Source organism: Hylobates moloch, unplaced genomic scaffold (assembly GCF_009828535.3).
Source record: "Hylobates moloch isolate HMO894 unplaced genomic scaffold, HMol_V3 SCAFFOLD_10, whole genome shotgun sequence".
Lineage (NCBI taxonomy): Eukaryota > Metazoa > Chordata > Mammalia > Primates > Hylobatidae > Hylobates > Hylobates moloch.
This window is the reverse complement of record NW_026652285.1, coordinates 105398682-105539425: the sequence shown is the minus strand read 5'-3', so window position 1 is coordinate 105539425 and position 140744 is coordinate 105398682. Positions and strand designations below refer to the sequence as shown.

Here is a 140744-nt window from a genome sequence, read left to right as displayed (position 1 = left end):
CTTTTAAATTAGATTTAGTCTGCCATGACTGTGAAAATATCTGAAGTACATTGATGAGCTCGGAATTACAATATTATATAAATTGCATTGTCTTGAAAACTAATGGTATTTCCTGAAATGACTCATCCCTGATCTCGGTGGAGAGCTTTATTTTTTTCTTGCCACCCTCTGTAACTTTGCAGTATAAGAAGTTAACCTAGGCTTGGCTAGTCGCCCACCCCCGTAATCCCAGCACTTTGGGAGGCTGAGGTGGGAAGACTGCTTGAGCCCAGGAGTTCACGAGCAGCCTGGGCAACATGGTGAGACCCCATCCCTACAAAAGAATGTAAAAATCATCCAGGCATGGTGCTGCACGCCTGTGGTCCCAGCTACTGCAGTGGCTGATATGGGAGGATCGCTTGAACCCAGGCAATTGAGACTGCAGTGAGCCAAGATCGTGCCACTGCACTCCATCTTGGGTGACAGGTTGAGACCCTGTCTAAAAAAAAAAAAAGAAGTAGTAGTTACCTATGCTTGTAATCACATAGGGCACTAGGGCAGGTGGCCAGGCACTGCAGGGTAAGGCCTAATGGAATTATGGCTCCAGGCTGGGTGTGGTGGCTCACACCTGTAATCCCAGCACTTTGGGAGGCCAAGGTGGGTGGATCACCTGAGGTCAGGAATTTGAGGCCGGCCTGGCCAACATGGTGAAACCCCATCTCTACTAAAAATACAAAACATTAGCTGAGTGTGGTGGTGCACACCTGTAATCCCAGCTACTACAGAGGCTGAGGCAGGAGAATTGCTTGAACCTGGGAGGCAGAGGTTGCAGTGAGCCAAGATTGCACAATTGCACTCCAGTCTGTGTGACAGAGTGAGACTCTGTCTCCAAAAAAAAAAAAAAAAAAAGGAATTATGGCTCCAGGACAGGTGTAATCCACCTTCCCTGTAAGGACAAAGGAAAGAGGGGCATTTGGCTGGAGCTATCATGAGGCCATCACTGGCCAGTGCCCAATTCTGGTAATTGCCACAACAAGGTGGTCTGGGGACCAGGTAACCATCCCTGGGTAACCCTGGTGTCCTCTCTGAAGGCTGCTGGGGAAGGAGTATAAAGCCTGCTGCTACCTGGCCCTGCTCCTTGCTGTGTCCTAGATTCCACAGGGAAGGAGAAGGGGAACAGCTCTTTGGTCCCTACGGCAGGCTGGGATTTATGACTTATTAGACTTCACCTAACTTAGTGACACTGTTGAGGACTTTTGGACCACATCACTGATCTGGGAGAAGGCATGACCAGCATTGTTATCCCCATTTTGCAGATGAGGAAATTGAAAGACTGTGCTGATATTTCTGGCCACAGGTCACATCATTCGACAGGGCAGGGCTGAGACACAGGCTCCCAGCCAGCACTGTCCTCTGCTCCCTGGTGATTTACAGGCATTTATAGGTGCCAGACTCACTGCCCAGAGGTGTTAGTATAAACATGATCCTTATCTGGGTTCCACACAACTCTCCTACCTGGCCTCCAGCCTCTACCCACTGAGCCTTTCTTTTTCTTTTTTTCTTTTTTTGAGACGGATTCTGGCTCTGTCACCCAGGCTGGAGTGCAGTGGCATGATCTCGGCTGACTGCAAGCTCTGCCTCCTAGGTTCACGCCATTCTGCCTCTGCCTCCCGAGTAGCTGGGACTACAGGCACCTGCCACCACGCCTGGCTAATTTTTTGTATTTTTAGTAGAGACGGGGTTTTACCTTGTTATTCACTCTTGTGATAACAAGACAGATTTTCCACTTCAGCCTCTGAATGATCATGGGCCAAGTCTCCACTTCAGCCTCTGGTTGGTCGCAGGCCAATCCTTCTTAGGGTTTAGCCAATTGGAGGAGGCCAGTTTTATCTCATGGCTGTTGCAACAACCTGCAGGGACACTAAGACTAGCTTCACCCACCGCCGTCACTCACCAGTCAGAGCTTCACCTGCTGCCGTCACTCACCAGTCAGAGCTTTACCCACTGTCGTCATTCACCAATCAGAGCTTCACCCACCACATTGCTCACCAATCAGAGCTTTACCCGCCATCATCACTCACCAGTGAGAGCTTCACCCACCGCCATCACTCACCAATCAGAGCTCCACCCGCCGCCATCACTCACCAATCAGAGCTCCACCCGCTGCCATCACTCACCAGTCAGAGCTCCACCCGCCGCCATCACTCACCAGTCAGAGCTTCACCTGCTGAAGGGGTGGCCAGCCACTCCACAACCTGTGGGTGTTTCTCGTCAGGTGGGACGAGAGACTGAGAAAAGAAATAAGACACAGAGACAAAGTATAGAGAAAGAAAAGTGGGCCCAGGGGACTGACACTCAGCGTATGGAGGACCCGCGCTGGCACTGGTCTCTGAGTTCCCTCAGTATTTGTTGATCACTGTCTCTACCATCTCGGAGACGGGGATGTGGCAGGACTATAGAGTAATGGGGAGAGGGTCAGCAGGAAAACATGTGAGCAAAGATCTCTGTGTCATAAATAAGTTTAAGGAAAAGTGCTGTGCCTTGATGTGCACGTAGGCCAGATTTATGTTTGACTTCACACAAACCTCTCAATGCATTAAGGAGCAGTATTGCTGCCAGCATGTCTCACCTCCAGCCATAAGGTGGTTTTCTCCTATCTCAGTAAATAGAACGTACAATCGGGTTTTACACCAAGACATTCCATTCCCAGGGATGAGCAGGAGACAGATGCCTTTCTCTTATCTCAACTGCAAAGAGGCCTTCCTCTTTTACTAATCCTCCTCAGCACAGACCCTTTACGGGTATCAGGCTGGGGGACGGTCAGGTCTTTCCCTTCCCACGTGGCCATATCTCAGGCTATCACATGGGGAGAAACTTTGGACAATAACTGGCTTTCCTAGGCAGAGGTCCCTGTGGCCTTCCGCAGTGTATTGTGTCTCTGGGTGCTCGAGATTAGAAAATGGTGATGACTTTTACTAAGCATACTGCCTTTAACCACTTTTTTAACAAAGCACATCCTGCACAGCCCTAAATCCATGAAACCTTGAGTCAACACAGCACATGTCTCTGCAAGCACAGGGTTGGGGCTAGGGTTACAGATTAACAGCATCTCAAGGCAGAAGAATTTCTCTTAGTACGGAACAAAATGGAGTCTCTTATGTCTACTTCTTTCTACATAGATACAGTAACAGTCTGATCTCTCTTTCTTTTCCCCACATTTCCTCCTTTTCTTTTCGACAAAACCGCCATCGTCATCATGGCCCGTTCTTGATGGTCGCTGTCTCTTCGGAGCTGCTGGGAACACCTGCAGACTAACAACAGACAGAACAGGCACACAAGGATTAATATGAAATTTACACTAGTAGTGCTTCCGATGGTCTTAACCTAAGTGGTGGTTAAGATTTGCGAGGCCATCAGCAACTCCTGCGATTGCCTCAGTTCCTGGTACCAAATTTAAATGGGCTTTTGATGCTTCAAAAATTTGTTCTTTTAATTTGGAAATGTCTAAAGTGAGATTTTTTCTCTTCCCAGTAGATGGTGTCTAAGCATGTCCCAGTGATGCTCAGACTCATAAACTCAGGGTGTAATAGACAAATCTGATGTATTCCAGTCACACTGTAACTGGAAACGATGTTCTAAGCTCATGAGCCTATCTCCCATCCAAATGACAGTTTGTCTAAGATCATTCATTTGATTTGCCAATTTTTGATCAATACCAGATTGTGAATTCCACAATCTTGTAGAATTCGTTTGCCAATCGTTAACATAGTTTACTGTCTGAACAGAAGAGTGCAATGCAACTCCTGCCACAGCGGCCACAGCTGTGACTGCAGTTAATCCCATAGTCACTGCAATTAAAGTAAAAATGAATCTTTTGGATCTATTTAGAATTCCTTTTAATACTGCAGTCAAAATATGGACGGATGCTGAGGCCTCCCATGGTCAGTCCATGGACACAGGGATCCACACGCCTTCTCTTGCCCTCAGTAGCAGAATACGGTGCTGCCAATTAAAAGTCGAATCAATGCGAGTAAACAATCTGCAATTTTCACAGGTTATAGTTTGGGAGTCTGGTTTAATAACTATATTTCCTACAACTAGCATATAAGGGGGCTTTACACAACTTTGCTAAGGAACTGTTTGACTGGAATTTAGGTTGATAGTATAGATCTCTTGTTTCTATGGCTTGATTTCCAGACCAAATTCTAATGCGGTATGAGGCCACAGTAAGCCTCTATAATTCTGGATGTTCAGGGCCAGAAACAGGACTTATTGTTTTTGGTCTTGGAGTAGAGATTCCTTTTTCTCCCCATTCCCAAGGGTGGAAAGACTGTAATTTTTTGTGCTTATTTTGTCTAAACTTTCTGTTAAGTCACTATCAACAGCTGGACTCACTTGTGCACTGGGACACGATTGAGTTTGTCCTGTGCAATTGTGGTAGAATTGACCTCGAGGTGCCCAATCTATAATAGTTCTGAATTCACTGTTTTGTAATATCACTGCACTATTGGCCACACATTCTTCCCAAACTAAAACTTCTGTGCCTTTTGATCCTTTGGGAATTTCCTTGGGACAAGATTTCCCTTTAGGCCTAAATTTTAATGATCTTTGATAAGAAAAGTCCTGTAAATAATTTACCTGTGGCCTGAGTGATATTCCACTTACCATGTGATAAGTAAATCTACTGGTGGTACTGACCGTAGGTACTTCTACCAACCAGTTTTGGATAGCAGGCATTAAACATCCTGGTGCTCTCCCTAGGCAAATAGGAGGATAACCATACCCAGTGGAAATATTCATCATCGTTCCTTCTTCCTCAGGTTTGGCAGAGCAACGATCATCTGTGGGGCCAGGTACCCATACACTATTATTAACATATATTTCAACAGGATTATCCATCCATGTGAGTGCTCGAATTAAGGGCGGGAAAGGCACATAGGCCCAGTAGGTATAATTAGCTGCAGGCGCTCCTGCAGGCATGGGGAGACTTACCACCATTGATACAATCATCAAAGCTGCAAGCAGCATATTCTCTGGAGTTTGTGTCACCTTTGTGTTCTCTAGGCTTTTTTAGCTAACTGTGTCAGCTTCTTTAATTGTGCCCAAGTCGGCGGCTCCGCTTTCTTGGAGGATGGCAACTTCATCTATTCTTCTGACATCACCATTTTGTTCATCTTGTGAGTCGATGGTGCTCGATTGCGGTGTCTCCGTCTCCGTCTCCGTGGAGGCGCTTTTCTTTGCATCTCCTGTGGGTTCATTGTAGAACTTCAAATGTCTAGTGGGTATCCAGACAGGAAGCTGATTTCCTCCTGGTGAAACACAAGCAAAACCTCTCCCCCACGTTACCACCTTCCCTATTTCCCATGCCTTATTTTTGTTGTCTTTCCACCAAATCAGTTTTCCTTCATGTGGGCTGTTCTTTTTTCCAGTAAGATGTTGTTCTGCAGAAGTAGTAGTCTGATTTCTTTTTTTTTTTTTTTTTTTTTTTTTTTTTTTTTTTTTTTTTTTTTTTTTTTTTTTTTTTCTTGAGACGGAGTCTTGCTCTGTCGCCCAGGCTGGAGTGCAGTGGCGTGATCTCGGCTCACTGCAACCTCCGCCTCCTGGGTTCACGCCATTCTCCTGCCTCAGCCTCTCCGAGTAGCTGGGACTACAGGCGCCCGCCACCACGCCCGGCTAATTTTTTGTATTTTTGGTAGAGACGGGGTTTCACCGTGGTCTCGATCTCCTGACCTCGTGATCCGCCCGCCTCGGCCTCCCAAAGTGCTGGGATTACAAGCGTGAGCCACCACACCCGGCCCAGTAATAGTCTGATTTCTATAAATGTTTAAAAAATTTAAAGTATAGAGTGCTAGATTAAGTTGCATCTGAGGCGTGGTACACTCCTTCCTGTCTCCCCCTTCTTTTTGTTTAACTAATTGAGTTTTGAGTGTTCTATTAGTTCTTTCAACTATGGCCTGTCCTTGGGAATTACAGGGAATTTCTGTTGTATGTGTAATTTTCCACTGATTTAAGAATTTTTAGAAAGTTTTACTGCAGTATCCTGGTCCATTGTCAGTTTTAATTTTTTCTGGACCTCTCATTACAGCAAAACAAGATAATAAATGTTTTTTAACATGGGAAGTACTTTCCCCTGTCTGGCAGATTGCCCATATGAAATGTGAACAAGTATCAACTGTTATAGACACATGATAATCTTCCAAATGAAGGTACATGTGTGGCATCCATTTGCATAACGCATTAGGACACAAACCTCTGGGATTAACTCCTGCCTCTTGAGTGGGCAGGTGTAGGACTTGACACTGGGTGCGATGTTGTACAATATCTTTTGCCTGTTTCCATGTGACATCAAATTTGTTTTTTAATCCTGCTGCATTTATATGAGTCAAAGCACGAAGTTCTTGTGCTTTTATGAATGCAGATGATACCAGTAAGTCAGCTTGTTCATTTGCTTTAGTTAAAGGCCCTGGTAAATTAGTGTGTGCTTGAATATGAGTAATATAAAACGGGAAATTTCTTTTTCTTACAGTTTGTTGTAATAAATTGAACAGCTGGTTTAACTGATCATCCATGCTATATTTAATTAGAGCTGTCTCAACATCCCTTGTAGCCTCTATTACATATGCAGAATCTGATACAATATTAATAGGTTGATTAAAGTCTTGTAACACTGTAATGACTGCAACCAACTCTGCTCTTTGAGCCAATTGATAATGAGTTTTGATGACTCGCTCTTTTTTTTTTGCCACCTTTCCATTGCTGGAACCATCAGTAAACACTGTCAGAGCATTTTCTAAAGGTTTATGTCTGGTAATTTTAGGTAAAACCCAAGTAGTCAATTTTAAAAACTGGAAGATTTTTGTTTTTGGGTAATTATTATGAATAATTCCCACAAAATTAGCAAGACCAATCTGCCATGCACCAAAATTGATAAAGGCTTGTCTAACTTGTTCCTTGTTTAAAGGAATGACTATTTTGTCTGGGTCATTTCCACACAATTTTATTATTCGTAATCTTGCCTGACCAATTAATGTAGCTATTTCATCCAAGTACAATGTAAAAGTCTTAATTGTACTGTGAGGAAGGAATGACCACTCCACAAGATCAGTATTTTGAACAATGATGCCTGTTGGAGAATGTGCAGTAGCAAAAATCAAAAGTTGGAGTGGGGCTAAAGGATCTATCCTATTTATTTGTGCTGACTGAATTTTTTCTTGCACTGATTTAATTTCTTTTGTTGCCTCTGGGGTTAATATTATTTTACTACTTAAATCTTCTGGGTCTCCTCTTAAGATAGAGAACAAATTTGACATGGCATAAGTCGGAATGCCTTAGAGTTGGCCGTATCCAATTAATATCTCCTAGCAATTTTTGAAAGCCATTTAATGTTTTTAATGTGTCTTTTCTTATTTCTATTTTTTGTGGCTGAATTTTTCTATTTTCTGTCTGCATCCCTAAATAATGAAAAGGAGTAGAGGTTTGAATCTTATCAGATGCTATTGCCAGTCCTGCGTTGGCAACCTCTGCTTATAGAAATGTATAACAGTCAATTAATTTGTCTCTTGTTTCTGTAGCACATAAAATATCATCAACATAATGAATAACAGTCTGAAAAGTTGTCTCTCACTGGTTGAAGAGCTCGACCTACGAAAGTCTGACAAATAGTTGGACGATTAAGCCTCCTCTGAGGCAACACTTTCCACTGAAACCTGGTGGCTGGTTCTTTATTATTTATGGCTGGTATAGTAAAGGCAAATTTTCACAATCCTGCTCCGTCAGAGGAATGGTAAAAAAGCAATCCTTCAGATCAATTATAATTAAAAGCCAGTCTTTTGGGATCATGGCCGGAGAGGACAACCTGGGTTGGAGAGACCCCGTGGGTTGAATTACGGCATTTACGGCCCTTAAGTCAGTTAACATACGCCATCTGCCGGATTTTTTTCTGAATTACAAACACAGGAGAATTCCAAGGCGAGAATGAAGGCTCAATATGTCCCTTTTTAAATTGTTCCTTTGCTAATAAATGTAAAGCCTCGAGTTTTTGTTTTGGTAGCGGCCACTGATTTACCCATACTGGTTTTTCTGTTTTCCAAGTTAATGGAATGGGTTTAGGAGGCTCTACAGTGGCCGCCCCTAAAAAGGATACCCTATTCCTTTTCTTTCTTGATTTCTCTCAGTCTCAATTGGGACTTTAATGCCATTTTCATTTTTTCCCAGTCCCTTTCCTGGTACATATCCCATTTTAGTCACGATTTTGTGACTCGTGGGACCGTATAAGGGAGCGGGCATAGTGATTTCCACACCCCATTGTTGTAATAAATCTCGACCCCGGCCGGGCACAGTGGCTCACACCTGTAATCCCAGCACTTTGGGAGGCCGAGGCGGGTGGATCACGAGGTCAGGAGATCGAGACCATCCTGGCTAACACGGTGAAACCCCGTCTCTACTAAAAATACAAAAAATTAGCCGGACGTGTTGGCGGGCGCCTGTAGTCCCAGCTACTCGGGAGGCTGAGGCAGGAGAATGGTGTGAACCCGGGAGGCGGAGCTTGCAGTGAGCTGAGATCGCGCCATTGCACTCCAGCCTGGGGGACAGAGCATGACTCCGTCTCAAAAAAAAAAAAAAAAAAATCTCGACCCCACAGATTAACAGGAATTGAAGTAATCATTGGCTGAACAGTACTTTCTCGATTATCTGGCCCTAAACGATGTAAAATCATAGTACTTTGATACACTTCTGAGGCTGTGCCTACGCGAACAAGTCCTCTAACAGCCTTTTGTTTAGGCCAATTTTTTGGCCACTGATTTAAAGCAATGATAGAGACATCTGCTCGTGTCTACTAACCTTTCAAACTGTTTTCCTTGAATAATGGCCTTACACACAGGTCTGCTCTCTGAGACCTGACTTGCCCAATATGCAGCGTTTCCTGTCGGATCAGTGCTTCCAAACCGTCCTGTTCTTTTTATCTCACTGTTTCCAACCTTAATGTGAGGCAGGAGTAATAATTGAGCCATTCTGTCTCCTGGACTGGCACTTCAAGGAATTGAAGAGCTAATAACCAATTGAATTTCAACTTTGTAGTCTGAATTAACCACATCAGTATGAATTTGAACTCCCTTTAGATTTAGACTTGATCTTCCTAAGATTAGTCCTACAGTCCCCTCAGGCAGTGGGCCATATACCCCTGTGGGGATTTTTTGTGGGGGCTCCCCTGGAAGCAGAGAGACTGCTTGTATAGTATATAAATCTGCTGCACTGCCGCTTTTGGTGGGGGACAATTGTTGTATTGTGGTAACTGGCTCATTCCCTGAGGCACTTGTGACAGGGGGGGGGGGGGGGGGGGGGGGGGGTTGTTGTCCCTGAAAACCCTGAGGAACAAAGGGCTGAATTGGGAATGCTCCAGTTTGTTGTGGGGCCTGAGGCTGGCCCCTCTTCTCGTTTCTGACAATGGTTGCCCATTTTTATCAAATTTAGAACGACATTGATTAACCCAATGTTTTCCTTTTTTACATCTTGGACATAGGCCAGGTGGTTCTTTATCTGTTGTTGTAGTAGCGTGAGTTGTCATATTTTGTTTATTTGACACTGGGCAATTCTTTTTTAGATGACCAATTTGACCACAATTTAACATTTTTCCCCAAATGTTCTAACTTGTCCTCGTAAAGCAACTCCCGTTATTTTATTTTATTTTATTTTATATTTTTTTTGAGACGGAGTCTTTCTCTGTCCCCCAGGCTGGAGTGCAGTGGCGCGATCTCGGCTCACTGCAAGCTCCCCCTCCCGGATTCACGCCATTCTCCTGCCTCAGCCTCCCAAGTAGCTGGGACTACAGGCGCCCGCCAACACGCCCGGCTAATTTTTTTTGTATTTTTAGTAGAGACGGGGTTTCACCGTGTTAGCCAGGATGGTCTTGATCTCCTGACCTTGTGATCCGGCCGCGACTCCCGTTATTGCCTGAACCATAAGCATAGCTTTAAGCATAGCTCCTCCACTTCCATCACAGGCTTTTATGTACTCTGAGATTACATCTGACCCTGCTAGGACCTTCCCTTTTAATGGCTTAATGGCTGATTGACACTCAGGATTGGCGTTTTTCGTATGCCATCAACTCCACTATGAACTTACGGGCGTTTTCATCGGTAATTGACTTTTGAGCAGCGTCTTGGAGCCTTGCCACAAAGTCAGGGTAGGGCTCTTTAGAGCCTTGTGTTATTGTATTGAACGAGGGGCAGGTGGTTCCTGGGTCTTGGATTTTTTTCCCAGGCCCTAAGGCAGATAGCTCTAACTTGCTCAATGGCCTCATTTTGCATCATTGCTTGTTGATTAGTAGTGCTCCAGTTTTGACCTGTTCCTAATAGTTGATCTGCATCTATGTTAACTGGAGGATTGGCGGCCCTATTTTTCGGGACCTGTTCTTGTGCCCCGTCAACCCACCAAGTCTTAAATTGTAAAAATTGAGAGGGTGAGAGTGATGATTTGGCCAAAATCTCCCAATCATAAGGAATGAGTCTATGCCCATGAGCAATGGAATCTAATAATGTTCTCAGATAAGGGGAGTTGGGTCCATTCTGTTTTACTCCCTCTTTCATATCTTTTAGCATTTTTATAGAAAAGGACTCATATCTGGCCTCAGCTAGGGGAGGCGCTCCCTCGTGTGCCCCTTCTCCAGGTGGTATCGGCTCTAATATTACTGGGAACGGCCTCCCCTCCATATCTCCTTGTTGTCTTGCTTTATTAATAATTTTGTGTAATGCACTATCATGTCCACTAGATGGTGCTGTAGGATTAAGTCTCATAGCGGGCGGCTGTGGCTATAGCGCCCTGCCCTGTGGTGCTGGAAACGCTCCTGACTGTCCATACTGATTTTCTTGGGGCGGCTGATACTGAAGTTCGGCTGTCGGCCAGTATTGATAGGCTACTGGCTATTGGGTCTTATTTTCTACCGGCTGATGTTGTGGATACTGTATTTGGATTGGCATCACTGTGACAGAGACTCTTTCGCTATTTGATATTCTCTTGGGGTTTGTACTTGTCTAACCTGCATTTGAGGTTGCAATGTTACAGGCATCTGAACCACTGGAAGAGGAATTGGCCATCATGGTTTAGACTCTGATGGCCCCGCTAATTCTGGACCTTTTTCTTCTAATTCTAATGTTTCAGGATATATTACCTCCTGTAATTGATTGTAGTCAACATTTTGCGTTGACCGAGCCATTACAGACTCTGCTACATATTCACAATGTGAACTTTCCATTCCTTTCTGGGATTCTATCCCCACCTCTTCTTCACAGTCTATTACACAGCTTTCAGGGGCATCAGAAACTGAAACACTATCTTCTCCTGTTTGAAACGGTTCTAAAGCTGCTTTAATAATGGCCCAATCATTCCATACTGTAAGTTGGATGATTTTACCCTCCCTACTTCTTTGTTTTAATTCTTTGCCAATTTTTTTCCAATCTTCTAGATCTAAAGTTCCCTGTTCTGGAAACCATGGGCAGAATTGTTCTATTATTTGAAATAGCGTGATTAGATTTTCTGTAGAGACTCTAACTCCCCCTCTTCTTAAAAGAATTTTAATAAAGCTGAGATAAGAGGCATATTTACTTTCAGTTTGTCTTATTGTTACCTTAGGTTCTTCTGAGGGCACAAGCTTATCGCAAGGCTGACCGTAGATGTACTTGGGAATCTCTTGTCAACTTGTCCTCAATGACCATGCTCTAGCATACCTTCACCTTAGAGAAAAGCCCCACGTTGGGCGCCAGATGAAGGGGTGGCCAGCCCCTCCACAACCTGTGGGTGTTTCTCACCAGGTAGGACGAGAAACTGAGAAAAGAAATAAGACACAGAGACAAAATATAGAGAAAGAAAAGTGGGCCCAGGGTACTGGTGCTCAGCATATGGAAGACCCACGCTGGCACTGGTCTCTGAGTTCCCTCAGTATTTGTTGATCACTGTCTCTACCATCTTGGAGACAGGGATGTGGCAGGACTATAGGGTAATGGTGGGGAGAGGGTCAGCATGAAAACATGTGAGCAAAGATCTCTGTGTCATAAATAAGTTTAAGGAAAAGTGCTGTGCCTTGATGTGCACATAGGCCAGATTTATGTTTGACTTTACACAAACATCTTGGTGCATTAAGGAGCAGTATTGCCACCAGCATGTCTCACCTCCAGCTATAAGGTGGTTTTCTCCTATCTCAGTAAATAGAACGTACGATCGGGTTTTACACCGAGATATTCCATTCCCAGAGATGAGCAGGAGACAGATGCCTTTCTCTCATCTTAACTGCAAAGAGGACTTCCTCTTTTACTAATCCTCCTCAGCACAGACCCTTTATTGGTGTCAGGCGGGGGGACGGTCAGGTCTTTCCCTTCCCATGAGACTGTATCTCAGGCTATCACATGGGGAGAAACCTTGGACAATAACTGGCTTTCCTAGGCAGAGGTCCCTGTGGCCTTCCGCAGTGTATTGTGTCTCTGGGTACTCGAGATTAGAAAATGGTGATGACTTTTACTAAGCATACTGCCTTTAAGCACTTTTTTAACAAAGCACATCCTGCACAGCCCTAAGTCCATTAAACCTTGAGTCAACACATCACATGTCTCTGCAAGCACAGGGTTGGGGCTAGGGTTACAGATTAACAGCATCTCAAGGCAGAAGAATTTCTCTTAGTACAGAACAAAATGGAGTCTCTTATGTCTACTTCTTTCTACATAGACACAGTAACAGTCTGATCTCTCTTTCTTTCCCCCCACCACCATCACTCATCTGTTAAAGCTTTGCCCACCACCATCAGTCACCAGTCAGAGCTTCACCCGCCGCCATCACTCACTAGTCAGAGCTTCATCTACCACCATCACTCACCTATTAGAGCTTTACCCACTTCAGTCACTCACCAATCAGAGTTTGCCAACTCCCTAGAACCTTACTAGTGCCAATGAAGTTTCTGGAAAAACAGTATGTGACATTTTTCATTTTTATAAAACCTCTAACAGCTGAGCATGATGGCTGACAGGTGTGAGGTGGGAGGATCACTTAAGGCCAGGAGTTCAAGACCAGCCTGGACAACATAGTGAGACCCCCCTGTCTCTACTAAAAATCAGAAAAATTAGTCAGGCATGGTGGCATGTACCTTGTAATCCCAGCAACTTGGGAGGCTGAGGTAGGAGAATTGCTTGAGCCCAGGAGTTGGAGGCTGCAGTGAGCAATAATTGCACCACTGCAGTGCAGACTGGCCAATAGAGCCAGACCCTGTCTCAAAAAAAGCAAAACAAAACAAAAACAATTTTTTTAAAAAATAGAAAAATATCCTCAAAGTCCAGCACGAGGCAATTGGTTAAATAGATTATGCTCCACTTCTTGCTAAAATAAGACATATTTTGGTGACAGATAGCAGCAGACAGATGGCAGCCAATCGGAGGCCTCTAAAGGGCAGCAAGGGGTGTTGCTGGGTTCCTTTAGTTTAATAAAAACCCTAATTGAGGAGGCTCTTGAGCCGTTTGCTCCAGCTACTCCCACCCTGTGAATTGTTTTCAATAAAGCTGTGATTTCCGGGTCTTTTGTTGCTTTGTCTTTCATTTGTTCTTTCTTACTTTGTGCATTTTGTTCAGTTCTTTTTTCAGCACACCAAGAACCTGGATGACTCTATCTCTGCTTCGGTCTAATCAGTTATCAAACTAGAGTCAGACTGGATCTAAACAAAACCCCCTTCCAAACGGGGTCACCTCTTTATAGACAGCTCCTTCCAGGTCATTGAAGGAAAAAGGCACAACAGGCACTCCTTAGTTGTTGGGGAGACCTCACAGAGGTACAGTCAGGAAGACTGCCAAATGCCTGGCCTGCCCAAACATGTAAACTCTTTGCATTAAACCAAGCCTTAAAATCCCAGCAGAATCAGGAAGGAACTGTTTACACCGACTCCAAGTATGCCTTCGGAGTAGTCCATACCTTTGAAAAATCTGGACTCAACAAGACCTCATAAATAGTAAGGGCCAAGATCTGGTCCACAAAGAATTAATTATGCAAGCACTAGAAAATCTTCAGCTGCCAGGCTGGGCGTGGTGGCTCGCGCCTGTAATCCCAGCACTTTGGGAGGCCGAGGCAGGCAGATCACCTGAGGTCAGGAGTTCAAGACAAGCCTGGCCAACATGGTGAAACCCCATCTCTACAAAAATACAAAAATTAGCCAGGTGTGGTGTTGGGTACCTGTAATACCATCTACTTGGGAGGCTGAGGCTGGAGAATTGCTTGAACCTGGGAGGCGGAGGTTGCAGTGAGCCGAGATCGTGCCACTGCACTCCAGCCTGGGCAACAGAGCGAGACTTCGTCTCAATAAATGAATGAATGAAAATCTTCAGCTGCCAGAAGAAATTCCAATTGTCCATGTCCCAGGCCCCCAAACACCCATTTTTTGAAAGCTGGGGAAACAACTTCGCAGATAGCTAAACAAGTGTCTCTTCCCAAGAGGCGCCCATTTTCCATCTCACCCCTTGTCTTCCCCCTCCAGCTGTGATCCCCATCTTCTCCTGTGCAGACCAAGAGAAACTAAAGAACATAGGAGCTAAGGAGAGCCCAGAGGGAAAGTGGGTAATACCAGATGGAAGGGAAATGCTGTCTAAACCCCTCATGAGAGAAATATTGTCACAGCTTCATCAGGGAACTCACTGGGGTCCTCAAGCTATGTGCGATGCAGCCCTCAGAGAGTCTGAGTGTGTAGGGATATATACCCTTGCTAGGCAAGTGACAGATGGTTGCCTAGTGTGCAGAAAAACTAATAAGCAAACCCTTAAAGAAGCAACCTCCTGGGGGACAAAACCCAGGGTTGAGGCCATTCCAAAGTGCCCAAGTTGCCTACACTGAAATGCCCCCAGTAGGCCGCCTCAAGTATTTACTAGTAATAGTAGACCATCTCACCCACTGGGTAGAAGCCTCCCCTTCCCAAGCGCAACAGCCAGTAATGTAGTCAAAGCCCTGTTGGAACATATCATGCCCAGGTTTGGACTAATAGAGAACATTGATTCAGACAATGGGACGCACTTCACTGCACACATCATTAAGGGGCTAACCCAAACACTAGGAATAAGATGGGAATATCATATTCCCTGATCCACCCTCATCAGGGAAGGTAGAAAGAATGAATCAAACTGTAAAAAAATCACCTAACCAAACTAATCTTGGAAACGCGGTTACCATGGACAAAATGCCTTCCCATTGCCTTACTAAGAATCCAAACTGCCCCTCAAAAAGATCTTGGCCTGTCCCCTTATGAAATGCTCTATGGACTGCCTTATCTAAATTCCACTACTGACCTTCCTACATTTGAAACAAAAGATCAGTTTCTAAAAAAATGTATATTTGGTCTGTCTTCCACCCTTTCCTCCCTCAGGACTCAAGGCCTTCTAGTGCAAACTCCACCCCTCGAATTCCCAGTTCACTAACACCAGCCCAGAGATCATGTCCTTATCCAAAGATGGAAAGAGGGAAAGCTCGAACCAACCTGGGAAGGACCTTATCTAATACTCCTAACCACTGAGATAGCAATCCAAACGGCCGAAAAAGGAGGGACCCACCCCTTGCAAAGTCATGGACCATCACTCCAGGACCAACACCCTCCAAACTAATGTTCAAAAGGGTTTAATCTGTCTTTTTTTTCCTTCCTTTAGTTACCAAAGAACATCTTATCATCAATGTAACCTGATCACCCTGCCTTCAAACAATCACATTCAGTGCTTGCCTTGTCATGCCCTGTGGAGACCTTCAGAGTCAAAAACAGCTAGCTTCTTCAGAAAAGTACCTCTGCCCCTCCACCCGCTTCAGACAAACCAGAAACTCCGGCCCTTGTGATGGACAACCACGAGCCTTCCAGGGGTTATGTTATAATTGGGGAGATGTTATCTAGACCACCCAATATCAGGGCTGGACCTCCTCAGAGGGTTGCACTGCCCTAAAACCTTACATCCACTTTACCAAAGGAGCCACACCCTCAAATTGCCAAAACCACCAATTTCCCCAAAAGTCAGAAGCCCTATGGGACAGCCCCCAAGGGCCACTCGACTTCCAGCTCTTGATGCCAATTTTACCTCATGTCTCTCATGGCAAGGGGAAAATCTGACATTCCTCGGAAACCTGATGGGATGTAGTGGGCCTAAACCTTTCCAAGAGCTAACCAATCAGTCAGCCCTAATCCATCCCCAAGCAGATGTATAGTGGTATTGTGGGGGAACAATATTGAGTACTCTGCCAAACAATTGGAGCAGCATTTGCACTCTGATCCAATTGGCCATCCCTTTCAACTTGGCATTTCACCAACCAGACAGGAAGCAGGTAACCCAAAGGAAAAGAGAAGCCCCTCATGGGTCCTTCGACCCCTCATGTTTACATAGTATCAGGGTCATGCTGTGGGGTACCAAATGAATTCAAAGCTCGAAACCAAATAGCCACCAGGTTTGAGTCTATCTTACTCTGGTGGTCCACTATAAATAAAAATGTAGACTGGATACATTATATATACTATAATCAACAGTGATTCATCAATTATACCAGAGATGCCATAAAAGGAATAGCTCAACAATTAGGCCCTACCAGCCAGATGGCCTGGGAAAATAGGATAGCCCTTGACATGATATTGGCCAAAAAAAGACAGAGTCTGTGTCATGATTGGGGTCCAATGTTGCACTTTTATCCTCAATAACACAGCCCTGGACGGGACAATCACAAAAGTCTTACAAGCCTTACCACCCTAGCAAATGAATTAGCCGAGAACTCTGGAATAGATGACCTCTTTACAGGTGTCATGGAGAAATGGTTTGGAAAATGGAAGGGACTCATGACCTCAATCTTTACCTCCCTTGCAACAGTTACAGGTGTACTCATCCTTGTGGGCTGCTGTATCATACCTTGTATTCGTGGGTTAACCCAAAGGCTCATAGAAGCAGCTCTCACAAAAACCTCCCCCACCTCTCCCCATCCATAGTCAGATAAGCTCTTGCTCCTAGATGATCAAGAACAACAAAGCCAAATTCTATTAAAGAAATTTGAAGAGGAAGAACTATAAAACAGAAGAGGGGAAATCGTTGGGACAACTAAGTTCCTCTTCAAAGATTCAACTTCCTGGCCATAACTTGTAAACCAATCCTACCCTGCAACCTTTTCCAAAATCACATCTTTACCTTATTTGGGAAGGTTTAAGCCTTAGCCAGTCGGGGTCAGCTTAGACTATGCGGCCCAACCCCAGCCAATAGGGGAAGGACACAGAAATAGAAACTGCATTAGGGATAAAAACCCCTTCCCTCCTTTGTTCAGTGTGCTCTTGGGATTGTAACAGCACAAGCAGCACCCTTCTGCAGAAGTAAAAGTGACTTGCTGAGAAATTTTCTAAGTGCGGGTTTCTTTTCGCTACACCAAGCACTTGTTTCCAACACACGCAAACCAGAATGGAGGTCTCCCTGGACCTGGGTTTGGGCCACAACGTTGCCCTGAATTCTGCAAGACCTTGGGCAAGACTGTTCCCTCTTCTGAACCAAGTCCTTCCCTGGCCCAGCCGCTTGTGAGTAACAGAGTAACATATTGGTTTCATGCTTACACCTCCTGGTCTGACCGGGCTCTCCTTTGCAGAACCTTTTACTCCTTCCCTTCCTCTGAACACTGGCTGGCTGTTTTCAGGGAAGAAGTTCAGGGCAGTGGCAGGGAGCTCCTTGCACATCACCATGACAAATGTTTTATGGAAACAGTGAGCTGATGGGACGAGGGGTGGGGGCTAGAACGTCAGCCAAAAGGTGTGAGAACCCGGACTAGCCCCCAGCCCTGAACATGGCAGGCCACTGTGCCATGGTAGGGGAGTGAAAGCTTCCCTCTTAGGGTTCCAACTGGGGCTCCTTACAAAAGAGAAAAACAGTTAATTAATGCATGTAGCGCACATCTCACTGGAGAAGCCTCAACAAAAAGCAACTCAGAACAGTGACTTAGAACTGGGTTATGATGCCGGGTGTGGTGGCTCACGCTTGTAATCCCAGCACTTTGGGAGGCCGAGGCGGGCGGATCACGAGGTCAGGAGATCGAGACCACGGTGAAACCCCGTCTCTACTAAAAATACAAAAAATTAGCCAAGCGTGGTGGTGGGCACCTGTAGTCCCAGCTACTCGGAGAGGCTGAGGCAGGAGAATGGCGTGAACCTGGGAGGCGGAGCTTGCAGTGAGCCGAGATCGCGCCACTGCACTCCAGCCTGGGTGACAGAGCGAGACTCCGTCTCAAAAAAAAAAAAAAGAACTGGGTTATGGAGCATGTTCAACAAAGAATAATCAACATGTGGGGAAATGACAAGACCCAGGAGAGCGGTTTTAGGCTTCCAAGGTTGGGAAACTGACAAGGTGAGTATTGGGAGGAAACTAAGGCGGAAGATTCGTTCACAGAGTCCTCAGGTGCCTTCTTTCCTCTGGCTGATGTGTCTCTCTCCTATAAAGAGCATTTCCATCCTGCCTCAGACAGCAGAGGGACAGGGCAGAGAGAGATTTCCCTGCTTCTGCTGCATCTTAGTTGCCTTCAACTCAAGATAATTTCTGAGGCTCATTTTGGGGTGACATATTCTGGTGTCCTTCACGGTACAGGGCACAGCCTCAGAGGACTGGATCCACAGCTGATCACTGAGCTCTTCCATGTGCCAGGCCCGTCCAGGGAGAACACTCAGCCCTGCAAACAGGGCAGGTGGCCCCAGGATGCTGGGCCGCAGCCTAACCCTCAGCTCATGGGTGGGTGGAGTGGAGATCACCCTCCCCATGTGGGGCTCTCTGGTCGTGGACCTGGAGACCACCAAGGCTCTGCGGTCTTAGAAGTGGCCTGTTGGAATGGGGTCTGCAGGCAGGGAAGCCTTGGGCCAGAGTCCCTCAGGTGCAGGAACACAGCCCCCGGGCTTGTCCCACTTCTCCCTCTGAATAGTTAAGGGCTGCCCACAGGGAACTTCCCTCCCTCCCTCTGTCCCTCCCTCCTTCCTTTCTTTCTTTCTTTCCTTCCTTCCTTCCTTCCTTCCTTCCTTCCTTCCTTCCTTCCTTCCTTCCTTTCTCCCTCCCTCCCTTCTGTCCCCTTTTCTTCCTCCATCCTCTCCTTTCTTCCTTTCTTACTGTGGTAAAATACACATAACATAAAATTTACCATCTCAACTATTTAAACATGCACAGTTCCATGGTGTTGAGTTCATTCACATTGTTATGCAGCCATCACCAGCATCCATCCACAACACTATTTCCATGGTGTTGAGTTCGTTCACATTGTTACGCAGCCATCACCAGCATCCATCCACAACACTATTTCCATGGTGTTGAGTTCATTCACATTGTTACGCAGCCATCACCAGCATCCATCCACAACACTATTTTCATCTTCCCAGACTGAAACTCAACACCATTCACAGCTCCCCATTCCCGCCTTCCCCAGGCGCCCACCATTCTCCTCTCTATTTCTATGAATTTGATGACTCCAGTCCCTCAGACATGTGGAATTGTGGCTGGGCACGGTGGTTCACATCTGTAATCCCAGCACTTTCAGAGGCCAAGGCAGGCAAATCACCTTAGGTCAGGAGTTCTAGAACGGCCTGGCCAACATGGTGAAACCCAGTCTCTACTAAAAATACAAAAATTAGCCGGGCATGGTGGCACACATCTGTGGTGCCAGCTACTTGGGAGGCTGAGGCAGGAGAATCACTTAAACCTGGGAGGCAGAGGTTGCAGTGAGCCGAGATCTCACCACTGCACTCCAGCCTGGGCGAGAGAGTGAGACTCTGCCAAAAAAAAAAAAAGTAAATAGAATCGCATGGCATTTTTCCTTGTTGGACTGGCTTATTTTACTTAGCATAAGGCATCAAGGCTCACCCATGCTGTAGCAGGGGTCAGCGTCTCCTCCCTTTCTAGGGCTGAGTAATATTCCATCTACAGACAGACTCACTCAGTGCAGCCATCACGCCTTGGTGAACACCGCGGCTGCTTCCAGCTTTTGGCTATGGTGAGTTCCGTTGCTAGGAACACAGACGTGCACATGTCTCTTCCAGACCCCCTTTCAATTCCTCGGGTGTATACCCAAAAGTAGGATTGCCAGCTCATATGGTAATAATATTTTTATTTTTATTTTTTGAGGAGTCTTGCTATGTTGCCCAGGCTGGAGTGCAGTGGGTGCGATTTTGGTTCACTGCAACCTCCACCTCCTAAGTTCAAGCGATTCTCCTGCCTCAGCATCCCAGGTAGCTGGGATTACAGACTCAAGCCACCATGACAGGCTAATTTTTGTATTTTTAGTGGAGATGGAGGATTCACCATGTTGGGCAGGCTGGTCTCGAACTTCTGACCTCAAGTGATCCGCCCGCTTCGGCCTCTGAAAGTGCTAGGATTGTAGGCGTGAGCCACCGCGCCGGGCCTCGTACAGTAATTCTGTTTGATGTTTTGAGGAATTGCCACACTTTTTTCCTGCGCCTGCACCAGGGACACGTCTTGGAGCTGGCGAACTGGACTTGGGGTGGGAGGGAAAGGAAGCATTAAAGATGCCCCCAGCTTTCACGGAGATGAGAACGGTGCCCCGCCCCGGGAGGGCGGGACGGCATCAGGGTCCCGTGAACGGGGTATCAGTGTAAACTCCTCTGAGAGATACCAGGAAAAGCGGGAAGAAGCCTCTGGGACGTCGCCTGGACCCTTCGGGAGGTACCTCCTCTTCGCAGCGGGGCGCGCTCTCCCCAGTCCCTGCAGCCTTGAGCGGAGGCCAGGCAAGGGCGGGGGTCGTAGCGGGGCGGAGCAGGGCTTTGTCCACGGAACGCGCGAAAAGGCCTCAGGGCCCGGTGCGGGCGCCCGAGGGGGACTCGATCGCAGGGGGAGCGCGAAGGTTCCTCAGTCTGCGGGACGCAGAGCTCCGTGCGGCCGCGAGCCGGGGCCGGAGGAGAGACTCTGCCTAAGGGGACGTCGCGGGCGCGGGGCACAGGGTCCTGCGGGGCTGGAGGGCTACAGGCTGCGGCGCGCGCGAGCCGGAAGGCCGGGGATCGTGGGTTCTGGGGCCGGAGCTTCACGGGCTCGTCTCCCCCGCCTCCCCGGGGGAGCAGGATGTCAGGGGGTCGCCCCCGCCCCGGAGACAGGGTGTCAAGGGTCCCCCGGGGGCGGGGCTTCAGGGGCAACCGGAGCCGCTCGGCCCCGGGCGGGATGCAGGGACAGGGCCCCAGGGGACCAGGGCTACGAGGGGCGCGCGGGTCCCATGGGGGCGCGCGCGAGGAGGCGCCGTCCCTTCCTAGCAGGGGTCCTTGGGGACCCCCGGCCGCCTCCTGCGCCCCGCTGTCCCCTCCCGTGTTCGGCCTCGGCAAGTCGGGGCGGCGGGCGGCGCGGGCCGGGAGGGGGCGCCTCGGGCTCACCCCGCCCCAGGGCGGTCGGGCGGAAGGCGGAGGCCGAGACCAGACGCGGAGCTATGGCCGAGCTGCTGCGGACGCCGGCCGGTGAGTGCAGGCCTCGGCCCCGGGTGCCCTCAAAGGAGCCGCTGCGGCCGGGAATCCGGGGTGCACCCGACAGCCGGGCCGGGGTGGGGGCGCTCAGGGCTGAGAGGTTTCAGGCCGGCCGCCGCCCCAGCCTCCGAGACCCTGCGTCCTGGGGAGCCGCCGGGCAGGTGGGCGCGGCCGCGCTGTGGGTGCCTGGGACCCGCAGGCAGGATGGGCGCGGTGGCGCGGCCTGGCGGGGGACTCGTCTCCGGGGTCCCCGGGTCCTGGTGAGAGCGGGGTCCCTCGACGCCGTGGCGGTCTCCAGTCTCTCCTCGCCCCTCCACGCTCCCCGCCTTCCATGAGCTGCTATTTTCAGCACCTAGCGCCCGACCCTGGACGAGGACAAGCCTCGGGGCTGCCCTGCCTGCCCCCCAGCCCTTCCCTCGGGCACGGCGGCCAGGCGCCCGGGTTGGCCGGGAACAGCCTCCATACCCCAAACGCGGAGGCGCCTCGGGAAGGCGAGGTGGGCAAGTTCAATGCCAAGCGTGACGGGGGAACTGCACCCCGGGCGCTCAGGTGATATAGGAGTTAAGAGGAAATTATTTAGGCAACCGGATGCGGTGACTCAGGCCTGTAATCCCAGCACTTTGGGAGGCCGAGGGTAGATCACCTGTCCTTAATTTTCTTGGCGCCAGAAGATGAATTGAGTATTTACCCAGACAACAACGTCGCTTCAGAGGGAGGGATGCAGAACGCAGGGCCACGGGGCGCAGGCTGCAGGCCAGTGAACCCCAATGCCAAAGGCCAGGGAGAGCCAGGGGGGTGCCCAGAGCCAGCACACAGCCCTTTAATTTAGAGGAGTGCTGTGTCCACATTTGGGGAGAGAAATGTTTTACTTTGATTTGGAATCAGGTGGGGGATAAGGCATACTGAGGCCTGAGGTGGTGAGGGCTCCTGCCCTGGAGGTGCAGCCCTGGAGGAGCGGGAGGCAGAGGAGTGGAAAATTCGTGAAGAAAACTGGGTGTGGTGTAGGTCGAGGCCCTGCCCTCAACAGTGCTCACCATTGTCAGTGTTTACTGTGCGGCAGCACTGTGTTCATTATCGCTGAGTTCTCAGGAAGGAACAGTAAATACTTCCCGGGTCATTCTTTCACCCACGGGAAAACAGGTTTAGAGAGATCTGGGACAGTGTTCTGGTCCCAGGCAGGAAGGGCTGAGACCCGGGACTCAGATCTGACTGCAAACACCTGCCTCTTCCCTGTGCTGCCAGCGCGTTCCGGGTTCTTCCCTGTCCCTCCTTTGTGGTCTTTGTTTTCCTTTTTTTGTTCCCTTTTTTTGTCTTAATATGTTTCAACAGATGTATACAATAAACTGCACATAAAAGGTACAGCTGGATACATCTTGACCCAGTCGAGATGATGAACACAGCTGCCACCCCAGGAGTCTGTCCTGCCCCACGGGTTATGCTGTCTTAGTTGGTCTCATGTCAGGGAGCCTTGGAGGACCACGGACTGGGCAGTTTGTCTCCATACTCCTGGGGTTCTGGCACTGGCTCTGGCCCATGATCGCACCCAAGACAAACATCTTGAAGACTAAGAGGTTAGGTCTTTTGAGAAACCTGGCAAATGAGTGCCCATTCTCAGGTTACCCACATTCTGCATGTTGATTTAGTCATCCAACCAATGTTGGTTGAACACTGATGAGAACAAGCAGGCCTGTGCTAGAAGGGGCCTGCAGCCAGGAGCTGGTGAGCGGGTGTCCTTAGGGACACCAATGGTGAGGGACCTAGTGTGTGGAAATCTGGGGGACGAGCATGCCAGGGAGAAGAGCTCGCATGGGGAAGGCCCTGCTCCACAAATCAGTCAGGCTTGTTGGGGCGGGCAGGAGGGCAGGGTGGTGGAGTCAGAGTTTGTGGTCCCCCGAAAGGCAGGAAGAGGACATGAGAGAGCCTTGGAGATGACGGTGAGGATGTGGTTGGTGGGCAGTGAGCTGGGTGTCATGTGCTGCTGGCTCCTCAGAGAATGCTCAGCTCCTTCACACCCATCATAATCCCTGGAGGACTGAGACCACGTGCAGGAGTTTTGGAAGCTGGCAGTGCACCCAGTCCCGGCTCTCCTCCATTCTGGTGGGTCTCACCAGAGATTGGCCAAGAAGAGATCAAACTGCTCATGGACCAAACTGAGGGTGGGGCTGCTATCTCTCGCGGCCCAATAACGAGATGCAGATGAACTGGGGAGGAAGAGAGTTTTTATTTCTGTAACCAGTTACAAGGAGAAGACCTGGAAATTGTCGCCAGACCAACTCAAAATTACAAAGTTTTCCAGACCTTATATACCTTCTAAGCTATATGTCTATGTGTAAGTGTGCATTCATCTAAAGACATAAGTAATTGACTTATGTTAATCTATAACTAAGGTCTAAGTCCTGAAGACCTTCCTCTGGATCCTCAGTAAATTTACTTAATCTAAAACCCTTACCTTGTCTCCTAAATCATGGGGGTTTGGGAAGTTCCTTCAGACCCCCCAGTAAACTTATTTGTGGAGTCCTGGGGAGTTTCTTCAGACTCCCAATAAAACTTGTTTAATCCTAAATGGGTCCTATTAAGAATTCCTTCGTTATTTTGTCATGCTTGAAGGCCCAGGAAAGGTCTAGGCGAAACTCTTGGTGGGACTTTGTTACATTCCAGCCTTTTTATGAGGGCACTGGCTTTTAATATTTAACTTAACCACTCAGTCAGTACTGAAACAGTTGTTAAGGAGGCCCGCGTTAGTGAGACCTGACCTGCCACAAAACATCTTACTCGGAATGGTGCCCATAACTTCAAAAAATCAACTTGGACGGAGCCCTACTGAACACACCTAGCATCTCTCTTCCTTCAGCTTAGGGTCAATGGGCTGGAGTTGATGGCACCATTACAAGAAACAGCTTTATTGCCGTGTCACTGATATGCCATAAAATTCACCTGTTTCAAATGAATTATTTTTCAGTTAGTTTACAGAGTTGTGAAATAAATTTTAGAACTTTTCCATCCCCAGCCTGCCAAAACTCCCTGGAACTCCTCCGCAGTCATTCCCCATTCCCACCTGGCCTCAGACGATCACTTTCTGTCTCTCCAGTTTTGCCTTTTCTGGACCGTTCATATGAATGGAGTCCTATGTTACACGGTCTTTTGCATCTGACTTCCTTCACTTAGAATAATGTTTCCGAGATTCATGTATGTTGTAGTATGTATCAGTATTTAATTCCTTTTTAGTACTGAATAATCCATTGTACTGATAGAACACATTTTGTTTATCCATTCATCAGCTGAAGGACATTTCAGCTGTTTCTGCTTTTTTAGCTATTTTAAACTGCACAACACTGCTATGAACATTCGTGTACAAGACTTTGTGTGAACATGTTTTCATTTCTCTTGGGTTGATACCCAGCAGTGGAATTGCTGGGTAATACGGGAAGTCTATATTTAACATTTTAAGAAACTAGAAAACTGTTTTCCAAAGTGACTGCCCCATTTTACATTCCCATCAGCAGCGTATAACGGTTCTAATTTTCTTTTTCTTTTTTTGAGACAAGGTCTTGCTCTGTCACCCAGGCTGGAGTGCAGTGGCATGATCTTGGCTCACTGCAGCCTCAATCTCTTGGGCTCAATTGGTCCTCCCACCTCAGCCTCCTGAGTAGCTGGGACTACAGATGAGTACCACCACATCCAGCTAATTTTTGTATTTTTTGTAGAGATGGGGTTTTGCCATGTTACCCAGGCTGTTCTCAAACTGTTGGGCTCAAGTGATCTGCCCACCTCGGCCTCCCCAAGTCCTGGAATTATAGGTGTGAGCCACTGCACCTGGCTGAGGGTTCCACTGTCTGTACATCTGCAGCAATACATACCATTCTTGTGGGTAAAAGGTGGTATCTCATTATAGTTTTGATTTACATTTCTCCAAGGACAAATGATGGCAAGTGGCTTTTCTTTTTTTTTTTTTTTCTTTTTGAGACGGAGTCTTGCTCTGTCGCCCAGGCTGGAGTGCAGTGGCGCAGTCTCGGCTCACTGCAAGCTCCGCCTCCCAGGTTCACGCCATTCTCCTGCCTCAGCCTCTCCGAGTAGCTGGGACTACAGGCGCCCGCCACCACGCCCGGCTAATTTTTTGTATTTTTAGTAGAGACGGGGTTTCACCGTGGTCTCGATCTCCTGACCTCGTGATCCGCCCGCCTCGGCCTCCCAAAGTGCTGGGATTACAAGCGTGAGCCACCGTGCCCGGCCGGGCAAGTGGCTTTTCTTGTGCTTTTTAGCCATTTCTATATGTTTTTGGTGAAATGCCTGCTGAAATGTTTTGCCTTTTTAAAAATTGAGTTGTCTCCTTTGTTCAGTTTTGAGAGTTCTTTACATATACTGAATACACAGTATCATACACACACACACACACACACACCAGATATATGATTTGCAAATATTTTCAACCATCAATAGTTTATCTTAACACTTTTTTATTGGTGTTTTGAAGTACAAAAGTTTTACATTTTGATCCATTCCAATTTATTAACTTTTTCTTTTATCGTGCATCTGGTATCATATCTAAGAAATCTTAATCCAATGTCACAAAGATTTAATCTTGTATTTTCTTCTAACCGCTTTCTAGTTGATGTGTAAGAATCTGTCCATTTTACCTAAGTTGTGTAATTTGTTGGCAAACAGTTGTTCATAGTATTTCCTTGAAATCCTTTTAATTTCGTAAGATTGGAATTTTAGTGATTTGTGTTCTCTCTCTCTCTGGTCGATGTAGCTAAAGCTTTGTCAATTCTCTTGATCTTTTCAGAGAACTGACATTTGATATTATTTTACTTTATCTTTTTCTTTCTGTTCTCTAGTTCATTGGTTTCCACTCTAATATTTATTAATTTCCCTTCGTCTCACTTTGGGTTTAATTTGTTCTGTCTTTTCTTATTGTAGTTACTTACAATGGAAGCTTGCACACTGATTTAAGATGTTTTTTCTAATGTAGACATTTACAGCTATAAATTTCCCTTGAAACACAGCTTTAGTTATATCTCATAAATTTTGGTATGTTGTGTTTACATTTTCATCCAGCTCAGAGTATTTTTTTATTTTCTTCTTTGACCCATTGCTTATTTAGAAGTGTGTTGTTTAATTTCTATGTATTTATAGATTTCCCAAAGTTCTTTTGTTAATTTCTGATTTCATTCCCCTGTGGTTAGAGAAGAAACTTTGTGGATATCAGTCCTTTTGCATTTCTCAAGACTTGTTTTATGGTCCAGCATATGATTGACCTTGGAGACTGTTGCATGTGCACTTGAGGAGAACGTGACTTCTGCTCTTGCCAGGTGGAGTCTTCTAGAGATGTCAGCTGGTGTCCAGTGATGTCAAGTCATTTGTATCTACTGATTTTCTTTCTAATTATTCTATCCATTATTGAGAGTGGGGTAGGATTTTGGTGTCCAATTATTGTTTTTTTTTTTTTTTTTTTGAGGTGGAGTCTCACTTTGTCACCGAGGCTGGAGTGCAGTGGTATGATCACAGCTCACTGCAGCCCCCACCTCCCAAGGCTTAGGTCACCTCAGCCTCCTGAGTAGCTACAACGACAGGCAAGCACCATCATGCCTAGCTGATTTTTGCATTTTTTGTAGAGACAGGGTTTTGCCATGTTATTCAGGCTGGTCACGAACTCCTCGGCTCAAGTGACCCACCCGCCTCGGCCTCCCAAAGTACTGGGATTACAAGCGTGAGTCACCATGCCCGGCCCAACCATTATTGTTGAATTGACTGTTTCACCCTTCAATTCTGTGAGTTTTTGCTTCATGTATTGTTGCGGGATAATTAAGGAACCAGAGAGACCGATGGGGTTGAGGAGGAATTATTTAATTATTTAGGTGCACCGACCCAGTCAGATTAACATCCAAAGGACTGAGCCCTAAAACAAAGAGTCAAGCTACCTTTTAAGCATTTTGTGGGGCGGGAGGAGATTCGTGCAGGAGAAAGAGTATTACAGAAGCGAGAAACAAAGACAGTTATTCAGTTAAGATATGCATTACATTATTTCTTACTTTTCAAGGAACAACATGTTTTACGATTCAAGATGATCTGTTTAGTGACCTTGCAGCTGCACAGCTAGGGAAAGAGAGTCTTCACCACGCCTGGGAAAGGGAGAGATAAGGCTCACTAGCCACAGAAAAACGGGCAGTTAATTTTTAAAGGACTCCAGCCCTTTCTCTTCCTCAAGGGGAATTGGTTTTTTACATACAACTGAGTTTTTGCTTACACGATTTTTAATTTCTTTTAATTCCTGTTCTAGTATTTTGGGGCTAGGTTGTCAGGTGTGTATATATTTCTGTTTGTTATATTTTCCTGATGTATTCACTTTATATCATGGCAGAATGTTTCTCTTTAGTAAGATTTTTGATCTTAAAAATGTTGGCCAGATGTGGTGGCTCATGCCTGTAATCCCAGCACTTTGGGAGGCCAAGGCAGGTGGATCACCTGAGGTCAGGAGTTTGAGACTAGCCTGGTGAACATGGTGAAACCCCGTCTCTACTAAAAATACAAAAAAATTAGCCAGCTGTGATGGTGTGCGCCTGTAATCCCAGCTACTTGGGAGGCTGAGGCACGAGAACTGCTTGAACCCGGGAGGCTGAGGTTACAGTCAGCCAAGATTGTGCCACTGCACTCCAACCTGGGCGACAGAGTGAGACTCTGTCTCAAAAAAACAAAAAAATTATTTAGTCTGATGTTAGCATTTCTCCTCAAGCTCCCTTATGGTTTTTTACATAGCAAATCTACTATCCTTTTGCTTTGACCTATTTGTATCTTTGTTTCTAAAGTATGTCTCTCATAGGCAGCATATAATCAAAGCTTAAAAAAAAAAATCTGGTCTAACGATCTCTGCCTTTTGATTGGCATGCTCATTCTATTCCCATTCAATGTTATTATTGCTGTGGTTGGATTTCCATCCATCAGTTCACAATTTGTTTTCTATGTTTTATGCCTTTTTGTTCTTCTGTTCATCTTTTACTACCTTCTTTTGTATTATTTTCTAGTGTAGCATTTAAATTCCCTTTTTCTTTTTAAGTGTATATTTTAAAGTTATTTTGTTAGTGTTTGCTCCAGGGATTACAATATGCATTTTAATTTATCAGGATCTACTTCAGAGTAATACTAATTTTAGTAAAATACAGAAACTTGACTCCAATATAACTCCATTTCCTCCCTCCCTGCTTGTGGTTTGTAGTATTATTGTCATATATGTTCGTCTATATATGTTATAAACTCAACAACGTGGTGTTATAATGATTGTTTCACACAATCTTATTTCTTTTCAATTCAGTAAGACGAGTAAGGAGAAAAACACTTTTCGAGTCTTTTATATTACACTGTATATTTATCACTGACTTTACTCTTGATTTCTTCCTGTATATTCAAGTTATTGTCGGGTGACTTTCCTTGCTCCACTGTATATAATAACTTCATTGCCTCCTTGCTCCCTCGTGCTGTTATTGTCATATATATTATATATGTTTATGCTGTGAGCCCATCAACTAAGTCAGCTTAGCAAGGTCTCAAGATACAAAGTCAATGAATAAATCAGGCTGGGTGTGGTGGCTCACACCTGCAATCCCAGCATTTTGGGAGGCCGAGTTGGGTAGATCACTTGAGGCCAGGAGTTTGAGAGCAGCCTGGCCCACATGGCAAGACTCCATCTTTACAAAAATACAAAAAAAAAAAAAAAAAGTTGAGTGTGGTGGTGTGCCTGTAATCCCACCTACTTGGGAGGCTGAGGCATGAGAATTGCTTGAACCCAGGAGGGAGAGGTTGCAGTGACTGGAGATCACACCACTGCACTCCAGACTGGGCAACAGGGCAAGACTCAGTCTAAAAAAAAAAAAAAGAAAAAAACAAGAATAAATCAATTATTTTTCTATAATACTTGCCACAATCAATTGAACCATGAAAAATTTTAAATACCATTTACAGTAGCATCATAAAACATGAAATATTTAGAGAATAATTTACCAAATTAGGAGAAATGCCTATACAATTAAAACTGCAATATAAACTAGGCACCATGGCTCATGCCTGTAATCCCAGCACTTTGGGAGGCCAAGGTGGCCAGATCACTTGAGCCCAGAAGTTTGAAACCAGCCTGGGCAACATAGTGAGACCCTGTCTCTACAAAAAAAAAAATTAGCTGGGCATGGTGGCATGCACCTGTAGCCCCAGCTACTCAGGAGGCTGAGGTGAGAGGATGACTTGAGCCCAGTGGGCAGAGATTGCAGTGCACTCCAGCCTGGGCTACACAGCAAGACCCTGACAAAAAAAAAAAAAAAAGAAAAAGAAGGTCACAAAAAACCACAAAACTGCAAAATATTGCTGACAAAAATTAAAGAAGACATAAATAAATGGAGAAATATACCATGCTCATGGATTGGAAGACTTATATTGCTAAACTGTCACTTCTCCCCAGATGGATCTATAGAGTCCACATAATCTCACTTAAAACGCCAGAAGAAATTTTTGTAAAGTTGACAGCTGATTCTAAAATTTTACATAGAAATGCAAAGGTCTCCGAATAGTCAAAACAATTAGAAAAAGAAAAACAAAGTTGGAAGACTTACTTTCCAGGCTGGATTTCAAGGTGGACTACACAGCTACAGTAATCAAAAAAGGTTGATATTAGGATAGACCGATAGTTCAATGGAATAGAATGCAGAGTTTACAAATAGACTCACACAGAAATAGTCAATTATTTTTTAATAGTTGCTTTTTGATAAGGATGCTAAGGTAATGTGATAAAGAAAGGAAAGTATTTTCAATTCAAATGGCTGAAATGACCGGATATCCATTGGGGGAAGAAAGGGACTTTAGCCTTTCACACAATACACAAAAATTATGGAATTCTGAAGAAAATAAGAGAAAATGTTCATGAACTTGGGGTAGGCAAAACTGTAATAGATGAGGCAAAAAAAAAAAAAAAGCTCAAACCATAAAAATGGTTTCATTTTCATAAGGATAAATTAGAGTTTATAAAAATTAACACTTCCCTTCAAAAGAAAACTTAAGAAAAAATGAATAAATAAGCCACAGACTGAGAGAAAATATTTGTTTTCTAAGAAGTATTTTTGTTTTTCATTTTTATGGGTTCATAGTAGGTGTATATATTTATGGGGTCCATGAGATATTGTGGTTCAGTCATACAATGGAAGATTCACATCATGGAGAACTGGTATCCATCCCCTTGAGCAATTATCCTTTTTGTTACAAACAATCCAACTATACTCTTTTAGTTATTTTTATTCTTTTTTTTTTTTTTTTTTGAGACGGAGTCTCGCTCTGTCACCCAGGCTGGAGTATGGTGGCGCCATCTCAACTCACTGCAACCTCTGCCTCCCAGGTTCAAGTAATTCTCCTGCCTCAGCTTCCCAAGTAGCTGGGACTACAGGTGCCCGCCACCACGCCCGGCTAGTTTTTGTATTTTTAAACTTTTTTTTTCTTTTTCTTTTTTTTCTTTTTTTTTGAGATGGAGTCTCGCTCTGTCGCCCAGGCTGGAGTGCAGTGGTGCGATCTCGGCTCACTGCAACCTCTGTCTCCCAGGTTCAGGAGATTCTCCTGCCTCAGCCTCCCAATTAGCTGGGATTACAGGCATGCGCCACCACACCCAGCTAATTTTTTGTATTTTTAGTAGAGGCAGGATTTCCCCATGTTGGTCAGGCTAGACTCGAATGCCTGACCTCGTGATCCACCCACCTCGGCCTCCCAAAGTGCTGGGGTTACAGGCGTGAGCCACCACGCCTGGCTTTAGTTTTTGTATTTTTAGTAGAGATGAGGTTTCACCATGTTGGCCAGGCTGGTCTTGAACTCCGGATCTCAGGTGATCCACCTGCCTCGGCCTCCCAAAGTGCTGAGATTACAGGCATGAGCCACTGTGCCCGAACTCTCTTTTAGTTATTTTTAAATGTACAATTAAATTATTATTGACTATAGTCTCCCTGTTATGCTATCAAATACTGGGTCTTATTCATTCTTTCTATTTATTTGTACACATTAACCATCCCTACATACCCTCCCACCACTGCCACTACCCTTCCAAGTCTCTGCGAACCATCCTTCTATTCTCTATCTCCGTGAGTTTAATTGTTTTGATGTTTTGATACTACAGATAAGTGAGAACATGCAGTGTCTGTCTCTCTGTGCCTGGTGAGAAAATATTTGTAATATTTGTATTTGGCAAAGGACTTGTATCCAAAATATAGAAATAAATTCTGCTCAATAATAAAAAGAGAAACAACTTAATTTAAAATGAGACCCAGTGTCTACAAAAAGTAGAATAATTAGCCGGGCATGTTGGTGCATGTCTGTAGTCCCACCTAATCAGGAGGCTGAGGGGGAAAGATCGCTTAAGCCCAGGAGTTCGAGGTTGCAGCGAGCTGTGATCGTGCCACTGCACTCTAGCCTGGGTGACAGAATAAGATCCTGTCTCTAAAAAAAATAAAAATAAAGGGCCGAGTGAGGTGGCTTATGCCTGTAATCCCAGCACATTGGGAAGCTGAGGCAGGTGGATCGCTTAAGACCAGGAGTTCAAGACCAGCCTGGGCAACATGGTGAAACCGCATCTCTACCAAAACCACAAAAAATTAGCTAGATGTGGTGCATGCCTATAGTCCAGCTACTCAAAAGGCTGAGGTGGGAGGATCACCTGAGCCCAGGAAGTCGAGGCTGCAGTGAGCTGTGATCATGCCACCACACTCCAGCCTGGGCAACTGGAGTGGGACCGTGCCCCCCAAAAAATATATATAAGTAAGTAAGTAAGTAAATAAATAAATAAATAAATAAATAAATAAATAAATAAATAATAAAATGAGCTAAAGATCTGCACGGGCTTCATAAGAAGCAAGCAAATGGCCAATAAATACATGAAAAGATGATTTACCTCCTTAGTCACTGGACACACTTAGATACCACTCCTCATCCACTAGCATGGCTAAAGCATAAAAGAGCGACCATCAAGTGTTGGCAAGGATTGTGGTTCTCCTACATTCCTGGTGGGAATGGAAAATTCAGTCACCACTTTGGAACACAGTTTGGCAGTTTCCTACAAAGTTAAATATATACTTACCATATGACCCATCTTTTCCTCGCCTTGGTATTTACTCAAGGGAAATGAAAACACAGGCCCACAAATACCTGCACATGAGTGTTTACAGAAGCTTTGTTGCTAGTGGCCCCAAACAGTGAAAAAACCAGGAGACAGAATAAATGAATTGTGGCGGATTAACAATGGCGTGCTTCTCGGCAATAAAAAAAGTTGAATTGTGGCGGATTAACAATGGTGTGCTTCTCAGCAATGAAAAAGAATGAACAATTGATACACGTGACGATATAGGTGAATCTTCAAAACAGCATGCGATGTGGATGTGATACAGCCAGACATAAAAGAGCATGTATCAGATGATTCCGTTTACGGGAAATGCCAGGAAATCAGATCCATGGTTGCCGGGGTCAGGAGGGACCTTACTGGGGTGATGAAAATGTGTATATGTTGTTTGGGGTGGTGATTACATGTGTACATACATTGTGTGAAACTCATCAAAACCGTGTACCTAAAGTGGGTACATTTTATTGGATGCAAGTTATCCCTCAAATTAAATTAATTTTCAAAGTTTTAACAAATGGAACCATTTTTGCCAAATTGAAGGAAAATTATTTCCACCGAGATTTCCCTACAGCCAAACAATCTACCAACTACAAAATGGAAAAAATAATTTAGGACATGTAAAGTTCAAATGTTTTGCCTCCCACGTTTCTGTTTCAGGAAGCTATTTGAGATAAATCATTCCATGGTCACAGGACTTAGAAAGGTGGAGGTAAATACACACAAGCATTGTAAGATAAGAAGTAACAGATGAATTAGTTGAAAGGGACCGATTTCGGGGGAAGGAATAGGAACTGGGCCGGGAGATAGATGCCTTTCGGACTTGCCCTTGTGAAAACAGTAGTCCCCTCTTACCTGCAGGGGATAGCTTCTGAGATCCCCAGTGGATGTCTGAAACCACGGATAGTACCAAACCCTACAGAGAGTATGTTTTCTCCTATACACACATACCTATGATAGGGTTTAATTTATAAAGTAGGCACAGGGTAGGATTAACAACCATAATTAATAATAAAATAGAACAATTATAACAATATACTGTCCGAGGTGGGTGGATCACTTGAAGTCAGGAGATCGAGACCAGCCTGGCCAACATGGTGAAACCCGTCTCTACTAAAAATACAAAAAATTAGCCAAGCATGGTGGTGGGCGCCTGTAAACCCAGCTACTCAGGACACTGAGGGAGGAGAATTGCTGGAACCCGGGAGGCGGAGGCTGTAGTGAGCCGAAGTTGCCCCTTTGCACTCCAGCCTGGGCAACGAGCGAAACGCCATCTCAAAAACAACAACAACAACAACAAAAACAATATACTGTAATAAAGGTTATGTGAATGTGGTCTCTCTAAAAAAATTATGTGTATATATCTTAATTTGTGGGGTTGTTGTTTTGTTTATTTTTAAGAGACAGGGTCTTGCTCTGTCACCCAGGCTGGAGTGCAGTGGTGCAATCATGGCTCACTGCAGTCTTCACCTCCTAGGCTCAAGTGATCCTTCCACCTCAGCCTCCTGGGACCAGAGGCATGCACCACTATGCCCAGCTGATCGTTTTTTTTGTTTTTGTTTTTGTTTTTTGATAGAAATTAGTTCTCACTATGTTGCCCAGGCTGGTCTAGAACTCCTGGCTTCCAGCAATTCTCCTGGTTAAGCCTCCCAAAGTGCTGGGATTATAGGCATGTGCCACCACGCCTGTCCTCAAAATATTTTACTGTACTATACTCACTTATTATTGGCCTTTGGTTGACCATGGGTAACTGAAACTCCAGCAAGCGAAGGTGTGGATAAGGGAACTACTGTACATGACTTTACTATACATAAAATCACCTTAAAAGAAAGACAATGATTCTTTCCAGGGCACAAGCCTCTGAGAGAGCAGGGAGATACTAGGGGAAGTTGGTGGCTCCTCTCCCTGGCAGGAACTGGTCTGGGCTCCTGGCTCAGCCGGCCATGAGGCTGTCCTGGCCTCCCTCGGTGGGTTCGACAGTGACCTCGACATGCTCATTTCAGTGTGGTTCGTTCCGGTCTCCCAGGGGAAGGGGGTGTGGAGTGGAAGGAGGTCATTAGGAAGCCGGGGTGGCTCTCAGAGTCTGCAGGGGCAGTCAGGGTGTTGAGCTGGGAGGAGTAGACCACCTCCCTCTTCTCTGAGTGGGAGGAGGGCTGCATCTGGACTAGGTTTGGAGATTCTCAGGTGGGGCTCAGAGCATCACCTGTGGGGCAGAGGGACCATCTTGGCAGATGAAGGCCCGTCGCAGGATGTGATGCCTGAATTACAAGTCAGGACAGGTAAAGTGGGGCAGGTGAGAGAAGGAGGGTGAGTAATGTGATTTTTCTACTCCTGTTTTCCAGGAAAACCAAAATGCTACGCACTTCTACCTATGATCCTTTTCCTAATAATGCTTGTCTTGGTCTTGTTCGGGTAAGACACATTTGACCATCGAGGCTGGCCTGGTTTGGGGAGAAGTGACCACAACAGCCAATCAGACCCATGGGGCCTCCCTGAGCTCCCCAAGTATCACAGTCATCAGGGTCCTAAGGACAGTTGTTGCCCGCGTCCAGCTCTGGCGGAGGGTGTGTTTACTTGCTACCTTATTTAAGCCTCACCTGGGCAATGGGCTCATCTCACTCCCATTTAGAATTTTCCTGAGTGTGGAGTCTGGGGCTGGGAGAGCAAGCCCCTTGCCCACAGTTGCGTGGCTGGGGGTGGGGAAGGCAATTCTGGGTCCCAAGCTGTTAGTCGCTTCCAGACACAGAAGGTCCCAGAACCACAGAATGAAGTCACCTGTTGGCTCTACTGGAGCATCTGTGGACACGGCCTGGAAACACTCCCTGAGGTGGCCTCGGGGGCTGCACTGACCAAGGCACGGGTGGTGGGGGGTGGGGGAGGGGGGGTCTGGAGCTCCTGCAGGTGCCCATACGTGAGCAATATCCCAGGGACCACCCTCCTGCCCACCTCCCGGTGTGGGACGTGGCGAGGCGCCTGAGCTTTGCTGAGAACTTGCCCTACCTGCCTCAAGGCCTTGCAGCTTCACTGGGAACTCTTGTTCTCACGCTGCTGGCCGCACCATGCGCTTTTTGGAGGAAGGGACCAACAGGCAGTCTTGGTTCTGTGTCCTGAGTCTTGGCGCACTTCCTTCCTGCAGTTACGGGGTCCTAAGCCCCAGAAGTCTAATGCCAGAAAGCCTGGAAAGGGGATTCTGGTGAGTGCAGGGAAGAGCAGGTGGAGCGTCCGTGCTGGCCGGGGTGCTGGCTGTGGCCTGGGGTCCCACTCTAGGAACTCCCCCTCCCCGTCCTGGGCACACACATGGGTAGGCCTGGGCCCCCTCTATGCTCTGCCCAGTGTAGACATGGTCAACTCTGTGGCCTTGAAGGGTCACCTGGATACGTCTGGAGTCAGCCTTGACCTCCCTTCTGACCTCCAGTCCCCAACTCCAGGCTTACCCAGAGTTCCCATGCATGGTCACTGCTCCCCCACCCCCACCCCTCCTCCACCAGCCATCCTCAACTCTCCCTTTGCTCTCACCCCTACACTGGGTTCCCAAATCCTGCCAGCCCTGCTCTTTAGCAGCTCGCTTGCCCACTGGCCTCCCTGCCTTCGAGGTCCTGCTCCAGGGGTCTGGTGGGGCTGCCCTCATCTCTGCGACAGCCTCAGACTTGTTTCCCCATCCCCATCAGCCCTGTCCCCCTTCTCCTCACAGCAGCTGGAGTGATCTTTCCAGAACATAAGGTAGGAGGCTCTCCATGATCTGATCCTGCCTTCCTGACCTCCCCAGCCTCATCTCTCCCTCCTCTGCCCTCGCCCTGTGTGCTCCAGCCAACGTGGCCTGTTACTTGTCCACCTGCTGTGCTGTCCTGACTCCAGGCCTTTGCCTGTGCTATGGCCTCTGTTGGGACCACTCTTGTCTCTCCCCTGCTGTGTCTGCGAATTCCCACTCGTGTCAGTGACCCATGGCTGCAGAACACACCACTCCATCCATGGAAAACAATCGCAATCATTGATTACTATCTCTCCCTGGGCTTCCTGGGGTGGACTGGGCTCAGCTGGGTGGTTCACTTTGGGGCCTCAGCAGTCGTGGACAGACAGTGGCTGGGGTCACTGCAAAGACTTCCCTGCGTCTCCGGCAGTTGATGCTGGCTGTCATCTGAGACACCTACCCAGAGCCTCTCCCCGGGGCCTGGGCTCCTGCTCAGCTTGGTTGGGAGGCTCCAAGACCAACATCCCAAGAAAGATGAGACAGAAGCCGGATCGCCTTTTTGGGCCTGGCTTCAGAAGTCACCCAGTGTCACTTCTGCTGCATTTTATTTCTTAGAAACATGGAATATCAGACCCCATCTCTTGATGGGAGGGGGCCTCACGGTTTGCAGACATGTTCTGAAACTCCACTCTGCCTGGCCTTGGCTTCGACATGTCTGGTGAATGTGTGGGCTGTGAGGCTCCCTGAACGTAGACCTCAGACTGCAATGTGGGCCGTTACAGGGTCTGGCACACGGGTCCACGCCAGGCCCATCGCCACAGTGATGGCTGTTCTGTGACTGTTTCTGGTGGCCTCTGCTCCTCCACTGGGACCCTCAGGTGGCTTCCATGCACTTGTGCCCTAAATCCTGCTCCTGGAATAAACTTCATCTCCTGTGTTCTCATTCTGCAGCATGGCTGTTAGGGAACCTGACCGTCTGCAGCGTGTGTCATTGCCAAGGTATAACGTCAGTGCCTCCCTTCAGTGCCTCCCATGTCGCAGAATTGTCCTGCAGCCCTGGCACATGTGTGCGTGTGGACAGAAGTGCGTGGGAGCTAGGGCAGGTCCTCTTTCCTCCTGTGGCTCCAAGGGAGGGGGCCGCTCCTTCCCCAGTCTCTACCCTGACTTGGCCCTCATCCTGCAGCCACTCAGAGAGCACGATGGAGCTGGAGCTTCAGTTTTGACCAGCTGCGTGTCGCTGGCTTTTGTGTGTGTGTGTGTGTGTGTGTGTATGTGTGTGTGTGTGTGTGTGTGTGTGTGTGATGGAGTCTCGCTCTGTTGCCCAGGCTGGAGTGCACTGGCACCATCTCTGCCCACTGCAACCTCTACCTCCCGGGCTCCAGTGATTCTCCTGCCTCAGCCTCCTGAGTAGCTGGGATTACAGGCGCCCACCACCACACCTGGCTAATTTTTGTATTTTTAGCAGAGACAGCGTTTCACCATGTTGGCCAGGCTAGTCTTGAACTCCTGACTTCAAATGATCCGCCTGCCTCAGCCTCCCAAAGTGCTGGAATTACAGGCATGAGCCCCTGCACCTGGCCTTCAAATTGGCTTTTAAAGAGGATGACCAGCTGGTCTGTTCTGTCTGGGGCCTTGGAGGGCTGTTTCCCAGGATGTGGGCCTTTATCAGTGCTGACCTGAGAAAGTCTAGGCAATCAAGGCCAAGCTGGCTACACTGCTTTTGATTTTTTTTAATTGTGATAAAATACACTTAACATAAAATTTGCCGTCTTAGTCATTTTGGAGTGTTCAGTAGTGTTAAGTCCATTCACATCGCTGTGCAGCCATCACCACCATCCATCTCCAGAACTCTTTTCATCTTGCCAAACTGAAGCTCTGTCCCCAGAAAATAGCATCTCCGTTTTCCATGGTCTGTTGTTATGAGTCTGACTACTCAAACTACCTTTTACAAGTGCAATCGATGGTACCCGTGTTTTTATGTCGGGCCCAAACCACTGAGCGTGATGTCCTCACGGTCCATCCAGGTTGTACCAAGTGTCAGAATTTCCTTCCTCTTTTCCGCTGACTCCCTGCTTTTAAAGGCCATCTTGGACATTCAAATTGTGGCCATTACTGACAGTTAAAATGGCCCCGGCTCATGACTCCTGAGCCTCTACAATACTTTAGGTGGGGACAGTACTGTGGTCCACACGTCCCCACAGGCTGCGTGTGGCACCTGACAGTGCTTTGTGCCACTGTGGAGCAGGTGTCACTCTCCCACTTCTCAGAGGGGACGCCGGGCTCTGGAAGCCACCAGCCCACAAGGAGGCCCAGCAGGCTTGGGGCCCAGGTGGGGAGGTCTGCACATCTCAGGGCCTTTCCCTGGGAACAACCAGGGACAGAGGCCGCACACCCAGCCTCCTCTCTGCCCACAGTGAATTGAGACACAACCCCTTACGTCCCTCCCAGCCTTAAGTCAAGTGGAAAGCAATGGCCCCTGAGGTCACTTAGTCCCTCTTGCCAGTTTACAAGTGCTGAATCAGAGACTCTGAGCTTCGGCCCTTTCCCGAGTTCCCGGGATTATGAGCTGACACCGCCCCCAAGCAACCACAGTGATTCCAGCCTGGGAGTGTGGCCTTGGCGGGAGGGTCGACGCCCAGTCAGGGTTCAGCGGCTGTGCATACCCCCTGCTCACCTGCATCCCACGCTTTCCACGCAAACTCACGTGACGGCGCTTTGTGCTTGCAGGATGGCCTACCCCCAGCCAAAGGTGCTGACACCCTGGTGAGTAAAGTTACTGAAGCTGAAACTGAACGCAGCTCAAGGGGCTGTTCTGAAGGTATTAGAGGGCGGTTTCCTTGATGTAAATCTCAGTTGGGGCTGCTTCGCTATTCTCTCCTCTCAGTTTCTCCTGACATCTGAATTCAGAGGCCCACATGGCTGTCCTCTTTCCCTTTGCTTTCTCTGACTTGCGTCTCTTGTTTCCTGTCCCTTTGTTCTCCAAAGCCCCTGCAAAGGCCTGATAGCTTCCTCCTTGCTGGGGAGGGGCAGCGGGGGTTGGGTGCCGGCGGGGTTGGTTCCTACCTCTTTGCCAGCAAAGCTCAGCTTGCCCTGGGTTCCGGCAGGCCCAGTGTTGAGGGAGGGCTGGGAATGATTTGCCCTGTTGGAGTCGAATTTGCCTCTGGTTGGTTTCCTGGGGAAGGGCGGCTGCCTCTGGAAGGGTGGTCAGAGGAGGCGGAAGCTGAGTGGAGTTTCCAGGTGGGGGTGGCCGTATGCCAGAGGGGCATGTGGGTGGCACCCTGCCAGCTCCATGTGACCGCACTCCTCTCTCCATGTGCAGTAGGGAGGACGTCCTTGTGGTGACCCCTTGGCTGGCTCCCATTGTCTGGGAGGGCACGTTCAACATCGACATCCTCAATGAGCAGTTCAGGCTCCAGAACACCACCATTGGGTTAACTGTGTTTGCCATCAAAAAGTAAGTCAGTGAGGTGGCCGAGGGCAGAGACCCAGGCAGTGGCGAGTGACCACGGACATCGAGGTCTCTCCTTGTGTTCAAGACAGAGTGGGGTGGCAGCCAGCCTTGTCCTCCCAGAGGGTAGATGGGAAAGGTCATTCATGCATCTTACTGAGCTCACGTGGGCTCGTGGGCTCGCCGGGTCGGTAAAACCCAGCTCCTTCTCCAGAGGCTGCGTCTCACCCAGGGATGGTGGCTTCTGCTGCCCCCTCCTCTCTGTAACTATGGCCGGCCCTCATGCTGAGCCACCCCCTCAATACAAGGCTCCAGATGTTTCCCGCTCACTGACCAGAGATAGCAGGAGGGGGACGCCTGTTTGCTGTCCTTGGACCCTAGAAAGAGGATGCTGGCAGAGCCGTGGTCACTTCTCTGTCAGATGTAGGTGGGGCAGGCAAGGCAGTTGGCCCCAGACACCAAGGGAAGTGGCTGACCCACAAGGCCCTCTGACTCTGGGCCGGGCCAGAGAGGGAGCTAGCCAGGCAACCGCAGACACATATTTGACCTCTGGGCAGCTGTGGGCAGCTGGGCCAGCAACAGTGGCAGAGGCCAGGAATGACCTACTCTTAGGAATATGTGCAGTTCAAGCCTGGAGGGAGGAAGCTCTAGGGTGCAGAGGCGGGTGTGTGGAGGCCTCGCGTGCAGCTTATAATGAGGGGGCACGTGGCCGGCCTGGCCATAAGAGAGGCAGCTGCGTGGGGAGGCGTGGCTCAGGCCAGGCTGAGGGGGAGTGAGCGGCCCCAGCCTGCAGCCTGCTACCAGCCTCCAGCTGCCTGCCCTCAGCCCTCCTTAGTAAGAGGGGGTGCTGGTGGTCCCCCATTGCTGGGAAGAGGATGAAGCGAGTCGCAGCCCGAGGACTCGCTCAGGACAGGGCAGGAGAACGTGGTGCTTCTGCTGCTCTGAGCCTTCCAATGGCCACTGGTGGGCGGGCGCAGGGCGGGCCTCCTGCAGCCCAGGGGTGCACGGCCGGCCGCTCCCCCAGCCCCTGTCCGCCTGCCTTGCAGATACGTGGCCTTCCTGAAGCTGTTCCTGGAGACGGCGGAGAAGCACTTCATGGTGGGCCACCGTGTCCACTACTATGTCTTCACCGACCAGCCGGCCGCAGTGCCGCGCGTGACGCTGGGGACCGGTCGGCGGCTGTCGGTGCTGGAGGTGCGCGCCCACAAGCGCTGGCAGGACGTGTCCATGCGCCGCATGGAGATGATCAGTGACTTCTGCGAGCGGCGCTTCCTCAGTGAGGTGGATTACCTGGTGTGCGCGGACGTGGACATGGAGTTCCGCGACCACGTGGGCGTGGAGATCCTGACTCCGCTGTTCGGCACCCTGCACCCCAGCTTCTACGGAAGCAGCCGGGAGGCCTTCACCTACGAGCGCCGGCCCCAGTCCCAGGCCTACATCCCCAAGGACGAGGGCGATTTCTACTACATGGGGGCGTTCTTCGGGGGGTCGGTGCGAGAGGTGCAGCGGCTCACCAGGGCCTGCCACCAGGCCATGATGGTCGACCAGGCCAACGGCATCGAGGCCGTGTGGCACGACGAGAGCCACCTGAACAAGTACCTGCTGCGCCACAAACCCACCAAGGTGCTCTCCCCCGAGTACTTGTGGGACCAGCAGCTGCTGGGCTGGCCCGCCGTCCTGAGGAAGCTGAGGTTCACTGCGGTGCCCAAGAACCACCAGGCGATCCGGAACCCGTGAGCGGCTGCCAGGGGCTCTGGGAGGGCTGCCGGCAGCCCTGTCCCCCTCCCGCCCTTGGTTTTAGCAGAACGGGTAAACTCTGCTTCCTTTGTCCATCCTGTTGTGTCCTCTCTGTGCATGTCTGTGGGTCTATATGTCTGTGTCTTTGTATCTGTGTCTGTGTGTCTTTGTGTCTGGTGCGTGTCTTTCTGTGCGTGTGTGTCTTTCTGTGTATGTCTGTGTGTCTGTGTCTCTGTGTGTCTGTCTGTGTATGTAATGGTTCGTCTCTGTGGCAGGAAGAGGGTGTGTGTGATTGTGTGTCTGTATGTGTGTCTTTCTGTGTGTGTCTGTGTGTGTCATGGTGTGTCTCTGTGGCGGGGAGTAACTGAAGCCTAGGCCCCACCCCCACCTCAAATCACGCACACCCCCTCCCCACCACAGAGACACCATTACATACACAGACACACACAGAAAGACACACACAGACACACAATCACAGATACCCCCTCCTGGCCACAGAGACACACCGTTACACACACACATACAGAAAGACACACACAGTCACACAATCACACACACCCTCCCCGCCACAGAGACACACCATTACATACACAGACACACACAGACTCACAATCACACACACACCCTTCCCGCCACAGAGACACACCGTTACATACACAGACATACACACACACACACGGACATACACAGACACACACACAGACACACAATCACACACACCACCTCCCCGCCACAGAGACATACCATTACACACACAGACACACATGGAAAGACACACATACAGACACACACACACACCCTCTTCCTGCCACAGAGACGCACCATTACATACGCAGACACAGACACACAGAGACACAGACACACAGACATACACAGAAAGACACACACACACACAGAAAGACATGCACCAGACACACAAAGACACACAGACACAGATACAAAGACATAGACATACAGACACACAGACATGCACAGAGACATATGGAGACACATGCAAAAACACACAGAGAAAGACATACAGAAGTGTACACACAGACACATAGACCACACAGACACACAGACATGCGTGCAAACACACAGACATGCAGACATGCACACACAGACAGACTTGCAGACATGCGCACAAACACAGACGCACGTGCACAGACTTAGGCAGCCCAAATTCAGCACCTGGGGCATAAGTTCCTGGAGGGGTGGCCACCTTCAGCCCCTGCAGTGAGGTCCTGAGGAACCTTCCCCTTAGATGAGGGATCACGGAGGAGGTCTCTTCCGGAGCCTGGAGGGAGGCCTCAGGTGGTCCTTCCACCTTGGCATCCCAAAGTGCTAGGATTATAAGCATGAGCCACTGCACCTGGCCCCAGCATCATTTATTGAAGAGACTGTCGTTTCCACCTTGTTTCTTGGCATTTCTGTCAAAAATCAGTTGACCATAAATGCATGGATTCACTTCTGGGCTCTCTATTCTGTTTCATTGGTCTGTTTGTTTTTATGCCAATATCATGCTGTTTTGATTATTATAGCTTTGTAGTATATTTTGAAGTTAGGTAGTGTATTGTCTCCAGCTTTGTTCTTTTTGCTTAAGATTGCTTTGGCTATTTAGGGGTCTTTGTGGCCAGTTAAAATGGCCCCGACTGATGTCTCCTGAGCCTCTACAGTACTTTAGGTGGGGAAGTACTGTGGCCCACATATCCCAACAGGCTGTGTGTGGCACCTGACAGTGCTTTGTGCCACTGTGGAGCAGGTGTTACTCCCTCATACGAATTTTAGGATTATTTTATTTATTTCAGTGAAAAATGTCAATGAAATTTTGATAGGGATTGCATTGAATCTGTAGATTGTTTGGGGTTGTATGGACATTTTAACAATATTAATTCTTCCAATTCATGAACATGGGATGTCTTTTTTTGGCACCTGATCTCAGATATGGGATAGCTTTCTAATTATTTGTATCTTCAATTTCTTTCACAAATGTTTTATAGTTTTCAGCATACAGATCTTTCATTTCCTTGGTTGGATTTATTCGCAAGTATTTAGCTATCGTAAATGAGATTGCTTTCTTGATTTCTTTGTTAGGGTATAGAAATGCTACAGATTGTTGTACGTTAATTTTATATCCTGCAACTTTACTGATTTCATTTATTCTAACAGCTTATTGGTGGAATCTTTAGGGTTTTCTATAAGATCATGTCATCTGTAAACAGGGACAATTTAACTTCTTCCTTTCCAATTTGGATACCTTTTATTTCTTCCTCTTGCCTAATTATTTTGGCTGAGGACCAACTTGTTGGGTTTGTTGTTGTTGCTGTTTTTTGTCTGTGTCTTTTGGTGTTTCATGTTGCTGGCTTTTCCAGCACGCAGTCGCAGATATATCAGGCAGAAAGAAAACCCAGGGAACTCCTGTCATGTCATTCTTCAGGTCCCAAGGTCCCTACCTGGTCTGCCTTCTTCTCTCCACCTTTTAGTGTTTGATATACATACATTTATGTATGTAGTTATATATGAATGTGTAATATCCAGGGAAATATACAGGGCTTTTAACTGTCCTTAGTGTAGGGCATGGGGACAGGTGCATCTATTGTACCTTGCCTGGAAGTGGAAAAATCTTCAAGAAGTCAATTTATCACCAACTGGCATGACAGAACTCCTGGTTTAGTGTCTACCTGTCCCCACTAAAATCAATCACCATGCTATCAGGCACTCTCTTCCCTGTGTGCTGTGTACTGGGACCTGAAACACCGCCCAGCACCCTGAGATTATAGGAAGTCTGAGGGGCAGGAAAGAACGAACACGGCTTCTTATGTGCCCCACCCAATAATCCCAAGTCAAGCACGGACCTGGGAGCTGACATGACAAGCTGCAGGTCAGGCAGTTCTATTACTTAAGCCTGGTTCTTCCTGACTCCAAAGGCCAGGCGCCACCCCATGCTCCTTCCCAGCAGAAGCTGCTTTTCACCGGGTCAGGAGGACAGGATGGCTATTCCTGACCGTTGTACAGCAGTGCCATATCTCCTAGTTTCCAAAACATTTAATGTGTTGCTGTGGAGGCCCGGCAGCTCTGAAGTAGCCCCATGCACCCAGGAGAAACCGGGCCTAGGTAGGGGTGGGGTGGGGTAGGCTGAGACTTCCAGTATCCCACGTGGGCATCCCATTGCTGAGGGCAACCGCCCCTCCCTGCAAGGGAGGGGAAGGAGCAGGGAGGCACACCCTTCCTCCCTCTGCGTTTCACTGGAGATGACCTGCGTCCGACTGTGGTTGCACGTGGACCAGCCCAGAGGGACTGGAGTGACTCTTCCCGCAGGTGGGGCGCAGGCTGCCTGGGCACAGGGCCTCGGGGCAATCCCTGCGCCCCGCCTCCCTGGGGAATTTCCAGGGGCCGTCCCGCTGCTTGGTGAGCTGGGGGTGTGGGGGACCACAGATGAGGCAGGTGCCTAAATTGCTCGGGCGGAGTCCGGCTGCTCTCCCCCTCCAGGCCCCTTCCTGTGTCCTTGGGCCCCTCGGGTCCCTGCACCAGGCCAGCAGCGGTCGGGTGTCAGAGGTTCAAGTCCAGGCTGACTCCTCAGATGCACTGACTTTGCCCAGGAGGGCTGGGGAGAGGGCAGCCCCAAAGTGTCATCTTTGATTATTCTTTGTCCCCAAAGCCAGCCTTGGGCATGTGCCCAGCACAGGGAGAGCTGCTGCCTCCACGGGCTTGAGTCACTTTTGCTTCCTTGCCCCTCTCTGCTCTGTTTGGTTTAAAAAACAAAAACCCACACCCGTTGGCGAGGCGAGGCGAGGCGAGCCTTGACCCGCCCGCTTCCGCCCCTGCAGCCTCGGGCGCCGTCCTCCCACGTAGCCACACTAGGGATGCTGCGGGCGGAGTGGGGACCAGACCTGAGTGGGTTCTGGGTTCGGCTTCCCAGCAGGAGCAGCTGGGACATCATCAGTCGGTCAGGTGACCCAGTATCTGAGCAGGACTCTTCCAGGCGGAGGTGGGGCCACCCCTCTGCTTCCCACAGCTGCCTTCTGCTCTGGGAGCAGCCCTGGCTGAGAATACAGTGAAGTAAGGGCTTTGAAATGGTTTTGATTGTAAAAGTAATGTTTAGCCATTCCTTTTTTTTTTTTTTTCTTTTCTTTTCTGAGACGAGTCTCCCTCTGTCACCCAGGCTGGAGTGCAGTAGTGAAATCTGGGCGCACTGCAACCTCCACCTCCCAGGTTCAAGTGATTCTCCTGCCTCAGCCTCCTGAGTAGTTAGGATTACAAGCGCCTGCCACCACACTTGACTAATTTTTGTATTTTTTAGTACAGATGGAGTTTCCCCATGTCGGCCAGGCTGGTCTCAAACTCATATCCTCAAGTGATCCACCCTCCTCGTCCTCCCAAACTGCTGGGATTTTGGCATGAGCCACCACGCGCAGCCATGTTTAGCTATTTTTAAAAGTTGTGAACAGATAATTAAGTCTATTCGCAACATTAGGAAATTTAAGTTAAAATTTAAATGACTCTAGCAAGAATTAGCCTTTAGGTGCCCTGGGTCCCCATCCTCACCAACCCCCCCCCCATCCTGCCGCCTTCTGAGAAGTGTTTTGTAATTTTTCTTATTTATAAAATGGGTTTGATTCAAAACTGACTTTTCCTCTTCACAGAGTCTCACAGGTCCTTCCCCAGGTCCAAGAGGCTCTTCTGTGGCCTGCTGAGGAGTAGCTGCCCAGCCGTGGTAGCACCTCCCATCATATGTTAAGGGACCCCTCCCCAGGGCCACACCTGGCAGAAGATGGCTTATGATGTCAGAAGCTTGAAAGTAGTGTAAACCAAAGATAAAATTCTAAGCCCACCCCCCAGCCATCAGAATGGACCCCTCCTCTCGGCCAGGGCACTCCAAAGTTAACCTGAAAAACTGGTTCAGGTTGTGAAGAGAGGGTGGGGTGGACATGCCTCATTTATGTCCTCTTCCCTTTTGGAATTCAGCAAAGCTGACCAGCAGGAACAGTAACACAGACCTTAAGTCTGATAAGAGGCATTTACAATCCATTCTCTCTGAAGCCTGCTACCTGGAGGCTTCCTTTGCATGATAAAACTTTGGTCTCCACAACCCCTTACCATAACCTAGACATTCCTTTCTAGTGATAATAACTCTTTCAACCAATTGCCAATAAAAAAATTTTGAATCTACCTATAACCTGGAACCTCCCCGCTCCACCTTCGAGTTGTCCCACCTTTCTGGACAGAAGCAATGTGGATCTTGCATGTATTTGATTGATGTCTCATGTCTCCCTAAAATGTAGACAATTAGGCTGTGCCCAGATCACCCTGGGCACGTGTTCTCAGGCCCTCCTGAGAGCTCTGTCTTGGGCCATTGGTCACTCAGATTTGGCTCAGAATAAATCTCTTCAAATATTTTACAGAGTTTGACTCTTTTTGTTGACAATAAGCTCATCAGATTAAAGCTGTTGGAACTTTAAATTACTTTGAGCCTTGAAGGAATGTGATTCTGAGACCCTAGTCAAGCAGCAAGTCGCTGTGAACTTTGCTTCTCCAATTATAGATTAACGCTCTTCCTTTCTTGATTTGTAAATTGTTATGAAAGACTAAATGGCACCAGATGTAAGACCCCTTCCCTTTCTTAGTTACTGACCTTTTGTTATGAATTAACTTCTTTCTTTTCTTGCACCCAACTCAGACCAGGTGGTACAAAAGACCCCATGCCTATCAAATTCCATAAGACAGTGTGTTAAATATACTTTTCCCGAAGGGAACAAGCTATAACCAAACAAATTGCTGCAAGTCATAAGCCAATCTTATGTGGAAAATGTAATCATGCTAAATCTCCTTGTATTTTCCCATTTAAGTGAAGCCCTAATCCCTCCACCTCAGAACACTGAGCCCATTCCTTTAGTGTCTGTGTTTTCTGAGTGGTGGTCCTCAAACTTAGAGTTAGAATAAACTGTATAACATTGGATTTTGAACCTTTCAATTATTTCAGGTGGCAGAAGAAACACACAGACCCCACCTCTTCCTTTGGAGTTCTGTACAGCTTATTTCAAAGGGATTTCATCCTGCCCTTTGTAACCACCCAAGGGGTTCCTCCTGCTCCCTTTCTACATAAAGACCATGCATTCCAGTAAAGAGTTTAATAGAACGAGGCCGGCCACACCGCATGGTAGAGAGAGTTTGTACTCAAATCATCTCATCAAAGGCTCATAGGTAGGGGTTTCTCAAGGCAGTTTGGGGGGTCAAGAGTGGCCAAGTAACAGGTACTGATTGGCTGGGGCAGACATGAACTCATAGAGGGTCAAGGCTGTCCTCCTGCAGGCTAAATCGCTTCTTAGGGAGGTGCAACAGGAGTGTGGTTGGGGGTTCCAGGTAGAACCATGGGTATCAGACCTGCAAAAAACCTGAAAAGATATCTCAAAAGACCAATCTACAGTTGGGGAAATTGCATATTTTGTGAGAGCAGGTCTACACCTCAGCTCCTCCCTCTAGCCTCATAGCTTTTCGTTAGCTTTACACAGGCAGAAGAGTTTTGGGGGAGGCCTGTTGTTATTTAAACTATAAATTAAATGTCTCCCAAGGTTAGCTCAGCCCAAAAGCCCAGGAATCATTAAGGGAAAGGAAAGATGAGGGGCGGGTTAGCTCAGCTCACTCTTCCAGTTTTTCTATCCCGAGTTTTCGCAAAGGCGGTTTCACTTTCAGCGTGGTCATTCTCCTAACCTCTCCTGCTTCCTCAGGTCTTCACCCCAAACCAGCACCCACCCTGCACTCCCAGGGTGTACCCTCCCTTCCCTCCTGCTCACCTGGGCCCAACCCAGGTTCCCCCCAGGAGCTGTGGAAGGGCCCAGTGGTGCCACCTTGGCCTCCAGGCATCGCTCTCCAGCTTCTTCCCTCCTCCCCCCACAGGAACCTTGCCTCAAACGTCAGTCCCGCTGCTCTCTGCTGCACTCAGCCTCTTCCTGGCAAGTGTGCCCCTCCCCTCTTGAAAAAGAAGCCATCACCAGCCTCTCGTGCCCACCCCCATCTAGGCCCCCTACTCCTCTCCAGTCCCGGTGTCTTGGAAGAGCCTGTGGATCACAGGGGCTGGGAAATTCGGCTTGTCATCCCCGCCAAGCAAACGCATGCTCTCATCCAGGGCCCCTCAGTGGGTGAAGGCTGAGCCCCAGTAAAGGATAGATCATCACTGTCAGAGGCGAGTGAACTAGAGCGACTCCATGTTGAGTAGGGGCTGGGTAAAACGAGGCTGAACCTTCTGCACTGCATTCTCAGGGGGTTAGGCATTCTTAGTCACAGGATAAGATAGGTGGTTGGCAGGATTAGTATCACAAGATACAAGTCACCAAGACCCTGCTGATCAAACAGCACGCAGTAAAGAAGCCGGCCAAAACCCACCAAAACCAAGATGGCGACAAAAGTAACCTCCAGTCGTCCTCACTGCTCATTATGCGCTAATTATAATGCATTAGCTGCTAAAAGACACTCGCACCTGCGCCACAACAGTTTACCAATGCCATGGCAACGTCCAGAAGTTACCCTATGTGGTCTAAAAAGGAGAGGGACCCTCAGTTCAGAAAAATCCCCTCCCCTTTCTTGGAAAACTCACAAACAATCCACCTGTTGTTGGGCATATAATCCAGAAATAAGTATAAGTATACGCAGCTGAGACCCAAGAACCCTGTCTTGGGGTTTGGACTGGGACTCCTTTCTGGTAACAATACTAGGGTACCTGGAGCCTCACATCCCGGGGCAAGTGGTGCAGAAGCCGGAGCCATCAGCAGCCACCCCTGTCAGGCTCCTATGTGGACTCCTTGGTGCAGGGCATTTGGTTTACCAGGCCTGAGAGACCCATACCCGAAGCGCTAGCCCAGCCCCATCACCACAGCCCAGCCCCACCACTGCAGCCCAGCCCTACCACTGTAGCCCAGACACACCACTGCAGCCCAGCCCTACCACTGCAGCCCAGCCCCACCACTGCAGCCCAGACACACCACTGCAGCCCAGCCCTACCACTGCAGCCCAGCCCCACCACTGCAGCCCAGACACACCACTGCAGCCCAGACACACCACTGCAGCCCAGCCCTACCACTGCAGCCCAGACACACCACTGCAGCCCAGCCCTACCACTGCAGCCCAGACACACCACTGCAACCTGGCCCACCACGGCAGCCTGGCCCACCACTGCACCCTAGCCCCTTCACGGCAGCCCGGCCCCTTCACTGCAGCCCAGCCCCACCACTGCACCCCAGACACACCACTGCACCCCAGGCTCACCACTGCAGCCCAGCCGACCACTGCACCCCAGCCTCACCACTGTAGCCCAGCCTCACCACTGCAGCCCAGCCCCACCACTGACCCCAACCCCACCACTGCAGCCCAGCCCCACCACTGCACCCCAGGCTCACCACTGCAGCCCAGCCCACCATTGCAGCCCAGGCTCACCACTGCAGCCCAGCCGACCATGGTACCCCAGCCTCACCACTGCAGCCCAGCCCACCATTGCAGCCCAGGCCCTGCAGTTGTTGTCCCTGCTAGGTCTGTGTGGAGGAATCAGAGAGAAAACTCTGGGAAGTGCTAGACACATGGGAGGCCCTCAAGGAGTGCTGCCTGGCACTGGGAACTCTGTTTCTGTGGCGCTTACTGGACAGATGGCTCCTTTGCAGATTTTTATTCCAAAACTAAGCTCCCATCACCCAGTCCTGTCCTACCTACTGGCAGAGCTTGTCCCTGGATCCAAGCTGTCTCCTCTGCACCAAATCCGGTGGCCTCGAGTCCCAGCTCTGCTTTGCAAAGGGGCTTTTCAAAGCCCTGTCTGCCCTGCTGTGAGATGGGGTCACCCAGCTGCCCCCCGGGGGGGGGGGGGTGGTGTTGCTGATGGAGCAGGTGAGGACAATGCCAAGAGCTGCACGTGGTCTGGCTTTCCCAGGCTGGATGTGCCCCTCTGATCCTCAGTCTCCCCACATGGACAATGGGTGATGCCGACCACCCACACTAGGTTTGCCCCGGAGTCAAAGTGAGCTCCTTGAGGACAGGGATCTGACCCCCACACAGGGCCCCCCAGGTTCTGCTTGAGGAGGCGCCAGGCAGTTCTCCCGGAAGGCAGGGGGTGTCTTCAGAGCTCTCTGGGTTGAGTGGGCCTAGGCCATCGCTGCCTCTGCCCAAGTCTTTCTAGAGGCTTCCCAAGTACCAGAGCTGCCCTGGAGGGCCAGGGTTATCGGAAAGCCCAAAGGGAGAAAGTCAGAGAGACACCAGCACACCCGAGAAGTCCAGGGCCTTGGGGACACCAAGGGTGAACTCTGTGCTGTGAAGGGCAGGCCTGGCCCAGAGAGAGGGAGCCTGCGGAGGAGACGGGAGATCTCTCGGTACTCTTCCGAGGAAGCCCCTGGATCTCCCACTGTGTTCTGCTCTCCGGGGCGTGCAGGTGTCAGGATGGTGCCTGGTACAGCTGGTTTTGGGCAGAAGCCACGCCCGTGGCCTGCACGTTGGGTGTCTGCATGTTGGGTCCCTGCTCTGCAGCCTCAGCAGGTACTGTGACGGGGCATGGCTGGGCAGGGACCTAGCCAGCTCTTTTTCTCAGCTGCCTTCACACGGCAGGGTTTGCTTTGCACATTACATCCCTGTGAACATACAGGTGCGATTAGTTTGCTGGTTTGTGGCAGGGTGGTTTTCTCTTCTTCCTAAAAATGGCTTTAGTGGATTTTTAGCTTCCCAGGTTTCGTCTGAACCAATGACTTGGAATTTAAGACAATGGCTACATGCTTTTGACTCGGTTTGGGATTTGTGATCAAAAACGGTTCTTGGTTCATTTGTTATATGGCTAGAATATGACATGACTTTTCGTGTGTTTTAAAAAATATAATGAGGCGGCGGCTGCGTCCACATCGACCAAGACTGGAGCGAAGTTTAAGGAAGGGACAGAATCGCCGGGGAGTGCCCTTGTTGTTGCTGGGGGACTCCCAGCCTTCCCTGTGGCCCGAGAAGGAGAAGCAGTGGCTCTGTGAAGCAGGCATGGAGAGGAGAAAACTGGAGTTATTAGCATACCCTAGTACATCTTACAACTTTCCCTTCCATGTTAGCACTTTAGTGCTGGAGTCTCAGTTTTCTTAACATTGAGACAATAAATGTGCGTTGTGTCTTGTAGATGGCATAAAGAGTAAATAAGAAGTTTCAGCGTTGTTCTGGAAAATGTTAGAATAAGTCTCCACTTGGGTTGTGTATTCTGCTAGTCCAAGTGGACAGCAACTTCCTGCTACCTTCCCTCCATGAAAACAGCCATGCAGACAAGTCTCTCATCTGAAGAACCAATTAGATTTAGCTAATTAGAATTAATCCTTGCTTTCCTTGCCATCATCTGTAAAATAGTTTGATGGACAGACCACTTTATACCTTTGCAATACGGTCTCTGTGGGCAAAAAACAAATATCTGTAATGCAGACAGGAGGATGTGAAAAGTTCTGTTGCACGTATTTTTTTTGTTGTTGTTGTTTGTTTTTTTGAGATGGAGTCTCACTCTGTCCCCCAGGCTGGAGTGCAGTGGCGTGATCTCGGCTCACTGCAAGCTCCACCTCCTGGGTTCACGCCATTCTCCTACCTCAGCCTCCCGAGTCGCTGGGATTACAGGCGCCCGCCAACACACCTGGCTAATTTTTTGTATTTTTAGTAGAGATGGGGTTTCACCAGTTGCATGTATTTTTAATTCTGTGGCTGTCACATGATAGAGAATGGAATTGAATGGAGATTTCCCTTTTGCTTCTTAGGGTTGGAAATATTCCCATGAAAATGTTCAGATTTGGAATTTGAAAGCTGCCAAATGAATCTTTATGTATAAATCCTTGTTAGTGATAGATTCCATAAGTGAGACTTTTATGTATTTTGGGTGGGAGCCTACTGGCATATATTTTTAAATGTTCATATTACTTAGAATCTCCAATAGGAAGTCTCTATTTGAAATAGTTGAATCAGTGTTCTCGTATTTTCCTTTCAGCAAGATCTGTTAGGTTTTTACCCCTTCAAAAATAAGTTTTATTTCATCTGCAAATTGCGGCAATATTATAATGATCATAAACTATGTAAGGAATGTTATATAGGCTTGTCAGTTCCCATTTATCTTAACAACAATAAATATCACCTTTCTTCTTTTTAAAATGACACATATTTAGGCTGGGCGTGGTGGCTCACGCCTGTAATCCCAGCCCTTTGGGAGGCCGAGGCAGGAGGATCATGAGGTCAGGAGATCCAGGCCATCTGGCTAACATGGTGAAACCCTGTCTCTATTATAAATACAAAAAAATTAGCAGGGCTTGGTGGCAGGTGCCTGTAATCCCAGCTACTCGGGAGGCTGAGGCAGGAGAATGGTGTGAACCCGGGAGGTGGAGCTTGCAGTGAGCGGAGATCTCGCCGCTGCACTCAAGCCTGGGCGACAGAGCAAGACTCCGCCTCATAAAACAAAACAAGGCCGGGCACGGTGGCTCACACCTGTAATCCCAGCACTTTGGGAGGCCGAGGCGGGTGGATCACGAGGTCAGGAGATCGAGACCATCCTGGATAACACAGTGAAACCCCGTCTCTACTAAAAATATAAAAAAATAGCCGGGCATGGTGGCAGGCGCCTGTAGTCCCAGCTACTCAGGAGGCTGAGGTAGGAGAATGGCGTGAACCCGGGAGGCGGAGTTTTCAGTGAGCCGAGATCGTGCCAGTGCACTCCAGCCTGGGTGACAGAGCGAGACTCCGTCTCAAAAACCAAACCAAACCAAACAACAAAACATATTTAAACACTTAGAAAATAAAGTTAACACTTACTGAAGTCCTGGTACTACACTCTGCTAGTACTAAAAGGAAGCAGGTTGGAACATATATATGGCCTATCATTTATAACAGAATTAACTTGTCGAATGTCTATAAATGATTTTTTTTTTTTTGCAAAGGAAAAAATTGATACTGGAAAAGATTGTTGTGCATAGTTATTAGTCATTTGTAAGCTCGCTTAAGTATTTCTTAGTTCAACATAGACATTTTTTTCTCCTTACCATGCATTTTTAAAAATAGTCTATTACTTGACTTTGAACTTAAAGCTTTAATCATAATTTCTCATGTATACATAGTTCTTCTGATGGTAAGCTGGATTTGAAGGTAGTGGTTTCAGCATTTCTTAAGTTGGTAGCTGAGGGTATCAGGCATCAGTTCATGCAATAATACAAAAAAATGTATATCCTTTGCTTGCCAAGGGGTAGAGTGATGTGCATTTATCTGTTTTCTGTTCTGTAAGTCTAGACTTTCAAACTGTTTTGTAAACCAACCGTTGGGAAATTTGAGATTACCTTATAACTTAAGACTCTGTGGTCTCTGGAATCACCCTATCTGTTTCTTTTCTGCGTAGGTATTTATAACATTGCTGTTTGACTATAGTGTGCACTCTGAAATGTTATCAGTGGAAATTAGTTTGAGTTTCGTTAATGCTATTTCACCAGTTGGACATAATTACTTCTACCAGTGTAAATGACACTGATGCCCGCAGAGCTTCCAGATCTTTCCGACTCAACTACTAGGTCAATTAGTTTGCATAATAAAACTTGGCAGTTTCTACAAGCCTATTATGACAAACCAGGAACTAATTCTGTAATGAAAAACTATCCATTCTGAATGATAGGGAAGTAATTATTTGCTGCTGCTGTGCTTTGTAAATTTTGAACATGACATTATACTCTGTGCCTACTAAAGGTATCCTCTGGAGTTTTTTGAGAGGAGGGAAACTGGAAAATTAAATTGTATTTTTGCCAGAAGACTCTTACTTGCATGTGTCTCAGGGTCTTCAGTTTTTCTAGAAGTTTCCATATCCAAGGTTCAGAGTTCATGTGAAATACTTGTTTGGAAGAAAAAATCCTTCATTCCTGGTATTCATTGGATTGGAAATCTGCAGCAAGTTTAAAATTACTATGTGGTTTTTCTGTCTTATACTTAGCTCTCTGGCTATTGAACTTTTTTTTCTTCCTTGAAGTTAGCTTCAAATTTGCTTCTATGCTAAATCACTTGTAAATATTCTGGATAGGAACTATTTGAAATAGTAATTTGTTAAAAGAAATGATAAAATGAAAATGTTCAAACTACAGAGATTTTAAAATGCCATAATGATCTTGCAAGACTAACTTTAAAATATACTATAAATGATTATTATGATTTTGGTGGTAATGATCCCCCACACACAACCACTATGAAGAAATAACGCCACATTTTCCGCTATTGTACCAAAAAGATAAAGATGGTAAACATTGATCAAGGTATTTGGTATTGTCAAGGTGTGCATATTCTAAAGAGTTAAATGCCAACTCAGCAGCACTGGCTTCCTGGCTGGTCAACCATATGAAACCTCGTTCATTTCTCCCAATACTGTGATGTTCATACTTCTACAATCTTTCCTGTCATGACTTTAACTTCTACGTTTCATTAACCATTCCTGATGTTAGTTCTTAGAGCTTCTTCTTTTTTTTTTTTTTTGAGATGGAGTCTCACCTTGTCGCCCACGCTGGAGTGCAGTGGCCCGATCTCGGCTCACTGCAACCTCCGCCTCCCGGGTTCAAGCGATTCTCCTGCCTCAGCCTCCCAAGTAGCTGGGACTACAGGCGTGGACCACCATGCCCAGCTAATTTTTGTATTTTTAGTAGAGATGGGGTTTCACCATGTTGGACAGGATGGTCTCGATCTCTTGACCTCGTGATCCTCCCGCCTTGGCCTCCCAAAGTGCTGGGATTACACGTGTGAGCCGCTGCCGATTCTTAGAGATTCTTAAGGCAAAAATAAAATGATTTAATTCTGAAAAAATATAAATAAATAAATAATTAAAAATATAACGAATCTGGAGGACTGCATGGTGTCCTATAGCATGATGGTTAAAAGCTTGGGCTTTGGAACCAAGTCGGCTTCGAAATTGCAGCTTTGCTGCTGCCTGGGCCACTGGACCTTCTGAGCCTTGTTTTCCTCCTATGTCAAGTGAGGTTGGTGACTTGTGCTCCCGCTCAGGGGTTGAAAGAGATTCTGCAGCCTCTGGAGCTGCCCCTCAGTGCATCATCACTGGGTCTGCTGTTCTCTGTACCTGCCTGGGTGGAGATTTCTGTGACTTCTCAACAGAAGTGGCAGTCTCAGGCGAATGCTGTAACAGTGACCATCCCTTGAGGTGCCTGTTTCTTGCTCTGTTTTTATTTAAAGATCTGTGGAAATGTTGAATATGAAAAATGAACTGCAATATTCGGGATGAAAATGGACTAGGCTAAGTATTCCTGATTTAAAAAAAACTTTTATCTTAGGTTTAGGGGAGCATGTGCGGGATTGTCATATAGGTAAACTCCATGTCTTGGGGGTTTGTTGTACAGGCTATTTAGTCACCCAGGTAATAATCATAGTACCCGATAGGTATTTTTTTTTTTATCCTTTCCCTACTCCCATGCTTCACTCTCAACTAGGCCCCGTTATCTGTTGTTCCCTTCTTTGTGTCCAAGCGTTCCTGATTAATGAGCCTAAAGAAATAGTGAAAGAACAAGCAAAACAAATCTGTTCTCTTTCCTGCTACCCTCTCCCCCATGCCTCCCTCTCTCTAGAAAACAACGGTTTTAATCTTGGCTGCACATTAGAGTCACCTAGGGTGCTTTTAAAATTCCCTTTGCCAGGCGCCACCCTTGAATGATGTGATTTAGTTGCCAGGCGCCACACTTGAATGTTGTGATTTAGTTGCCAGGACCCAGGTGTCAATATTTTTTTTAAGAGATAGGGGTCTTTCTCTGTTGCCCAGGCTAGAATGCAGTGGCGTAATCATAGCGCACTGTAGCCTTGAACTCCTGGGCTCAAGAGATCCTCCGACCTCAACCTCTTGAGTAGCTGGGACTACGGACACGTGCCACCATGCCTGGTTAATTTTTAAAAAGTGTTTGTAGAGATGAAGTCTCACTATGTTGCCCAGACTGGTCTCTAACTTCTGAGCTCAAGCGATTTCCTGCCTCAGCCTCCCAAAGTGCTGGGAATATAGGCGTGAGCCACTGCGCCCGGCTGGCATCAGTATCTTTTGAAGTTCCCCTGATGATTCTACAGAGCAGCCGCAGTTGACAACCATTGCCCTGGAATCATCGTCTTCACTCACATTTCATTTTTACAATGACTGTAATTGGAAAGACACATTTGGTCATGAGGAATAGGAAATGGACAACTCATGTCTCATACAAATCACAACAAGTACCTCCCGGTGGAAGCAGCAGGCCTCTAGGAAGGTTCTAGAAAGAACAGGTCCCTGTGTTTGGAGCTGTGCTCCTGAGCAACTGCCTGGCTGGGGCACCCCTGCTCACTGAGTGGTCACTGAATTTCACACACTGCTCCCCAGCTACGCTTTCCTCCTTCATGCTTCCTTCTCCTTGCTTGACTGGACTCCAACCAGGAAGGCTCTTTTTCTTCATGATTAAAAGAGTAATAAGTGCTCATGGGAGAAAAATAAAGTCATATAGAAGCAGACAGGTTGGGTGCGGTGGCTCATGCCTGTAATCTCAGCACTTTGGGAGGCCGAGGTGGGTGGATCACTGGAGCTCAGGAGTTTGAGACCAGCCTGGGGAACATGGTGAAACCCCATCTCTACAAATAATGCAAAAAAAAAAAAAAAAAAATTAGACAGGCATGGTGGCGCTCACCTGTAGTCCCAACTACTCGGGAGGGTGAGATGGGAGGTTCACTTGACCCTGGGAGTTCGAGGCTACAGTGAGCTGTGATCAGGCCACTGCATTGCAGCCTGGGTGACCCAGCCCGACCATGTCCCAAAATAAAATAAAATAAAATAAACATAAACAAGGAAGGAGATGAGCAGAAAGTAACCACCCAACCCCAAAAGCTCCTCTACCTGGGACAGTAGGTGGGGGGAGTGTGGCACCCTGGAGCCAAAGGTCCCAGGCTCCTGTCCCGCTCACTACAGGCCATCTCTGCTCTCTAACCCCAAGCCTGAGTTTCCTTGCCTGTAAAATGGAGAGGACAGCAGAGCCTGCCCCTGGGCCTGGGAATGAGGAGTAGAGGAGTAAAGGAGTCGGAGCATTACCGGCACGTGGGGTGGCAGAAGTGCTGTGTCCTGTTTTTACACACATGCGCAGCTGTAAAACGGTTTTGTTTTTTTTTTGTCTTTTTTTTTTTTTTTTTGACGGAGTCTCGCTCTGTCGCCCAGGCTGGAGTGCAGTGGTGCGATCTCGGCTCACTGCAAGCTCTGCCTCCCGGGTTCACGCCATTCTCCTGCCTTAGCCTCCCGAGTAGCTGGAACTACAGACACCCGCCACCATGCGCAGCTAATTTTGTGTGTGTGTGTGTGTGTGTGTGTGTGTGTGTGTGTGTGTGTGTGTTTACTAGAGACGGGGTTTCACCGTGTTAGCCAGGGTGGTTTCAATCTCCTGACCTCGTGATCCACCTGCCTCGGCCTCCCAAAGTGCTGGGATTACAGGCGTGAGCCACTGCGCCTGGCCAAAAGGTTTTTAAAAACATGAAATGAGTCATTCTGTGCACACCATTTTGTTGTCCCGACTTTGTGCCCAGGGTTGAGTTTGCCAGACGAAGGACCGCCAGTCAGCACCGTGGGCTCAAGAGAGGGCAGCCTCAGATTCTCAGGTGGCCTGGCTCCGGGCTAGCCCCAGTGTCCTGGACAGTGCCCAGACCTGAAGGCAGCAGGGACCCCCTCCCCCACACTGCCCAGAGTGAAAGCTCCAGAAACAGCTCAGGCCCTGAGCCGGGAATCACTGATCCCTAAAGTGGAGTTACAGAACTTTCAGGGCTATGGGGAGGATGATGAAAGGGGCTCGGGGCGGCAGCCCCATTGAGTCAAGGGGGAGTGGCCAGCTTTGACATTTTATCCACAGGAGGCTTGGAGGGGCAAAGTCCCATTTCGCTTCCATCTGGCTTTCCCGCCGCTTGCTCTGTGTGCCTGGTTTTTTGTTTTTTGGGTTTTTTTTTGAGGGAGTCTCGCCCTGTTGCCAGGCTGGAGTGCAGTGGTGCTATCTCGGCTCACTGCAACCTCTGCCTCCCGGGTTCAAGCGATTCTCCTGCCTCAGCCTCCCGTGTAGCTGGGATTACAGGTGACCGCCACCAAACCCAGCTAATTTTTTGTATTTTTAGTAGAGACGAGGTTTCACCATGTTGGTCAGGCTGATCTCGAACTCCTGACCTCGAGTGATCCGCCCACCTCGGCCTCCCAAAGTTCTAGGTTCCTTGTGCTTTTAACTCCTTGCCTTTCGGAGTCGCCGTGCTGAAAGCACTGGAGACTGGCAGTGCTCACCAGCGCCCCCAGCTGGTAAGTATGGCAGTCATCGAGCCTGGGGGCACGGAAAGCACCACTGGGATTTCTCCCGGCTGAGGTGGGCAGGTCTCTCCTCTGCCCAGGGCGCTGCCGTGCCCCCAGAGGGCTTTGGGAAATGCGAGTTGGCTCTTGTGGCTGTTCCTATGCCTGGGGAATTTGGGAGAGACCAATGTCATTGGGAGGAACAGAAAGTACCACGCACTGAAGAAGTGTGCCCACCTCCCAACCCCATGCCCAGGGTGCTCAGGAGAGGACCACTGGGAAGACCGCGGATGAACATTCCAGATCTGTCTCAATGGGTGACTGGAGAGAGAAGGCACTCCTAGCCAGCTGGTCCTTGAGCGCACGCGCACTCCGTGCTGCAGCCCATTTAGAATAAACATTCAAACCCTCAGAGCCCACTGGAGGGCTCAGGGCCTTTCACCTTGGCTAAGAAACGATCCCCACAGCCTTGAAGCTGAGTGGAAGCTCAGGTAGGTGGTCAGGGTCCGTGGGTCAGCCTGTCTGCCCAGCTTCCCTGATCCTTACAAACTCTGGGTGCAGCTCCGCACCGCCGGGTCCCGCCCACCGGCCCCGCCCCGACCACGCCCACTCTACCCCTCAACACAGCCTTGACCCTGCCCACTGGCCCTGCCCCAACCACGCTCATCCCACTCCTCTGCTCCGCCCATCTCGGCCCCGCCTCCCCCGCCCAGCTCAGCCCCCACTGGGCCTGGACCTCCCTGGTCCCTTTCTATCCTCCCCTCCACCCTGCCCTCTCTAACCGAATCCCCGCCCCATCTAGAGCCCTAACCTCTAGATGGAGTGGGGGTTCATAGATCATAAGCCAGGCCCTGCTGGTGACCTGGAGGCCGCAGACAGCCGCCCTTCACCCTGGTGGGGCCACCCTGCCAGGAGCTGACCTGGAGGCGGGGCCCGGGGCTGAATTTGGGGTCGCTGCTCCCACTGCCCACGGTTCTTCCCCCAACCTTGCCCAGCTCTGCTGGGGGGCCTTTCTCTCATCTCTCTCCCTTTTGTTGTTGCTGAAAAATGCTGCTGTTTTTCTCATGGCTAAGTTATATATGCTCTTAAAAAGTAACGCCCGGCATGGAGGCTCACACCTTTAATCCCAACGCTTTAGGAGGCGGAGGCGGGAGGATCGCTTGAACCCAGGAGTTCAAGACCAGCCTGGGTAACAAAGTGAGACCCCATCTCCATCAACAAACAAATAAATAGTAAGAACTTGATAAAGGTCTGAGAAAGAAATTAGGGATCACTGTGAATCCTTTCCATGCTGACATTTTGGCACATTTTCTCCAGGCTGCGTGAGGCCCAGGCTGAATGTGCACGTTGGCATCTTGTTTTCTTTATTAACATCATTTCAGAAGCATTTTCTGAGATGAGTACAAACTGAAAACATTCTTCTGAACAGCTACATGAAGCCCTCTTTTCACACATGACCCTGTGATGGGCCAGCTGGGCTTTGGATAAAAAAAGAAAAAAAGGAAAAAGTGATCAGAGGTGATCCAGTAGCGCGATGCTCCTCCCATCTGAGGCAAAGGAAGAAGAAATAATTTTAAAATGTTCCCAGGGCAAAAACAGCCGTTTTCTAAAGAATGACCCCACAATCGGTTCAAGTTGAAGAGCCTCCCGGAGGAATAACAGCTTCGTCCCCCATCTGATTCAGGGGTTGTTTCTATAGTAACCTGTGACATGGTCCCCTTCCCAAAACACAAAACAAAACAAAAAACAGAAACAAAGACAATGAATCCCTGAGAACAGTGAGAAAGAGAAAGCTCTTCCTTCCTTTGGCCTGTGGAAGGGTGTGGCTGTTGAGCTGAGCCTTGGGGTTCCTGGGTTTGCCAGTTTCCCCATCTGGCGGTGCTGGGGGCTTCGAGCCAGTGACCTCAAAGAATGGCCATGCCAGGGAGGCCAGTGTGCGCGCAGATTTTGACGTTGGCTTTCCATGGATGCAGTGAGCTGCATAATGGCTTGGGGTGAGGATTTAAACGTTTTGAGACAGGCATGGCTTGCCGCTGTTTTAAAGGTCAGCTGCTGCCGTTTCAAAGATACGTCCTGTTGCTTTGCCAAGGGGCCCACTCCATGTTGCTGGGAATCAGCAGCAGTGCTGCTCTGACGTGGCCGGTGGCCATCCCAAGCCTCCACACCTCCCTGACCTCTTGCTGCCCAGCACTCCCCTCTCCAGGGGCACTCACACCAGCCATGACTCCCCCTCCCGATGCTCACATCCCCTGCCTGTCCACTGTGCCCTGTCCACAGCGCCCTGTCCACAGCACAGCTAGCTCAACACACGTGGCATCCATGCCAGACACCGTGCTTTGCCTCACACTGCTGAGCCTGCCTGGCCCTACATGCCTACGTGGCTGGAGTCCAGGCGTGGGGCAGGCTTCCGGGATGGTGTCAAGGACTGGGCGCTTCCTGCCTCTCTCCTCAAGGTCCCCAGGGCTGCCTCATCCCAACTGGGTCCCCTGCTGCGGTTCTCAGATGCCCTCTGCGTGTTTCTTCTCTGGGCTCCCTGGCCCATTCCAGAGCAATCACAGACCAGAGGGACAGCGCCCCATTAGATCAATCAGACAAGCCCTGGAGTGGGGAGTGCAGCCACCATCCATGAGGATGCTGGTGTGTTGGGGGGATGCAGGGAGGGAAATGGATACCATGTCAGCCACCAACAGCTCTGATGGGCCCCTGACTTCCTGCACTAACATCGTCCCAGTGCTCACATCTGCCCAGTACCACTGGGGCCATTCTCACCTATGGCTCTACCAGATGCCCAGGAAATGCTCCCAAAAATGTATGGTGCTCACAAGGCAAAGGCCACCTGCCCTGAAGGATGCAGGGGCCACAGGGTAATGGAAAGCAAAGGGATGGGGGAGTTATCCCCAAATCAGTTACACACCTGATGGCAGCCCTGTCAAAATCTCTAGGGAGGTTTTATGTTTTGTTGTGTTTTTGGAGGGGGGTGACTTTGTAGACAAACTGCATTTTTTCTTAAAAATGTAAAATAATCTGCAATGCAAATATACCATGTTCTGTTTAGGGCAAGTAGCCTCTTCTGATTTTGAGTCTACAAATAATCAGAAAGCACTGAAAATTCAAAAGCAGAGTTAATGTCCTCAGCAGCGCTTGGGTGTGCGGTGGGGTCCGTGATGGATGCTGAAACTGTGGGCTTCAAAGGCCAACACAGGAAGGAAGGAGAGGGTCTCAGAGGAGGGGGCAGATCGGACCCGGTCCACCCCCAGCGTGGCACCCTCAGCCCTTCTCAGCTCCCGGTGCCTCTTAACATTGCTGGCAGGTGTGAGCCTGGGGTTGTGCCAGCCTCCGAGCGAGTTCAGCCCCTTCCTCACCATTTCCAGCCTCACCTTCCTCTCCCATGAAAGGGGCACGAGGGTAACAGCTCCCTCATGGGAGTGCAAGGCTGGCACAGGCTTTAGCCGCATCTCTGAGCCCTTTCACCAAAAAGGAGTCACCGAACCAAAGAGTTGCACAGAACGTTAGCATCCACCCCCACCCCAGAGAGGGGCTTCCTAGTGCTCACCTGGGGGAGGGGGTGTGCAGGTGGTAGGACAGGGAGCGTGGCCTCCCTCCACGTGGCTTGTGGCATGAAGACCCCACCTCAGACATCTCCTGCCTCCCAGGTGGCAGCTGCCTGAGTGTCGGGTGGTGGCTGGAACCAGGAGACCCGGTTCTGCCTGGCTGGGCCTCAGTTTCCCAGGAGGTGACCTGGACAGGGTCACGCTGCCCCCTCTCTGTGGCGCCTGGCTTGGGACTCCCTCCCTCCCTCCCCGCTGCTCTTCCTTCTCCTTACTCCTTGGGTCTTCCAGGAAAGTGCCGATCCCGGAGTAAGATTTGGGGGGCAGTTCCTGCGCTGGCCTCAAGCCCCCTGCGCACTCCTTCCCCAGCGGCAGAGCGAGGGCATCCCGTCCTCCAGGAGAAGAGCTGGGCTAGGAGCTTAGTGTGTTCCCCGTGTCATGGGGCCGCTTCCACCCCGACTCATGGATCTCATGCTGGCCGCGCTACGGAGGCCTGCCAGGCTTCCAGACGCCGGCGACTCCCCTCCTGGGACCAGCCTTCTGGAAGGGGGGTGTTGAGCCCATGAGGAGCTCCATGAATGGGGAAGCAAGTGGGGACGGCCGTGTCCACAGCATCACCTTGGCAGCTGATAGGCAGGAAGACAGATCCAGGCGGCCTCCAGGTACGTTCTTGTTTGTGTGACATTCACCGTGACTGGTGCATGCTGTGGCACACAGGGTCCTGTGTGCAGATAAGCCAGGGCCTCGGAGGATCTCAGGCAGAGGAAAGAGCCGGAACACAAACACGGCGCGACCTTTCCCGGGAAGGAGCCCCTCCACGAATGCGCCCTGGGCCCCCCTGCCACGCCCTGGGCCCCCATGCCCAAGTGCCCCTCACTTCCACCACCCGCAACTCCACTCAGCCCAGCTGAGCCTCAAGAGCCTCTGCTGAGCCCAGCCCAGAAGGACGAGGGAGCCTGGGTGGCCAGAGAGGGTTGAGGCCTGTCGGGATGACTGGGCTCCTTCAGAACAGGCACCCATCTGTGACAGGGACATGCAGGGACTGCTGCGGCTGCCCTGGCCCAAGACGCCCCGGAGGCCAGGCAGGCAGGGCCCCTTCCTCCTCCAGGAGGTGGGACTGGGCTGGGTTTTGAAGGATGGCAGCGGCCGGGTAGACTCAGGGCACGGACAGGGAAGGCCACACAGGCCTAAAACACACAGACTCAGGCGGGTGGGAACAGTGAGGTCAAATCCTGGAGCCCTCGGAGGGGGACTCAGGAAATCAGATGCTCAGTGGGGGGCCGAGTTTGGAGCTTCGGCCTTGGGGCAGGCGCCGTCTCCAGCAGAGGGGCTGCTGCCCCTCACGGCTGGCCTCGCCCTTGGTGTTGGCCCCAGGGAAGTGCAGGGTGCAGGAGAGACGCCACAAGGCCCTTGAGTGTCCTTCCTGCAGCTTCCTTCGGTCACAGGCGGGTGACACATCTTTGTCACCGCATCCACGCAAGACGCTCTGTTAGAAAAAAGACAGGAAGGAAACTGTTCCAACTCACGAGTGAGTCACTGAGGAGGTGGGATTGGAAGTGATTTTCTCCCCTCTTCCAGCTTTCTAAGATTTATAACACGTGTGCATCCTTTAAACGCGTGTCAGGAAGCGACCTCACTAGGGCGTTGTGTCTGAGCAGGAAGAATCTTAGGATTCCCTGCTTTTACTCATTTGAGCACCAGCCTCCAGGAGACGGGACAAGGGGCTGCTCTGCCTTTGTCCCATGTGTGGTCAACGGGGTGGCTGAAAGGCTCATGTGTTCCTCTAGCCCGGGGGACCCGAGAAACCTGACTGTCACCGTCTCTCTGTAGCCTAGTCAGTGGCCCAGCAGTGGACAGAGGCCCTGCAGGCCACCGAGGAGGACGGAACCCCGGGGACAGAGGAGGAGCCGCAGTGCGGGGGGTCCAGGCCCTGCCCACAGCCCCACCCTTGGGACACCCCAACCCCTGCACCCTCTGTGCTTGCCTTGGGGCATTTGCTTTTCAACTCCACGGAAAATATTGTGACAGTAACGTGGGAGCAGCAAGAACCCAAATAAAAGAACGTGTAATTCACGCCGCCTCCCTTTCTCCTGAGTCACAGGTACCAGCACATCCGGGCACTTTCTCCATGGTCCAGTGTCCTAATCCTGACTATTTCAGCAACCAGAGAACAAGCCGAGAACAAAAACACCCATCGCACATGCTCAGCATTAGAAAATCTCATTGGTATATATTCAGATTATTTTTAAAGGAAATTAAACTCACAGATATAGCCAGGAGTAGATGGATTTTGTGGGGCTTAAAATATATGTAAACTTTAGGAGTTACTTTAAATAATAATAGCAATAGAAATCCAAATTAGATATGAAAATAAATACTTATTTGAAGTGATAAAAAATCACAAGGCTCACACATGAAAAAGCAGATAGGTGCACTAAACATCATCAAATGGAAGAAAAAAACAAGATTTGATTAGTTACTCCCAGGCATACCTCTATCAAACTTATTTTCTCTATATCTCTTGGCTGCTACCCCTTGATTATTGCTTCCTATGAAAATAATTTTTCATAAAGAGAATGGAAAGATAACTCCGCCTTCCCTCTGACGTGAGGTTCAGGTTGGTTTCTCATCATCTGTTGGGGACTGAATGACACACGCGGCCGCCGTCACGATGTGCGTGTGGTGATGCTGCCACAGGCATCTGCCCCGTAAGCAGCAGCTCTGATCAATTCTCCTTTGCGAGGTGACAACCAAAGGAGTCCACAGCTGGCCGGGCATTCATGCGTGTTGATGACCGAGAACTTTTCACACAGAGAGAGGACTTCTGTCCTGACCAAGGAGCGCAGAGCTAGCCGGACATTCGTGCGTGTTCATGAGCGAGAATTTTTCAGAGAGAGGGAACTTCTGTCCTGACGAAGGAGCGCAGAGCTGGCCGGGGCATTCTTGCATGTTCATGACTGAGAACTTTTCACACAGAGAGGACTTCTGTCCTGACAAAGGAGCGCAGAGCTGGCCGGGGGCATTCGTGCGTGTTCATGACCGAGAACTTTTCACAGAGAGGACTTCTGTTCTGACGTCTTTATTGTATAATAGATGCGTTTAAGGCTACAGACTTCAAGTTCGTATTTCTCTTTATGTAACACTCTATTCATTGTTGATTCTATTTTATTGCCTTGTAGTTACAAAGGGCAGGCTCTGCTGTGTTGGTTCTGTGAAATTCCCCATATTGCCTGGTATGTGGCCTATTTTGAAACTATTCCATGTGTATTTAATAAGGATTAGCAATTAAGAATTGTTCATTGTAACAATTATAACAATGTAATTGTTTAGCTTTTGAGGCAGTGCCTTTGTATACTTTACAATGTTGGTTCCAAAGCTCCGAAATGGGTGTGAACTTTTAAAACCCTCGCCCTCTGTTTCTAATGGAGAAGTGCTGGCGTCTCCTGTTCCGACTGTGGATTTGACCCCTTTGTTCTTCAGTCTGTTTTGGCTTCTTGCATTTTGAGGCAGTATGCCTTCAGATTCATGAACATTCATCTTCTTGTGATTGTGCTTTTAATTGTTTTCATGTTGGCCCCCTTTTCATCTATACTGATGAAAAATAAATCATGCTTGCGTCTAACAGGCTTCTTTATGTATTTTGAAAATTTATTATCCCTGCCCACCCCTTTCACTTCCCTCCCTCCATACATCACTATTCTCCTGTGCTTAATGTGCATCTTTTTGTTCGTATGAACCCATGCATGTGGGCACAAGTGTGTTTTGTGTGCATTTAGCACTCTTTAAATATCCACTAAACCAGAACCTTTCCCCCACCATCAAAGTCTGCACCATTCGTGTTTGTACAGCCAGCAGGTAGTTCACCTTGCTGACATCATTTATCCCCCCGACCTCGGTCTGCTATAGACTTGCTAAAATTCTCCCTTTCAAACTCCCTTTGATGGAGACCAGTGAGTGGTAGACGCTCTCAGTTGTTGTTGTTGTTTAATTTTTATTATTTTTTTTTTCGAGATGTAGTCTTGCTCTGTTGCCCAGGCTGGAGTGCAGTGGCATGATCTCAGCTCACTGCAACCTCTGCCTCCCAGGTTCAAGCAATTCTCCTGCCTTCGCCTCCTGAGTAGCTGGGATTACAGGTGCACGCCACCATGCCTGGCTAATTTTTGTATTTTTAGTCAAGATGGGGTTTCACCATGTTGGTCAGGCTGGTCTCAAACTCCTGACCTCGCCTTGGCTTCCTAAAGTGTTGATATTACAGGCATGAGCCACCACGCTGGGCCTTAGTTGTTTTTTAATGTCCGAGATGTCCTTATTTTGCCTTCAATATTTTATGAAAGTTGTGCTGAGAATAACATTCAAAGGTGAATGTTATTACCCCTGGGTCTGTTAAAGACGTCACTCCACTGTCTTCTGGAAGGTAGCGTTGCTATTGAGAAGTCTGCCATCAGCCCACATCTGCTTTTTTGGTATGTAGTGTGGCTCTTCTTTCTGGTCGTTTTGACTTTTTTTCTCCTCTCCTGGATGATCTACACTTCACCGTAATATTCTAGGAGTGGATTTCTCAATTTTGATCATTCCTTGGTAATTTAGATCTGGGATCTCATGTTTTTTCAATTCTGAAGAATGCTGAGCTATTCTGTTGCTTTGTTGCCATTTTAGAAAATGTTTTTCTTTCGGAACTCCTATTCTGTTTATATTGGAGCCTCCTGATCTATTCTCCATGTGTGTTAACTTTGTGCATGTGTGTATATGTGTATGTGAGTGTGTATGTGTGCGTGCATGCATGTGTGTATGTATGTGTGCATGTGTGTGCATGTATGTATGCATGTGTGGTGTGTGTGCACGTGTGTATGTCTGCGTGTGTGTGCATGTGTGTGTGCATGTGTATGGGTGTGTGTGCATTTGTATTATGTGTGTGTGCATGTGCGTGCATGTGTGTGTATATGTGTGTGTGTATATGTGTGTGTGTGTTGTGTTTTCAGAGCTGCTGCACTCTGGTTGGTTTCCTCCACTCATTTTATTACTAGCTCCAGGATGGAGACGGAATCTATCTGTAACACCTCAATTTCTCTTTCTAAGTTTTCTGTCTTCATTGATTTTGTTAGTACTACCTTCCATGACACTAAGTCTCTTTTCTACTGTGTCAAATCTGGAATTTAACCTGTCTCTTGAGTTTTTTATTCATTTTCTTATTCATCTTCAAGATTTGTAATTATTTCTATTTCATCTCTCCTTGTTTCTTATATTCTGGCCAGTTCTAATTTTATACTTTATATATTTTTAAATCGCTAGGCATCTTGATCATACTCCTGCAGTTTTAAAGTGTATATCAGACTTTCCTTAGCTGGTGTAAGTTCCTGTACCAATTGCTCGTTTTTAGCCTGCCTTTCTTAGTGTGGTGTTTCCTTGGGTAATTTGGAACCTGGCCTTGCTCATTTCAAGGCGAGGATATTGTGTCTCTGCATTTCTGCCTTTCTCCGCCATCTTGTTGTCACTGTTCCCTGTCTAGCAGTGTTTCATAGCCTCTGCCCCGGGTCCCAGGCTTCTGCTCTGCAGTGATGTGGAGGATGTCACAGATAAAGTCACCCTTTCCGAGGACAGCTTGTCTCAGCTTCTGCCCTTCAGGCTGTGTCGATGTCCTCTTGCCTTCCTATGCCCACAGTGCTCCACTAAGTTATAAGAAGTTACAGCCCTGAGATGTGTCAGGAAGGGTTTCTCAGCTTCCTTTCTGGAGTCAGGGAAGCCCCTCCCATCACTCCCAGGAGCTGGACCTAGGCCCTCTCTGCCTGCCTTGGGACTTGGAGCTGACAGGTCCCTGCCTCTGCCCCATCACCAGCCTGTGGTTCTCCTCCATTCCTGGTTTCATGTGAGTGTGTGTGTGTGTGTGTGTGTGTGTGCATGTGTATATGTACACACATGCATACACACACACCCCTGTCTTGGTCTTGTCTGGCCTATTGCTGTTCTGTGTGTGGAGCAGAGAGGGTCCTCACTGCACACCTTGCTCAGGAGAGTGGACACCCTCTTTAAATGCACATGGTACCGTGTTCACACAGGAGGATCCCTGTTTTTCCATGATGAATCTGAGGCCAAGTAACCTGCCCAGAGATGCAGGAAGCTCAGCCGAGCCCCAAGCCCACGGCCCTCGGACTCCAACCCCAAACCCCCTTGGCAATGTGCACGTCAGCGTGTGTGGGATGGCTGGAGGGCATCTGTTACTGCCGCACACGTCCCCAGGAAGCCTGCACGCCCTTCACTCCGTTCAGTTTTCCTTCAGGTGAAATCTGCAAACCTGCTCCTCTGGACCTGGTCCTGTCCAGGTGAGTCTCTGGAATTAACAAGCTGTTATTCACCAGCCTCCAACAACAATGGCACGTTTTCTGCTCCATTGCAGAACTGGCCGTGGTTTACATCCAGGAAGGGATTGGTCAGTCACCTGTGCCAGGTCCCCGGGGGACCCTGAGCCCGGAGGTATATAGGGCAGCTGTGGGAGTAGCACAGCCTCTCCCAGCCCCAGCAAGCGACCTGTCAGGCAGCCGTGGACTCAGACCCCAGAGATGAAGCCCCTGCTCCTGGCCGTCAGCCTCAGCCTCGTTGCTGCCCTGCAGGCCCACCACCTCCTGGCCTCAGACGAGGAGATTCAGGATGTGAGGCTTGGATAGGGAGGGTGGGCTGCAGGGGCCACGGGGTGAGGCTGAGACTGCTGGATGGAGACCCCATCCCTCCCCCATCCAAGGAGACTCTCATTTTCAGGTTGGGCATTAAAGCCCTGCCCTGAAGGATGGTGAGATGGGACAGCAGGAGTCTGGGCTGGGGGGGCCGGGGTGCAGAAGGGCAGGGCTGGGAGGGTGGGGGTCTGGCTGACTTCGCTTCTCCCCTGGGGGTGAGGGCTCCTGTGGTCCTGGCCAACTTGCAGGGGCTGGAGTCACGCTCAGGTGGGCCTGGCGAGGGTGCTGGGTGTTTTCTGGGTGGATTAGATTGGGGAATGTTCCCCGTCTCCAGCCCTTGGGGTCGGTAGAGTCTGGGGGGCTGCAGGCCAGGGAAGGGGGAGGCTCTGGAGCGGTCGGCCTGAGCCTGATAGAGAGGAACTTTCTCCAGGTGTCAGGCACGTGGTATCTGAAGGCCATGATGGTGGACAGGGAGCTCCCTGAGATGAATCTGGAATCGGTGACACCCGTGACTCTCACAGCCCTGGAAGGGGGCAACCTGGAAGCCAAGGTCACCATGCTGTGAGTGTCTGCCAGCCGCCAGGCACCTGCAACCTGGTCTAGGGCCTTCCCTTTCCTCACCCAGGAGAGCTCTGGTGCTGGGGAGGTGGGCAGACCTGCTGGGAGGCTTCTCTCAGCCCTGCCTGCTCAAGCAATGCTGGGGAGGTGGGCAGACCTGCTGGGACTCACGCAATGCTTGAGGGCAAACTGTGGCAGTGAGGTGCCTTGGCTGGAGGGGGCCTGAGGGAGTAGAGGCCCCTGTGGGCTATCAGGGGCAGTGCTGGGTACCGCCCACCACCTCCTCCTATTAGGGAATATCTGGTGCCATGCAGGCCCCTTTGGGAAAAGGTGTTTACCCCCGATCAGAGTCAGAGCCAGCAGGCAGGGCTTGCAGACTCTAGACTTGTAGTCCTGGCAGTAAATTTCTGCTTTGGAGAAGTGCAGGGATGGGGCTTGCAGAATGACGAAGAGGGGTCATAGGACACCATGGAGAAGTGTCCCTTGAAGTCCCTGTGTAGTGCTCACCTGTGCTGCTTCCACCTGCGTGGCTCACATCTGTGACTTCCCACCTGTGTGATTTCACTTGCGTGGCTCCCACCTACACAACTTCCCACCTGTGTGATTTCACCCCCGTGGCTCCCTCTGAGTGGCATGCAGTGCCTGTGCTCTGGTCCTGGGGGCTGACCCTTAGGAAGTCACTGACCCTGGCAATGACCCTGATTTTTTTTTTTTTCCCCAAAAGCCCCTCACTGAACCTTTCCCTCTCTGGGCCAGTTGATGATGGATATGGGGCTTGTCCCTGAATATCTCTAAAAGGAAGAATGCAGCTGGCGGGATGAGGCTCAGGCCCACGCCACAGACACTACGTGCAAACCAGGCAGCCTCGGTGCCTCTGGCAGGAAATGTGTTGGGGGCCGGGGGGTTGGGAAGGCAGCCACCAGGAGGAGGGTGCAGAGCTCCTGGCCACCTCGGGAGACCCCAGGAACTGCCGCGTGTGACCTGGAGGGGCCGCTGGTGCCTGGGTCTGAGATGCAGAGAAGCACCCTCCTCCATGGGCCTGTGGCAGACTCGGGGCCACCTTTGCAGGGCATTGCAGCGTGGTCGCTCCAGGGCCGGGGCAGGCACAGGCCAGGGCCGCTTCGCCAGGGGGCTTCTGTTTTCCAGGATAAGTGGCCGGTGCCAGGAGGTGAAGGTCGTCCTGGAGAAAACTGACGAGCCGGGAAAATTCACGGCTGGTGAGTCCCGGAGCCTGAGCCAGAGCCTGAACTCAAACACACGCTGGATGTCAGGGGGCAGCCAGTGCCTTTTTGGGGTGGTCTTTTGGCCTGGGAAGCCTTTTGCTGCCTTCTGACTCCACTAAAAGCCCACTCTCCTCTCCCACTGGTCAATTTGCGTTAGAGACTTGAATACCTGACCCCAAACATCAGGTGTGGCAGGTTTGTCCCGGGACAGACCCCCTGGGCTTACCCTGTAGCCCTGGCTGCAGCTCTGGCAGGGCCAGGAGCAGAGTCGTATTTGGCTGTGGGGGGCTGCACCCCAACTCCCACCTCCGCAGACCTCACACCCGGAGGAACCCCCCGTGACTCACTGGTTTGGGATGTGGCCACCTCTCGGGTGCATCAGGTTCCTGGGAAGTGGGGGTCCCATGTCCTGGGGCTCAGGCCCAGTGGGGAACCTGGGTCGGGGAGCTCTAGGAGGCTGGGAGGGTGCAGGAGCTGCCGGGCTTGCTGGGCCTGGCAACGCACGCTGTCCCTGGATCCTCTCTGAAGGCCCCGGTGGCTATTTCAGGACTGTGCTGCTGTCCTTCTGCAGACGGGGGCAAGCACGTGGCATACATCATCAGGTCGCATGTGAAGGACCACTACATCTTTTACTGTGAGGGCGAGCTGCACGGGAAGCCGATCCGAGGGGTGAAGCTCGTGGGTGGGTCCCGCACCCCCACCCTGCAACCCGTGCCTCCACCCGCCCTCCCTCCTCCCTCGGCCTCCTGCACCCTCTTCCCCATGGGAGAAGCCGCTGGGACCCAGGAACCCACTGCAGTTTCCTTAGGATGAGTTTTCCTGATAAAGGCCCCAATTCCCACCCCTGGAGTTCAGGATTTGGGATGCCCCGGCCTCGGTCTCTGCAGCAGAGGCAGGAAGGAGCGGCGGCTGTCGGCACAGGAGTTCAAAGGTCACACGTGTCCCAGAGTGGGCCAGGCCCCCCCCCCGGGGCAGCTCCCTGCAGCGTCATCCTTGAGTGCGTTCCTGTGGGGTGTCCAGCTGGGGAGAGGAATGGGGAAGTGAGCAGGAGTCTGTGTGGAAAGAACATTCCAGCTCTCAGGGTTGAATTCCGGACGCCGTGGCTCCCACAGACAGTGGCGCATCAGTGCCATCCGGGTCGGAGGATGAGACCCTTGAAGGCTCCTCAGTTCTCCCTGGAGCCAGGGGTGTGCGAATGACAGAGGAATGGGACCCTGGTGCCCCCGAGGGGAGAGGCGCTTCCTCCAGGGCGGGCCTGTCCCGCCGTCCATCCTCACTCCGGGAGATGCTTGGGGATGGACGGAGAGCCCTTCCCGTTCTCCCAGTTCTGCTGCCACGGGAGCCTTCATAGCCGTGCACGGCACCCTGGTCCCACTTTGCCAGCCTGAGGGCCTCTGGGTTCAAGTCCCCCCACAGTGGGTGAGGTCCCTCTCCCCAGCCCAGCTCAGGCCTCCAGGCTGGGATAGGGTACCAGCAACTGCCCAGTTCTGACTCAACCACCCACATCTCGTCCTGGCACCCACAGGCAGAGACCCCGAGAACAACCTGGAAGCCTTGGGGGACTTTGAGAAGGCCGCAGGAGCCCGCGGACTCAGCACGGAGAGCATCCTTATCCCCAGGCAGAGCAGTAGGAGGCATATGGCCCTGCAGAGCCCCCCATGGCCCCGAGTGGGGACGTCAGCAGAGCTGTGTTGCACGGGCACGTAACTGTGCTGCGTCTAATTCTGGCTTTGTCCTTCCTGGGGTGGTGGAGCTGGTGGCTGATGAGGGGCCCTTGTCCTGGCTGCATTCCTGGGGTCTCCTGACGCCTGTGCTTCGTTTTCCTGCAGAAACCTGCTCTCCAGGGAGCGACTAGGGTGAGTGAACAGCTTTAGAAGACATTTGAGAAAATCCAGCCCTGGGGCTCAGTGGCGCTTCAAGAGGCCCTGGGGTCTGTCCCACCCACTGCACTGCTACCTGGGTGGGAGATGCCTCACGTAGGCCAGGCGGGTGGGAGCTCTGCTCCTCAGCTCCCCGCACTCAGGCACCAGCCTGCGCTCTTGCCCTGGGTGTGACTCCTGGGCAGCTGGGAAGCCCACAGCACTGAGCCGGCCTTTGCTGGCTGCTGGCGGAGACGGTGTCTACCCTGCAGCCCCATGGGCAGGAGCAGGCAGGAGATTCAGGTTCCTCCTCAGCACCCCTCACCCTCAGCCGTCCTTGTGACTCCGCTTACCCGAGGAGTTGCTCTAAGATTCAGCAAAGTGGCAGGCGTGCCTGTGCTCGCTGCGTCAGATGGGCCCCTTGCTGGCTGCACGAGGGGACCAGAGGTTCGGAGACTCGCCCAAGGTCACCTGCCCAGGTGTGGGCAGAGCCAGAATCCTGGACAGCATCACTGTTCTTCCCACACCCTCCCCTTGGCCTGCAGTCGCCCCAGTGCCTCTTCACTCAGCAGGGAGCTTTGTGGGCAGCCTGTGTGGGGGGTCCCTGCTCCATCTGCTCCAATCTGGAGGCTGGAGCCCGCACCTGCAGCCAGAGAGCTTGGTGTGTGCCCCCCCACCATAGCCCCTGAAAGCCTGGCATGTGCCCACCACACCATAGCCCCCGAGAGCCCACATGTGCCCCCACACTGCAGCACCCGAGAGCCCGCATGCACCCCCACGTCGCATCCCCCTCCCACCCTCCCTGTCATGGCCTCACTCACCCTCCCCCGCTTTCCAGGGCAGGGGACACCTTGGCTCCTCAGCAGCCCAAGGACGGCACCATCCAGCACCTCCATCATTCACAAGGACATGGAAAAAGCTCCCCACCCCTGCAGAACCCAGCCGGCCGCACCCCTTCCTACCACCCCCCGCCTTCCTCCCACCCTGCGCCCCCTCTCCTGGTTCTCCATAAAGAGCTTCAGCAGTTCCCAGTGACTCCGCCTGTCTGTGGGGTCCCTTAGTGGGGGACTGGTGCTGGCTGGGTGCCCCCTTGGGTGCAGGGAGTGGGAGGGAAGTGGGAGGAAGGACAGAGGACCAGTCTGGGCCCAGTTCTCTGTGGCGGGTGCCGCGGGCCAATGGTGGGAGGGGCCTGGCAGGGGGATGTGTGCTGGAGGCTGGCCTGAAGGTCCGGGGTGCTTCCTGCAGGTCAGCTGCCCACTGAGCTCAGCTCTAGGGGTTGCGGGGAGGGGACAGGGCTCTGCTCCTCGGTCCCGCACAAGTAAGACTGGAAGGCCTGGGACCAAGTGCAGCTGCCACCCCAGAGGAGATTGGCAGGGCCACCAGGGCCCTCAGCACTGACGCTGAGTCCATGAGGCTGGACGTGGGGGGAGGGGACCGCAGCTCAAGGCAGGGTGTGGCTCAGGCTTGAGCTCACCGGGGAAGCCAGTCCTGTCCTCCGGAGAACCACACCAGCACTGCCCCCAGGGTCTGGCTCCACGCTGTCCCTCTCTGTGCCTGGCTAGGTTTGGGACAGCAAGTTCCCAGCTTGGGAGCAGCCACCAGAGGTCCCACCTGGCGCAGGCGCCTTTCCTGACCCTGGCGGTTTGTAGGATTTAAAGTTTCTTTCGATGGCGCAACATCGCACAGTGACGCTGGGAGCAAGGAGAGGCAGACTCTTAGTGACTTGCTGCTCCGCAGGAGAGGGCAGCTGCCAGGCAGGGCCACACGGGGTGGCTTGAGCCCGGGACAGGAGAGTAGCCTGTGGAGCTCAGGGGAGGGAGCGGAAAGGGTAGCAGGTGACCGGCTGCCTGTAGACAGCTAACATGAGTCATTTCTCTGCTCCAGGGCATAGGGGCTGTCCCTGATTGTCTGGTACCTGGCCTTGGGGCGATAAGGGCTGGTGGGGAGTGGCCCCCCAGTGGGGCCGTCTTATTAAGGCCCGGCTGCTGTGTGGACCAATCGGCCGCTTAGGAAGGGGCCGGCCCCTAACCAGGGCCTCAGGGATGGGTCAAGACTGCATTAAAAAAAAAAAAAAAAAACTATAAAGACACATGCACACGTATGTTTATTGTGGCACTATTCACAATAGTAAAGATTTGGAACCAACCCAAATGTCCATCAATGATAGACTGGATTAAGAAAATGTGGCATGTATACACCATGGAATACTCTGCAGCCATAAAAAATGATGAGTTCATGTCCTTTGTAGGGACATGGATGAAGCTGGAAACCATCATTCTCAGCAAACACCGCATGTTCTCACTCATAGGTGGGAATTGAACAATGAGAACACATGGACACAGGAAGGGGAACATCACACACCGGGGCCTGTTGTGGGGTGGGGGGAGGGGGAGGGATAGCATTAGGAGATATACCTAATGTAAATGACGAGTTAATGGGTGCAGCAAACCAACATGGCACATGGATACATATGTAACAAACCTGCACATTGTGCACATGTACCCTAGAACTTAAAGTATAATAAAACAAAACAAAACAAAAAACTCGATTCTGGCCAGGCATGGTGGCTCATGCCTGTGTTCCAGCACTTTGGGAGGCCGAGGTGAGAGAATCACTTGAAGCCAGGAGTTGGAGACCAGCCTGGGCAACATAGTGAGACCCCATCTCTACCAAAAAAAAAAAATTAGCCAGGCTCGCTGGTGCACACCTGTAATCCCAGATACTCGGGAGGCTGAGGTGGGAGGATTGCTTGAGCCCAGGAGGTCGAGGCTGCAATGAGCTATGATCATGTCACTCCAGCCTGGGGGACAGAGCAAGACCCTGTATCAAAAAATAAGATAAAAAATAAAAGAAACCCGATTCCATTTGGGCTCCACTTTCTGCATCTCAAGATGAATCTTGGTTCTTATGAGGTGTCTGAGGTTCTCACTCATAGCAGATGCCACACATCCCCAGCTCCATCTCCCATCTGCCGGGCTCCAGGGGTGACATGGCTGTAGAGGGTGTCACCTGCAGCAGGCAGACGTGACCATGCCAGCCAGCACGCCCATCTCAGGTGAGCGAGTCTCTGCACCAGTCTTCAGACGCCACACAGATGAGTGCAAAGAGCCCATGCGAGCACCTGTAGCTCATAAAGTTCTGCGTGCTCCACACAACCTCCACGGGGAAGCCAGAGCCCCCTCTCCCGCAGGGCCAGTGCCAGAGCCCAGGCCCAGGGACAGACTGGGCGACTGTGCAGAGAGGAGAGGATGATGGGGCAGCAGTGATAGAAGAAGACAGACACCCCACCTGCGTGCACCCCAGAAGGGAGCACCCCTCGCTACGTGCGGCGATAATGAGAACTCTCGTGTGGACCAGAGCGTGACTGCATGGGAGCTGGAAAGGGAGTTTGGAAGGCGCTGGACCGGAATCGACCTCTTAGGGAGGCACAGGGTCGGTGCGGAGGGGCCATCTGCAGAGGAGGTGTCCCTGGAGGACTGGTGGGAAAGAAAGTGGGCTGTGAAGAAAGTGGTGAAGAAAGAGGACCGGAGAATGCCTTGGAAGAGGTTACGGAAGGTCAGAGGGCAGCCCATCAGCCCTAATGACTCTGTTCATCCCAATTTCATCTGAATTCATGTGTCAGCTTTTTCATTATCCCTCTCTGCATTATTTTAAAAGTGTCTGCTCTAGGGGTGACAATGACATCCTTAATTCACAGTGGACTTGGAGCGAGCACTGCGTCCTTTACTTAAAACATGAAGACCTTGTGATGGCACAGGTGCGTCCTCCCTGCTCTGCCTCATGTCACAGACCTTGTGACGGCACAGTGAACTTCTCTGCCATCCCCGGGGGCACAGACACACCCTCTCCACGGCGGCCTGAACGCCTTCCAGGTTGTTCCTGCCCCGGTGCTGAGCCTGAGCCCTGGGGTAGAGCTGGCTCCCATTTCTGTTATGTCTGTGGTGTTAGAGTCCTCTTTACCCGTTGGCAGCCCCTCTCCTGTTACCAGTTGGGGATTCTTTACAGTAATTTGCTTTTCAAATGACTGCACGACCTGTCTCTGACACCCTCTCTGTGTGAACCACGGCCTTTACTTTCTGATTTTGGACCCTTTGACATCTGGGGCCTTGCTAACCCTGGAGGAAGCGCTTCTCCTGGAGTTGGCTAATTTCTAGAAATAGCAGATGACTTGTCTGTAAGTGTGCCTTCCATATGCAAACCAACCAGTCCAGAGCCCACACCCTCCCCAGGGCAGGTACCAGACAGCTAGGGACAGCCAGCCCCCACACCCCAGGGCCTGGGACATTACTGAAACCAGCCCTCCTTGAGCCCGTTTACCCTGCTTCCTCTGTTCCTTCCCGTGGGAAACGTGGGAACCGCAGGAACCGCAGTGCAGGCTCCGCCCGGTGCCTCCAGACAGGCCCTGGTGCTTCCGTGAGGCCCCGCCCCTCCTGTTTCTAGGGGCCTGAGTGTAATAAGCCTCCATCCCACAGTCATTCCTACGGCTGTGTCTTCCCCCACCAGCCTAAAGCAAACCCTGGGAACCCTTCAAACACCTGCAGCGCTGAGTCATTTCTCTGTGTTATATGAGGCCACTCTGGTGTCCCAGCCCCTGTGAGTGAGGTCACGACGCCAGCTCAGCCAGTCCTGGAAGCCATCGTGAGAGGTGCTCTCCCGCTCAAGCCAATGTGTGAAATACGGCATTTTGGATACATCGTCACCAGTGAGCCAGGCTGGACGATAGTTAAAGCGGTGAGGACAGTATTTATTCAGCAACTTCTGAGAGCCAGGGACAGACTGGCTCCATGCCACTTTGTGCAGGGGTGAAGGGGTGTTGTGAAGGGAGAGTGGGAGGGGGTGCGGGAGGGAGTGGGGGCTCCAGTGAAGAGTTACAGAGAGCTGGTCAGGGTCGGTGCAGTGGGGCCAGCTGTGTGGCGGTTATGGAAGGAGGACTCTGTCCCCCAACAGAGTCTGGAAGATGGAGGCCCATTCTTCCTGAAGGTCACATTTCCAAGGAATGGCTCTCAGGTCCTTGAGAATGACACTTTTTTTTTTTTTTTTTGGAGTCTTGCTCTGTCATGCAGGCTGGAGCGCAGTGGCATGATCTCGGCTTCCTGCAACCTCTTCTGCTTCCCAGGTTCAGGCGATTCTCCTGCCTCACCCTCCTGAGTAGCTGAGATTACAGGCATGTGCCTCCACGCCCCGCTAATTTTTGTACTTTAGTAAAGACAGGGTTTCACCATGTTGGCCAGGCTGATCTTGAACTCCTGACCTCAATTGATCCACCCACCTATTCCTCCCAAAGTGCTGGGATTATGGATGTGAGCCACTGCACCCAGCCTGAGAAAGACACTTCTGCATTGTAGGAGAAACACAGACTTCTCAAAGGGTCAGAGGAAGGAGTCACAGGTGTAAGCCCTTTTTAGCAAAAGCTCTAAGAAGGGGCAGCTGGGTGCTGGCCAGGACACACAGCAAATTCACCTGCAGTGCTGAGCTGTCAGGCAAGCATTTAGGGGGCTGGGGCCACCCCAGGGATGCACCTCCTGCTCTTGGATGCCATGAGAGCTTGGCGGTCTCCTGTCTCCTGGTGCAGGGGCTTGGGCAGAGCCGATCCATGCCGAGAGCTCTGCCGTGCTCAGTACATACGCACTGACACACTCACCTTGGGTCCACATTGAAGCGCGGTTCTCCTGGTGTAACGCCCCTAGAATGCGTCCCCACACAACTGCCTCGGGGGAAGATGTCTGAGAAGGGGAAGTCTCATCTCCTCACACAAAGGAGGAGAGGGTGACTCTGCCCAGGCAGGTTCAGGGGGTTTGGGGAGGGGATCAAGTTTCTCACTTCCATCTGAGATCACATAAATGTCCCAGTTCTCTGTGTCATGGTCCCACTCCTTAAGCAGTGACCCAACTTTCACATAAAACACTTGGCAACTTTTGAATCCAACTCACCGTGCAACCCACACTATTAAATATGGAGTCTGATTTTCAGCCATTTCTGCTCTGTGGCTGCAAGAATGAAATATTATTCTAAGGCCAGGATGGAGCGTCTCCAGTGTCTTGCCTGTTACTCAAGCTCAGACCTTGGCATTTCCTTTCTGAAAGCCCAGATCAGTCAGGGTAGCCCCCACCCCATTCTCCTTGCAGTCATCATTACCACATTTGTGGCCAAGCATAGCAGCCAGTTGGCTTCCCAAAGCCTTGGTTCCAGTGGGTGCCATGTCCCAGTGAGCAACCACAGCAAACAATTTAGGGAATTGTGGTGTCACTTCATGCCATGCCCATGAGTATCCCATTTTCCATCGATGAGATGCCCTCCCTGCATCTGTGCACACCCAAGCAATCTCCACATGCGCCCGTAGACATGAGAAAGCCCTGTGGTTGGCAAGGGTGGGAAGAATGACTCCAAAGTTCCATTGAATGAGAGGGAGAAGTCAAATAATTCCAAATGCTTTCCCTCCTTGAGCTGCAGGAGAAAGCTGTGAGGAAACGCATCCTCTGGTTGTGGGGCTGGGACTAGGAATAGATATTCACTCTCCCCTTCAGCCGATGGTGCATGGGGTCTTAGAATGCTTTCATTTGTTGGTCAAAAAACCCGTAACCACGACCGAGCATGCAGGTTTTGCTGAGAGAGCTTCAGATGCTTCATTCCAGCTCTTCTTTTCAGTATGTTTCAGGGGGCTAAAACGAAGGTTGGCAGGGCTGGCTCCTTCTGGAGGCTCTTGGTGGGGAATCTGTCCCTGCCTTTTCCAGCTTCTAGAGGCCTCCACATGCCTTGGCTTGTGGCCCCTCCTCCACCTTCAAAGCCAGCAGCACAGCCTCTTCTGCTTCTGTCCCTAAATATTCTCTCTCACCGCTTCCCTCCCTCGCACCCCAGCCTGTCTCCTATAAGGGCCCCTGTGATAACAGTGGGCCCACCCAGATAATCCAGGGTATTTGCTGATCTCAGATCCTTCACTGAATTATATCTGCGAAGTCCCTTTTACCATACACACATCCACAGGGCCAGGGATGAGGATGTGGACATCTTTAGGGGACCATTATTCTGTCTACCATACGGGGGACACAGGGCCAGGGATGAGGATGTGGACATCTTTAGGGGACCATTATTCCACATGGGGAAAATTGACAATCAGTAGGATTGCAAGTGAATGAACAGGGTGTCTCCGGGGAGTGATGTGTCCTAAATGGAACACAGCTCAGGGAAGTGACAGGGAGAGGAGGGGCTGCATCTTTCCATTGTGTAGCCTGGAGAGGCTTCTCTGGGGAGGTGGTTTTTAAAATTTTTATTTTGTATATATTTCACATGCCATCATACTCACTCTTTAAAAATGCCCAAGTCAGTGGGTTTCAATAAATTCACAAGGCTGTGAAACCATCACCACTATCTAATTCCAGGAGATCTCCACCATCTCACAAAGGTCCCCACGCCCGTCAGCTCTCACCCCCATTCTTCCCTCCCCACCCCGGCAGCTCTCATCTACTTCCCATCTGCATGAACTTGCCTGCTCTGGACATTTCATAGAAATGGAATCATATATACGTGTTTCTTGTGACTGGTTTCTTTCCCTTAGCACAATGTTTCAGCGTTTGCCCACGTGTAGCATGTGTCGCTGTTTTCTTTCTATGACAGAATAATATTTCGTGGTGTGGATAATACCACCTTTTTTATCCATTCATCCATTGGTAGACATGTGAGTTTTTTCTACTTCTTGGGTTTTGTAATGTTGCTAGGGACGTTTGTGCATAAATGTTTTCGTGGGAACCTATGTTTTCGTTTCTCCTGGGTGTAAACCTGGGAGTGGAACTGCTGGGTCATATGGTACTAAATAATTCTATGTGTAACTGTTGGATAAACTGCCAAACTATGTTTTTCTGAGCAGCTGTGCCATTTACATTCCCACCAGCGGTGCATGAGGGTTCTAACTGCTCCACATCCTTGTCAACGCTTATTATGTGGCTTTGTGATTCTAGCCATCCTCACAAGTATGAAGTGGTATTTCACTGTAGTTTTGATTTGCATTTCCCTAATAACTAATGACATTGAGCATATTTTCATGTGCTTATTGGTCATTTTTATATCTTCTCTGAAGAAAGTCTATTCATTTCCCTTTTTAAAATTGGGCTAGTTTTGTTTTTATGTTGAGTTATAAGTGTATTTTATATATTGTTGATACTAGACTCGACTTTTTTTTTTTTGAGATGGAGTCTTGCTCTCTTGCCCAGGCTGGAGTGCAGTGGCGCGATCTCGGCTCACTGCAAGCTCCGCCTCCCAGGTTCACACCATTCTCCTGCCTCAGCCTCCCGAGTAGCTGGGACTACAGGCACCTACCACCACGCCCAGCTAATTTTTTGTATTTTTAGTAGAGATGGGGTTTCACTGTGTTAGCCAGGATGGTCTCGATCTCCTGATGTCGTGATCCGCCCACCTCGGCCTCCCAAAGTTTTGGGATTACAGGCGTGAGACACCGCACCCGGCCAAGACTCGACTCTTATCAGATATGTGATTTGCAAGTATTTTCTCACGTTCTGTATCTTGTCTTTTCATTTCCTTGACAGTGTCCACTGATGTACAAAAGATTTTAATTTTGATGAAGTCCAATTTGTCTGTTCCTTTGGTTGCATGCTATTTGGGTGTATAGAGAAGAATTCATTGTCAAAGCCAAAGTCACAGAGATTTACGAATCTTCTTAGAGTTGTATAGTTTTAGCTCTTATGTTTAGGTCTTTGATCCATTTTGGGTGAAAGCTTATGTGTGGCATGAGGTCCCACCTCAGTCTTTTGCATGTGGACATCCAGTTGTCCCAGAGGCATTTGTTGAAGACAGTTCTTCTCTTGGCGTCTCAACTCATTCTTGCATCTGTGTTTGTGGGGTATCGATTTTCTTCAGTTCCTTGGAATCCTTCTTTACCCAAACGTCATTTTCTCTGGCCCTGTGGAGTTCCACCCTCTGCCTGAGTGGACCAGTATTTAGCTATGGTCTTGAGGACCCCTCTACACGTTTCTGGAGCTCTTCCTCTGCAGAGCGCTCTCCTGTCTGCTTCCTTGTCTTCCACATTCTAGTCGTCTGCGATGCCCAGAGTCCAATCTGTGTCCCGTCCACGCCATCTGACTCCTTGCTCTGTTGGGTTCCTCTCTGCGGTGGGTTGGAATTCCCTCCAGGCGTAAAGCTGCCATGATCCAGCTGAGCTCATTAGCTCCCACTCTCAGGGATCACAGCCTGCACTGTCTGTGTCCAGTGTCTAAACACAAGCGTTTTGCACCTGGGGGCCAGTTTCCCTCTGTTTTTGGTGGGACAGTTAGGTCCATCCCCTGTTCTCCTGGATGCCCAGGTAGAAATCAATGCACCATCCTGGGTTATTGCTGCGTCTTTTCTAAATGCTTTATCTGCTTCTATATTCGGCCCCCAAATCTGTTCTCAATGCAGCAACTGGAGTGACCCCTTAAATACGTAAGTCACAGCTTGCCTTTGTCAGAGCTCTCCAGGGTCTTTCACTCAGAGCAGAAGCTGAAGTCCTCATGGTGGTCCTCAAGCCCTTCATGGCAGTTCCGCCCACTCCCCAGCCTCACGTGTGGCCGGTCTCTCTGGATCATTTGCTGCGGCTGCTCTGCTGTGTGTTCCCAGAGACTGCCAGCGTTCTCCCACCTCCGGGCTGGCACTGGAAGCTCCTGCCACCTGGACTCCTCTTCCAGCTGACGAGCTCATGGCTTGCTTCCTTCATGTCTTAAATTCGGTGTTTGAATGCCACCTTGACGAGGCTGTTCCTCATCATTTCATTTAAAGGACAAATAACCCCTTGTCCTGACACTCCCTGTCCAACTTGTCCACTTTGCTTTTTCCGTAGCACTGATGACCATTTAAAATAATATATAATTATATGAACCAGTGACCCATCAGGATCCAGAGACAATAGATTGAACAGGGATTGCTTGCACAATGAACAATCAGCTCTAGAGGTTTAAAGAGAACCACAAAGAATGGCTCAGGATTGCAGGAGGGCAGATAAGGAAGAAATAAACAGGGGTGGGGATCCTTTCCACAAGGCTGGGTTCAGACTTCATGGGAGAAGGTGTGGTTCTCCCAAGGGATGCTAGAGAAGTTTGCTGGGTTGCCCTGGCCAGAGCTGGTCCATGGTCGGGGCAGAGGCCAGCAGGCAGGGAAATGCAGGCTGGGTCTGGCAAGCAGGAAGCCTCTCTTCCCTCCCAAGGCAGGTGGGCTGGGGCTGGGAAGCCTACAAGAGTCGCTGGGAAGTCTACAAGAGTCACTGGGAACCCATATGTGCAGATGCCACTGAATCTCAATAGGAAGCCATCTGGGAGGGGTCCCTTGAATTCAATGTGGTGAGTGCCGCCAGATGTCCCTGACTTGTGCCACTGCCATTTGTACAAGAAGAGAAAGAAAAAGAAAGAAATGGAAGCATCCTGGAACCAGGCATCCTGGACCAATGCTGGGAGGCGCTTCCCCTTACGCCTCAACCAACAAAGCTTAGCATTGCACCAGGTGCACAAGAGGAGCGCCTGCTGGCTCCAGCTCCATTGCCTTGGAACCGGCCATGAAGGGTGGGTGTGGAGCTGGAGGCAAGACATTGATAGCTGGCACTGCAATTCACTTATTTATTTTGTTCATTTTATGTCCCCTGCACCTAGAGTATAAGCCCCACGAGCACAGGACATTTGTTTTATTGATTGATGTATTCCTTGTGCCCCAAAGAATGAGAGGCATCTAGAAAGTCTGCAAAAATCAAACATAAAAATGAACCTTTATTCAGTCATTGTTATTCTGATGGATATTTGAGGCATTTCCAAGATTTGTAAGTAACGATTGAACCCATCTACTGGTTCGCATGTGGGAGGGTATCTGTTGAAATGATGCTTCTGAGTGGAGTTGCTGAGTCTTTGGCTCTAGGTTTTATATATTTTTTAAGCATTTATGCTCATTGTGGTTTTTAAATTAAACATTTAACCCTGAGACATTGTAGATTCCCATGCAGTTGTAAAAGGCCACACAGGGCTATCATGTGTATCTTCACCTGGCTTGCTCCAGCCCCAACCCTAGCAATGACAGACCTGTTCTCCACTCCTGCAATCTGCTCATTGCAAGAATGTCATCTATTGCAATCACAAAATTGTAGGATTGGCTTTTTTTTTTTTTCCTGTGCAGCGTCATTCTCTGGAGATTCATCCCATTGTTGCATTTATCAATAGTTTATTCCATTTTACTTCTGAGTAGTGCTCTACGGTATGGATATACCACAGTCTGTTTAACCATTCACCTGTTGGAGGATGTCTGTGTTTATAGATTTGGGCTATGACACATGTACAGGTTTTTGCATGGACATCAGTTTTCATTTCTCTGGGACAAAGGCCCAGGGGTTCTATTGCTGGGTTCTATGCTTGTTGCAGGGTTGTTGTTTTTTTTTTTTAAACCTGTCAAGCCATTTTCCAGAAGCCGTCCAGTTTCCATGCATCCTCACCAGGCTTCAGTGTGATCACTATGATCTTATCTCAGCCACCTTGATAGGTATGTACTGATATATCATGGCTTTTATTTGCATTTCGCTGATGACTAATGGCGTTGAGCATCTTTTCATGTGTTTATTTGCCATCTGTATATCCTCTCTAGTCAAGTGTCCCTTCATGTCTTTTGTTTACGTTCTATTTTTGAAACTGTTGAGTTTTGAAAAATTCTTGATAAAGTATAGAAACTAATTCTTTGTTGAATATGTAGTTTGTCAATATTTTCTTTCAGTCTTTAGCTTGTCTTTTTACTCTCTTAACAGGGTCTCTTACGGAGCAAAAGGTTTTTATTTTGATGAAGTCTATTTTAACAATTTTTCCTTTTATGGATCATATTTTTGGTGACAAATCTAAAATCTCCTGACCCAGCTCCATATCCCAAAGATTTTCTTTCTGTTTTCTAAAGCTTTTATAGTTTTAAGTCTTATGTTGAAGTCTGTGATCCATTTTGAGTTAATATTCATGCAGGGTGTGAGACCTAGGTTGTGGTTCTTCTTTTTGTTTGGTGGTTTTGTCTGTGGATGTCCAGTGGCTCCAGCCCATTTGCTACAAAAGCTATCTTCCCTTGAATTGCTTTTGCATCTTTGTAAAAACTTAACTGGGTATATGTTGCAGGTCTGTTTGAGGATTCTTTATTGTCTGTCCCATTGATCTATGCATCTGTCCATCTGCTAGCTATATAATGAGTCTTGAAAGGGTAGCCTGTAGCTGGGTATGGTGGTGCACATCTGTAATCCCAGCTACTCAGGAGGCAGAGGCAGGAGAATCACTTGAACCTGGGAGGTGGAGGTTGCAATGAGTCGAGATTGTGCTACTGCACTCCAGCCTGGGCGACAGAGCAAGACTCTGTCTCAAAAAAAAAAAAAAAAAAAAAAAAAGGAAGAAGAAGAAAAGGAAAGAAAGGGTAGCCTGATTCCTCCCACTTTATTCTTAAAAAAAAAAAAAAAAAAAAGTTTTAGTTATTCTAGTTCCTTTGCCTTTCCATATAAATGTTAGAATAATCTTGTCTATGTCTACAAAAATTCCTTCAGGAATTTTGATAGAAATTATGTTAATCTTTATATTATTTGAGAGAAATGACATTTTTATTATATTGAGTCTCCTAATCCATGGATATAGCACATCTCTCCGTTTGTTTAGATCTTCTTTGATTTATTTTATAATCATTGCATTATTTTCAGCATACAAATCCAGTATATGGGTTGTTAAACTTATGCCTAGGTATCTCATTTTTTTAGCCATTATAAATAGTATTGTGTTTTTAAGTTTAGGGTCCATTACTAGTATGTAGACCCACAATTGATCTTTGTATATTTATCTTGTGTCCTGCAACCTTGCTGAACTCGCTTAATAGTTCTAGGAGGTGTATTGTTTTCTTTTGTTTTGTTTTTCAGTTTCTTGGGATTTTCTACAGAGACGATCATGTCATCTGCAGATGCAGACAGTTTTCTTCCTTCCTTTCCAATTTGTATGTCTTTAATTTCCTTTTTAAAAAACCTTTATTGCTCTGACTAGAACTTTCTGTACTATATTAAATACAAGTGGTGAGAGTGGACATCCTTGCCTTGTCCCTGATGTTAAGGAGAAAGCGTTTGTAACTGAGTATCCCAGCCTCAAAATGTGCTTAAAAACTTTTTTCCTTTCTTGCTTTCAGCCTTGAAACATACTTTGAAACTCTTTATTTTTTCCTTTCCCACCAGGCACTTCCGCGAGCAGTGCTTGCTTATCTAATTATGTGCTTACTTAGAAATTCCAGGGGCCAATTTTGAAACAAACCAGGCAGAGAGACCCAGCTGCAGAATCCTCCCTCTTAGGGGGAGTTACAGGTAGCCTACCACTTCCTGGCTGAAATCAGGATGATGCAAACCAGATCTCCAGACAGACGATTGATGACTCACGATAATCGTCGGAACAAGATGCAGACCAACATCCTCCTGCACCATTCCCACATATTTCCCACACCTTTTCCTCCTTAAACCCCTTCACGCAGTCCAGAAAGTTAGAAGGGTCTTTTAAAGGCATGGGCCTGGCCATTCCTCAACTGCTAGCATTTGAATAAAGCTGCTTTCCTTTAACCACACTTCACTTCTCACGCCTTGACTTCTGAGCAGCGAGCAGCTGGACTTGAGCCAGTTACACATCAGTCTTTCACCATTAGATATAATGTTAGCCATAGGTTTTTTGTAGATGTTCTTTGTCAAGTTAAGGAGGTTCTCTTCTATTCCTACTTTTCTGAGAGTTGTTTTCCTGAATGGGTGTTGAATTTAGTCAAATACTTTTTCTGCGTTGATCAATATGATCGTGTAATTTTTCTTCCTAACATATTAATATGGTTGATTTTTGAGTATTGTACCAGGTTTCCATCCCTGGAATAAACTGCTTTTGGTCATGGTGTAGAATTATTTTTATATGTTGTTATTTGCTAATATTTTGTAAAGGATTATTGTATCTATATTCATGAGGTATATTGTTCTGCAGCTTTCCTTTTTGTGTTGTCTAGTTTTGGTTGGGAGATATTCTCTCATCTTCTGAGATTATGTAGAGTTGGTGTTATTTATTCTTTAAATGGTTGGTAGAATTTTCTAGTGAAACCATGTGGACATGAAGAATTCTTTTTGGAAGATTTTAACATTAAAATGTTAACTTTAATTGTCATAGAGCTATTAAAGTTGTGTATCTTATATTGGCGTGTTTTTTGAGAAATTGGTTCATTTCACCTATGTTGTCAAATATATATGGGAAGGTCTCTTCGTAGTATTCCCTTATTATCCTTTGATGTCTGCAGGGTCTGTAGTGATAGTCTCTGTTTTGTTCGAGATGTTGGTTATTTGTGTCCTTTCTTCTTTTCTTTGTCAGTCTTTCTAGAACTGCCTAAATTTTATTAATTTTTCCAGAGAACTAGCCCTTGTTTCATTGTTTTTCTCTGTTGTTTTTCTGCTTTCGATTTTATTAATTGCTGCTGTTATCTTTGTTATTTCTTTTCTTCTTGCTTTGGGTTTATTTTGCTCTTCTTTTTCTAGGTTCTTGAAGTGGGAGCTTAGATAATTGATTCTGGACTTCTCTTTTTCTAATATATGCATTTAGTGCCTCTCAGCATTGATTTAGCTGTGTCTCACAAATTTTGATATGTTTTTGTTTGTTTGTTTTTGAGGCGGAGTCTCGCTCTGTATCTCAGGCTGGAGTGCAGTGGCACTATCTCGGCTCACTGCAAACTCCACCTCCTGGGTTCAAGTAATTCTCCTGCCTCAGTCTCCCAAGTAGCTGGGATTACAGGCATATGCAACCATGCCCAGCAATTTATTTATTTATTTATTTTTGTATTTTTAGTAGAGATGAGGTTTTGTCATGCTGGCCAGGCTGGTCTCGAACTCCTGATCTCAAGTGATCTGCCCACGTGGGCCTCCAAAGCACTGAGATTATAGGCATGAGCCACTGTGCCCAGCCTGTTTTTGTCTTTTTTGAGACAGAGTCTTGCTCTGTCACCCAGGCTGGAGTGCAGTGACATGATCTCAGCTCACTGCAACCTCCGCCTCCCAGGTTCAAGCGATTCTCCTGCCTCAGCCTCCCGAGTAGCTGGGATTACAGGTGCACACCACCACACTCAGCTAGTTTTTGCATTTTTGGTAGAGATGGGTTTTTGCCATGTTGGCTAGGCTGGTCTCAAATTCCTGATTGCAAGTGGTCTACCCGCCTGGGCCTCCCAAAGTGCTGGAATTATAGGTGAGAGCCACCCACGGCCAGCTGATACGTTGTATTTTCATTTTCATCCAGTCTAGTATATTTTTAAATTTACCTTCAGGCTTCCTCTTTGACCTGTGGATTGTTTACAGGTGTGTTGTTTCCAAGCATCTGAAGAAAGATTTTCCATTATCTTTCTGGCATTGATTTATAGTTTGATTCCATGTGGTCAGAGACCACCCTCTATATCATTTAAATTTTTAAAAATTTCTTGAGGCTCATTTTCTGATTCAGGATATGGTCTATCTTGGTATATATTCTGGTGCACTTGAAAAGAATGTGTGTAGTGCTGTTGCTAGGTGGTGTGTTCTACAAATGACAATTCAATTATGTTAATTGATGGGTGGCCAAGTTCTTTGATGTCCTTGCTGGTTTTCTGTCTAGTTGCTCTGAGAGAAGGGTGTTGAAGTCTCCAACTATAATTGTGGCTTTTAAAATTTCTCCTTTCAGTTCTGTTTTGCTTCACATATTGTGCAGCTAATGTTTGGTGCACACACGTTTAGGATTACTATGTCTTCTTTGCAGAATGGCCCACGTATTATTGTATAATTTCCCTCTCTGTTAGTCTTTGTTCTAAAGTCTATTTTATCTGTTATTGAAATAATGCTTCTGCTTTCTTTTGATTAATGTTTATGTATCTTTTTTCATGTTTTTACTTTCAACCTGCCTCTATTGTTATATTTGAAGTAAGTTTCTCGTAGACGGCATATAGTTGTATAATGGCTTTTAATTCACTTTGCAAATCACTGTCATTTAATATTTAAACCATTTACATTTAATATAATTATTAATATGCTAGAGTTTGTATTATTTTTATAGGGCTGCTATAACAAAATACTACAAACTGGGTGGCTTAGAACAAAAATTTATTTTCTCACATTCTGGTGGCCAGAAGTCTGAGATCAAGTGAGATTTGGAAGGTAGAAAAACCAACAAAATATGTTAATGAGAAGGTTACCATTGTGGACAACTGGGACTCAGTCCTTCTGAGGACCATCTGAGAAATAGGGTGGAACCATATTAGATTGTCCCACTCAGAAGGAAGAGTCCAGGCCATTTATCCCATCAGTTACTATCCCTATGGACTGAGGATGCTGATTCACTTGCACATCTGGGTTTCATCAGTGTCGGGGAAGCACAGAAGAAAAGGTGCAGGCACTTAAGGTGGGAAGCTGTGAATACATCCATGCACCAGGAACGATCTACAACTGCTGCAGGTGGGCCGAGAGGGTGGGTCACCAGTGCCTTCAGCCACCCCTTGCACTGCACTGACCCACTCACACAGCAAATCAAGTCCATTTTGTAACTGAGGCTTCAGCATGGTGGCCAGCCACAGTCTCTGAAATAATTAAAATAGGTGGTTAGTGGCACAGGCGATGGTCCCTACTGTGCAGTTGGTCTTGCAGCCTTAACTGAGATTCATCGTAAGCTCCCCCCCGCTCCTTCTTGGTGTGCCTCAGTCCCAGCCAGCACATGCTCTGGTCTGGGTGCTTGTTTGGTGGTGCCATCTAAACCTTCTTATGCCCAGATGTCAGGTAAAGCCCAGACACTGTCCACTTCAGTGAAGCACCTAGGAATTAGCAGCCCTGAAAAGCTGTGATCACCCTGAGATTCAAAGAAAAGGGTCGTGAGGCAAGTGGTGAGAGAGAAAGCTGTGTGGTAGCGGCAGCCCAACAGAAGCCACCATCAGAAGGAACACAGCCATCCAGAGAAATGCCCCAGGCCACAAATCACTGGGGGCCAGAGATCTTGCCCCTCATGTCTGCCATGGGTTGACCCCCAACCTCCAGCCCTACCATCCCTTGACGGTGTCTGCACCAGTTGAACCCAACCAGTATCTAACAGAACACAGTTGGCGAATGAGACTGGGACACAGGGCAAGATAGGTGGATGATGGGAGACTCCTGGTGAGCACTCGTCGCACTGAGTGTGGACCTCATGGGAGAGCCCTGTTCTCTGAAGCATCTGTGCATGTTGTTCCAGCATTTTCTTCAAGGATTGAGCCAGCAGCACCAGTGTTGTAAGGTGCTTACATCAATGATTCACAAACAACCAATGAAATACGAGGTGCCTGGGGTACAGTCAACAAACACAGAGAACAGAGAAACCTTCCTGTTGATATAGAGACTCCAGCCTGTTTGCTCATCTCTGGTCCTGAAGAGCCCAGGCCCCATCCTTTCCTGCCCGGGGGGATGAGGGTGGGGTTTCTGCTCGGAAGCACTTGCCGTGAGAGGGGTGAGGCACTGGGTCACGCCAGCCCTTTCTTTACAGCCCCCAGAGTTTATTAGAGTATGCATTAGTATTATTGAGTAAGTACTTGAGGGTGTCTGATCTTGGGCCAGAGAGGCACAAAGATGCCATTGTGTGGGTCCAGCACCTGCCTGCAGAGCGTGGGTCAGCCGTGGGTCCCAGGGAAGATGACACACACCCGGGAACTACAGGGTCCGGGAAGGAGAAGGCAAAGTTCTGGCTCAGGTTGGCTGGGGATGAGGCCAGCAGAGCCAAGTGCCCAAGGGACCTCAGCCACGAACTCTGAGCACAGGCTGGCAGGTGGCTCTTGGTGCCTCATGCGACCTGTTTATCTAAAGGGATGAGATTCAAGGCCTGTCCTGGGGGCTGGGGGCTGTCAAAGCTGATGAGAGAGGGGAATGTATATTCTAACAGGGAGATGGTCGATGAACACGTGCACGAAGAAACGGGCAGGACAATCCAGAGAGATCACGTGTTCTGAGGACAGCACAGCCAGGCTGCGGTACGTAGTGAAGCGGGGTAGGGGAGGCGGCGGGGTCCCTTGTATGGCCCAAGGAGGCCGTATATAAACTGACCCTGAGCCACACAATAGTGCCCTCCTCTGCCCCTAGGATGCTCGAGTGCAGGGTCCAGATGGGGAAGATCAACGCAGAGTGGGTCCCAGAGTGGGTGGAAGCTTGGGCTCTAGGGCGTGCGGGACTCAGCTGGCAGCAGCCCCACGTCTCTGTGGTTCTAAAGCCCAATCCGTTTCTGCTCAGCAGGGAGACGGCCAGTTCCCCAGAGAACTTGCCCAGGGTCCCAGCCGTGGCTCTGGGAGGGCTCGGGGTTGGGGAGGGAGTATCCCGAGGCCATGGGCCCTCCCTCTGTGGCTTGGGGTGCAGATGTGCACCACCCTGCCCTGTCCCCTTGAGTCCTCTGGGCTCATCTGAGTGGGCGCATTCGAGTGGTGCAAACTCTGGACAGCATCATGTGTCTTTTCTTCTCTGGCTGGCACTGAATTGCTGTTCACCAGATGCCAGCAATGAGGACACTCCCCCTGCCGGATGCAGGACTGGTTGCCACCATGGGGAGGGGTGCACTGTGCCACGTGCTCCCAGGACATTGGCCAGGGGGCTATAAAGAACATCTTGAGAGGAGCCAGCACAGCCTTGTTCAGACACCCAGTGACATGCCGAGGTTGGCAGCACAGAGCTCTGGAGATGAAGACCCTGTTCCTGGGTGTCACTCTAGGCCTAGCCACTGCCCTGTCCTTTGCCCTGGAGGAGGAGGATGTGAACTAGGCTGGCATAGGTGGGTGGAGGAGCCAGGCGGACTCCTGGGCGGGGGGCAATGCCAGGGGCCCTGCTTTAGGAGGTGTCACTTAAGGCTGGCTTCTGACCCCGTGCTCCCAGCCTGGGGTGGCGGTGGGGGGGTCCTATTGCTCCTCCAGCAGACACGGCCCCCCAGAGGCCCAGGGCCGGAGCAGGCTCAGTTCAGGGGTTCCTGCTGCACTGATGCCTGAAGCCTGAAGGTCTCGCAGGGTTGGGCCCTGTGGAGGGAGGGCTCACCTGGTGCTGGGGCCCGGGGGTCCATGGGGTGCAGACATGCTGTCCTTCCACTGGGGGCTGGGAGCCCTGAGCAGGGGGCTGGCTCTAACTCACTCCAGCTGAGCTCTAACTAAGGTGCAGGAATCCAGCCTGCCTTTAGGGGCAGCAGCCGGGCACCATGGGTGTCTGGTTATAGCTGCAGGCCTGAGTGCCAGAGTCAGAGTAGAATCTGGGCCAGCCCATGGTTGGCTCACGGCCTCGGCCTGCTCCAGATCACAGGGACCTGGTACGTGAAGGCCATGGTGGTCGATAAGGACTTTCCGGAGGACAGGAGGCCCAGGAAGGTGTCCCCAGTGAAGGTGACAGCCCTGGGTGGTGGGGACTTGGAAGCCACGTTCACCTTCATGTGAGTGTTGCCCACTGCGGGGCCCCTCAGGCCACTTTCTCTCCCCTCCCCAGACCCACCTGGTGCCCATTGCCCCATCCACGTTTCGGGTGTTGGTAAGAATCACCCTCTGCCTTGGAGGGAAATAGCCTGGGCATCCTAAAGCTCGGTGGGGTGGGGGACAGTGGAATTTTCAGGTTGCCAGGTCAGGGCCATGCACCAGGTGAGCTGAGGATGGCCCAGGTGTGTCCTGGGAGCCGCTGCCCGCGTGTCTACTGTTTTCCAGGAGGGAGGATCGGTGCATCCAGAAGAAAATCTTGATGCGGAAAACGGAGGAGCCTGGCAAATTCAGCACCTGTGAGCCCCTTCCCCACCCCCACCCTCCCCCACTGCCAACCCCAGCGCACCAGCCCCACCACAGGCAGAGAGTGCCCAGGCTGCCCTTTTGCCAGGGTCCCAGCTCTGCCCACCTCCAAGGAGGGGCTAGCTTCTCCTTCCTGGGGGGCTGGTGGCCCTGACATCAGACACCAGGCGTGACAGGCTTGTCCACAGTGGAGATGGACCAGATCACGCCTGCCCTCTGGGAGGCCCTAGCCATTGACACATTGAGGAAGCTGAGGATTGGGACAAGGAGGCCAAGGATTAGGGACGGGGAGGCGGAGGGTTAGGGATGGAGAAGCTGAGGGTTAAGGATGGGGAGGCTGAGGGTTAGGGATGGGGGGCCAAGGGTTAGGGATTGGGAAGCTGAGGGTTAGGGATGGGGAGGCCGAGGGTTAGGGCTGGAGAAGCTGAGGATTAGAGATGGGGAGGCTGAGGGGGAAGATGAGGGTTAGGGACAGGGAAGTGGGGCAGGAGCAGCTGCTGGAGCTGGGAAGGCTGGCCTCTAGTCCTGGACGTGCTCTGGCCTTGTGGCTCCATTACCTGCATTGGGACCTTCCTGAGAGGAAGCTCCTGCGTCAGTGTCCGGGTCCACACTGTGCGGAGCAGCCAGGCCTGGCTCAGGCTGTCCAGGGCACCCGGGTGACCGCTGAAACATTCCCGAGTGTTTCTTCATGTGGTCCTGAGTGCTGTCTCTGGGAATGACCCATCTTCTCCGTCATCTACAGATGGGGGCAGGAAGCTCACGTACCTGCAGGAGCTGTCCGGGGGGGACCATTACGTCTTTTACTGCAAAGACCAGCGCCGTGGGGGCTGCTCCACACGGGAAAGCTTGTGGGTGAGGGGCCCACTGGTGTCTGCATATCCTGCCGCACGGTCTCTGCCTCCGGAAGCCAGTGGAACCAGCACCACCATCCCTGGCACGGGGGGAAAAGGAAGCCCCCTGTGCCAGCTTTCGTGTGCCGGGCACCGCTGGGCAGCCGGTCCAAGTACCTGAAGTGGGAATGGGGTGGGCAAGGCAGGGACAGACATGGCCCTCGGTGACATGAACCTGCCAAGGGCTGCTTCTGGGGTCTCAGGTGTAAGGGCCTCACCTTAAGGGGGAGGTAGCGTCCTAACAGAGCTCTTCATGGGGCAGGGACCCTCCAGGGCAGGAGGGTGGCAAGTGCCTCGGGGACACAAGGTCCCTCCAAGTGAGGGCTGTGACCCTGCAGGGTGGCTTTGGGAGCTGCCCAGGTCCCCTGGGGTTGCTGAGTGGCTTAGAGAGTCCCCGCCACTGTCCCCCTTCCTGGGGACCTCTCATCTGGGCAGTGGCCGTCTCCTCTGTCCCCAGCCCCATCCCCGAGCTCTGATGTCCTGGTGCTGGGCCGTGGTCATCTCCTTTCGGCATCTGCTCCCTGCAGTGCCGCGCCGCTGTCCCCACCTCGGCTCACCTGGCCACCTCACCTGCAGGGAGGAATCCTGATACCAACCTGGAGGCCCTGGAAGAATTTAAGAAATTGGCGCAGCGCAAGGGACTCTCGGAGGAGGACATTTTCACGCCCCTGCAGACGGGTGAGGACGGCTGTGCCCAGTCCCCTGTGTCCCTCTGCCGTGTCTGTCTGTGATCTCCACTGTCCCGTGACCCCCATGTCCTCCCATGTCCCCCGCATTCCCCGTGTGCCCCGAGTCTCCTCGCAGGGGCTCCTGGGCCCTGCTTAGCGTCCTTGTCGTTGGAGGCTCTGCACTCTGGGCTGTGATGGGGTCTGGGCCCTGGTCTAGGGCGCCTTCTCATCCCTGGGTTTTTCTTGGTCTCTGCAGGAAGCTGCGTTCCCGAACACTAGGGTGAGTGAGGCTTTGGGAGGACACTGGACAAGCCCAGAGTCCTGGGTTCCTGGGGTTCAAGGGTCCATCTGCTCTGGCCCCGGTCGTCCCACACAGGCAGGGAGACCCCCCAGGGTCAGGCACGAGGTTGGCACCTCAGCGGCTGCCCACCCACAATTCCTGGGACATTCAGGAAGTCCTTTGTTTTACCTATTCCTGCACCTGCCAGCCCGAGTGAGGGTCCTCCTCGGCCCTTCCACAGCGAGGCCTCCCTCGGGCTCTCTCAGGTGTCAGCTCGGCCCATCGCCCCCTGCACCTGTCCCCACTCGGTCCAGTCCCCCCCATCCGCCCACCGAGCATGCTCAGAGGCCTGCCCAGTCATTGGAGGAGCTGAGGCTGCTCTAGAGCCCCGAGGCTGCCCAGCAGTGGCCGATGTGGGGGCTGCAGAGCCTGGGGAGCGAGCTCTGGGCCTGGCCTCTGCCCTACCCTGCAGCCTCCCTGACCTCTGCTCCTCTTCCCAGCACAGCAGCTCCTGGGTCCGCACCTCCAGAGCTCACCCTACCGCCAGACACAGAGCCTGGACCACCTGGACCTACCCTCCAGCCATGACCCTTCCCTGCTCCCACCCACCTGACTCCAAATAAAGACCTTCTCCCCCAGCTCTGGGCAGGCCTATCTGTGGGGACGGAGGGGGTTGCACTGGCTCTCTGGGAGGCCTGCTGGGAGGGGGAGCCACAAGCGAAGCTGGGGAGATGTTGGACCTAGCAAGGGCCAAATCACAAGAGGCATGATGTCCAACAGGCCTGCGGGGCTGTGTGATGTCCTGGAGGGGCCTCCTGCAGAGCCGCCCTCAGGTCTCAGGTTCAGCTTAGGACAGGCAGGGCCCTGGGCAGGAGCGTTTGGAAAGCCACTGGGGAGGACAGGAGCAGGGACACGGCATCAGGGTTGCAGCAGTGGGGCCACTGCAGGGCTCGGGCCCCAGGGGTCTCAGAGGGATCCTCCGAGCAGCCCCATTTTAGCAGACTGGGCTCAGTGGCAGCGCTGGAGAGAGGGGCACTGGAGAGAGGGGCGCTGGCACCGCCATCATCACCCCCAGAGCAAGGCAGAGCCGACCCTGGTCTCCGAGATCCTCGGCCCCACCCTGGCCTTCCCATGGCTTGTCCAGGAGCCATGGTCTGTACAGACACTGGGGCTGCTGGGACATGAGGAGGCCGACCACAGTGAGGGACGAGAGGCCACTGCACCGCAGTGATAAACATGCCCCAGGAACCACAAACCCAAGCTGGACAGGGCTCCTGGGGGTTGAGCCTTCAAAGTGACCGCCTCTCCCCAGGGCTGCACCAAGTAACCACTGCCCGCCTCCCGCCAGACCAGCATCCTCATCCCCTCCTCTCCCACCTGGACATGATCCTTGGCTGAGGCTACAGGGTGGTCCTGAAGTGAGCCAGGCCAGCAGGGCCCAGGTGAGCTGAGGCGGAGCCAGCTTGGGTGTCCACGGGCCACATGTGGAGGGCAGGGCACACCTCACTCTACAAAGATGGGTGAGCAGTAAGCCATCTCCCTCACCCTGTGCTACCATGCAGATTCCAGAAAGGTTAGGATGTGTGTAAAAATTCAAGATTGGTTGGTTATTTGCTACTGGATAGAAAACTTAAAAAGTTAAAAAAAAATACATGTTTATGAAATTGGCTGGGTGCAGTGGCTCACATCTGTAAGCATTTTGGGAGGCCAAGGAGAAAGGACACTTGAGGCCAGGTGTTCGAGACCAGCCTGGGAAACATAGCGATACCTCATCTCTGTTTGTAAAAAGAAGAAAAAATAGTAAATAGTAAAAATATTTACCTGGTGGAAAAGGATTTTTCACACATCTAAGCAGTGGGGAGAGTCTCCTTGGGAAAGACAGGGATTGGACTGCAGAGCGCTGAGCGTGGGTGCAGGGAAATGCTGGCAGAAACAGGAGGTGGGCACATGAGAAGCTGGGAAGCCTGTTCCTGGCCACTTGGAGGGCCTGGCATGGGTGGCTGTGGGTTTCCCTGCATCCTTGCCTGGGCTGTTTGTCCATTCATCCGCCCTATCCATCCAATGTCCTGGCCATCTCGTGATGGGTGGACCAGGGACCTGTAGCCCCGGGAATGTAACCCTCGAGGTGGGAGGCTCTGTCCTGGCGGACATGGGCCCCGACCATCATCCATTTCTGCTCCCAAGAGCCCCGGCCCCATGCAGCTTCCCCTTCCAAGCTCAGCACCCTCCAATTCCACCCACAAACTCTCCAATCACTGAGTCATATGAAGCCTCTTCCCATGGCTCATAACCATGGGACCCTCACAGACACCCAACATCCGAAATATTTGAGGACAGTGTCCGGAATAAGTCAGGAAAACTTTCACTCCCAACCCAAGGATGGCAGAGGCACTGAGCAGAAACTCCCCGGGAGCAAAACGAGCCTTTCAGTGTTTGAAAATCAAGAAATCACAGAAGTGGAGGAGGGCAGTGGAGCTTTTGTTCTTTCAAAATGAATTTTTAAATATATGTACAAAGGGACACACGTATCCTGGAGACGGGGCACCAGGACAGGTTCTCTCTGACATGACTTGTTCACCAGGGGCCGAGTGTCCAGGCTGAGAGCGAGGGCCCCACGCAGACCGAGAAGTGTGACACAGGGCTCATGGGTCACCAGCCTTCCGGAAAGTGCTTAACCTCTGTTTCTTTGTTCGTAAAATGAGGACCACAGGAGCACTGACCAGCAGGGTTGCTGTGAGGAACGGGCACACATCTACACACAGTCTCACACACGAACACACATATGTGTGCACGCACACCCCTACACACAACTACACATTCTCTCACACATGCACACTCACCACACACACTGCCACATGCTCTCTCTCACACATACACACAGTCTCACACCCGCACACACACCTACCTACTCACGATGCACCCCCCTGGTATACATGCCTGGTACAGCCTAAGTCTGCATGTGTGTCAATGATGAGCCGTCTTGCTGGGGAGTGTAATCTGCATGCCTGCGGTTGCCTAACTCCATGTCTGGACTCAACATTCAGAGAACAAAGATGCCGGAGTCGGGTGTGGTGGAGCGCACCTGTAGTCCTAGCTCCTCAGGATGCTGACATGGGAGGATCACTTGAGCCTAGGAGTTTGAGACCAACCTGGGCAACATAGCAAAACTCTGTCTCAAAAAAAAAAAAAAAGTTTTTAAAGACATAAGCAAGCATTCACTATCCATAGAAGGATTTCAAATCACACCACTCCATACAACAAAAAAATTAATTGGTTTTTCTAGTGTGAGTCCCCCAGAAGCAGATGAGACAGATGCAAGCTCAAGTGGTTTACTTAGGAGGTGGTCCCAGGAGACCCTGGTAGGGTTGGGGAGGTGACGTTAGCAGGGAAAGCCACTGATGAAGGGTTCCGCATCAAGGTGACCACTTGTGACCAACTGGGGCTCAGTCTCTGGCGCTGCCATGTTTTAGACCAGCTCCAGCCAGTCACGGGATGGGGATGCTTCCATGGGACACTAATTCCTGACACTTCCCGCTGTGGCAGGGCAGGGCGGCTTTGGTAGAAAGACGACCCCTCCAGAGAGGAGCTGAGGACACTGCGGTGGAAACGTGGCCAGCGTGGCCTGCAACGGCAAGACCCAAGGGGCTATGACGGCCCCCATGGCACCCACTGCAGTCCACCCCTGGCAGCTTCAGAACACTCATGCCCCACACTGAGCTCACACCTTGCTGCCACCGGGTCTTCAAGGTGACATTTGCCTGTGAGAATCTCTAAAAAACAAAAAAGAAAAAAGTCTTAGAACAGAAACATTCTTAGGCTGGGCGAGGCTCTGGCCGCGGCAGTCAGTGCCAGGCGTGGCTGATGTTCATCCTTTCCTCCTCGCTGCTGGCCAGGGGCTCAGCTGGACTAGGTCGCTTCTCCGGTGGGATAGCACCGACCTTCACCCCCGGGGTTCTGAGCCCCCGGGTGGGCATCTTGGAAGTCTGTGGTCGTGCTGTGCCAATTCACAGGCCTGGAAGCACCAGAGGGTGCCCAGAGAACCCTGGAGTTCTGTACATCCACCCCCTATCCCTCTCATGGGACAGTGCACCTGTTGCTTGGTGACAGGCAGATTCACTCATCTGGCAGTAGGTTAGCAAGACTATCATACTGTATGTGCAAAACAGAGATGGGCAGAAGTTTTAAAAGTTCTATTTTGCCTGCAAAAGTAAAGGCGGCATCTGGCTTGCTCCTAAGCCCTGAGAAACGCTGAGCACCTGCCCAGAGGATGAGCTGCCCGTCTCGCCTGGCATTGCCAAAAGTTGGGTGGGCAGAAACCCTCAGCCGTCTGAAGAAGCGGTGCGTTTCAGATCAGGCCCCAGCAGGAAAGTCCCACGAGGCCCTGGTGAGAGCTGACCGGAGGACATGGGGTCCCAGCCACCTGTTGGACACCATGGTGTGGGCAGGTCTGGGAAGCTTTTCTCCTCTTTTTTTTTTTTTTTTTTTTCTTTCATGAGACACTGTCCTTCTCTGTTGCCTAGGCTGGAGGGCAGTAGTACAATCACAGCTCACTGTAGCCTTGATATCTCAGGCTCAGGCAATCCTACCTCAGCCTCCTGAGTAGCTGCCACTACAGGTGTGCACCACCATGCCCAGGTAATTTTTTTTTTTTTTCTTAGAGACAGAAACTCCCTATGTTGCCCAGGCTGGTCTCAAACTCCTAGGCTCAGATGATCCTCCCACCTTGGCCTCCCAAAGTGTTCGAATTCCAGGCATGAGCCACCGACTGTGCCTGGCCTCTTCTCTTCTTGTCGGTGTTTGTCTCTTACACATAGTGAACAGCAGGAGAAATATATCCCAGGGCTGGTGGCAGTGCCCTCACCCTAACTCACCCCTAAACCCCGCTAACAGACACAGAACAGAACCAGAGCCGGGATGTTTATTCTCTCAATGCAGAGGGATTCCGGGAGGTTTATTCTCTCAACGCAGGGGGATTCACGGAGGTTTATTGTCAATGCAGGGGGATTCACGGAGGTTTATTCTCTCAATGCAGGGGGAGTCCATTGCCACTTGCTGCCATCTCTGCACGATCAACTCCTATGCATCTTCCCTTGGACTTGACTGTGCTCAGCGCCAGGCCCCCGCCCACCCGCTGGCCTGGTGAGCGCCTCTCATTGGCTCCTCTCCTCGGATCGGCGCTCGTCTCCCCCCAGGTCATTTCACTTTCTTCAGTTCCTGGCCTGGTACCGCATTCTTGGATATCAACCTTTTTCTCCGAACAATCCATGGATGCTTGCTCTTCCTTTCTGTCAGCGTTTAGGGGTTCGTTTTATTAAAAACAAACAAACAAAAGCGTTTTATATTCTTGATCTTTCGAGATCTTTCCAGGATCATTTATTTTCATCTTTTAAGTCCAAGAGCTTTCCGGGATGCGCAGGCCTGTGTCTCTCCTCACCTGCCCTGCCTGAATTTGTGAGAGCTAGCAATCTCACGCTCACACTCAGCGGCGTTCCTTCTGCTCGGAGAAATTTTATGCCATTCTTGGGCTCCTGTCCTCCATCCGTGCGTCTCGCTGCTCCTGGAACGGCCGGGGTTTGCAGGGAAGGCTCCCGCGCGCCCGGCCCCCTCCCGCCCGCGGGCTCTCACTCAGCTCTGGCTGCGAGCTTCCTCTTCGCGGTGGTCTTCACCTTCTACGTCTGGCTGCGGTCTTTCCTGCATCGCCTCACTCATTTCCCCATTTGTAAAGCAAGTGTTTCCGAGCCCAGTCTGCTTTTGCGCCGTGGCCTCCTGTCCTCAAGGGGCGCGTTACTGGTTTGGCGCCCGCGGTGGCCTCCGCTGCCGTCGGGGCGCTCTGGTTCCCGCTCTCTGGGCCACTCGCGAGCTGCGTTCGTTTGCCCGTCCCCGGGCTCAGGTCCAGGTGCTGCTCCTCCCGGCAGGCGTGACCCGAAGTTGTCGTGGGTCCCGCAGTCACTGGCTCTGCGGACGTTTTGCTCATCTCCTGCAGAGAATCCTGGAGGAAGCCTTTCTGTCCCCAGCCTCCTTGGGGCAAAGGCCGGGGTGCCCGGGTCTCAGGCTGCAGGGCATTGCCTGCGAGCAGTTCTCTGGGGGCAGGCCAGGGGCCGGCCAGAGGGGCCTTGTGGAATGTCACGGGAGTGGCACTGCCTTTCCGTGGGGCCTGTGGGTCACACTCCCTCCAAGAAGGGGAACGGACCCACCCCTGGCGGAGTCCTGGGCCTCTGTCCCTGGCTCCCGGGAAGCCTGCCTGGGAACGCAGCTGCAGCTGGGAGAGGAAGGCACCGGGGGTTCCCACACCGCCGCTCTTCCAGAACTCGCTCCGCCGCCGATTTGGAGCAGCTTACATTTTGTTTTGTCTCTGCTTCCATCCGCAGGATTTATTTCTGCCTCCTGTGTTTCTGTTCTTCTCCAGTCTCCCCAGAGTCCACTTCTTTCTTTCCATTCTGTAAGGAACCAGCTTCTGCCCCCGAGGAGTGTCTCTGCCTCGCCCTGTGCCGACTCCCAGCTCGCACTCCTGTCTCACGTTCCCTTGGCATTTTGGTTTTGCTCTGTTATTTGTTTGTTTGTTTGTTTGTTGAGACGGAGTCTCACTCTGTCCCCCAGGCTGGAGTGCGGTGGCGCCATCTCAGCTCACTGCAACCTCCGCCTCCCGAGTTCAAGTGATTCTCCTCCCTCAGCCTCCCAAGTAGCTGGGACTACAGGAGAGGGCCACCACGCTTGGCTAATTTTTGTTTTCTTGGGTTTTTTTTTCAGACAGAGTCTCACACTGTCGCCCGGGCTGGAATGTAGTGGGGCCATCTCGCTCACTGCAACCTCTGCCTCCCAGGTTCAAGCAATTCTCCTGCCTCAGCCTCCTGAGTAACCGGAATTACAGGTGCCCGCCACCACCCCCGGCTTATTTATTTATTTATTAATTTATTTATTTTGTATTTTAAGTAGAGATGGGTTTTCGCCATGTTGACCAGGCTGGTCTGGAACTCCTGACCTTGTGATCCGCCTGCCTCAGCCTCCCAAAGTGCTGGGATTACAGGTGTGAGCCACCGCACCCGGTCTAATTTTTGTATTTTTAGTAGAGACGGAGTTTCACCATGTTGGCCAGGCTGGTCTTGAACTCCTGACCTCGAGTGATCCACCCGCCTCAGCCTCCCAAAGTGCTGGGATTACAGGCATGAGCCACTGCTCCTGGCCTGCTCTGTTATTATTTTTAATATTGATTTGAACACTTGGTTCATTTATTTATATGTTATATGTTTCTTTTTTTTTTTTTTTTGAGACAGGGTCTTGCTCTGTCGCCCCAGGCTGGAGTGCAGTGGCGTGATCTTGGCTCACTGCAACCTCTGCCTCCTGGGTTCAAGCGATTCTCCTGCGTCAGCCTCCCGAGTAGCTGGGATTACAGGTGCCCATGACCATGCCCAGCTAATTTTTGTATTTTTTTTTAGTAGAGGCGGGATTTCACCATGTTAGCCAGGCTGGTCTTGAACTCCTGGCCTGAAGCGATCCACCTGCCTTGGCCTCCCAAAGTGCTGAGATTACAGGCGTGAGCCACCACGCCCGGCCATATTTCCATGTTTTATGTTTCTAATGCTTATGTCTGTAATTTTCTCTGAGTGCGACAAAGGACACCTTTAGCTGCATCCAACAAATGTTGATAGAGATTGCTGTCACTGTTATTGATTTCTCAGTAGTTCATAAGTTCCTTTGTAATCCTGAGTATACACTGTCAATTATGGGAATCTATTGATACTTCCTTTCTGATATATGGCTGAAAAGTTTTTGCAAACATTTCTCATGTGCTTGGACTTAATTTGTGGGTTTTGGTAGTTGCATATTTCCACAAACGCCTATTAACTGATCACATTACTTAGATCTTACACTCTCAAATATTTTTCTCTACTTTATCCATTTGTTTCTGAATATCTGTTAAATAATCTCGCTTCAGTTGTTGATTTCTCATGTTCTCCTTAAATTCAGTTAGTTTTTGCTCCATATATTATTTAGAATTTATAATTGTTTTGGTGTGGCCAGCTCAATGGTGGTGATTTTGTTTTCCCTAAGGATGATCATTCCTGTTATCAGCACCAAGCAGTTTTGTGTGTTCACATTTGATGTTTCTCCTCATATTTCACAGCAACTTCTTTTGGAAAATATATTTTCCTTTTCATTCTTTGTTTTTTAACGTGAGTCTCTTTCTGATTTTTTTTATTATTTTATTTTGATATTCACACAGAAAAAAAAGTGGTTTTTTTCATGGTCAGTTCTGTGGATTTTAGCATGTGTATAGATTTTTTTTTTTTTAAGCAGAGTCTCGTCCTGTCACCCAGGCTGGAGTGCAGTGGCGCGATCTCTGTTCACTGCAACCTCCACCTCGAGGGTTCAAGCAATTCTCCCGCCTCAGTCTCCCAAGTAGCTGGGATTACAGGTGCCCACCACCATGCCTGGCTAATTTTTGTATTTTTAGTAGAGGCAGGGTTTCACCATATTGGCCAAGCTGGTCTCGAACACCTGACCTCAGGTGATTTGCCCTCCTCGGCCTCCCAAAGTGCTGGGATTACAGGCGTGAGCCACCACACACAGCCACATGTATAGATTTGTGTAACCATCACTGTCATCAGCACACAGAGCAGATCTGCCACCCCCAGCACCCACTCCTGCTTACCCTCCACAGTCAAACCCTCCCCCAGCCCTTCACCTCTGGGGACCTCAATCTTTCTTCCATCTCTATAGTTGTGTCTTCTCTAGAATATCACATAAGTGGAATTGCATAGTATGCAGCCTCTTTAGACTGGCTTCACTCATTCAGCATATTGCCTTTGATATTAATCCATGTTGTTAAGCCTATCAACAGCTTGCACCTTTTAATTGCTGAGAAGTATTTCATTGCGTGGATGTACAACAGTTTTCCCTATTGATGGTGAAGGTGTTTGAGTTCTTTCCAGTTTCTAGCAATTATGAATGGAGCTGCTACACACATTTGTTTTTATACAAGTTTTGTTTTTGTTTTTTTGTTTTGTTTCGTTTTTGTTTTTGAGATGGAGTCTCGCTCTGTTGCCCAGGCTGGAGTGCAGTGGCGCCATCTTGGCTCACTGCAAGCTTGGCCTCCCGGGTTCACGCCATTCTCTCGCCTCAGCCTCCCAAGTAGCTGAGACTACAGGTGCCTGCCACCATGCCCGGCTAATTTTTTGTATTTTTAGTAGAGACGGGGTTTCACCATGTTAGCCAGGATGGTCTCGATCTCCTGACCTCGTGATCCGCCCGCCTCGGCCTCCCAAAGTGCTGGGATTACAGGCGTGAGCCATTGCGCCTGGCCAATATTTTCTTATACATATATACCACATACCATATTTGCTTATCTGTTCATCTTTTGATGGACATTTAGGATGCTTCCACCTCTTGACTACAGTGAATAGTCCTGCTGTGAGTATGGATGTGGAAGTATCTTTTTCCAGACCCAGTTTTCAATTGTTTTGGCAATACATGCAGGAGTGGGATTGCTGGATGATATGGTACTCGTATTTTTAATGATGTGAGGAACCTCCACACTTTTTTCCACATAGGCTGCAGCATTTACATTCCCACCAATGGAGCACAAGTGTTCCAGCTTCTCCACATCCTTGCCAACACTTGTTATTGATAGTTGCCGTCCTGATGAATGTGAGGATAGTATCTCATTGTGGACTTGGTTTGCATGCTCTGATAATTAGTGACGTGAAGCATGTTTTTGTGTGCTTGTTGGTCATTTGAAAACCATCTTTAAGGCTGGGTGCGGTGGCTCACGCCTATAATCCCAGCACTTTGGGGAGCCAAGGCAGGCGGATCGCCTGAGGTCAGGAGTTCAAGACCAGCCTGGCCAACATGGTGAAACCCTGTCTCTACTAAAAATACAAAAATTAGCCAGGCATGGTGGCAGACGCCTGTAACCTCAGCTGCTTGGAAGGCTGAGGCAGGAGAATCACTTGAACCCAGGAGGCGGAGGTTGCAGTGAGCCAAGATCACGCCATTGCACTCCAGCCTGGGAGACAACAGTAAAACTCCGTCTCAAAAAAAAGAAAGAAAGAAAGAAAAGAAAACCATCTTTAGAAAAATGTCTACTCAAGTCCTTTACCATTTTTTTCTTTTTTTTTTCTTCAGCACCTTTTTAACTTATTTTTTTAAGTGGGAGTATTTGTTTTCTTGTTGAGTTGTAGGGTTTATTTATTCTAGATAAAAATCTATATCAGAGATATGATTTGCAAATATTTTCTCTGAGCTTGTAAGTTACCTTTTCACTTTGCTCTTAGTGTTTTTTGATGCCTGAAAGTATTTATGATTGATGTACTTCTGTCTGTCTGTTTTTGCTTTGGTTTACCTGTGTTTTTGGTGTCATATCTGAAAAGTCAGATATGCAATTTCAAATTTTCCTGTATTTTCTTCTAGAGGTTGTGCAGTTACAGGTATTACCATTAGGTCCTTATTTCATTTCTAGTTAATTTTTGGATGTGGTGTAAGGCAAGGGTCTTCCTTTATGCTTCTGCATATGAATATCATTTTTCCCAGCACCATTTGTTGGAGAAACTGTCCTTTCCCCAGTGACAGGTCTCAGCACCATTGTTGAGGATCGCTTGAACATATACACAAGAGTTCTCTGTTTTATTCCATTGGTCTATATCTTTGCCTTTGGCCAGTACCATACTGTTTTGATTACTGTAGTTTAGTAATATGTTTTGAATTCAGGAAGTGTGAGTCCTCCACTTTGTTCTTTTTCCAAATTGTCTTGGCTATTTGGGGTCCTTTGAGATTCCATGTGAATTTTGGGGTGAATTTTTATATTTATGAAACAAATACCATTTGGATTTTGATAGAAATTGCACTGAATCACTTCAAGTGGTAGGGAAATTTGACAATATTAAAGTCTTTGAATTCAAGAACACAAGATATCTTTCCATTTATTTGTGTCTTCCCTAATTTCTTTCAGCAACATTTTATAGTTTTCAGTGTACAAGTCTTTGAGCTTGTAGGGTAGGTTTATCTATTAGTATTTTATTCTTTTTGATGCCATTGTATTGAAATTATTTTCTTAATTCCTTTTGGATTGTTGATTGTTAGTGTATGGAAAGGCAACTGATTTTTGAATGCTGATTTTGTATCAGCAACTTGGCTGAATTCATTTACATTTCTAACTTTTTTGGTAACTTTAGGGTTTGCTAAATATAAGATCATGTCATCTGCATACAGGGATGATTTTACTTCTTCCTTTCCAATTTAATGCCTTTGCTTTCTTTTTCTCGCCTAACTCATCTGGTTATGAGTTTCAATACTAACTTGAATAGCAAAGACAAGAGCCAGCACCCTTGCTTGTTCCCAGTCTCAGAGGAAAAGTGTTCAGCCTGTCACGATTGAGTATGATGTTAGAAGTGAGCTTTTCATAAGCGACCTTCATTGTGTTGAGGCAGTTTCATCCTCTTCCTATGTGTGGTTTTTTTTTTTTTTTTTTTTTTTACTGTGAAAGGATGTTGAATCTTGCCACATGCTGTTTCTGCATCAGTTGGCATTACCATGGAGTTTGTCCTTCGTTCTGCTGATGTGTCTGCATGGTTCATATGTTGCTTCATCCTCAGAATATACTCTCATGTGTCTGGCTTTCTGTATTCAGCTCATGGGATTCATAAATGTCTATGTTTCAGTCTGGGTTGTCTCCATTCTCTCTCTCTCTTTCTTTTCTTTTCTTTTCTTTCCTTTTCTTTCCTTTTCTTTCCCTTCCTTCCTTTCTTTCTTTCTTTCTTTCTTTCTTTCTTTCTTTCTTTCTTTCTTTCTTTCTTCTTTCTTTCTTTCTTCTTTCTTTCTTTCTTTCTTTTCTTTCTTTCCTTCCTTCCTTCCTTCTTTCTTTTTCTTTCTTTTTTCTTTTTCTTTTCTTTTTTTTTTTTTTTTGAGACAGAGTCTCACTCTGTTTCCCAGGCTGGAGTGCAGTGGCATGATCTTGGCTCACTGCAACCTCCGCCTCCCAGGTTCAAGTGATTCTCCTGCCTCAGCCTCCCAAGCACCTGGGAATATAGGCACGTGCCACCATGCCTGGCTAACTTTTGTGTTTTTAGTAGAGACTGGGTTTCACTATGTTGGCCAGGCTGATCTAGAACTCCTGGCCTCAAGAGATCTGCCTGCCTCCGCCTCCCAAAGTGCTGAGATTACAAGCGTGAGTCACCCCACCCCACGAGCCTGCATTCTTTTCTGTTGCTCTGTATGTCTGTTTTGTGCACTACAACCTCACTGCCTTGACTCCTGTAGCGTCGTAAGTCTGAATATCTCGTAGCATAAGTCCTCCAAATGTGTTCTTATTCAAGATTCTTCTGATTCTATTTTAGTCCTTTGTATTTCTACATAAATTTTTAAATTGGTTCCTCAGATTCCACATAGCAATATCTGCTGTTGTATTTCATAAAGAGTGTATTGCATCTATAGATCAATTTGGGGAGAACTCAACTCAGTAATACGTGGTAGGGGGAGCCCCACAATGTGAAAAGGAAGGAATAAGCTGGGAACAAATACCTGCAACTCATCTCAGGAAAATGACTCGCATCCCCAATATGTAAAGAGCTCCTAGAAACTGATAAGAAAAAGATCAGCAAAAAAGAGTATGAGACCCTTTACAGAAAGAAATACAAAAGGCTTTAAGCATATGAGCGCATGTTCATTCTCAATGATAATATACAAAATTGTCTAATCCAAAGGTTTGAAAATATACTCCGAAGCTGCGTAGAAATAGGAACTTTTATTCATTGCCGACAGAAATGTAAGTTGCCTGCCAATGGATGCAGTTTGACCATATCTATCAAAGTTACAAATTGGCCAGGCGCAGTGGCTCACACTTGTAATACTAGCACTTTGGGAGGCCAAAGCAGGCGGATCACTTGAGGTCAGGAGTTTGAGACCAACTTGGCCAACATGGTGAAACCCCATCTCTACAAAAAAATACAAAAATTAGCTGGGCATGATGGTGCTCCTGTAATCCCAGCCACTTGGGAGGCTGAGGCACTTGAACCCAGGAGATGGAGGTTGCAGTGAGCCAAGATCGCACCACTGCACTCCAGCCTGGGCAACAGAGAGAGGCTCTGTCTCAAAAGAATAACAACAACAACAAAAACCCCACAAAATAACAAATGTATTTACCCTTTCATTTATCAGTCCCAGTACAGGGAATTCATCCCACTTAACACTTCTACACTTGACGTGTGTTCACAGTTATTGATTGCGGCTTTCCTCGCAAGAGCAAAAGATTAGAAACAACCCAGTTTCCTCCAGCGAGGGTCCGGTTAAATAAATGATGACCATCCACATGACAAAATACAATGTAGTTGGGAAAGAAAATAAGAAAGAGTGAAAGGAGGGAGCCTTTTATGTATCACTCCGGAAAGATCTCTGGCTAAACCCAATTGCTACCAGGGCTAGCACTCTGTGCCTGAGACACCCAGCTGGATTTGGCAGCACCTTGGGAGATTGCTTTACCAGCATGTCCCCAACACCTGGGTCATCATGGTCACTAGGGGCCAGGCCGGAGCTCCCGGCCCAGCTCAACCACTGACCAGAAGAGAGATATTGGCCAGTCCTCCCTTGGGGGCACATAGCCCAGGTCCTGCAGTGAACTCTAACCCTGGGCCTCCAGGTCACGTGAAGACAGACAAACCGCAGGGAGCTCTTCTTTGCTTACCTTAAAGAATCAAGGCCAACTTCATTATGGAACCAGTAAATGGATTTCTTCACATGCCCATTTTGTAGATGGGAAAACTGAGGCCCAGTGAGGGGAAAGCCATTGAGAATCATGGATAGCATGGCATGGCCGTTCGAAGCAAGGATCCCACATCCCCTCCATCACAGGCCCCACCCAGGCTGGCCCTGAGCTGCTGGACAGAAACTTGTGCCTGACCTACCGATCCCGGCAGCTGCTCCCACTGAGCTTGGACCACGTGCTTGAGACACGCCTCCCCTCATTTAAACCCTGCTCAGGCAGCCTCACACCAGTGGGGACCGTGCTTGTTCACAGCAACTCTCTCAAGCCTCTAGAACAGAGCCTGACACAGGAGGTGCTTAGTGTTTACTGAAAAATAGATGAATGAATCAGTGTAATCCTCCCAACAGCCCTTCGAGTGGGTGCTCTAAAGAATCCTGCGACACAAAGAAGTCTTGGGTTCATTCATTCATTCATTCATTCATGCATTCAGCACCTGTGTGCTGCTCCCTGTTATATGCAGACACCTGGAATATGACAGTGAGCCTCAGACACCTGGAATATAACAGTGAACCCCAGACCCCTGGAATATGATGGTGAATGCCAGACCCCTGGAATACGATGGTGAACCCCAGACCCGTGGAATACGATGGTGAACCCTAGGCCCCTGGAATACGATGGTGAACCCAGACACCTGGAATACAGCAGTGAACCCCAGATATCTGGAATACGACAGTGAATCCCAGACACCAGGAATGCGATGCTGAATCCCAGACACCTGGAATATAACAGTGAACCCAGACACCTGGAGTACGATGGTGAACCCCAGACACCTGGAATATGGTGGTGAACCCCAGGCCCCTGGAATATGTCAGTGAACACCAGACACCTGGAATACAACGATGAACCCCAGATACCTGGAATACGACAGTGAATGCCAGACACCTGGAATATGATGGTGAACCCCAGACCCCTGGAATGACAGTGAACCTATACGCCATCCCTGTCCTGAGAGCTCACAGCCCAACAGAGGGGACAGCATCTCACCCACAGCCAGCAGTGGAGGCTACAAAGCTAGAGCCTGCTCTAGTGCCAGCCACAGAGCTAGAGCCACCTCCAGCTGCAACACTTGGACCAGCTCCAGAGCTAAAGCCATCTTTAGTGTCGGTTCTTGCACTCCTTCTGGCACCAGGCTAGAGTTAGAATCAGCTCCAGAACAAGAGCCAGTTCTAGATCCAGCTCCAGCACCACTGCCCAGGATAGAGGCAGCTCCAGCCCCGGCTCAGGCCCCAGCTACTGAGCCAGTTTCACAGCCAGAATCCAGCAGCTCGAGCATCGGCCACCACTCCAGCTGCAGTGCGGGAGCCTCAGGCGGGCGCCACCTTCAGCACCAGCTCCTGTGCCAGAGCTTTACTGCCCCTCCCTGGGATGGCAACATTTCATTTTTATAGTATGTTTCTGTTTCATATTCTTTATGGTTTATTATGTTTTGTGATTTAAATTTCATAGACAGATCAGGTGCAGTGACTCATGCCTATAATTCCAGCTCTTTGGGAGGCTGAGGCACATGGATCGCTGGAGCTCAGGAGTTTGAGACCAGCCTGGGAAACATGGTGAAACTCTGTTTCTACCAAAAAAAAAAAAAAAAAATTAGCTGAGCGGTAGTCCCAGCTCCTCGGGAGGCTGAGGTGGGAGGATCCCTTGAGCCTGGGAGGTTGAGGTTGCAGTGAGCCGAGATTACATCACTGCACTCCAGCCTGGGTGACAGAGCAATACTCTGTCTCAAAAAACTAAAACAAATTACACACAATGAAATGAAATTCAAACTTTAATCATTGTAAACTGTACAATTCATGGATAGTAAATGCATTTACTATGTGGTGTAACCATCACCACTGTCTAGTTCTAGAATGTTGTCATCACCACTAACAGACACCCTGTACCCATTAAGCAGTCACTCTCCACCCCTCACCCCTGCCAACCACACATCCACTTTGTCTCTATGGAGTTCTCTGTCTGGCCTGTGGCCCCCTCTTGAGCACAGCTCACCATCCTTCTGCCCTTCCCCACCAAGCTGAAGACCCCTGACAACGCCAACACATTTTCAACCATGAACTCTACCGCTGACTGACTTTGTCCAAAAGAAGCAACACTTACCAAGGGGACACAGGTCAGGTGTAGAGCCAGCTTGGCCCTCCTTGCATGAAGCAGAAGGGACTGAAGATTCCCAAGAGCATCCTCTCAGCCATCTCCTGTGCTGACTCACCACAGGGCCGCCCTCCCAAGGGTCTGGCTGGTGGCTAGGCACTTACAGACTGGAGGGGACCAGGCCAGTCAGGCCCCTTCCACCCACCTGCAAGCCCAGGCCACCCCAGACTCCAGTGACTCTGTCCTTCTGTTGGATAAAACACCTGTTGGTCACCAGGCTGACCTGGCCTCAGTGGACCGCCATAAGTGCCTTCTGTGCCCCGGGAACCAGGGGACCAGCTAACCCTTTCCAGAGGGTGCTGCCACCATGTTCCAAGCCCTGTTGGCCCCAGGTGCTGCCCTCCGCCAGCACGTCCCTGACACCCTTCTAGTACAGGTCACTGCCATCCATGTCTGGGGCATCCTAGAGCACCCACTCACCCAGCGGATCTGACCATGGTGAAGCTGCCCTTCCAGCCACCAGGCCCCCAGCAGTGAGCTCAGGACCAGAGGCAGCTTCCACTCAAGCCCTGAGACCAGCTCAGGTGAGCTCCTCCCTCAGCAGCCGGGACATTGCCAATGCACTCACTCAGCCGGCTCCTCCAGATGCAAAGTGGAGGAGATCAATGCCAGCTTTGTCCTGGAGCCCCCTAATGGCAGGGAAAGAAGGTGACTGCTCGCCCTTCTCCCTGACAGCTCTTTCATTCTATGTCCCCTCCCAGCCAGGTGCTGCATTCCCCACTCTGCACCCACAAAAGAAGGGACAACCCCTTGACTCCTGAATGGAGCTGCTAAGAAGCCCCAGAGAGGGACGCTGGCCTCAGAAGCCCTGCAGGGTCCAGGCTTCTGCTGATCTTGCTATTCCCACAGTTCTGGGAATCGACCTTGCTGTCATCCCCGGGGACCTCCAGCATCAACTCTGACTCCAGCAGCACTTCCTCCTCTTCACCCTCCAGCACACCATGGCTGCTAAACCCACCTTCAAATTACAGTCTCAGGGCTCTGCAGCCACAGCTCCTAACGCTGCTCTACGACCTGCAGGTAGGTGACGCCACATCATCCATATTGGCCTGGACGAGGACAAGGCAACAGGTACAAGAGCGTCCTGGGGTGCCAGGCGGGCGGGCAGTCCCTGGTCCCCTCACTCAGGCCTCTCCTGCAGGACTGTTTTGACAAGTAACCCGTTCTGGACCATGCAGGCAGCATGCCCAGCCTGAGAGGAGGCAGATGGTCCCCACGGGCCTCATCTAGAGCCAGAACCAGTTCCCAAACCAATTTAGACTTGGAGCCAGTACCAGACACAGAGCTAGACCCAGTGCCAGGTTCAGAGGAAGAGCCAGTGGCAGCACTAGCTGCAGTGGTAGTTCTAGCACCAGCTCTAGAGCTTGAACCGGCTCCAAACTGATTACAGAATTAGAGTCAATGCCAGGCTCATACTACAGCCAGCACCAGATTCAGAGGAAGTCAGGTCCAGAGCCAACTCTAGCACTAGCTCCAAGCTAGAGCCTGTGCTGCCTCCAGAGCCTACACAAGAGCTCTAGCTCCAACACCGAAGCAACTCCAGAGACAGAGGCAGCTCTCTCAACTCGGATACCATCTCTAGAGCTAACCCCAGCTGCAACAAGAGCTCTAGCTCCAACACCAATCTAGAAATCGCTCAAGCACCACCACTCCCAGCAACTCCAGGGATAGAGGCAGCTCTAACGCCAACTCTGGTGCCATCTCTAGAGCTATGACCTGCCCCAGCACCAATTCAAGGAGAGAGCCAGTGAGAGTTTTCATTTCAGATACAGCCCCAGAACCTCCCGTAGCATCACCTCCTGACCTAGAGCCACTCCAGCATCCACCTCATAGCTAAGGCTAGTGCTGGCTACACGTCAAGACCCGACTCTGCCATCACCTCCAGAGGGAGAGCCAGTCGCTGGCCCAGAACCATAGCTAGACTCAGCTCTGGCACCAGCTCCAGTCCCAGCTTCCAAGATACAGCCAGTGCCAGCCCCAGAACCAGAACCTTCATGACCCTCACCTGTCAAAGGCATTCTTTTTTTTTTTCCTGCCTGGTTTTCTTTTATTCATATACTTTATAGTTACCTGTATTTTATGTTATAAAATTCATATAAAATAAAGCTTACTTTTTTTTTTTTTTTGACACGGAGTATTGCTCTGTCGTCAGGCTGGAGTGCAATGGCATGATCTCAGCTCACTGCAACCTCCGCCTCCAGAGTTCAAGCGATTCTCCTGCCTCAGCTCTGGATTACAGGCATGGCATTACAGGCGCAGGATTACAGGCGCCCGCCACCATGCCCGGCTAATTTTGGTATTTTTAGTAGAGACGGGGGGGGGGGGTTCACCATGTTGGCCAGGCTGGTCTTGAACTCCTGACCTCGTAATCCGCCCGCCTCGGCTTCCCAAAGTGCTGGGATTACAGGCGTGAGCCACCACACCCGGCCTAAAGTTTACCTTTTAAAACATAATGGTACAACTGAGTGGTATTCACTACATTCACCATCCTGGGCACCATCACCACTCTCTAGTTCTAAACACTCCCATCACCCCAAACGGAAACCCCGCCCCTGGTAAGTAGTCACGCCCCATTTCCCACTCCGCGCGTCTAGCACCAGAGCTGGCCCTTGAGCTGGCATTAGAGCTCCCCCTGCTGTCAGCCTCGAATCTGCCACCCATGTCTACTCGTCTACCTTCTCTGGATTTTTCATACAAGTGAAATCATATCACGTGTGGCCTTCGCTGAAGGGTTTCTTGCACTTAGTAAGAGGTTTTCAAGGTTCATCCGCTTTGTAGCATATATCAATACCTCATCTCTCCTTATGGCTGAATAATATTCCACTGTATGGACAGACCACACTTTTTTTTTTTTTTTTGAGACAGGGTCTCACTCTGTTGCCTGCCCAGGCCGGAGTGCAATGGCACAATCATGGCTCACTGCAGCCTCGACAACCCAGGTTCAAGCAATCCTCTCACCTCAGCCTCCTGAGTAGTTGGGATTACAGGCACACGTCATCACACCCGACTAAGTTTTTTTTTTTTTTGTAGAGATGAGGTCTCTCATCTCTCATGTTGCCTAGACTGACCTTGAACTTCTCCTGGCCTCAAGTGATCCTCCTACCTCATCCTCCCAAAGTGCTGGAATTATAGGCATGAGCCACCACACCCAGCTTGTATTCAATTCTTTTGGGTATACACCTAGGAAAGAAATCACGGAGTCCAATGGTAGCACTGTGCTGAATTTTCTGGGAACTGCCAAACTGCCTTCCAGCCACTGCACCATTTTACACTTACTCCAGCAAAATATGAGGCTTTGGTTTCCTCAACATCCTCTCCAGCAGTCGTGACTTTCATTTTTTAAAATGTAGCCACCTAGTGGGTGTGGAGTGGGATCTCGTTGTGGTTTTGGTTTACATTTCTCCAATAGCTCAGGATGCGAATCATCTTTCCCGGTGCTAATGGCCACTTACTTGTACATCTGCTTTGCAGAAATGTCTATGCAAGTCTTTTACCCATTTTTAATTAGGTTATTTGTGTTTTGACGTTGAGCAGTAAAAATTCTGTACCTATTCTGGATATAAAACCGTTGTCAGATTTATAATTTGCAAATATTTTCTACCATCCCGTGGGTTCGCTTTTCATTCTTTTCAGGGTGTACTTAAGGGGTTTTAATTTCAATGAAGTCCAATTTACCTGTTTTTTTCTTCTGTTGTTTGTGCTTTTTGTATATTTAAGAAACCATTTCCAAATCAAAGGGCATAAAGATTTGCTCCCATGTTTTTTTCTAAGAGTGTCATTTTTCTTCCCCCCGCCTAGGATGGAGTGAGTGCAGTGGCGCGACCTCGGCTCACTGCAGCCTCCGCCTCCTGTGTTCAAACAATTCTCGTGCCTCAGCCACCCGAGTAGCTGGGATTACAGGCATGTGCCACCATATCTGGTTAATTTTTTTGTATTTTTAATAGAGACAGATTTTACCATGTTGGCCAGGCTGGTCTCGAACTCCTGGCCACAGGCGTTCCACACGCCTCAGCCTCCCAAAGTGCTGAGATTACAGGCATGAGCCACCACACCCGGCCGAGTGTTAAAGTTTCATTTCTCTAATTTAGGTCTTTAATTCCTTTTAAGTCAATATCTTATATGGTATTAGGTAAGGCTCCAGCCTCCCTCTTTCGCCTGAGGACATCCAGTTCTGCTGGCACCATTTGCGAAAGAGACTGTTTCTGCCTCATTGAATGATCCTGATGGCCATGTTGGAAATCAATTGACATACATGTATGGATTTATCTCCTGATTCTCAACTGTATTCCACTGATCTGTATGTGTGTTCCTCATCTCTGCTGAAACTTTGCTGAAATTGTTCATTAACTCTAACACTATTTTTATTCCATAGAATTTTCTACAAATAAGTTCATGTCATCAATAAATAGAGATAGTTGGCCGGGCGCAGTGGCTCATGCCTGTAATCCCAGCACTTTGGGAGGCCGAGGCGGGTGGACCACAAGGTCAGGAGTTCAAGACCAGCCTGGCCAACATGGTGAAACCCCATCTCTACTAAAAATACAAAAATTAGCTGGGCGTGGTGGTGCGCACCTGCAATCCCAGCTACTCGGGAGGCTGAGGCAGGAGAGTCACTTGAAGCTGGGAGGCAGAGGTTGCAGTGAGCTGAGATTGCGCCACTGCGCTCCAGCCTGGGTGAAAGGGAGAGACTCCATCACAAAAAAACAAAACAGAACAAAACAAAAAAACAACCAAGAAAACAGATATTTTTACTTCTTCCTTTCCAATTTCAGGGCCTTTATTTCTTTGTCTTGCCTAATTGCTCGGCCAAACTTCCATCGCGATGTTGGAGTGAAGTGCTGAAAGCAGGTATCCTCGTCTTGTTCATCTTAGGCGGAAAGCTCTCAGTCTTTCACCACCGAGTCACAGTAGGTGTGCGTTTTTCATAAGAATTCTTTATCCTGTTGAGGAAGTTCCCTTCTGTTTCTCTTTTATTGAGTGCTCATATCATGAGTGTTGGATTTTGTCAAATGCTTTTTCTGCATGAATTGAGATGGCAGGTCTTCCCCTTCATTCTAGGGAGACGGTGTGTCATATTGAAGATGTTGAGAAGTCTGGGAAGGATTGATGTTACATGTTAAATGTTTGGGAGGATTCGTCAGTGAAGTTACCTGGTTCTGGGCTTTTCTTTCTGGGGGAGTTTCTGATCACTGCTCAATCTCCTCACTCTGACAGGTCTGTTTAGATTTTCCATTTCTTGACTCAGGTGTGGTAATTTGTATGTTTCTAGGAATGTGTCCATTTCATTTACGTTAACTAACTAGTTGGCCTACAATCGTTCCTAGCATTCTCCTTATAAATCGTTTTTATTTCCGTGGGGTCATTGGTGATGTCACCCTGTCGTTTCTGATTTTAGTAATTTGAGTCTTATCTCTTTTTTTCTTAGTCAACTCGCTAAAGGTTTCTCAATTTTGTAAACCTTTCATGGAAGGAACATGCTGGCCGGGCGCGGTGGCTCACGCCTGTAATCCCAGCACTTTGGGAGGCCGAGGCGGGCGGATCACGAGGTCAGGAGATCAAGATCACGGTGAAACCCCGTCTCTACTAAAAATACAAAAAAATTAGCCAGGCGTGGTGGCGGGCGCCTGTAGTCCCAGCTACTCGGAGAGGCTGAGGCAGGAGAATGGCGTGAACCCGGGAGGCGGAGCTAGCAGTGAGCCGAGATTGCGCCACTGCACTCCAGCCTGGGTGACAGAGCAAGACTCCGTCTCAAAAAAAAAAAAAAAAGAAAAAGGAACATGTTTTCACTGATTTCCTCTAGTGCTCCTCTGTCCTCTATCCCATTTATCTCTGCTCTAATCTTTACTATTTCCTTCCATCTGCTAACTTTATGGGGTTTTGGGGGTTTTTTGTTTGTTTGTTTGTTTTGTTTGCTTTACGACAGGGTCTCACTCTGTCGCCCAGGCTGGAGTGCAGTGGCGTCATCTTGGCTCACAGCAGCCTTGACCTCATGGACTCAAGTGATCCTGCCACCTCAGCCTCTCAAGTAGCTGGGACCACAAGCACATGCTAATTTTTTGAATTTTTTGTAGAGACAGGGTTTCACCATCTTGCCCAAGCTGGTCTTGAACTCCTGAGCTCAAGCAATCCTTCTGCCTCAGCCTCCCAAAGTGCTGGGATTACAGGCATGAGCCTCCATGCCTGCAAGGGCATCTTCTAATCAACCCCTGGCACCAACCAGGGCTTCCCTTCCTAGGGTCTCACTTGCAGAGTGGCTAAGAACTTACCGACTGGAGACACCCTCCACCCACCTGTCAGCCCAGGCCACCTCCAGATTCCAGTTTCACACTGAACCTGTCCTGCTGCTGGGCAGGACACCTCCTGGTCACCAGGCTGACCTGGCCTCTGTGGACTACTCACTGCCTTAGATGCCTTTTGCTCCCCAGGATCCAAAGGAGTAGCTGACTTTTTCCAAGAAGCACTACCCATGGGGACGGAGCCCTGACACCAAAGGGATAGCTGACCTCTATGCGCTTCCCTCACACCTTCCCAGATATGAGTCACAGCCACCTGTGCCAACGAGCACCCTTAGAACACCCATTCACCCAGCAGGTGTGACTGCTGCAAAGCTGAACCTTCCATCTGGCCGCCAGGCCCCCAACATGGAGCCTGGGACCAGCAGCAGCCCCTACTCCAAGTGCTGCAACCAGCTCAGATGCAACCCTCTCTGTAGGGTCCAGCCCCACAGGGTCAGTGGGTTTTCTCCCCGTGTGTGGAGAAGAGAGAGTATAGAAATAAAGACACAAGACAAAGAGATAAAAGACAGCTGGGCCTGGGGTACCACTACCACCAAGACGCGGAGACCAGTAGTGGCCCCGAATGCCAGGCTGTGCGGATATTTATTGGGTACAAGAAAAAGGGGCAGGGTAAGGAATGTGAGCCATCTCTAATGATAGGTAAGGTCACATGGGTCACGTGTCCACTGGACACGGGGCCCTTCCCTGCCTGGAAGCCAAGGCAGAGAGAGAGAGAGGGGAGAGAGAGAAAGAGACAGCTTATGCCATTATTTCGGCTTATCAGAGACTTTTATTACTTTCACTAATTTGCTACTGCTATCTAAAAGGCAGAGCCAGGTGTACAGGATGGAACATGAAGGCGGACTAGGAGCGTGACCACTGAAGCACAGCGTCATAGGGAGACGGTTAGGCCTCTGGATAACTGCGGGCAGGCCTGACTGATGTCAGGCTCTCCACAAGAGGTGGAGGAGTAGAGTCTTCTCTAAACTCCCCCAGGGAAAGGGAGACTCCCTTTCCCGGTCTGCTAAGTAGCGGGTGTTTTTCCTTGACACTGATGCTACTGCTAGACCACAGTCCACTTGGTAATGGGTGTCTTCCCAGATGCTGGCATTACCACTAGACCAAGGAGCCCTCTGGTGGCCCTGTCCGGGCATAACAGAAGGCTCACACTGTTGTCTTCTGGTCACTTCTCACTGTGTCCCCTCAGCTCTTTGTATGGCCTGGTTTTTCCTAGGTTATGATTGTAGAGCAAGGATTAGTATAATATTGGAATAAAGAGTAATTGCTACAAACTAATGATTAATGATATTCATATATAATCATATCTATGATCTATATCTAGTATAACTATTCTTATATATTTTATTACACTGGAACAGCTCGTGCCCTCGGTCTCTTGCCTCGGCACCTGGGTGACTTGCCGTCCACACCTCTCAATCCAAGGAGTCTGGGACTCTACATTCTGGGACTCCAGCTAATTTTATGCATAAAAATTATGGGCCCAGAACTTGTGCATTTTTAGAAAAATGGGTTAACCTAACTAAAGAAAACTTAGAATTAAGATGGCTGCAATGGGGAAGTTTTAATTTGGATAAAATTGTTTATTTATGAGGCATATTAGAAAAGGGGGAATGAAAAAGCCCACTAAACAGTGGGATGTGTGTTCTTTTATTGGTATGCAGAGGCCCCTACAAGAGTAAATGAATCAAAAATTGACTCCTTAAAAGATTCTTTGCAAAAAGCAATGAAAAGCTTAAGCAACAGACTAAGGACATGATGAAAGAGGACTGTACTGTGACTGACCTCATCCCGACTGTTCCTTCTCTTTATCCTTCTCTACTTACATACTCTGAGTCCACTAACCTTTTTGCTAAATTACCCTTTCAGGCCAGGCATGGTGGCTCATGCCTATAATCCCAGCACTTTGGGAGGCCGAGGTGGGTGGATCACCTGAGATCAGGAGTTTGAGACCAGCCTGGCCAATATGGTGAAAGCCTCATCTCTACTAAAAATACAAAATTAGCTGGGTGTGGTGCTGCACGCCTGTAATCCCAGCTACTCGGGAGGCTGAGGCAGGAGAAACTGCTTGAACCCAGGAGGCAGAGGTTGCAGTGAGCCGAGATCATACCACTGCACTCCAGCTTGGGTGACAGAGTGAGACTCTGTCTCAAAAAAAATAAAAAATAAAAAAATATATATATATTACCCTTTCACCCTGAAGATTATTAAAAAAAAATTAAGTTAGACAGGCACCTTACAAAGTGAGACTTTCTGACCAGTCATGCCTGCCTGCCATAACTACTTTCACTCCATGGTCTAAAACTGAGCTTAGAGCCATTGTGAGGGCTTCCTTGATCCAAGAGAAAATCCTCAAAGATTTACTGAGGAATTTAGAATCCTCATAGGAGCTTACGATCCAGGACTTCCTGACCTTGACTAATGTATTCCCATGATATTGGGGCCTGGTAAAGCTCGGAAATGGATGGCAGCAGCAGAATGGGACAAACCTGAGGAGGATATTAAAGACCCCTCCAAAAGCTCCTCACAAGAAGGACCAAAAGTCGCTGGAAAAATTGCTGAAACCCTTTTACATTCAATTCCTAAAATTTTTCCACAAAAAATTGACTGGTCCATCATACAATCTTATACACAAACAAAAAAAGATTTCAGTTTCAGATTATAGAACTCAGAAATGCGGTTTGTGAAACATTCTGGGATCCAAGTACAGCAAGAAGTATTCCCTGCAAGGACTGAAACGGCATTAAGTGCTCCATTTGTAAATGGACTCCATCCCGAACTCAGCAATTTAATTAAAATACATAAGTTGGGATAGGAAGTTACAGATGTGACTAAATTGTCGGCCTTAGCTGAACATTTTGAGAGGACTCTAGAGCAAGAAAAAACTCAAAAGGCTAACAAGCTTATGGCCCTTCAGTTATAACAGTTGCAGGGACCGGGACCCAAGGGATCAATCATTTTATTTATTTATTTAGAGACGGAGTTTTGCTCTGTCACCCAGGCTGGAGTGCAGTGGCGAGATCTCGGCTCACTGCAACCTCCACCTCCCAGGTTCAAGCGATTCTCATGCCTCAGCCTCCCAGGTAGCTGGGATTACAGGTGCGTGCCACCGTGCCCAGCTAATGTTTGCATTTTTAGTGCAGACAGGTTTTCACCATGTTGGCCAGGCTGGTCTCGAACCCCTGACCTCAAAATATCCGCCCGCCTTGGCCTCCCAAATTGCTGGGATTACAGGCGTGAGCCACCGCGCTCTGCCTCCTTCTCATTTTAAATCACAATCAAGAGGTCCTAGAACAAGAAGTTCTTTACCCCAAGATGTCTGCCTGTATTGCAAACAACCAGGGCACTGGAAAAGGGATTGTCCGCTTTTACATCAGTCCACCGATGAGCCTCTCTTTCGGCCAAACTGTTTCACCACTAGAGGGAGCCCAAGAGACCTTAGGCCTCCTGATAATAATCAACCTTGATGAGGTTCCAAGGGATTCTCCAGTAGATTGCTCTCCATACCTTTAAATCAGCGTGGAGACCGGCCGGGCGCGGTGGCTCACGCTTGTAATCCCAGCACTTTGGGAGGCCGAGGCGGGCGGATCACGAGGTCAGGAGATCGAGACCACGGTGAAACCCCGTCTCTACTAAAAATAATAATAATAAAAAAATTAGCCGGGCGTGGTGGCGGGCACCTGTAGTCCCAGCTACTCGGAGAGGCTGAGGCGGGAGAATGGTGTGAACCCGGGAGGCGGAGCTTGCAGTGAGCCGAGATTGCGCCACTGCACTCCAGCCTGGGCGACAGAGCGAGACTCTGTCTCAAAAAAAAAAAAAAAAAAAAAAAATCAACGTAGAGAAACAGGTTAAAATAAATGGGGAGTTGTGTACAGTCCTCGGGGATATGGGGGCTACTCTGTCTACCATAAACCCCGCTTTAATAAGCCAACAAATCCCTCAGAGTAAAAAGGTCATTTCTGTGGTGGGGGTTTCAAATCAAGTTCAAGAGGTTCCCGTATCTGAACCAATCCAATTAACTTTGGGCCCCTTTTCAGAAAAACACTTTTTTACTATGTTATACTCCTCCAGTAAACTTGTTAGGGCGAGATTTACTTTCAAAGCTAAAAGGGCACATAAAATTTTTCTTAGGAGAAATAATCTTAGAGTTTCCTGATTCTCCTGGACTAGAATTGTTATGCTGTCTACAGACAGAAATCTGTAAGATTGAAACTCAGGCCTGTAATACCCCTGATCTTTCAAAAATATCTAAATGTTTTTGGGCCTCTTCCCCAACTGATATGGTAAGAATGAAAAGTTTGGAACCTATAAAAGTACAAACAGATCATTCTCAACCTTTGCCGAAATTACCCCAATATCCTCTAAAACCTGAAGCAGTTCAAGGGCTCTTACCAATTGTAGAGGATTTAATTAAATAAAGACTCATAATCCCATGCACCAGCCCTTGTAACACTCCAATCCTCCAGTTAAAAAACCAAATGGATGAGGCTAGAGATTTGTTCAAGATTTATGGGCAATTAATAAAATTGTAATACCAAGATTCCTGTAGTTCCAAATCCTGATACTTTATTATCTAATGTACCAATTAGTTCCAAGTGGTCCACGGTAATAGATCTCTGCTCAGCCTTCTTTAGCATTCCAGTTCATAAAGAAAGCTTGGTGGCTCATGCCTGTAATCCCAGCACTTTTGAAGGCTGAGGCAGGCGAATCACCTGAGGCCAGGAGCTCGAGACCAGCCTGACCAACGTGGTGAAACCCCATCTCTACTAAAAATACAAAAAGTAGTCAGGCATGGTGGCAGGCACCGGTAATCCCAGCTACTCGGGAGGCTGAGGCAGGAGAATTACTTGAACCCAGGAGGCAGAGGTTGCAATGAGCGAAGACCATGCCATTGCATTCTAGCCTGGGCAACAACAGCGAAACTCCGACTCAAAAAAAAAAAAAGAAAAAAAAAGTCAATACTTGTTTGCCTTTACTTGGAAAAACAGGCAATACACCTGGGCTGTAAAGCCACTAGGGTTTACCAAAGCCACTTCATATTTTTCCCAGGCATTGCATCAGGACTTAATAACACTACAATTTCCTCCAAATTCTACTCTCATTCAGTATGTAGATGACTTATTGTTATGCTCTCCCACTAAGGAGTGCTCTGAAATGGACTCAGTTTACCTTTTACAGCAACTTGCGTGTAAAGGTCACAAGGCATCAGTGGAAAAACTTCAGTTTTCAAAAGAAAAAGTCCACTATTTGGGACATGACTTGATTGCCAAAGGGATTTCCTCTCACCTGGGAGGATAAAAACTATTCAAAGTTTTCTTTGACCTGAAACCAAAAGACAATTAAGAGGACTTCTTGGACTTACAGGATATTGCAGATCCTGGGTTCCGAATTTTTCCTTAATAGCTTCTCCATTGTATGAACTCACGAAAAATGCGTACCAGAGCCTTTACCTTGGGAAGATAGTCATAAGCAGGCTTTTAGCCAAATGAAGTTGGCCTTACAACAGCCCCCAGCTTTAGGACTTCCAAAATACCCTAAGCCTTTCACCTTGTTTGTTCATGAGTGTGACAATCAGGCATTAGGAGTCCTTACACAAGCACATGGTGCTAAACATAGGTCCATTGCATACGATAGCCTGCAATTAGGCCCAGACTCTAAGGCATATTCTAACTGTTTAAAAGCAGTAGCAGCAACTGCCGAGCTGGTAGAAGCTTCATCAGATCTGGTTTTAGGAAGTGAACTTAATTTGCAAATCTCACATGCTGTGGAAAGCCTGTTAAATTCCAACCAAACCCAGCATTTTTCAGTAAGTAAACTAACATCTTATGAATTACTGCTATCTCCTAATCTTCATCTAAAATGCTGTAATCTACTTAACCCTGCTTCTCTGTTACCTCTGCCTGACGATGGTGAAGACCACAATTGTGTAAGTGTAGCGTCAGAAATAGCGGCCCCTCATGCTGATTTACGAGATACCGCACTGGATAATCCTGAATTAATACTTTTGGTTGATGGGTCCTATCCTAAAATCTCAGAAGGAAAATACCAGGCAGAATATGCTGTTACCACCCAAAATGAGTTAATAGAGAAGGAAACTCTTCCTCAATTTAAGTCAGCCCAACCTGCAGAGCTTTTTGTCCTTAACCCAAGTTTGTCATATAGCTAAGGACAAGTCAGTAAATATTTATACAGCTAGTAGATATGCTTTCGGAGTAGTACATGATTTTGGCATGATATGGAAACTACGAGGGTTTCTTACCTCTAGTGGGACCTCCATCAAAAATGGACCCCAAGTAAATGAGCTCCTTTCTGCTATCCTGTTACCATTGTAGACTGTTGTTACTAAGATTGAAGCTCATACTTGTAGAACTGAACCCAAATATCAGGGGAATGCTTTAGCAGATTTTTATGCTAAATCAGCGAGTGCTGAAGCTGTTAAGATATGCAATCTGAATGACCTCCATTGCATTAAGCCAAGCCAACTTCCTTATGATGACCTATTTAGTAAACAGTGCAGTGAACCTGATTTGGAAAAGCAAAATTGGTATCTAAAAGGATGTAAATTTAATGTGATGCACAGACTCACGGAGGGCCCAGACGGCCGCTTGGTCCTTCCTGAGTCTTTGAAGCTTCCATTGTTGCAAACTCTGCACTCCACCACTCATCATGGAACAGACAAAATGATCCAAATTATGAAAAAATACTGGTGGGGTGACTGTTCCAAAATTGCTAAAATGGTTTATAATCAATGTTTGACTTGTCAAACTCATAGTCCTGGAAAAACAATCAAAACTTCCGGTCGTATATTTCCACCACCTGATGAACCGTTTGAGCATTTAAAGATGGACTTAATTCAGTTGTGACCCGCAATGGGGTATCAGTATGTTCTTCTAATAGTTTGCATGTTTTCTGGTTGGATAGAGGCCTTCCCATACAGGAAAAGCTGATGCTGTGACCATAGCTAAGAAATTATTTTAAAATGGCTTTTCCTTATGGGGGATCCCTCTAAAAATCTCCAGCAATACAGGAACTCATTTTACTGTGCACGTTATAAAGCAGTTCAATAAGGTGTTACTGACAGGGAGCAATTACCATTATCCCTATCACCCTCAGTCTTCAGGAAAGGTTGAAAGAACAAATGGCATATTAAAACTGAAATTGGCAAAGTTAACTGAATCAATTGGGTTGCCTTGGCCCAAGGTAATAACTTGAATTGCAATCAGATCCACTCCCATTGGAAAACATAAATTGACACCTTACGAAATAGTCACTGGAAGGCCTATGTCCCTAATGATAGCACTTCATGCTTCTCCTGATCTCTTAAGCTCTGATATGACTAAATACTACAAGGCTTTAATGTATTATACCAAAGTACACTTCCACCAGGTATAGGAAGCTTCTCCAGATCCACCAACTGAGGACAATCAAATCCTCCATGATCTGGAACCTGGAGACTGGGTCTTCTGGAAACGACATCAGAGGAAGACCGCTCTTGAACCTCATTGGAAGGGGCCATACCAAGCTCTTCTCACCACCCATAGTGCAGTGAAGCTTCAGGGCCTTGAATCTTGGGTTCACGTCTCATGACTCAAAAGGGCTCCTTCAGGCCGGGCACGGTGGCTTATGCCTGTAATCCCAGCACTTTGAGAGGCTGAGGTGGGCGGATCACGAGGTCAGGAGATCGAGACCATCCTGGCTAACACGGTGAAACCCCGTCTCTACTAAAAATACAAAAAATTAGCCGGGCGTGGTGGCGGGCACCTGTAGTACCACCTACTCGGGAGACTGAGGCAGGAGAATGGCGTGAACCCGGGAGGCGGAGCTTGCAGTGAGCCGAGATCACGCCACTGCACTCCAGCCTGGGCGACAAAAAACAAACAAAAAAAAGGGCCCCTTTAGACTTCTGAAACTGTACACCTGTTGGAGACTTTACAGTAAAGCTGACCAAGGAAGTATCTCCTCAGAAGCAGACAGCACCCTAGTTTTGGCAGCTTTCCCAAGAGCATGGACCAAGACCTTCTCTGTCATCAGGGAAGCCTCATGTGCTTTTCTGTTTTCCTCATCTTCTGCCTGAATCTTGTCCTTTTCCCTACAGGCAAAGCCATGGCACCATAGTCAGTGGATGGCTTTAGCTCAAGTTTACGCTCCAGCACAAAACCAGAGTAATTGCTGGGTTTGTGGGCTAACGCCAAAAAAAATCAGGAAATTATTCCCCTGGTGCCAGTGCCCCTCCGCGTTCCCAATGAGAGTTACCTGAAACTCCAGGGGAAGAACAGAAAGTTGTTCTTGATATTCTAAACATCACTGCTACTTGCTTCCTACACTCACTAAAAACAACACTCTAACTTTTTCAATTGATAACTCGATCATTACCAAATATAAAAAACCAATCCAAGGCTGGGTGCAGTGGCTCACGTCTGTAATCCCAGCACTTTGGGAGGCTGAGGCAGGTGGATCAACTGAGGTCAGGAGTTCAAGACCAGCCTGGCCAACATGGTGAAACCCCATCTCTGCTAAAAATACAAAAATTAGCCGGGCGTGGTGGCTCATGCCTGTAATCCCAGCTACTTGGGAGGCTGAGGCAGTAGAATCGCTTGAACCCAGGAGGTGGTGGTTGCAGTGAGCCAAGATAATGCCATTGCACTCCAGCCTGGGCAACAGAGTGAGACTCCGTCTCAAAAAAAAAAAAAAAAAAAAAAAAAAAAAAAAGGTAGATGACAACACACGTATTCAACAAAAACACTTACTGGAACATCGTGCAACCTCAGATCTCTTTGCTCAAGCTGGAAGCCTAGGTTTGGTGTTAAACAAAACTGAATGTTGTACTGATCTCTTACCTGATTTTGTTACTACAGGAAGCTTAATTTAAAAGGTTCTGATACTGCCGTTTCCTTAGACACTGCCACCAAATACATTAAAGACATCTCTCAAGAGAAAGGAGCCCATGACATGTTTACAAGAGCAACTAACGGTTTGCAGGCATCCTAAGGGTGGATGGCAAGCTCGGGTTTTCCAAGGGCTTCTAATCCTTATAATTCTTCTAGTAGGTTCCCAAGTTATTATGACTTGTATTACCAGTGTAACAATGAAAATGAGTAACTCTTTAAGTCAGGCCACTTTACAGCAAACCATGGTCCTTAATCGCTATCATACTCTAAACGAGGATAATGACCAATTAGACCCTAACACTGTTGAACTGCCTATATTGTCTGAACCTTCACTTGGCTAATTTGGTTCGGTTCATTTCATAAGCACTCTTATTAAGGAGTACGCCTTGGCATTTTGATAGTATTCTCTTGATAGTCATAATAATCATCACCCTGATACACTGTATCCTCTCAAGTCTTAAATGTTTTGTATGCAGCCATCCATTAAGAGTTGAATGGTCTCTTTCCAACCAGGCCAAAAAGAACATAAAGAATCATTTAGCTGATACAAAGCTGCAACTTGTGAATTCCATATTAACACCAAAGAAGACGTGTGAGACTCCATACTAAAACTAAAGAAGACTTGTGAATTCCACACTGAGACCAAATAAGTCTTTAGGATGGTGACAGAGAGTGGCATCAATGCCTAAAGTTTCGGTCAATCTCTCTAAATTGAGAGGCTGACCAAAAGAGGGGAATTGTTAAAGCAAACTAAATATGGCCTAAGAAGGGACTCCCTACCTCTGTATTTGAGTCCTTGTGGATGAACCATAAGCTGGCTTAACAGGCAGACAAAATGGAAAACCCAACTTAGTAGTATGCACCTATAATAATGGCTGAGTGTTGGCCAGTCTCAGCGGCCATACTTCAACCACTCACAGACTACTGAGTGTTCAAACTGTGTTCAACTAAGGCAAATGCCGAGCTGCAACCAATCTCACTGTTTCTGTACCTCACCTCCAATTCCTGTACATCACTTTACGTTTTTGTCTATAAATTTGTTCTGACCATGAGGAACCCCCGGAGTCTCTCTGAATCTGCTGTGATTCTGGAGGCTGCCCGATTTGTGAATCATTTCTTTTTTTTTTTTCCAATTAAACTCCATCAAATTTAACTTGTCTGAAGTTTTACTTTAACCGCTGGTAACACCGGCACCATAGCTTCCTGATGGATTCACTCATTCAGCAAATATTCTCCGGTCCTGCTGTGTGCCCAGCTGTGTGCCTCAGTAGAGTGTGATCCGACAAGGTCACTCCCCACGTGGAGCTCACGCCCACTCTGTGACATGCAGGGATGGTCCATGGGGTTAGCAGGGATGATGGGCACTGGGAATTGGCCACTTTATTAAAAGAGAGGCCTGTATTTGAAAGAAATAATGGAGAAAAGGCCTACTTGGCACTTGATCTTGAAAAATGAAATAAAAATATGAAAAATAAATGTAGCCTTTTTTATTTGCTTGTTTGCTTTAAGACAGGGTCTCACTCTGTCATCCAGGCTGAAGTGTAATGGTGCAATCTCATTGCTATCTCTCCCTCCCTGGCTCAAGCAATCCTCCCACCTCACACTCCCAAGTAGCTGAGACTATAGGTACACACCCCCACACCCAGTTAATTTTTGTATTTTTGTATTTTTTGTAGAAATGGGGTTTCTCCATGTTGCCCAGGCTGGTCTTGAACTCCTGGCTTCAAGGGATCCTCCCACTTCGGCCTCCCAAAGTGCTGGGATTACAAGTGTGAGCCACCACGTCCAGCCAGATGTATATTTAACAAAATGTGGCCCAGTGCAGTGGCTCACACATGTAATCACAGCACTTTGGGAGGCTGTGGCGGGTGGATGACCTGAGGTCAGGAGTTTGAGACCAGCCTGGCCAACATGGAGAAACCTCGTCTCTAATGAAAATACAAAAATTAGCCGGGCGTGGTGGCGGGCACCTGTAATCCCAGCTACTGGGGAGGCTGAGGCTGAGAATCGCTTGAACCTGACAGGCAGAGGTTGCAGTGAGCTGAGATCACACCACTGCACTCCAGCCTGGGTGACAGAGGAAGACTCTGTCCCAACCCCCCTCCCCCCAAAAAGGAAGCTATAATAGCAAGTATACACTGAGTTTTAGAAACAACAATGAATAAATAAGTCCACTGTAGATTAGGTATGTGTGACACAATTTTTACGACAAAATTATAGCGTATCAGCAGAAATCTTCTAGGGCCTCATTAATTTTCCTAAGGGTTCTTAAATCTTCTAGTGCTTAAATTGTTCTCTTTGAAAACCTCTGTCGCGTTATCTTTTTTGTCAGTTGTCTCTTCTTCCATTGCTAAGTGATCCGACCCTGCCAGGGTCTCCCTCGGCAGTGGTTTGCTACGTCTGGACAGGCTGCCAGCAGCCCTTCCTCAGCCAGGCGAGCTCCGGTTTCTCCCCACGATTTGCATTCCCCTTTGCAATTGATTGGCATTTTGACTGTGCATCACTTTGCATGTGCGCATGCCATGTCTCCTTTAATGACTTCATGAGTTAGGACTTTTGTCCCCATTTTACAGATCAGGACACTCAAATCCAGAAGGTGGAGACCACCTGCTCAAGTCCTGCAGCCAGTGTGGAACCCTGGCAGAGTTTGGGTCCCTGAAAGCAGACAAGGATTTGGGGACACGTCATTTGTTACAGATGATCCCAGGATGCCTGAGTGAGGACGTGGGAAGGTGAGCCCGGAGGAGGGGAGCCAGAGAGTGGCCCTGATGAGCAATCTCTGCGGTGGGCGCCTGGGCTCAGTCTCGGCTCCCTGTGTCCCACCTGGATGGGCTCCGTCTCTGTGGTAGAGGGTCATCCCTGGGGCATTAATGCTCTTGCTCTACTGGCTGGTGCTGGTGTGCAAAAGAGGAAGCTCCCATGGGGTTTGAGGTACATGACGCCATCCCACCTGGGAACAGGGGTCTTCACCATGGATCCCTGTTCTGTTCTAAACAAGGAAGCCGGTGCTCAGAGAGGGAAACGGTCATGACTAAAGTCTCTCAGCCAGAGAGCGGTGCAGCTGTGGTTCCTGCCCAGCTCGGGCTGCCTCGGCACAGAGCCTGAAGCAAATGCACCAGGAGCTTTGTAAGTAGAAAAACCCCAGCACAGCCAGGGGCTGCATCCTCTCTGCCTCCCTGGGGTCTCCACATGCATCCCCCTTGTGAGAGGCAGGAGTAAGTGGCCTCCTCGGGCCAAGAAAGCTCAGCCGGGAGGGCACCTGGTGCCTGAGAGGTAACCATAGTGCCTGGTCAAGCTCGGAGCAGCGGGCTGGGTGAGGGAGCAGCGGGCTGGGTGAGGGAGCAGCGGGCTGGGTGAGGGAGCAGCGGGCTGGGTGAGGGAGCAGCGGGCTGGGTGAGGGAGCAGCGGGCTGGGTGAAGGAGCTGCCTAGTACAGCCAGGCCAGATGCAGGTGCAGTCATCTACCAGCTGCCATCAGTGTGTGCCAGGGGCTGGAGAGCAAACCGTGTCATCTGCAACCGAGCCTCTGAGGTGGAGAATGCGGTTCCCCCATGCTCCAAGTGGGAAATGGAAGCACCTCCTGGCCAGTAAGTAGCAGTGCTGGGGATTTAGCCGGGTCTGTCTGGCTCAAAGACAAGGCTCCCCATTCTCCTGGGAACAGGGAGCCCTGAGCAAGGATGTCAGGGGCCAGGAGGCCTCTCCTGTACAGGTGTCCTGGGCTACCCCAACCCCCTCCCACACCTGCCACACCTGGCCTGTCCCCCATCTAGAACACTTCATGTCTGATGGCATCCACACGCACACACCTGAGACCAGCAGTCCACGAAACCCTGGCCCTTCCTGGGAGGCCACTCTCTAATGTTTTCTATTTTGTTTAAAATCCAGGCCAGGCACGGTGGCTCACGCCTGTAATTCCAGCACTTTGGGAGGCTGAGGCGGGTGGATCTCCTGAGGTCAGGAGTTTGAAACCAGCCTGACCGACAGGCTGGTTGGTAGAAACCCCGTCTCTACTAAAAATACAAAAAGTTAGCTGGGCATGGTGGCAGGCAACTGTAATCCCAGCTACTTGGGAAGCTGAGGCAAGAGAATTGCTTGAACCTGGGATGCGGAGGTTCCAGTGAGCTGAGATGGCGCCATTGCACTCCAGCCTGGGCAACAAGAGTGAAACTCCATCTCAAAAATAAATAAATAAATAAAATCCCAGCCTACCCCATTAACTCGGCTCATGGTCCACTGAAGGGTGTGCTGACCTCTGTCTGACACCAGCATTTTTTTTTTCTTTGAGACAGGGTCTTGCTCTGTCACCCAGGCTGGAGAGCAGTGGCACGATCGTGGCTCACTGCAGCCTCAACTTCTTGGGCTGAAGCCATCCTCCTGCCTCTGCCTCCCAAGTAGCTGGGACCACAAGTGCATGCCACCACATTCAGCTAATTTTTTTGTGGAGATGGGGTCTCCCTATGTTACCCAGGCTTGTCTTGAAATCCTGGGCTCAAGCGATCCACCTGCCTTGGCCTCCCAAAGTTCTGGGATTACAGGTGTGAGCCACCGTGCCTGATCTGACACCAGCAATTTTTTTTTTTTTTTGAGATGGAGTCTCACTGTATTGCCCAGGCTGGAGTGCAGTGGCGCAGTCTCGGCTCACTGCAAACTCTGCCTCCCGAGTTCAAGCAATTCTCCTGCCTCAGCCTCCTGAGTAGCTGGGATTACAGGAACATGCCACCATGCCTGGCTAATTTTTTTTTGTTGTTTGTATTTTTAGTAGAGATGGGGTCTCACTATGTGGCCAGGCTGGTCTCAAACTCCTGACCTCGTGATCTGCCCACCTTGGCCTCCAAAAGTGCTGGGATTACAGGTGTGAGCCACTGCGCCCGGCCAACAGCAGCACCTTTAATGGCTGCGGGGCGTGTTTCTTCCTCCAGGGACACCAGATCCCCCTGCTCAAGGCTGGGGGGCAAGTGTGCCACTCGGGGCTCTGAGATGGGCAGAGATGACTATCCTCGAACTTGAACCCTTTGTTCATGTCTCTAAACCTTTCCTGTTTTCTAGAAGTAGACAAACTGAATCCAAGGGCGGGTGTGCTGGGGTCTTAGTGCCAACTCACCCTCCAGGAGGAGAGTCCAGACCCCTCTCCCACTGCCAGGGGGAAAGTGTCCATCCCCCTCAGCCACTCCAAGGGTTTCGAATTTCAGGGGTGTGATATCATACCAAATATATATATGTGCATCCATGATTCCTGGCTCATAACTCCCATAGCGCTTGTTATAATGTTGGGGTGTTTTAGGCCTCAGGAGCAGGCCTCAGAAAACAGAATGTCTCTCTCTCTCTCTCCGACCTTCTCCTGCCCTCCTTTCACCTGCTCCTTTTTCTCCCCAAGGCAAGGATCTTCTCCTGCCTTTCTGTCTGGCCATAAATTCTCTGACCTACCTTGTGTCTAATTGTAGGTCATAAGATCCCCATTTTAGGAGTCCTGCCCCATACCCTGGAGGAAAGAATGCTGCAGGGAGAAGCCAAGAAGAATCTGCACAGACAGGCCTTGTGAGTTTCCCACTCCACTAATGCTAGACCGTGCGCTAATGCTAGACCGTGTGCTAATGCTAGACCGTGCGCTAATGCTAGATTGTGCGCTAATGCTAGATCTTGTGCTAATGCTAGATCGTGCGCTAATGCTAGACCGTGCACCAATGCTAGACCATGTGCTAATGCTAGATCGTGTGCTAATGCTAGACCGTGCGCTAATGCTAGACTGTACACTAATGCTAGACCGTGCGCCAATGCTACACTGTGCACCAATGCCAGACCGTGTGCTAATGCTAGATCATGTGCTAATGCTAGACCGTGAGCTAATGCTAGACTGTACACTAATGCTAGACTGTGCGCCAGTGTTAGACTCTGCGCCAATGCTAGACCATGTGCTAATGCTAGATAATGTGCTAATGCTAGATCGTGCGCTAATGCTAGATCTTGTGCTAATGCTAGATCGTGCGCTAATGCTTGATCTTGTGCTAATGCTAGATCGTGCACTAATGCTGGACTGTGCACCAATGCTAGACCATGTGCTAATGCTAGATCATGTGCTAATGCTAGACCGTGCGCTAATGCTAGACTGTACACTAATGCTAGACTGTGCGCCAATGCTACACTGTGCACCAATGCTAGACCGTGTGCTAATGCTAGATCATGTGCTAATGCTAGACCATGAGCTAATGTTAGACTGTACACTAATGCTCGGCTGTGCGCCAATGTTAGACTCTGCGCCAATGCTAGACCATGTGCTAATGCTAGATAATGTGCTAGTGCTAGATCGTGCGCTAATGCTAGATCTTGTGCTAATGCTAGATCGTGTGCTAATGCTAGACCATGTGCTAATGCTAGATCACGTGCTAATGCTAGATTGTGCGCTAATGCTAGATTGTGCGCTAATGCTAGACCATGCCCTTTTTGTCCAACCATGTTTCTACACAGTTGTCCATGCTTCAGTCATGCCTATCCAATTATCCAATGGAGCCTCCATAAAAGGCCCAAGAGGATGGGGTTTAGGGAGCTTCCGGATGGCTGAACACACAGAGGCTCCCAGAGGGTGGGCGTCCGGGGAGGGCCGGAAGCTTTGCACCCCTTCCCCCATACCTCGCCCTACACATCCCTTCATCTGTATCCTTTGTAATATCTTTTATAATAAACTGGTAAACATGTTTCCCTGAGTTCTGTGAGCTGCTCTAGCGAATTAATTGAACCCAAAGAGGAGGCTGTGGGAACCCCAGTTTGCAGCTAGTGAGTCAGAAGCTCTGGAAGCCCAGATTTGTTTGTTTGTTTTTTTGTTTGTTTTGGAGATGGAGTCTCACTCTATCACTCAGGCTGGAGTGCAATGGCGTGATCTCAGCTCACTGCAACCTCTGCCTCCCAGGTTCAAGCGATTCTCCTTGGAAACCCAGATTTGTGATGGTGCCAGTGGGAAGTGGGGGAGGGGGCAGTCTTGTGGGACTGAGATCTCAACCCCGGGGGATCTGATGCTACCTCCAGGTAGACAGTGTCAAAATCAAATTGAATTAGAGGACACCCAACTGGTGTCTGTTGCCTGGTGTGTGGGAAACCCCCACACACTGGACCACAGAAATCTTCTTTGTTGAATGTTGAATGAGGGAAGAGAAAAAGCCCTTTGAGAGAGAGAGAGAGAGAGAGAGAGAGTGTGTGTGTGTGTGTGTGTGTGTGTGTGTGTGTTCCACTCAAGGAGCTTTGGGGGAAATGGCTGCACACTTTGTAGGTGAGATATGCTATCTAACTCATTATCTTATTTCATTGTCCTGATGCAGGCAGAGGCTGGATTTTCATCTTTCCACCATTTCTGAAGCGTGGCCCCTTCTGCTCTCAGGGGAGCCTGCTGAACATGTGTTCTCTGGGCATCCCTGGGGTCAAGGTCTAGGTGTGGCTTCCAGCACAGCCAAGAAGCTCCTCTCCCAGGTGCTGGGGGCCCAGGAACCAGCCCTGGGATCTCTCCTCCGGGCCTAGCTGGCTGGTTTCAGTTAGTGCTTGGACTGGCTCCCCTAGGACAGGGTGCAGTGGGTTCTGCTTGTATCCAGGCCAGGCCTTAGCTAGTGCAGGATGATGGGCTTGGATCAGAGAATGGCTCCTGGATGCCGCTGGGTTCTGGGTGGGCCAGCTGTATAGATGTTAATGCACTTGTCCTCCTGAACCACCAGGTCAAAGAGGAACACAGTGCAGGGAGCTCCAGAGGAGCAGGGCTGGCCCAGAGTCCACCTAGCCCTGTAGTCTTTCAACCCCATCTTTTTGGGGCAGTGAAACATTGTTCTGATAATACAGATGTAGAACCCCAATGTACCAAACCCAGGACAGAGCTGCTCAGGGTGGAGCTGGGATGAGGTCTGGACTCCCTATCCCCAACCCAGACACACTTCAGGAGCCTCCTCCCTGACACCCCATTCCTAGGCCTCTGAGAGGCACAGCTTGACAAGCACTAAAGGAAACTGTCGCTGCGATGCATAGCGGGAAAAACTGAGGCTTTGTCCAAGATCACCCAGCAAAGCAGGGGCAGAACCTTGGGTGATGGGCTGAGACTTGGGGTCTGTCCTCAGGACCCTCCTGCTGCTGCCCACCCCCAGGTTCCAAGGCCAAGGGGAACCAAGATCAATGTCTGGGTCCAAATCGAGCTTTGCAGAGATGCCTGCCGACCACTCAGGAGAGCACTGGCTCTTGTTCCAGACAGAAGCTTCTCCTAAGGTGAGGAAAGTGAGGTCCACACGGGGGGCCACGGGGCCTGCCTCCACCCTGCCCAGTCCCTCCACCCCAGCTCCGCCACCAGGGAAGCTCTGCAGACTCTCCCCACCTCCCCTTAGAGATTAAAGGTCTGGCGGGTTCTGCCACCCCTGCTCACCTGAGTTCCCAGACTTGACCATGAACTCACTTATTTCTGGGAAACACTCTGGAGCATTCTCTGGCATCCCAGAGGTAGGTCCCAACGGGGGATCAATTACAGAGGATCTGTGCATGGTGGGGAGCCCAAGGGCCTCCCTTGCCTTTGATTATTATATTTTTAAGTCACGGAGGTCTCTTTTTTCTTAGCCAAGGGGTCTCAGCCCAGCTCTGCCACTAACCAGAAGGGGGACTTTAGCCATTCCCCTAGGAGAGGACATTTCCCCGTTCCCTTCATGAATGCAACCCTTAGCCCTCCAGGATTACCAGTGGGAAGACAGGTCACTTCTTTGTCTGCTTCAGAAGATCAAGACCAATTTATGGAGAAACTGAGAGATGGATGTTCTCACAAGCCCATTTTCCAGATGAAAAGCTGAGGCCCAGTGAGGGGAATGGCCACAGAGGGACATTGGATAGCCTGTGAGTTGGGACCAAGAATCCTATATCCCCTCCACTGCCGACCCCACCCAGGCTGGTCCTGAGCTGCTGCACAAGAACTTGCGTGTGACCTCCCGATCCCAGCAGCTGCTGTCGCTGAGCTTGGACCACATGCCTGAGACCCGTCTTTCCTCATTTAAACCCTGCTCGGAGGGTGGGGACTCCACACCAGTGGGGAACATGCTTGTTCACCGTTTGTTCTTAGCCTCTAGAACAGAGCCTCAGGCACAGGAGGCACTTCACATTTATTGAATAAATAGATGAATGAATCAGTGTCATCCTCCCAACAGCCCCTTGAAACAGGTACTCTTATTTGACATAGGAGGAACCTGAGACACAAAGAAGTCTTGGGTTCATTCATTCCTTCACTCATTCATGCATCCAGCACCCCTGTTGTGTGCAGACACCTGGAATATGACAGTGAACCCCAGGCACCATCCACGTCCTGAGAGCTCACAGCCCAAAAGCAGGGACAGCATCTCACCCACAGCCAGCAGTGGAAGCACCGATCTGGGTCCCAGCCTCAGTGGCCCACCACCTCCTCAAAAGATAGTTAAGTAAGGCCAGGCACAGTGGCTCACACCTGTAATCCCAGCACTTGGGGAGGCCAAGGTGGGTGGATGACCTGAGGTCAGGAGTTCGAGACCAGCCTAGCCAACATGGTGAAACCCCATCTCTACTTAAAAAAATATATAAATCAGCCAGGTGTTGTAATCCCAGCTACTCAGGAGGCTGAGGCAGGAGAATTGCTTGAACTGGGAGGCAGAGGTTGCAGTGAGCCGAGATTGAGCCACTGCAGTCCGGCCTGGGCGACAGAGCAAGACTCCATCTCAACAGATCGCACCACTGCACTCCAGCCCGGGTGACAGAGTGAGACTCCATCTAAAAAAAAAAAAAAAAATAGTTAAGTAAAACAAAAATTTTATTTATTTACTTATTTTTGAGACATAGTCTCACCCTGGCACCCCTGCTCCAGCCTCATAGCTTGCCATGTTGCCCAGGCTGCTCTTGAACTCCTGGGCTCATGTGATCCTCCCACCCTGGCCTCCCAAAGTGCTGGGATTACAGGCTTGAGCCACCATGCTCGGCCTTAAGTAATATTTAATAAGAGTTTTCTTTAAGTCATATATAGAGAGACAGACAGAAAAACAGAGACAGAGAGAGACAGAACTGGAAGGCTAGCAGTGACTCTTCTCCCCACTGCTCTTCTCCCGCTCTGCCTGGCTTGGATTTGTTCCTTCTGGTTCCCTTGAACACTGCAAGTCTCTGCCTACATTCCTATTTTGGCCCACTTAACTTGCTGATGAGAAAGATGCCCATATGCACCTACAGTGTTTTCTCCCATCTTCCTTTTACCTCCCTTGCCTTTGATTATTACATTTTTAAGTCATGGAGGTCTCTCTTGTCTTTCTTTACCTTTTTTGCACCCAGCCCCCTCCAGGCCAGTGCTGTCTTTAAGCCACATTTTTTCTCCTCTGGGGGTGCAGCGGGGAGGGATGGAGAGACTGCCGGCTGGGCCAAGGGAGGGCTGTGGCCAGTAGGCACAGCCATAGGGCTAGGTCGGTCCTGTCTTGCTCACCTTAAAGCTGTATTAGAAAACAATTCCCAGAGAGGCATCGGTGTCTGGAAGGCAGACCAGGGAACTTTGCAAACATAAATCGAGTAAGGAAAACGAATCAGCAGATCCCAGACCAGGTCCCAGGGAGCTAGTGTTTGCAGCGAAAAGGTGGAAGCATGACCTTTTGAACAGCACTCACCAGCTCCCAGGGCCCGTGCCAGGCTCCCGCAGACTGAGAAAACAGGCCCTGCCTTACAGGAACCCCAAGGTGCTCTAGAGAAACCCCAAGGACACAGGTAATCATCACACCCCTGAGGGGCCTGGGAGGCTGTGCCCAGGCACCAGACAGGGGTGGGTTTCCAACTTCCAGCTGCACTGTGACCTGGAGCACACCCGTAACCTCTCTGAGCCCGTCTCTGGCTGGGTCCCACCCCCCACCCCTTTGGTTACTCTCTCCTTTATTTTCCCTTAGGGCCCCTTCATTTCGCCTTCCTGTCCCTCCCCTCCCGCACCCTTCCTAGGAGAGGTTTTTGCTACGAAAACCTTCTACCCCATGCGCTGACCGACCTCTGGTGAGCTGCAAGAGGGTCTCTCCTGGGGTCCCAGAGTCCCTGGGGTGGACACGAGCAGCCCTTCGTGGAAGGGATAATGCAACCGCGACAGGCCGTGGGAAGAAAGTGCTGCCAGTCCCATTTCACAGAAGAGGACGCGGAGGCTCCGGGTAATTCTGGGAGCCACTCACTTGTGTCCCCTCGCTGGGTAGGGGCGCCTGGCTCAGAGGCCCTGAGCAAAGGAGGACAGATCCTAAACCGGACAGCAAGCTGCGTCCAGCTGGTTCTCCCTTTCCGTGACTGTTTCAAAGCTCTTATAAACAAGGTAAGGTTTTCCCCACAAATCGCTTCATTTCTCCACCCGCACCCTACCCTGGCCCCGGACCTGCGGTTCTTGGCCCCCCGAGTTGGGCCTGCTGCATCCTAGGCAGAGTTCTAGGCGGCTAGCGGAAGCCAGGCCCAGGGGTCAGCTCAGGCGCTCGGTCCCCCGGGGTCCTGCTCCCAGGCCGCAGGGAAGGGGCTCTCGGACCGCAGGGGCGGGGCCTGCGGTAGGTGGGCGGGGCTGCGGCTCCCTCTTTCCTGTCTGGCTTCTCCAGCCTCGCGCGCGGCCCCGCTGCCTGCCCTGCTCCAGGCTCCACCTGCGCCGCCGATCGCCTGGGTATCGCGGGGGCCCAGGCCAGCTGAGTCCGTTTTCCGCGCCGGGGTGGCGCCCCTTCATCCGTCCTAACGCCGGTCCGGCAGCAAGGAGTAAGTCTGCACCCCGTAGGGACAGTCGCGCTCCCTCGGCCCCACCCAGTTCCTGCCACGCAGGGGGCAAAGGACGAGGGCCCCGAGCCCAGGAGGTGCGCATCTCGGACCCAGGGTCCCGGGTCCCGACCACGGACTGGGGCCGGCTGCGCTCGGGGCTGGGCTCTGCGTTCGCGGGAGGCGGGGGCGAGACGGGGCTTGGAGGCCCGGGTGGGGAAACTGAGGCCCCAGAGGAAGAGAGAGGCAGAGGGCTTGCCGGACACTCCCGAGTGGCAGCGGCCTAATCCCCAGGACCCCGGCTCTCCGCTGACTGTGGCCCGGGCTGCGCCCAGCGTTTTACAGCCGTTCCCGCTTGTCCTCCCGCTGGGCGCCGCGTGCCGCCCCCCATCCACTGAGGCCGGGAGCAGGGGATGACTAGCCCAAGGTCACCGAGCCAGCGAGTTGAGTCGCGTTCCCATCGTTCCGTGGAGAACCTGGGCCCTGCCTCCCGGAGAGGTGGACAGCGGCCACCTCGCTCCCTTCGGGGAATCCTGGGCGCCGCTTCCCGCGCATCCTGCGCTGAGACTGCGTGTGTCCTCGCTGTGCCTCGGGGCTTGATTTCCAGCGGACGGTGCACTGGCCCATGCGCCCCTCCCGGCGGCCTCGGCTCACCTCCGACAATGGACCTAGTGAGGGAGACGCGGGAGCCGAGGCAGGGGTCCGCCGCCTCCGCGAAGTTGGTCCCAGCCCCTCTCCCAAAGGACAGCTGGAAGCAACAGCTGAGCACCGAGCCACTGCCACCGTGCGCCTCCCAGAGCTGCCAGAGCTGAGCCCGGGGTCCAGCGGGACCTAGAGTCCACACGACCCCAGTGGGTGACCGAGGGGAGGGCAGGGCTGCAGGGCTGGGGTCACCGTCTCCCGATAAAGAGCGTTCCTGGCCCGGTGCAGTGGCTCAAGCCTGTAATCCCAGCACTTTGGGAGGCTGAGGCGGGTGGATCACCTGAGGTCAGGAGACCAGCCTGACCAACATGGTGAAACCTCGTCTCTACTAAAAATACAAAAATTAGCTTGGCGTGGTGGCTTATGCCTGTAATCCCAGCTACTCGGGAGGCTGAGACAAGAGAATCGCTTGAATCCAAGAGAAGAGGTTGCAGTGAACGGAGATTGCGCCACTGCACTCCAGCCTGGGTGACAAGAGTGAAACTCCATCTTAAAAAAACAAAAGTGTTCCTTTGCAGGTGTGTTCCTGGGACCTCAGAGACCAGGCTCAGAGCCTGACATCCCTGCCAGGGGACAGCCTCATCCACCCAGGCCAGCGGGGTCTCTTCAGGTGCCCAGGCTTAGATGCAGCCCCCAGCAATGCATCGCTGGAGACTGGCCCTGGGTCTGGGTTTCTGCCTGTTGGTGGGCACAAGTCTCAGTGTCCTGTGGTGAGTCTGCCCCACGGAGCTCTCCCTGTCTCTATCCCCACCCAGGACTCCCTCTGTCTCTGCAGGTCAACCCCAAAACCTTGATCTCCTCATAGGATTCCAGATACCATCAACCCCTCCTGACTCACCTGTTCTCCATCCCCAGCCCCAGCAAGACCCAACTAGTGTCTCTGGCTTCTGAATTCTGCCTTGTACTGGCCTCCTGGCCTTTGACTTGCTCTTTTCTCTGCCTGGACCATCCTTCAGCCAATGTTGATGGGGAATCCCTGTTCCCGGTTCCAAATTCACCCTCTGTTTCTGTCCTTCCATGAAGCTCCTGGGGCTGCCCGTCACACTGCTGTTTGTGTGGCGGGCCTGGCATCAAGAATATATACTCCCTAGGAATGAATGACTCTATGGGTGAATGAATGACTGCATGGCAGGCCCTGTGACACATGCTGGGAATAACAGCAGGCTTTGTCCTCCAAGGTCAGCCAGACCTACAGAATGACAGGGGACCTGGCCTCCTAATGCACTGTGGGAGGCCTTCACTCCCAGTTATGTGCATGAGGTGTGTTTTCAGCCTCTGGAGCAGAGTGGATAGACAGTTGTTTTTTATTCACAGGGTGTATCTTGAGAACTGGCTGCCAGTCTCCTATGTCCCCTATTATCTCCCCTGCCCAGAGATCTTGTAAGTATGGATGGGGCTAGGAGAACTGGGGGCCCTGTGGGCTGCTCACAGTTGGGGAGACAGGGGAGTATTTAAGTTCACTTCATCTGTCGGTTCCTGAGTCCTAAGTTCATGTTTCTGATAAATGCAATAGTATTTAGGTAATTTAAGGGCTGTGACAAGCGTGAAGTGAAATTCCCATTTCGGTCTTCCAGCATCCTTGCAGCCCCCTGCATGGTCTGACCTTCCACTCGTTGCACAGCTGTGAGCCTCGCTTGCTGTGTCTGGCCACTGAGAACATGGAGTGCAATGATGCCCATAAATAGCCTGCTATTGCTCCCGGTGACCAGCAGGGGTTCAGTGCTTTTAGGACTTGACCTTGTTGCTCAATTTTGTGTTCCATGGATTCAAGGAACAAATGAACATGTGACCAAAGTCCTCCTCACCTAAGGAGTCTTTTTTTTTTTTTTTTTGAGTCAGAGTCTCATTCTGTCGCCCTGGCTGGAGTGCAGTGGCGCGATCTCGGCTCACGGCAACCTCCGCCTCCCCGGTTCAAGAGATTCTCCTGTCTCAGCCTCCCAAGTAGCTGGGATTACAGGCACCCGCCACCATACCCAGCTAATTTTCGTATTTTTAGTTGAGAGGGCGTTTCACCATGTTGGCCAGCTGGTCTGGAACTCCTGACCTCAAGTGATCCGCCTCCCTCAGCCTCCCAAAGTGCTGAGATTACAGGCATGAGCTAATGCATCGGTCCGGTCACCATCATCTTATTCCACCCAGGGGCTGGTACATAATTTTTGAGCCCCTCTCTCTTTCCCACCACCAATTGCTCTTGGCATTTAGGTTGCTCCCAGTTTCCCAGGCTCTAAGTTAGTTTGTGATGAGCAGCATGACCCTTTCTCCATTTCAAAGATCACTTTGTTCAGATATGTTCCCTTAGTGGCCAGAGGATGCGGATAGGTTCTGATGCAACTCATTGGGTTATTTCCAGAAGGACCACAGCACATCAGTCACTTATTCATGTGCCCTGCCCAAGCAGTACCCAGCAAAGCCACCATGTAGTACACCTGGGCTACTGCCGGGAATACCAGGGGTTATGAAAACAAAAATGAACCTACCTTGCTGATTGGGAGAGGGAAAATGCTATCCTCTTTGGTATAAATTTTATTTATTTATTATTATTATTATATTGAGACAGAGTCTTGCTCTGCCGCCCAGGCTGGAGTACAGTGGCGTGATCTCAGCTCATTGCGACCTCTGCCTCCCGGGTTCAAGCAATTGTCATGCCTCAGCCACCTGAATAGCTGGGATTACAGGTGCACCAGCTAATTTTTGTATTTTTAGTAGAAACAGTGTTTCATCATGTTGGCCAGGTTGGTCTTTGACCCCCTTGGCCAGGCTTTGCCCCCCATCGGCCTCCAAAAGTGCTGAGATTAAAGGTGTGAACCACCACCCCTGGCCTTAATTTTTTTTTATTATTATTACTAGTGAGACTCTCATTTCCCTACGTCTTCCCATTAATTGAATTTTTTCTTGTGTGAAGTGCTTCTTCCCCACCTTCTCTGTTTGTGGGTTCTCTATCATCACTCTTGGCTGAGTATACCTACAACTTTTTTTTTCTTTCCAGTTTGTCTATCTTGTGTGTGTGTGTGTGGTGGGGGGAGATAAGGTCTGGCTCTGTTGCCCAGGCTGGAGTGCAGTGGCACGATCACAGCTCGCTACAGCCTTGGCCTCCTGGGCTCAAGTGATCCTCACA

The 140744-nt window shown here is 49.6% G+C and overlaps 5 protein-coding genes and 1 pseudogene across 23 annotated transcripts in view; 5 read left to right on the top strand and 1 right to left on the bottom strand.

The window, feature by feature from the left end:
* Nucleotides 1-3233: 3233 nt before the first annotated feature.
* Nucleotides 3234-5412, bottom strand: LOC131384501 (endogenous retrovirus group K member 19 Env polyprotein-like; annotated as a pseudogene).
* A 15160-nt stretch (nt 5413-20572) lies between these two features.
* Nucleotides 20573-41571, top strand: ABO (ABO, alpha 1-3-N-acetylgalactosaminyltransferase and alpha 1-3-galactosyltransferase). 8 transcript variants are annotated; one of them, XM_058445379.1, is made up of 8 exons: nt 20644-20654; nt 34907-34976; nt 35701-35757; nt 36233-36284; nt 37204-37251; nt 38980-39015; nt 39572-39706; nt 40747-41571. In XM_058445379.1, exons 5-8 carry the CDS (start codon nt 37205-37207, stop codon nt 41435-41437), a joined length of 909 nt encoding a protein of 302 aa, XP_058301362.1. In that variant the 5' UTR covers nt 20644-20654; nt 34907-34976; nt 35701-35757; nt 36233-36284; nt 37204; the 3' UTR covers nt 41438-41571. The 8 variants fall into 8 exon arrangements, with proteins under 8 accessions (XP_032021419.1, XP_058301361.1, XP_058301360.1 ...); XM_032165528.2 differs by lacking the exon at nt 36233-36284 and having other exon boundaries at nt 20573-20654; XM_032165527.2 differs by lacking the exons at nt 20644-20654; nt 36233-36284 and adding an exon at nt 21417-21430.
* Nucleotides 41572-68327: 26756 nt separating this feature from the next.
* On the top strand, nt 68328-73550 carry LOC116475814 (lipocalin-1). 8 transcript variants are annotated; one of them, XM_032165540.2, is made up of 7 exons: nt 68654-68877; nt 69329-69459; nt 70603-70673; nt 71251-71361; nt 72209-72306; nt 72509-72535; nt 73377-73550. In XM_032165540.2, exons 1-7 carry the CDS (start codon nt 68788-68790, stop codon nt 73548-73550), a joined length of 702 nt encoding a protein of 233 aa, XP_032021431.1. In that variant the 5' UTR covers nt 68654-68787. The 8 variants fall into 8 exon arrangements, 6 of the variants coding, with proteins under 6 accessions (XP_032021430.1, XP_032021431.1, XP_032021429.1 ...); XM_032165539.2 differs by lacking the exons at nt 68654-68877; nt 73377-73550 and adding an exon at nt 68328-68550 and having other exon boundaries at nt 71227-71361; nt 72205-72378; nt 72509-73355; XM_032165538.2 differs by lacking the exon at nt 73377-73550 and having other exon boundaries at nt 72205-72378; nt 72509-73355.
* A 17670-nt stretch (nt 73551-91220) lies between these two features.
* OBP2B (odorant binding protein 2B) lies at nt 91221-94770 on the top strand. The gene is given in 8 exon segments (XM_032162711.2): nt 91221-91292; nt 91820-91953; nt 92219-92289; nt 93039-93122; nt 93125-93148; nt 93763-93864; nt 94111-94134; nt 94640-94770. Coding segments are annotated over 7 exon segments (510 nt in total). The 3' UTR covers nt 94134; nt 94640-94770.
* Nucleotides 94771-99212: 4442 nt separating this feature from the next.
* On the top strand, nt 99213-130743 carry LOC116475811 (uncharacterized). Its single transcript, XM_058445928.1, has 8 exons — nt 99213-99273; nt 99618-100787; nt 100882-101002; nt 110734-111103; nt 114805-114939; nt 127787-127945; nt 128212-128799; nt 130654-130743. Exons 1-4 carry the CDS (start codon nt 99213-99215, stop codon nt 110804-110806), a joined length of 1425 nt encoding a protein of 474 aa, XP_058301911.1. The 3' UTR covers nt 110807-111103; nt 114805-114939; nt 127787-127945; nt 128212-128799; nt 130654-130743.
* A 7349-nt stretch (nt 130744-138092) lies between these two features.
* The window catches only part of GBGT1 (globoside alpha-1,3-N-acetylgalactosaminyltransferase 1 (FORS blood group)), a 15257-nt gene continuing 12605 nt past the window's right edge, over nt 138093-140744 (top strand). For all 5 annotated transcript variants that reach the window (XM_032165525.2, XM_032165522.2, XM_032165523.2 and 2 more), the window contains exons 1-2: nt 138093-138339; nt 138944-139009. In XM_032165525.2, the coding sequence (XP_032021416.1) occupies nt 138254-138339; nt 138944-139009 (152 nt within the window). In that variant the 5' untranslated portion in view covers nt 138093-138253. The remainder of the gene's footprint in view (nt 138340-138943; nt 139010-140744) is intronic.

Bases quoted from the DNA above. Each gene is read 5' to 3' on its own strand.
- ABO (XM_058445376.1), top strand. From the start codon at position 21,048: ATGTCAGGGGGTCGCCCCCGCCCCGGAGACAGGGTGTCAAGGGTCCCC. The intron at 21,431-37,203 runs GTGAGTGCAGGC...CTCATTCTGCAG, and splicing joins GCTGCTGCGGACGCCGGCCG to CATGGCTGTTAGGGAACCTG. The intron at 39,016-39,571 runs GTGAGTAAAGTT...CTCCATGTGCAG, and splicing joins CCAAAGGTGCTGACACCCTG to TAGGGAGGACGTCCTTGTGG.
- LOC116475811 (XM_058445928.1), top strand. From the start codon at position 99,213: ATGCATCTTCCCTTGGACTTGACTGTGCTCAGCGCCAGGCCCCCGCCC. The intron at 99,274-99,617 runs GTGAGCGCCTCT...GCTCACACTCAG, and splicing joins CCCGCCCACCCGCTGGCCTG to CGGCGTTCCTTCTGCTCGGA. The intron at 100,788-100,881 runs GTGATTCTCCTC...TTTTTTTTTCAG, and splicing joins CCTCCGCCTCCCGAGTTCAA to ACAGAGTCTCACACTGTCGC.
- LOC116475814 (XM_032165534.2), top strand. From the start codon at position 70,274: ATGAGGCTCAGGCCCACGCCACAGACACTACGTGCAAACCAGGCAGCC. The intron at 70,674-71,226 runs GTGAGTCCCGGA...TGGCTATTTCAG, and splicing joins GCCGGGAAAATTCACGGCTG to GACTGTGCTGCTGTCCTTCT. The intron at 72,379-72,508 runs GCACGTAACTGT...GTTTTCCTGCAG, and splicing joins AGCAGAGCTGTGTTGCACGG to AAACCTGCTCTCCAGGGAGC.